The sequence below is a fragment of the Saccostrea echinata genome, unplaced genomic scaffold (assembly GCF_033153115.1).
Source record: "Saccostrea echinata isolate AGI-Se365-2 ecotype Australia unplaced genomic scaffold, CSIRO_AGI_Sech_v1 ptg000001l, whole genome shotgun sequence".
Lineage (NCBI taxonomy): Eukaryota > Metazoa > Mollusca > Bivalvia > Ostreida > Ostreidae > Saccostrea > Saccostrea echinata.
This window is the reverse complement of record NW_026889750.1, coordinates 43,106,209-43,250,387: the sequence shown is the minus strand read 5'-3', so window position 1 is coordinate 43,250,387 and position 144,179 is coordinate 43,106,209. Positions and strand designations below refer to the sequence as shown.

Here is a 144,179-nt window from a genome sequence, read left to right as displayed (position 1 = left end):
TCCTTTTCCTCTGGCTGATTAATAACATTTTTGATTTCTTCTCCACCCGGAGGACCAGCGCTAAAGAAAGGATCCAGAAAAACGTCGCTTAATATGGCAAATAAATGGGCAAACCCCTTAAATCTGTTTTCGCAGAAAGAAGTTTCTGCTTTTGACCATTCTTTCAAGGTACTATCCTGAGAAATATGGATATTTTGTAGATACAATTTCTGAAAAGTTACTTTTTTGTCAATTTTGGAAACTTTATGCACTAGTTGAGTTTGGTACAGGGACCTATCGTATCCAAGCTGTTCAGTTTGGTACTTGGACCTATCGTATCCAAGCTGAGCCAGAGGTCCATGAAATTGTGTATAGAGAGAAAATAGTACCAACAGGTAAATAATCACTAACGTGGTCAGAAAGAGTTTCCACCGAAATTTCATACTGCATTCTGAAATTTAAAAAGGAACAGGTACTGTAAACATGTTTTGTTTTCAACAGACACGTACAAATTGTAGTTTTGTTTGATATTTCTAGAAGCCTTCTCTGACTAAATAGCCATAATTAAAATACACATAATAACAAAATGCACAAAATACCTGCTTAATGACTAGCACATGTACTGTTACATTTATATTCGTGACAGCGAGGCAATATTACAACATGATCAAGTGTTCAATGCGTTTCGCACCCTGTTATAGGGTTTATTTTACCTATTTTTTTGCGCTCTACGTTATAGATGATTTTTTTTTTATTTATTTTTACAAAACAATGTTTATGTAGAGCTTAGTTCTAGATGAAGATTGATAATGGGGGAACCAAATGTAGGAAGAATGATCAGTTACTTTGTGTGATACAAGAGATGTATATATATTAACTAGTATACTAGTATTTACATGTACATCCCTGGTGACACAAAATTTAAAACTGAAGAATACATTTGATATTTCTGATTTTCGTTTTAAACTGATTTAATAGTTATTGATAAGACTGCTGGTAAGAAATGAAAAAAAATAGAATTTACATTGTGAAAGATTCTTTTAAACATTTATTTCTTCCTTCAAAAAGAGAAGAAAGAGTATGTCTAAGAATTGCTTTCAGTTTTTTTTAGTTGAGATGAAATCATGCAGGTATGTCAATGAATTAATATTTATCCAGTTACGTTATTTTTCTTTAGACAACAGTGCACGTTCTGACACTATCTTCTAGAATACTTGGGGATTGACCATAGACTATAAAGTAGATAAAGTGTTAGATTTGATATTAGTAGAAATGTTCTCCAGATATTTTGAGATTCTTTAAACAAGCTAAGGCAATGAATTGATAAACATTAATAAACAAAAAAAAAATGTCATGTCAAAACTTTATTAAAATTCCATCCCAATCACGTACAGTGGCTTTTGTGCATATCATAATTACAAATTCATGTGACTTATTTAAAAAGATTCCTGAATACGGACGACATACTTCATCTTAAAAACACGTAAAAGTGAATTACATAAAAAAAAATTAAAGACATCAATCACTGTATTCTTTTCTTGTTTAAAGTAAATCTTACGAATTTTGATGCATCGGATGCGCATTTTAAACTTATAATGACGTTTTCTGATTGTTTTGGATTTTTGGATTGTACATTAATTTATGCATTTATGGATAATCTTTAAAATAAAAAATCAGTATAGTGTTTGGAGGTTGTTGAGGATGAGAATTATATATATATATATATATATATATATATATATAGAGAGAGAGAGAGAGAGAGAGAGAGAGAGAGATAGATATAGATATAGATGTGTGTGTGTGTGTGTGTGTGTGTGTGTGTGTTAAACATGTTAAACAAAGTTAATTCAAGGCTGTTTTGGTAATACTTGGTATGTAGGAAATAGGATCTGCAGATGTACAGAAGGAATGCATCGAGGGTGTGTCACACTTTACTATAGGTAAGGAAATTGGAAAATTGAAGATGAAACATTAACAAATATTTGTTGATATAAAAAAAGGGAACCAATACCATCATAAGAAGTATTTGACTTGAAAACTGTTATCAAGATCGTATAAAAATCAGGAATACTATTAATTTACAGAATATGGCAATCAAACATTACACTTCCCTACTAAATTATGAAGTTCTAAGATCTGGAAAATACACTTACTTCATTCAGAGATTAATGCCCTCTAAACACTCTAGCTGATAATATTCACAGATCTGAATACCTTGCAAAAATTATTGAGGCTGCCATGTCAAACTTCTCAGTGACGTCAGAATGTAAACACACAATTGCATGCTACATTCTTGTGGAAACTAGGACAACATTCAATAGAAATAATCTAAAGCATATTGCAAGAGAGAAAAGCAAGAAAGCATTGATACTTTAGCATTTCATCTATAATTAAATAGGGAGCTGGAATTTTATGAAGGCATTTTATCCACAATTTTGCTGTCATTTCTACCGGGCACATTATTATGCTGCTTATATTAACATATTTAGAAACATTTTTGCAAAAAAACAAAAACAAAAAAAAAAAAAACCAAAACGTCAAACAGTGCAAAGTTCTTCAACTGCATGGGTGATCGTAATAGTATTTATGCTTTTTTTTTTTTCTTTTTTTTTTAATTTTAAATTTTAATCAGGTCATATGAATCATTTTACCCTGTAGGATATTCCTATATATATATATATATATATATATATATATATATATATATATATATATATATATATATATATATATATATATATATATATATATATATATATATACTGTATAAGGTATATTCACAACTGAACCAAGGGTTGCATTTGGGGAACAATGGATGGGCTTGGACCAGTGGAAAATAAATTAATATAAGCATTTTATCTGTCCTTTGGTATAGATGTTAAAATGCCATGCAAAAATGTCCATTTTTGAAACTTCATTAAATAACGTTGTATAAAAAGTTTTTATTTTATTTAAACTCTGCATCAATTATATTCTTATTTCCAGCTTTTTTAACCTTTCCAACCCTTTGTATACAATCACAACCTGAAATGGCGCTCTTGGTTCTGGACTCTAAAAAACAGAATAAAAAATTCAGCCCTCCGTGTATTCTCCCCTTTAAAGCTTTTCATTTCTATTAAAAATTTTAAAAATGCCAAACTGAAATCTTATGTTACATTGGTAAAAAAAAATATCATAACAGAAATTGAAAAAATTTTGGTTTATATCCGTGTAGGAGCAAACAACTTCTCAAGTGGTTAAATTTCAATAACGTGAAACGACAAAACTTTTAGCCCAGCATATTTCACCCCTTTAAGATGAAAAAGAAAACAAAAGAAAACATTCTGTATTAAGTGCAAACGTAGGAGAAATCAATATGCACGGTAACATTATGTTATGTGATCAATAAAGAGGGTTACAGATTTTACAATATTATCAATAAAAGAATTGCAAGTAGACAAAGAAGGAATAAAAAAGTTGAATACCCAGGTTGAAATGTAGAACCATAACTTATTTTTATTTTATAAGAAGTTTAGTAATAGACGCACCTTATTGAAAACTGTTAGAGAAAATTATATTGTATGCAATGAAAAGGTTTAAAAGTTCAGAGAATGTAATTTTGAAAGGTTTTTAATCTACTTGATCATTTTTTATACTTTATCATCGATTAGTCGGGAAAAAAATTAATATATATGTAAATTTGAATAAGAGTTTCTAAAAATTCAATTAAAAACGTACAAGTAAAAATATCTTAAATGTAAGCGTTTTCACCTATCTACTTAAGCTTTTTCGGAAATAATAAAGGCTCTCCGGATTGACACTGTTGGAGTAATTTTCAGTTTTCGAGATGCTTAATGTTGTTTATACACCATGTCGTTGTCCAGACTGTCCCGTGTCTCGTTCATGATTTTAATTAAATGATCATTGAACACTATGGACTTATTACAGGTATGATGGGTACAGACCTGTAGAAATTCCAGATACAAAGGCGGAGTAAGCGTCCTGTCGACCGGTCACACCTGCCGTGAACCTATGTATTGATAAGGTAGACGGAATATTCACTTCTCAAATTTTGAATAAGATCAAAAACCTTACAATTGGTATGAAATAGTTTTGTACTTTCAACCTCCCTGACAACATGGAAGTCATGGATTGCTTTTTATTATTGTATATTTAATGTAATTTGATTGTAATCTTTTGTTTCACAAAGCATTACAAGTGAATATAATTGATGGAGAATAAAAAACGTCATGATGTTTACCGATCGGTGCTTTAATTGTATTATTCTTATATGTTTCGGATATAATGAAGGCTCTCCGGATAACATGGAAGTCATGGATTGCTTTTTATTATTGTATATTTAATGTAATTTGATTGTAATCTTTTGTTTCACAAAGCATTACAAGTGAATATAATTCATGGAAAATAAAAGACGTCAGGATGTTTACCGATCGGTGCTCTAATTTTATTATTCTTATGAATTATGTTCCCAAAATCTTTATATTTAATAGAAGGTAGGCTATCAGAACTTTAGATACAAAAATTTGAAATGGAAATCCTGAACTCGATCCTTTAACCACGTCTTCTCATTATATACCTCAAAGGAGGTCAATTCTCTCTCATAATTATTTTTTAGTAGGATTAATATTCTAATGTATATTAATACCTTAAGTATCTAAAAGGGGGAAAAAATTTCTGTGTGTAACATGGATGTTCCCCCTAAGTTAATAAAGAATTCAAGACTTAATAAAGTTCATAGAATTTCACTACAAATGACAAAATATCTTTTACACAAGAAAAAAGGCTAGATTTATTTGAAAATTAATGTCTGTTTCTTGGGAAATGCACAAAATAAGCAGAGAAGAAAGTCTACGTCATCATTTTTGAAAATTTCAAGTGAAAACTTAATCATAAGAATGAAATATCGAGACACTGATACGTACAACTAAATACAAATCTGTGAACAGGTCATAAAAAATTCAAAATGACAAATCACAAGATATATGAAAAATTCAGAATTTTTTTTTCTGAGAAGCAGTTGTCTATGATGTCAGAAAGTAAGGAATGGTTAAATAAAGCAAGAAACATTATACGTTTTGATGCTAATGGTTTTGTAAAATTTTGTGATTTTGATTTTTTTTTTTTGAAATTTCCTTTAGGTTTTTAAGAATTCAGATTTGATTTAGACCACTTTTTGAATATTTTGTAGCGAAGTACAACTGAAGTTTCTCCTTCAGCGAATATTTTTGTGAGTAAGAAAGATAGTGAATTCTTGGAACATCTACTGGATCCTACAATGTATCTTTGTTCAGTATTTTTGGAATTTTGGAATGTAGTTTAGGCACGGTAAATCAATTTTACTTCCGCTCTCTGGAATATTGGAAGTATTTGAAACTGAAATGTGATTTTGAAGAATTTTATCCTTTGGAAGGGAACTGTGAGAATAAAGAAGATTAGAAGCTTCTAACTTGCCATTTTCATATCTGGGTTGCCTTGTATTTTGAAAGCGAATGAAATTAATTCCACCTCCTATTTTTAATTATATTTATCAATTGAAGGGAATAGGTTTTTTCATGAGACTAAAGTTAGTTTGCTGTATCCAATAAACCATTGAAAATAATGGTTTGGAGTTATACATAAATTGAAGTGTATGGTTGTTTCTGCATAAAGTCTGCATAATTTTTTGTAAATTACCGCTCCTTCCAATGATATATCACGACATTCAGTAGGATAATCAAACACTATGTTGTCGGTTCGATTTCTGTGTGTTGAAAGTAATTCTCAAACTTTTGGGTTATAATTATTTGAAATTTTGTGCTGACATCTTAAATTTGTTTGTTTGCATTTGCCCATGACATAAACATAAATTCCTAAATGTTTGAGTTGTATTTCTAAGAAAGTGATTTATTTATCCCGTATCCTCCTTCCTAGCATGTTGCTAGATCCTTTACTGTGCAAAAGAGCTGTAGTCGTACTGTATAATATAAAACCTTTTTAACTATTTCCTATGCAACAACAAGCTATCGTACGCTTTAGGTATTTTAAAAAAAATGAATAAAGAATTGGGGAAGGACGGTCTCACCACTTCAATAAATTGAATAGTTGATCTGGAAGAAAATGGGGTCTTTATTTTTTGTATCGCTAGTTTTAATGATCTGTTTCCACCAGATTTTTATGTCATTTCTACTGAATTTTTGAGTCATCGCTTCATTTTAAAGCTTGTTTGACATCAATGATAAAGTATATGTGGTCTGTACTGAAGTATGAGAACACTGTATTTTCTAATACTCAAACTATGTGGAGATCACATATTAAATATAAATACAAAACTACATTTTCATAATATGATTCAAGGTAAAGATGCCAACACAAAATTTTGAATAAATAAACCGCCCTTAACGTGCAATTCAACAACAGTGAAGTATTTGACTTTTCGCAGATAGGAATGTTAAATACATAGCAATCAAAGGTGTTAAAATCAACAACAAATGAACAAATAAAACTTACTTTTTAACTGAATGGACCTTTGTTTCTGTTTTTCAGTACATGATATGTCTTATCGATAGCTGGATTGGAAAGCCATCGACGGATAACAGTATAAGCACCTCGTCGACAACCTATTAAACAGAGACAGGATACTGCGAAGTACTAGGCTGTGCAAAGTGTAATAAGATCAAAAACATCTCGTTCCGTGACATAACTTCAAATACACATCAGATTTAAAACAAAACAGTTATATGCCTTCTTAAGAATTAAAGCGACAAGTTTGAGGACGCAATTGTGAAAATGTCAGGTTCAAAGTTAACTCATTTTATAAGTGAGTCAACACAAGCTATAAGAAGTGCCATACAGAATATATATTGGAAAGGGGGGGGGGGGGGAGGCACTTACGGATACACATGGTACAGTATATAGTCGGTAGCATTTGAGAAATACACACACAAGTCATAATTTGAGCAACAACAAAGATACGAACCATTCATACATGCGAAAGTATATATATTTATGTGCATAACATGGATAATCATTTATATTGCCCTATTTGGGATCGCTTAAAGATTCGATTCTTTTAATTGAAACAATAAGCACACTGCTTGTTGCTTCTAGTTAGTCTTTCCTTAGTTTATTTGATTATGTCAAAATGTTTTAAGCTAGATGACGGGGTTAGGTTTATGGTTACAACAAAAATTAAATCTTGTCTGCTTGAAAAAATGCTTGATCGATTCATTGTGTAGATTACGTCTTCTTTGTGTATTGATTTTTTTTATTGATTAAAAGGAAGTTATTTTTTGTGTTTTGTATAAATTTCTTATTTATCTTAATCTCTGTTCATCGAAGCGTAAGCAATAGCAATGAAGAATGTTAAAACAAGAACAGTTTTTGATTTATATATTCAAGTGAGTTTAGATTTAATACAATTCATAAAATCGGAGAAAGTAAAGACCTTTCTTTACAAATAAATCTATGTTTTATATGTTCTAGACATTGTACGCAAGAGACCCATTGTTGATGTAGAATTATCTAGTTTGTCAAGTTTCTAAATATAAGCTATTGTAAAAACTAATCATTTTATATAATTCATTCACTGCGTACTAGACCTCTCTGGCAATAATTATTAAGATGGGTCCACTTTTGATCTTGATCTTACTTTTCCATGATGTTTCTTTTGTAAAAGTGAGACTGAGAACAAACATAGTCTCATCTAAGTTTTAAGACTCTGGAGCCTGAAGCTTTAGGTCAGGCAATATTTTAGTTAACTCTAATAGACTTGAAAGCTATCAAAACGAAATTCCATGTAGCTCACCTATGTGTGTACCATAGAAAGATTCACAATTTCAAATAGTTTGAATGCATTTTCTTGAAGACTTTCATATGCAACGTTAAATCAATACAACTAGTTATATATTAGTTTTAATCCCACTTTTCTTTCTCCGTTTCCTATCACAACGTCAGGAGTCATGAATCCACTTGTGGTCATGGTACCCCTGACAATTTTTTTTCCGGTCAGCTTCTCTCATCAAAAAGCAAATTGGAACTTTCATAAGTTGTCATAAAAATTAATCAGAAAGTAAGCAGTTGACATCTCAGGTTGTTTATCTCAGAAAGGTTTATAAATGGGATTGATCGAAAGATAAGAAAAACAATCAGGATTTGTAATTTCCCCGAAAGACATCACTTCAATTAGCCAGTTTAAATCGGAAGAAATGTGTTAGGGGTCCCACAACCACGAGTGAACTTGGGACCCCAGACGTTGTAAGGATGCGTTCAGCTAGGTACTCAACAAATATATATAAACAACCAAGATGGCAAAATTTGATGAATGTATCATTCAATGATTGAATGTATAATAAAATAATTCTCGTTGATTTTTTTTTTTTTGAGTCAATATGATGATTAAACTAATCTTGGCTTCAAGTACAATATTCTCCCATTGGTGGCTCGGTAAATATTGTACTCCTTAGGTGGTAAATCATTGTTTTGACCTCAAAATAGCAATAAATGTATATAATTTTAATTAGTTATGGCCATTCATACTTGTCTAAAATATATGACACAAAAGTATTTATATCAATAACTTAGGTTTTCTAACGTAGATGAGACACTCTCTTAAAAATGAGAAGTCAACTATTTTTTTTTCTTAAAATTATATAAACTTCGACGAATTTGAAAAACATTTATGTCTATGCAATTGTATGAAAATCAGTCATTGAATATATCGATTAATACATTGTAGCCTTATCTGTATTTATTAATATAAATATTTCTAGCTCATTTTTAGGTATTTTTTTCCTTGAAGTATAACTTGTGGATATTTTCACCAGAAATTTCGAAACGGAAAGACCATACATTCCAAGCTCGCTTATGCATTAGGGGACACGAGGATACTTATATGTGGAACGCCTCCTTCTTTGCTCCAAGAGCACAATGTATGCAAAAATGTCCTATTTTTGTGTCACACAATGGGAAACACTTTCAACTTTTGGGCTACAAGTACTAATGTGTACAAGGGCTGAAGCATTTTTTAAATCTTTTGAAGAAAAAGCTAATTTCATTTCTTCCTTGACGTAGTGCTTTCACGCTTTACATCCTTTTCTTTCCTGAATATTTCGTGACCTCATTTCCTGTCTTCGGAAACTGCACTACATCCATCAGATAGCGGACATCCGGCGAACACAATGTTCTTCTTTGTAAAGAGCGCTATCGAAAAATAGTACAAATTGTTCAACCATATATTCTTACACTGTTTAGCTTTTACTTTGTGGAACCTACAGAAGTGACAATTCTGCTCTTTAAATACACCTGTGATTATTAATACTCGATGAAATTAAAGGCCTTTTTTATAAAACCAATTCAACATCATTTTGATCTATTCAGAATGGACTACACGAATTGAAGAACCTCATAAAGGATTTAATTGCAATGTTTTAAAATTGTACTTAAATGAAGCATGCACTTAAAAAAACATATGCTATAATGAGGTCACTCGATTCATTCGGTTGACCTATTGCTATCTGTTTTTGCTATCGGCGTTTGTCGTGCGTTCACATTTGAACATTTTCAGCTTTCTTCTTTTGTAATAAACAATGAGCATTTTACTCAGATTGCGAAATTCAAGGCCCCATGTTCAGGGGTTACTAAGTTAGAATGGGGCTCTATAAATCAGATAGTGAAAGTGCATAATTACTTTGAAAATCTCCTCTGCTCCTGGGCAATTATACGTAGTGCATAGTTATGAGGAGTAAGGTTACCTTTTCCAAAATTGTAAAATGTGAAGCACCAGGGTCAGAGGTTCGGTCTGGGGGATGTCTTTTGATTACATTGTGAAAATGCGTTATTTCTTTGAATTTTTCTTTCATGCTTCTGCATATTAAGCAAATAAATTAAGTGCACGTTTATTATGAGCAAGGATGTCTTTTCCAAAATTGTGAAAAAAGTGCCACCATGATCAGGGGTTCAGATATTTTGTACGGGAACTCTGTTGAATGTAAAGTGAAAATGCATTGTTTCATTGAAATCTTATTCTTTGCTCCTGGGCTTTAAGCAAGCAAACTAAGTATGTTTGTTATAATGAGCATTATTGCCTTTTCCAAAATTGTGAATTTTATGGCCCCTAGGTCAGGTTCTGGTGCTAAGGCGAGGTTTATATTGAAAATCTTCTCTGCCCCTTGGTACGTATGAGATAACACAGTGCATGGGTATGATGAACAATGGTGTTACTTCCAAAATTATGAACCCAGGAGCAGGAAGATGATAAAGTGTGCCTCTTACAAAATTTTGATTTTCATAGCTCTTTGGTCATGGGTCTGGTGCAAGGGTGGGGCTGTGTTGATTTTATCGTGAAAACACATTATTTCTTTGCTTGTTCTGATAAGTTCATTAAATTTTATAATAGATAAGTTTATAAAAAAAAAAAATAGAGAGATTCCTATGTGATCGACTTTGTGCACTGAACACATATGTCGTTCAAACTGTAAAAAAAAAATTCAATTTAAGAAATTTTGTTAAAAACATTTTCAAAAATACATTAGTTTGTATCAATTTATATCAAACTATTTACCCCATCTTTTGCCAATTTAAACAGTAGAAAGACCAAATAGAGTGTAAAAAGTCAAATATCATTGACTTTTATGTTTAAATTTTAGGTCAAAATTGCTGCAATATGTGGTTGTAAAGATATCATAAAGCTCTCAAATACAATGCAGTACTTTCCGGGTTCTCAACATGACAGATTTTACACGTCCTCAGACAGTTATCCTCTAAATAAATGTCATTACTAAGTTACTTGTCTTTTTTTTTACAGCAAGCCCCAACTGTCTGCATATCTATGGCGGCATTTTTCTGCACCCTACATACAAGATAAATTATGTCAACATGCAAGAAAAATATGTCCACATTCAAAATAATTATGTCGACATGCAAGTTACACATACAAACTGTATTTTAACGTAGAACCTACGTCGTATGACGTCATATTGTTTAGAGCGTCTTTTTGGTGCTAGATCCATTATGACGTCATAATTAATTTAATGTTACTTTTTCCCGTACTTTCTCCAAGACTGCCTCTTGTAATGAGGTTACACAGCTGTGGTAATGTAAATGGCATGCAACTATTTTGAAGGAAATCAAAAATCCTAAGAAATCTAAATATAGTATGAAATATATGGAGAAAACGACCAGTATTATACAAAATCTTGATGAAATGTATCTGAGTCAAAGATCTGTTAAAAATTGTATGTAAATTTTGTAATGTCTATCATGAAATGATGTGCATTCCCTTTCATAATTATTTCTTTATTATTCATAATGGTTGGTGTATAATGATAATGTTTCCCTAAAATATTATCTTTTAAAATAAAAAAAATAATTACATTTTAGGATAAATATTCACATTGTTAATCTGAACAAAACCCTAAAACAGTCATTTAATAATTAAATCCTGTGTCAGTGCAAAAAGGTCAACAAAAGAAGTATTAATAAATAGAGTGTCTCTCATTCGTTTGTGGCGAAAGATATATATATTTATCACTTTTTGTAATTATTTAGGTATGTTCTTCATCATATTAAAGATTGAAAACATTCTGACAAAGTATTTTGAAAAATATTTACAAATTTAGGTGGTAAATTGACTCAAAAAATATTGAGCAAATTTGCCTATATCAGTTGAAATGTGGACTTAATCTTTTATGTCAATTGAATAAAAAAGAATTTATTCTTGAATAATATTGCTTAATACGGTTCAATTAATAAAGTCTGTAAACGACGATGTTTGAAGAAGTATTTTTGTGATTTCCTATATTCTCTTTATGACCAGTACCCCTAAAAATGGCTGAAAATATGAAGTCGCAGTGTAAAATTATCATTCCAAGTTGCACAGGCTGTACTACATTTAATAATAAGGAAACATACCATATATTTTTAACTGATTGATAAGCAAGTGCTAATTTATCATTTTGAAAAGTTTGAAAATCTTGTGACAGAGACTTTTCCGACATAGGTTCTACCTTAAGAGAATCGGATTTTAATATGGGAAAATTTTCTTACTAATGCCAGTGTCTGACATCATAGAAGCAACATAAATACGTTGACATGCTATATAAATATGTAGACATGCATCTTATTTATGTTGAAATGCAACTTAGTAATGTCAACATGCGAGTTAATTATGTTAGCATGCAAGATATATATTTCAACGTTCGAGATTTTTATACCAACGTGCAAGATAATTATATTAACATGCAAGATATCTATGTCAACATAATGCATGATAATTATGTTAACATGCGATTTTTATGTCAACTTTGGGATAAATATGTTGACATGCAAGATATTTGTGTCAGCATGCAAGATAATTATGCTTACATGCAACTTATTAATGTCAATATGGGACCTTTATTTTTCAACATGAGAAATAATAATGTTGACATGCAACTTATTTGTGATAATATGCGACTTATTTGTCAACATGCGAGATAATTATGTTGACATGCAATATAATTATGTTGACATGAAAGATAATTATGTTGACATGCAAGATAATTATGTCGACATGCAACTTATTTATATTAAGATGCAAGTTTACTCCAAATTCCCTTTGAAAATGACCAATTTTCATATCAACTTTAAATGTTGCATGCTGACATAAATAAGTCGCATGTCAACATAGTTAACTTGCATTTTGACATAAATAAGTCGCATATCAACATGATCTTCTCGCATCTATACATAAATATCTTGTATATTAACATAATAAACACACATGCTGACTTAAAGAAGTTGCTTATTAAAAAAATAACTCGTATGTTGACATAAATAAATTGCATGTCAAAATAATTATGTTACATCTTGCATGTATGATGTCAAAAACTAGCGTTAGTAAGAAAATTTACATATATAAAAATCAGATTCTCTACACAGATTGGTTACTTGCATGATGAAAACATTTTTTTCCATGTAGACATAATTATCATGCATGTTGACATACTTTTCTTGCATGTTGACATACTTTTCTTGCAAGTTGACATGTAGGGGGCAGAAATGTGCTTCCATATATATGAATTATAATAATTTGAATTTTAAAGTAAAAGTACTTTGATTCACTATGGTAAAAACTGAGAAATCAGATCACTAGAGTAAACTATAATTTACTCAGCATTTTTGGTTAGGGATATCTACCTATTCAGCAAATCTTGGTCATTTTGTCTCTGCAAATCTTAAGATTTTTAAAAATTCTTTTCTGAATCTATAATCAAATGTCTTCCATGAAAAATTACGAAATCAAATGGCCTTCATTAAAAATTATATTTCTTCTCTTAATTCTCAAGTTTGTAAATAATTCATACTTTGAAGGTCTGTCTATCATTATAAGCTCAGTTTTCTTTTAAATCTTGATCAGTGTCTCTTTACAAATATGGACAGTTTTTTCCTATCACGCATGTCAAGGCAGAAATATTATCTGATCACTATTCACAAACTGAAAGTCGAATTGCATAATAGTTCGAAGAGGGAAGTTATGACATTACCTAAAACTTTTGATAATTATGATAATTAGAACTTGTTTCCAAAGATTTGGAAAATGCATACATACGTGTAGTTTTTATTTCACAGAGTGATTAACTTTATACATGTAATTTTTCAATATTTCTCCAAATACATATCTAATGTGTCTTTTTTACTAGATAAATTTTCTTATTTCATTTAAACACATGAATAACCATGTCAAAGGAAATGTATAAGGTAAACCAATACGTGCCTTTCATACGAACCAATAATGAAGTCTGCAACAATTACACAGTACTTTACTTGTTGAAGCCTGAAGTTTTACCAATTATAAATTTGATATGCGAAGAACAAAATTTGAGAAAGTGAATTAACACAGGCGACCATTAATGGTTGCCTAAGCTTAACACGAAAGGACTCGGGTTTTCCAAAGCATGATCTTAACTATGATTCTTTGCAGAGATGAAACAAAATTATGGTAAACCCTTCATAAAATCAAAGCAGAGAAACATCTGTCAATATGTACTTGCCTAAGAAAAAACAACAGATAAATATGTAAAAACACTTACTTTCCTATCATGAAAGTCAAGTTTTCCTTGTTGCTTTTTATATAAGTCTCGTTGCAGTGCATAACTGCGTATGCGGATGTATGAGGGTTGTAAAACTCAAGTATCTGAACGGCACTGGGCTTTTAAACAAATGTTTATTGTGAATAAGTGGTGGGTAAAATACATGTACAGCGAAAAACAAATACGGCTTTTATTACAACAATGTAATTGCCCAATCTCAGTGTCAGTATATATCCTTCTGGCTTCGGCCTCGTTATTATTTTTATTTTCTGAAATACTTTGAATCACAAAAGGACAATACGTAGTTGTCTCTACTGACTTCTTATTACACAAAAAACATTTGTTTTATAACACGGGATCAAAAATATGATTTTACGAATCTTAACCCTATATCAGAATTTTGAAAAATCCTTTTCTATCAAATATTAATTAAGCGAAGCATTCATTAGTCGTAATTAATTACACTACTAGATCAATTTATATAAAAAAAGAAATATTACTATGTAGAAAAGATTGGAATAGTTATAATGATTCACTGTTACAATGATCGATAAAGCCAGCGGGAATAAAAATGTTATCAACTTCATCACAGCGTTAGGACATCTCTCGCTAACATAATTAAAATGGGAATTGTATTTTTTTTCTTTACCTGACTTCGTCATTGGATTAGAAATTGATTCAAAGACGAAACTGATCAGGAACACCATGAATAAAACATAATTTCCTCAACCTGCCTACCTGGCATGATATTTTTTTTTCCAATATTTGTTTTCTATGTTTTCTAGTACTTTATATAGCCGCTATAAGACGAAAAACATGTCACCAGGGACTGTGAATACCGCATGTGACTACTCTTTTCTGATCGATGACTGAGGATCGATGTCGTATATGATGAAACACCACGACATCTTTATATCTCTAACACTACCTTTCGTATGCTTCAGAACATTATTATTCTTATCGTCGAGTTTGAATTAATTTTGCATGAGTACATCCAGTTAATCTTCTCCTCTTGAATTAACTTTCAGTGAGTTGACATGAGTTTGCAAAATAAGTGGTGTAGAAAATCCATATGGGAAACAAGAGTAAACCCATCATGGCATCAAAGTGGAAACAATCACGAAGAAGAAATGTTTGAGAAAAATATATATGTTCCTCATGTGGAAACATTAAAAAGGGCCAACAGAAAGTATGATCTCTATCAGACCTTAACATAATTGGGGGTAATTTACTTTTAAGAAAATACAAGTTTACAAAATTTGATGTCTGTAAATTGTTTCACAAGATACTGAGCTAATAATATCTTCCTGCTCCTGTGTTGTTTGACCCGTGACCTTAGGATCTTGTGACCTCAGAACCAATAGGGTTCATTTACTACCTAGTGAGAACCAGTATACTATATGAAGATAACAAATAGTAATCAAATAAATACATCAGAGGTAGGATCAGGAGCCATGGTGGAGTAAGCACCTCCTATCGACAAGTCACAACCTTCATATACTACTTGTTATGATCGGGCAAACGGGAAATTCCGCAGACAGTTCAGTGTGAAAATAACTGCCTAATAATTTGTAGGAAAAACGTCAGTTAACATTCGACATATCGAAAGATTGTGTTTGCTGACAAGTAATTGTATCAACCATATGATTTGCAAAATGTTGACTTTAAAGGACACTATTAATATCCTTTTATTATCAACCTATTTGTCAATAACTCGCCTCTTTTTTAAATAGTTCGTACGTAGAACATATTCTTCCGTATCGAATCAACTCGAAGACTTATAATCCATATGCAGGTGATAATGGTATATTGCTACATAACAAAGAAAAGTTGACGATAGTTGTTATCACGTTTATCATACAATTTTCTTGATAGTTTGCCATTATCCCCATTGTAAAAAAAAATCCAGATATGAAACAGATGTGGTGTTTTTTTTATTTCAAGTTCAAATAGCTAGATGTATATTCAATTAACCTTGGAATGAAAATAAATATTATTAATTGATAAAACGTCCTCAAATTGTCTAAATGTCAGGTAGAAGGCCACAGCAGGAAACTTCTTCTATTCTTGCATTTTATTCTATTTCCTGGGTTTTTATTTTAATGATTCTGCTTCATTTGAATACAAACATAAACCTGCTTATAACGGACACTTATTTATAGAACCAAGTATATTTTGGAATTACTTCCTCTATCCACCGACTGCTTGCACATACTAATACAAAATTCTTCTGTTTCAAACATGATCACTGAAAACAAATATAGTACTAATTTAAAAAAAAAATGGCGTATGTATATGTACAGGTTGTGATAGATGGACAAACGGGCACACGGATATACAGTCAAACCTACGCAAAATATTGTATTGTTTAAAAATACAACATATCGTTAGTTCGAATGTTGACTGGCGTTCTTTTATACAAATTGTTAGGCCAAAATTTCCATATCTATTATACTGGATTCCAAAACTCCATAAAAATTCTTCAAAAAAGATACATAGCAGATTCCAGTAACCTCCTTTAAATTCTTTACTCCTCACTAAAATATTTACAGCAGTGAAAGAGAAACTTCAGGAATACTGTACAACAGTATATTCAAGAAGTGATGTAAATCAGGTGTGGATACTTAAAAACTCCAAAGAATTTTTAGAAAATTCGAAATTGTAGTTTTTAGAGATCAGGTCTTCCAACAACCTGTTGGATTCCCATGGGTACCAATTGCGTCCCGTTATAAGCAGACCCATTTTTGTATTCATATGAGACATAATTTATTCAGAAACTTGTACATGAGAAGGGGAAAACGCTTGCTGTGGCCCTCAAATTGACATTTAGATATATCGACGACGTATTATCAACAAAGAAAAAATAGTTACTTCTATTAACATGCCGATTCGATATATCTCAGTGAACTCGAAATAATAGACACCACAGAGTCTAACACATCAATTTCATATTTGGATATTTTACTAGAAAGAGACGTTAATAGTAACCTAACAGCAAAACTTTATGATAAACGTGATGACATCAACTTTTCAATCTTCAACTTCCCTTACTTATGTAGCAATATACCCTTATCACCTGCATATGGGGTTTATGTCTCCCAGTTGATTCAATACGCAAGAGCATGCTCTACGTACGATCAATTTTTAAAATAAGGAAAGCTATTTACAAACAAGTTGATGAATCAAGGATATCAACAGTCTCGTATGAAGTTATTATTTCGCAAGTACTATGGTCGATACAATTACCTTACCAGCAAATAAGTCTATCATTAGGTCAAATGATGACTGACGTTTTTCATACAAATTGTTAGGCCATTATTTACACACTGAAATTTCTACGGATTATTCCGTTTACCCAATCATGACAAGGAGCACACGGCGGTTGTGGCCGGTCGACAGGAGATGCTTTTCCTCCATGGCACCTGTGATGCTTTTGGGGGTCCGTGTTTGCTCTGCTCCTGATTTGTATTATTTAAATGTACAATGAGCTTGAATACTGTTCGTCCTCTCTATATTTCATTCCATATTGGACTGACTACGGATTTATCCGTTTATCTAGTCAAGACAGAGGGTTGACCGGTCGACAGGGGATGCATTCACCACCAAAGCACCTGATCCCATCTCTGAAATTCTCAGGGATTCATGACTCCTTTTGCCTTAATTTGTATTGTATATTGGACTTTTGAGCATGATTACTGTCTGGTTTCTCCGTATTTCATTTGCAAAATCAGTTACATTTAGCATGTATCTCAGCTTCTCAGTTCCTGTTCAGTAAATATTTATTCATTCATTTGGTAACTGTTCATTCTGCTTATCAAATTTTAGGAAAACGTTTTGCAATAAAAACAGCATTTTCTGTTAATACTTTTGATTAATGAAAGCAATTTTAGCACTCAATATCAAGACCAAATTACTGTTGTTTATGAAGTCATGTGAATAATGAAAAAAAAATATGAAAAGTGTACTTACTTGAACATTTTCCAGCAGAACTACATAGTGACCAAATTTTGTGGTTAATCTTGTGACCAGAAATATGATTATGAATGCACTGATAAATATATGGAAATATTTTCAAATAGGTATTCGTATTTATAGGACTTGCGGAAACAGCTGGAACATTTGGGGTTAATATCTTATACACAGGTCAAAACTGTAACATTTGGTAGGAATGCTTGATATTTTTTTTTTACATTGTGGGTTTTGTCTGGGCCTAAGAAAATAAAACTGCTGTAAATCATAATCATGTACATGTAAATTAAAGCGATTTGAATAACAAAACATATATGTTTATATGAAGAAACTCGTATTTTTAATTGTTTTTTTTTCTTTGTTTAAAGGTAACACCCCCACCCCCCACGCCGGAAACCGAAGTTTCATAAAAAGCTTGAATCTATACTAGATAAGGACGATTTAAAGAAATGTGAAGGTAACAAACACTTATCATGCTCAAAAGACCAATTAATCAGTATGTTTTGAGAGCAGAGCAAACGTGGAAACCATCAGAGGTGGGATCAGGTGCCATGGAGAACTGAACATCCCCGGTCGACATATACTAATCAAAACTTCTAACCCGCCACTTAATGCACACGTACATGTACCAGCGCAGTTTTTATTTTGCAATATTAGTTAGCAATAACATCTTAAAATTGTTTGAAAACAAATTATATGTAATTTTTATTTTTTTTTTTAATTGTTTTATGAATTTTTTAATTATATTGGTTAAATTACCGATGAAAAAATTGAAATGCCTTACACTACAAATGAACAATTTACAAGGATAACTGCTTGACACGTAGAAATCCAGATTTTTAAAATGCAAAATCATGATGTAACAATATTGACGGGCAGTAGTTACCCGAAGTCTTGACTGTATAAAGGTCAGCAACACTTCTGGTAACTTAAAACTTCCAGTACAATGCATCGTACACATCATACTTAAATAGATACGATGCAACTTGGGTTTCTCTCTTTTTTGTGTAAATGATGCATAGATTGCTTCCATTAAAATTAAACTTTTCAAATTAAGATAGAAACAGAATATTTTGCAGAAATTGACCTCTTTTTAAGCTGCAAACAGTTTATGTCGTACCAAGCACTCCTCCGAGCTCAAACGTTACATTCTATTCTAAATATTTTAAACATTAGTCTTCTATTAAGTCTTTGCCTTGGGTTGATGTAAAGCCAAACATCATAACTTTCAATGTTTAGAATTATTTTAAAAGATATGAAAGAACAATAGACATGCAAAAGGTTAAAAATTTAAATGTGACAGCGAACAATTGTTATTTAATTTGTTATTCACATTGGACAAAAATGGACTATTGGGAATAAAAATGCCGCTTCTACTGATAATGACAAGTTACCGATAGCTCGTATGTGCATGCATTACGAGATTAAATAACTTGAACAAAGTATAAATATATCAGGTGCACAAAGCTCTGTTTGCAAATTACGTAATACGCTAGTAAATTACAAAGGCAAATTCCTTATCTTTTAAAGTAGACGGGATTTGCATTACATAAAGTATTAACATACATATTAGTAAAGTGCATTAAATTTTGAAGGGAGGATTCGGGGTTTCCGTTCCTTAAGACTTTCTAACTTCTTCTGATATAAGTACAGTATATCAATTCAAGAGATTATACTTCCATTTCAAGATTTTAACTTATTTTAGAAATGATCTACATATTGACTATTATGACCCTTTCTCATCTCCATCATTACACATATTTGTAAATATTTCGAGGTGAAATGTTTTTTGATAATTAGCGAAATCCCTATTCTACATTTCTTGATCACGTTTTAATTTTTTTCAAGGTGATGAAACAAGAATATCAACAATCTCGTTTAAAGTAATCATTTCTTAAGTTCTATGGTCCATACAATGGCCTTGTCAGCAAATACAATCTATCATTAAGTCATATGCTGACTGACGTTTTTCATACTAATTGTTGATTTTTCCGTTATATACCGATCATGACAAGGAGCACACGGCGGGTGTGACCGGTCGGCAGGGGATGTTAACTCTTCCATAGCACCTGATTCCACTCTGATGTTTCTGGAGGTCTGTATTTGCTCTGCTCCCGATTTGTATTGTTTTATTGGACTTTGAGCTTGAATACTGTTCGTAATCTCCATATTTCATACATTACTAGCTGAGAGACTGTTTAAAAGATTGTGAACTGACTATCGAACAGGCAAAAACTCGAAATTTATATAATTTATGTTCTGTTCTGTGGTGCCTTGTATATTTTTGCACAATCTAATTGAAACAGAAAAAAAGTCATTAAGAGTCCGAGAATATCTTAGGATGACGTCATTTTACAAACTCAAATTTTCCCCTTTTCCTTTTGTTTAGGTTTAGATTGGTAGGATTTGTACATCATTTACAATTTTTTGTTTTCAATACGGTTGTGTTGATTTAATTTTAAAAAAATGTGCGCATACAGACAACAGTATTCAAACTGGGATCTTAGAAGGTTATTTGTCTGTAACACTATATGCAATGGTACTCCCATTATATATAACAAGAGTGAAAAAAGAAAAACGATTAAAGACATACGATACTCAAACAAAAAAGTATTATTATAAAGAAATTTCTGAAATCATTTATACAGACATTATTGCTAGAGTACATATTTATCACGAATTTTCAGTGAAACTATTATTTTTTATTTACTTATTTTTATTTTTTTTAGGGGGGGGGCATTTTTCCAAAATCTATGCCATCGATTCTGAATTGAAATTCAATCATGCAAAATCAGGAAACAATCGAAATCCTCCAAAATATTCTTTAATTTTTCTGGATATTGATGTCTTCCTAGTTGATCTACCTGTTATGAGACCATTCAGTGTGTTCACAGAAAAACTCCAACTTCATCTGATGGTTCATATATATATATATATATATATATATATATATATATATATATATATATATTCTTATACATAGAATAGGAATGGCTTTAAAAAGAGACTTTGTTTTAGTTATGAGAAAGTCTGTACGAATTGTTTTACAAATTTCTGTAACATATTGAATTTGAGTATTCTATGTCCTTAAATTAATGTTCCACCAACCTTTTATTCCATTATGTCCACTTTTTAGAAATGATAAGTTCCTGTTTTAATTTGTTGCGCAATAATCGGATTCTGAATCACACTTGTGTACAAGAGCACTAGAAAATTGAAAACACACTATTATAAAATAACATTAAAAACTGCAAAATTTACACAAACCATGGATTTTGGTAATTTAGCACAGTGAAACGCCTCCTTCCTGTAAATGGGTGATAATCTTGTGAAAGGTGAAACAATATTGGCAGTTTATTCTATGAGTGTGCATTATTTTACGGTGACCATCACTTGTATGTTTTTGACTCGGTTACTTTTTATACCTGCTTTTGGGCGACATAGAACGATTTGCGAGTCAGATATTAATTGTGTTATCACGAAATGTGACTTCAAACCAAACTATTTTTATTCATTCATTGATAATTATTTTTTAAAACCAAAAAAATTTAATTACATACTGAAAATAAATCAATTCAAATGCAATTGCCTGTTGCCATGTTAAGGTGGCTGCAAAGCTAGTTTTCTAATACACTTCTGTGTATTACTTCTCCATAAATAGGAGCAGAGTATCAATATATATAAATGTATGTATATATGCTTGATTTATATAAGTAAATCGTGTACTTTTTTGGGCTGCTTCTCTGATGCTGAACTTTTTAAACCAAACGACGTTTCTAATTTATGTGATTTTTTACAGCTTTAACCTCACGCCCTCCGTTCCCTCCCTTTTATAAAGTGTATATCAATTATTTTGGTTTATTTTATCCAATAATTATGTATGTGCATTTATAAATGTAATGGAAGATCGTTAGAATTCTAAATAAATCATTTAAATAAAATTAAAGATAACTTTTGTTTTTGTTTCATTGGTAAAATCACTAAAGTTTGCAAAGCACTTACATGACATAATTATTATCATATGCATGGACAAAAGCTATTAAACCTTCAAGTGATAACACTATGGAATGTAGAATGCTTTACAATTTTACAATTATGGAAAAAGAGGATAACATGCTATTACTGCTGTTACATTCTATTAAAATTCAATAACTACTATATAACTTTTTTAGCTTCAACATCCAAAAGAGACATTGCGGAATTCTTTTTTCTTGATTTGGAAATAACTTTCCTCATTTTTAGTTACAACATAACATACACATGATTACCTTTCAAAAATAAGTTAATAATATAGCGCAAAAGCGTCTTCATCTAAAAAAAAAAAAAAGAAAAAGAAAAGAAAAGAAAATCGATACACGGTCTGTTTATGATGGCAGATGGTGGAAACAGCTTGCAGTTTATGTTTTTGAATCATTTGTAATAAGAGAAATATATTCTCATATCCGGACATAATATAATACTTGTTTAAATTACACGAATCTCTTATGAAACAGCAAACCTTCGAGTACATAAATTTCTGTATTGTTAAAAAAATTATAACTCGACATGAATTGACATGATATCCTTGTCTCTGGTAGCATGCTGAAATGTAAGGGTCTCATGAAATACTGAAAAAAAAGTTTTCAACATTTTGTTATATCTGTCACAGACCCGTTTTTTTGTTTGTTTGTTTTTTTTTTTTTTGTATTCATATAAAGCAGAATCTATTAAATAAAATTCTACGTGATAAGAACGTTTCTTGCTATGGCTTTTAATTCGACCTTTAGATAAAACGACTAAGTTTTATCAATTATTAATATCCTCTTTCTTATTATCCCTACGTTCCTATGTTGATTCGATATATCCATTTGAAATAAAAATAAAAGACACCACAGAGTTTGACACATCTATTTCGTATTTAGATGTTTTACTAAAGACATCGATAGCAAACTGACAAATTGATAAACTTGGTGACTTCAACTTTCCTATCGTCAGCTTCCCTTATTTATGTAGCAATATACAGTGTACCATAATCATCTGCATATGGAGTTTATGTCTCTCATTTGATTTGATTCACAGGAGTATGTTCTACGTGCGAACAATTAAAAAAGAAGTTGACCATTGACAAGTAAGTTGAAAGATACAAAGATATCAACAATCTTATAAAGAACAACATATCACCAATTCTATGGTCGATACAGTGATCTCGTTGTAATAGAATTTCAAATTGTAGTTGGGTCGAAGGTTTACTAACGTCTTTCATATAGAATTGTTAGACCATTTTTCTCACACTTAAGTGTCTACGGATTTTTTCCGTTTACCCGATCATGCGAATGAGCACAAGGCGGGTTTTACTGGTCGACAGGGGATGCTTACTCCTCCATGGCACCTGATCCCACCTCTGGTGTTTTTAGAGATGCGGTTTCCACTGCTCCCAATTGCAATTGTTCCAATTGTTGTATTGTTCCGATGAACTTTCGAGCTTGATTACTGTTCGTTATCTTCGTATTTTATATTTTCGGCTTTCATGTAAATAAGCATTATATAGCCACTATCATCTTAATGACCTGATAGTACCACACTGGGCACTATATAGACCAAATTTATAATGTTAAAGGAGTTAAAATTTAAGACTTACAGTGTAACAAGCCTAAATCCTTAGAATACATATTGATATTTTTGAAACCCAAAAAAAATATCTTGTTTCACAGTTTTAAAGTAAGTACATGTAATAAATAAACGTACTTTTTGTAGCTATTTTAGTAATATATTTAGAACATATGCTATTTGCATGATTTATTTTTAAAGAAAAAAAACTTCTAGAATTGTTTTTTTTTTAATATTGAAAAGGTCAACTCTAAAGAGCACTTTCTGTATGTTGATTTATTATCCCCATCCATCACATGTTTTGTAGAAGTTTTGAGGAGATACCTTTTTCATCATTGGCCTACATGTACATTCATAAATGTAATCTGAAAGTTTTGAGAAAAAGAAAACAAACGTGATATACCAGGTATGACAAAAGAATTAAAAGCTATGTAAATTGCTCATTTAGGATGGATATTATCTTGTTTTAAGTATGAAAATACATTGCTCGCAAATAAACTGGTGAAAAATTCGATATATACTATCCTTTCAAAAACATGACACCAAGGACTCGGAAAGATCAGTTTATTGTAAACCTTTTATGCAATTTAACAAAATCAATCTTAAGAACTTTGATGACCAGTCACATTAAATTGCTTTATTGATAATACCCTATTTAAATTAATACGCTGAAATGGGATGTCCTAATTTGTAGTGCCTTGCAAATTTGTACAGTCTAATCGACTTGTAAAAAAGTAAAATTGAGTACAATGAACGCCATTTTGAGGGGAAACATGACGTCAATTTGATTTAAAATTCGCCAATTTTCTTTTTCTTTCGATTATGCTATTTGGGATTTTGGTTATCATATCTAATTTTGTGATTTCGACCAGAAAAAGCTATAAGTACTCTTTATGACGTTATATCTGAAAACATAATTTACCTTTAGAATAGTAATTATAACTAGAAACTCATTGCGAGCAATGAGAGGTCTTCCGTCCGATTCTGAAAACAAAACGAAAATTCAAGCTGAAAAAGTGATAAAATAAATTCAGACACTCTGGAGATTTAACCCTGGTCGTCAACGTGAAAATCCAACGTGCTAATAATTAACAATTCACTTTTTTGCATCACTTCCTGTCACGACCGGAAGTAACGGCGATACAAGATTTTCTCACGATTCAAATAAAGTGATGACCTTCTATCAGTCCTGAAAGTTTTAGATTTCAGTCGTTTACTGTTGCCGAGTCGTATCTTGAGAACAGATTCTAATTTTGAGGACAGGTAGACAAGGACCGGAAGTGAATTTTAGAAAAATCTCTGACTTTTCTCTAGACATTTGCAGTATCTACAACATGCATATAATTATTTCAAGTACTTTATCGATAGGCAATATTTATGAGAAAGTTAAATATAAAAATAACTTAGTTTATCTCCTAAAACCGGAAGTTGACGTTTTTGATTTCGGTGGAATCTAACATATTTCAAAACAGTGAAAGAGATGCAATAAAGTGATGCAAGTTTTAATTTAGAAAAGAAAAATTAAAATTTTGATTTCTTTGATCACTTCCTGTGACGACCGGAAGTGACGGCTGACGCTCTGAACCCAAATGGTTTTGCCTACATCTTAAGGTCTGTTGCTTATATAAGTTTGGTGTCTTAATCTCTTACCGATTCCGAGATCTTGCTCAGACAACTTCTAATTTTGAGGACAGAAAAACACGCGACCGGAAGTGAATTTTACAAAGCTTAAGATACTTGACGTTACTCTAGACATTTGAAGTCTAGATAACACATTTAAAATTCATTTCAAATGCTACAAAAGACATTAATAACTACAAAAGATATTAATGGGAAAGAAAAATACTCAAATTATGTAGTTTTTCTCTTGTAACCGGAAGTTGACGTTTTTGTTTCCGGTGGGATTAATATATTTTGAAACTACAAAAGAGATGCAATAACGTGATGTAAGTATTGATTTAAAAAAGAAAAGTTGAAATTTTACTATTTCTTTGATCACTTCCGTGAGCGACCGGAAGTGCCGACGATGAACAAAGTGTAGCGACCCGGCTAGTATCTATCACGAGCTATAATTCCTGAAAGTTTGACATTGATATCTCTTGTCGTTCTTGAGATTTTCCGCGGACAAAATGTCATTTTGAAATCAGAAAATGGTCTGTAACTTGGCACCGGAAGTAAATTTCCAAATTTTCTCTCGGATAGGTAAAGTTCATTTTACAACACACTATTCCTGAAAATTTCATGTAAATCCATTCAATAATCTTTGAGAAATCGCGTGCACAAAATTAGAAAGTGACTTAAAACGAAAAAAGCGAATTCATAGAGTATGTTTGAATCAGCATTAAAACAAATAATATATTTAGTAATCCGATAAGACGCTTTATTATTCCTACTAATCTCGCAGAAAAATATTTAAAAACAAAAAAAATGAAAAAATCGATTTTTAAAAGCCACTTCCTGTAGCGACAGGAAGTGCCGACGGCGTACAAAAATAAGCTTCCCGGCAAGTCTTTATCACGATCTATTATTCCTGAAAGTTTGACATTGATATCTTTAGCCGTTCTTGAGATTATCCCTGGACAAAATTTCATTTTAAAATCAGGAAATGGTCCATAACTTGGCACCGGATGTGATTTTTGGAATTTGCTCCCGGATAAAATAACTTCAGCTTACGACACGTTTTCCCTGCAAATTTCATCCCAATCCACTCAATAGTCTCTGAGAAATCGCGTGCACAAAATTAGAAAGTTAAAAAAATAATAATAAGAATAATAATAATAAGAAGAAGAAGAAGAAACAGTAGAATCACTATAAGGTCTTCCGTGAAGACGGAAGACCTTAATAAATATTGCGCATACACAGTTGTTATTTCAAACATAAAATACATTAGGTCAATTATGTCCTTGTAATTCTACATGAAGAGATAAAACGTTCGGTGTTTACAAAGGGGCACTGTTGATACCTTTCTGTTGCCCAGTGACCATTTACTGGAGCAGGACATTTATATAGTCATTCAATTATTTTGAATTTATATATAAGTATTTGCTTGCTTTATACGAATCACATACTTTTAGCTGTAGTTGAGATGTACTATTTAATCAAAAGAGTGTCTACCTTATAAAGCAGCATTTGTATTATTATCCATAGGATGAAGATATATTTTGCGATGTTTGGCAACTTAAAAAATAGACAAAAAGATAATTCCAATATTCAATGGAGTAAAGAGGTTAATTTTGAGATCACACATGATTCTGCCGACGACAGAAAATCTCAGCAAAAAAGGTGCAAAACAAGGGCATAATATAAATTTTTAAAACAATGATTGTATATAGAATGTACGCAATAGTGTATACGGTATGCCCTTGCTGCGCAAATATCGATACTTTGTCATGTAATTTAGGTACACAGTTGTCATGCATTGACATATGCATTGTTCAGGGTCATTAATTAAAACTTTTACACAAACAAGATAAGCCACAGTATTTGCTTGACAAATACATTATAGTCTTTCTAATGAAATATGGAGATAAAGAACAGTATTCAAGCTCATAAGTCAATTCAAACAATACAAATCAGGAGCAGAGCACACACAGACCTCTAAAACATCAGAGGTGGGATCAGGTGCCATGGAGGAGTGAGTATTCCCTCCTGACCGGGCACACTCCTTGTCATGATCGGGAAAAATGGAAAAATCCGTAGACAATTCAGTGTGCAAATAATGCTCTAACAAGTAGTATTTAAAAAAAACCCAGTCAGCATTTGACTCAATGTTACTCCAGCTAACTTCAAATGAAAATTAATTGTATTTTCTAAATATTTAATGTTGAGTGTCGTCATGAAATGAAATAATTATATGTATTTATATGTATTGAACATGCGCTTGTGTACAGTTTTAAAAAGGCGTTGTATAATATTGTTCAGATTTGAGAGATTGTCTCATATTCTTAGATTTCTATCTGATTAGGGGGCGGCAGGTGCTTACTAAGTTCAACTTAACAGTATGTTGTTTTTAAGATCATTATAAATTAGAACTAAGGTTTGACCTCATCGACATATAATACTTTGTGACTAAAACGTTTAACGTCCATGTCTAATTTTCAAGCAGTGCAAGTAGATATTACAGTGGACATATATATCATTTCATCAAAAGCCGTATCGGTGTTGATAAAATTTTGCCAATGTATATGCTTTGAAATTTGCGAATTTCTCTTATGCCTGAAAAAATGTTGGTGAGCGATCTTTAAAAAAAAAAGAACAATTATTAATGTATGAACATGGTATAAAACACAGACCCCTTATAATCCAGAGGTAGGATGGGGTGCTTAATAGGGATAGGAATTTCCTGCCGACTGGTCACAACCGCCTTGAGCTCTATGTATAGATCAGGTAAGCGGAATAATCTGAAGTCAAATTTAGTATAAAACACAATGGTTTAACAATTGTTATGGAATATGTGTCAGTCAAAATACTATCCAATGAAAGGTTGTATTTGCAAACAAGATCATTATAACGACCATAGAATTTTCGACATGCTAATTTTAGCTGAGGTAGTTGACATCCCTGTAACATCAAATGATTTGCCAGTAGTATGCTCGTTTAAAAATTAATTATCTAAGAGTTTGCTCTTGCGTATCAAATAAGTTGGAAGACATAAACAATATGCAAATGATGGTGGAATATTACTAATTAAATAAGGGAAATTCAGGATGGAAAAACTGAATCCATCCCGTTTGTCATCCCGTTTGTTAATTGGCCCTTATCGTCTGTAGTCAGTATAACATTCATATATGATATATGATTCTGTTGTGTCTTTTATTGAGGGTTCACTGGGATACATGAGTTTACATTTGAATGTAAGTAACTATTGGTAATTGATAAAACGTCGTCGATATATATCTAAATGTCCACAGCAAGAGTTTCTTCTCTTCGTGTAGAAGTTTAGGAATAAATTCTACCTCATATGAATATAAAAACAGTTCGGCTAATAAAGGAGCACAATTAGAACCCATCGGATCCAATAAGCTGTTGGAAGACATGGTCTCCAAACACTACACAGCTATAGCATCCTTTAAATATCAAACTCAGTGACTTTTGTGTAAAACCAGGGTGATAATAAACAATGTAATTTTGAGGGTTACCAATCACAAGATATGAAATATTTCGAATTCTTTTTTTAAGAACAGTTGTCTATGATATCAAAATGCCTACTCTTTAAATTATCGTGAGGAATGATTGTATAAACTGTACAAAAGTCATACCTTTAGATTTTACTGATTTTTTTTTTTAAAAGATAGTGATTTTAAATTTTCTAAAAGTTCTTTTGCAGTTTTCGAGAATCCACATTTTTATTTACACCACTTCTCCATTGTGCTATAGCAAAGAGCGTCTGTAGGTTTTCCGTTACAGCAATTTATATTATGTAAGGGCTAGTACAACATTTAGCATTTGCTGAACCCCGCAGTGTGTCTTTTTTCTAAATTTTATGAAGGTTAGGAAGCTATTATAGGTAGGTTATATCGAACTCACTTTCGTTAACTGGATTGTTAAAAGTATTAAGATACTGAAAATTCAATTTGAAGAATTTCATCTAGAATAGAAAGTGAACATTTTGACAAATGAATTGGCACATAGATTTGAAAGAAAGAAACTATCCTTTGCTATATTTTTTTTTTTTCAATTTGATGAAATGGTCGCACATACTTTATTTTTTTCAAATAGTACTGTTGTTAAAAAATTTTTACATGCTGTACGTCTCAGGTCCGTAGGAAGCAATTTCAATTTGGGGGGCACATTCAAAAATTTTCAGTGGGGGGGGGGGGCACTACCAAAGATTCAAAAGTAAAAGTGTCATCAGATGTTATTATTTAGGGGGCACAAGCATATGTAGCTATGTTTTCTATAGTACTCTATATATCGGAAACATCATTTGGGGGACTCCCCCGGTTCCTACGGCCATGCATCTAGTGTAGCCCCCAAACTGACTAAAAAAACTTTTTTTAACATTCTTTTTCTTTAGGTCGTAAAACATTCTTTATTTCTTAATAAAGGACTATATATGCTAAAACTAAATTTTGCCCCCCCCCCCCTCTTTCAACATTTTTAGTATGTGATTCAGATTTGTATCAGGAGATATTCCAAATACATTTTTCACATTTATATACACTCACAGGCTGTAAATGACCTCAGAAATGATGGTATTTTTCCAATCCAAACAAAACAAGAAAAATGTGCCTTTTTCTAGACGTTTTTCTTATAGGAAAAATAGAGCGCAGCATTGAATGCAAAATTTTTCTTTCAGTAATTAGTCTTGGATCTATACATCTTTGGCAAAAATTTATTTAAAGTCTGTTCAAGTCTGCGCTCAATATTTTCTGGAAGGAAAACTGCATTAAAATAAGCAGTTTTATAAAAAAAAAAATGTATGCTAAAATGGCGGGAAAATGTAAACTTTATGATGTCAAATTTCTAAATTAATGGCATTTTGATTAAATTGAGAATTAAGAATAAAGGTCACATGTATAGGTGTGCAAAGTAAAGCTATATATAAGTATATAAAAATTTATATATAAAATTTTAAGGGTCCATTTGAGACACTTATATATCATATATTGCTCCTACAGTGTTATGTACAAATAATTCAATTTCTTAAAATAAAATAAAAATCAATGCATTTGTGATGTTATTTTATATTTAATCTACCTAAAAGGCCGATTGATGGTCACAGGCGGAAACGGCTTGCAATGAAGGGTATGGAAATAACGAACAGTGTTCATGCTCAAAAGTCCATTAAACAATACAAATATTGGAGCAGAGCAAAGACGGACCTCTAAAACATCAGAGGTGGGATCAAGTGCCATAGAGGAATGAGCATCCCCTGCCAACCGGTCACACCCGCCGTGTGCTCCTTGTCACTATCGGGAAATAACGGAAAAATCCATTGACAAGTCAATTTGTAAATATTGGCTTAAAAATTAGTATGAAAAACGTCAGTCAGCATTTGACTTAATAATAGATTGTATTTGCTGACAAGGTCATTGTATCGACCATAGAACTTACGAAATGATGGTGATGAAGGTATATTACTGCATAAGTAAGGGAAGTTGACGATTGTAAAGTTTAAGTCATCTTTTATCATAAAGCTTGGTCATTAGATTACCATTAACGTCTTTTTCTAGTAAAATATCCAACATGAAACAGATATGTCAGACTCTGAGGTATCTATTATTCCAAGCTCACTGGGATATATCGTATGACATGAGAAAGGAAATAACCATTGTTAACCATTGTTAATTGACAATGCGTCGTCGATATATCTAAATGTCGAGTTGAAGGCTAAATGAAGTGTTTTCTTCTTTTCACGTATAAGATTTTGAACAAATTCTGCTTCATATGAATGCAAAAATAGGTCTGCTAATAACAGTACGCAATTGGTACCCATGGGAATTTAAACAGATTGTTGGAAGATTTGGTCTCCCAAAACCACATAAATATTGTCAATCAGAAACTCAAGCAGCTTTTTAATATCAACTTCAGAGTACTTGTGTGTACAATCAGAATGTTTTAACACAATAATTTTGCAAATGACCAATGACAGGGTAAGTAAATTTACGAGTTCCTTTTTTATTGAAAAAGCAGCTGTCAATGAAATCAAAAAGCCTGGACTTTAATTTATCGTGGGGAATGGTTGTATATAAAGTTGAAGTCATCACGTTTAACATAAAGCTTGTTTGTTAGATTACCATTAACGTCTTTTTCTAGTAAAATATCCAAATATAAAACAGATGTGTCAGACTCTGTGGTATCTATTATTTCAAGCTCCTCGGGATATATCGTATCGACATAAGAATGGAAATAACCATTGTTAATTGACAATGCGTCGTCGATATATCTAAATGTCGAGTTGAAGGCCAAATAAAGTGTTTTCTTCATTTCATGTATAAGATTTTGAACAAATTCTGCTTCATATGAATACAAAAATAGGTCTGCTAATAACAGGACGCAATTGGTACCCATGGGAATTCCAATACATTGTTGGAAGACCTGGTCACCCAAAACCACATACACTATAGATATCGTCAATCAGAAACTCAAGCAGCTTTTTAATATCAACTTCAGAGTTTAATTTAATTGATTTGATTTTAATGAAAGAATTTTGCAAATGTCCAGAGACAGGGTAAGTAAATTTACGAGTTCCTTTTTTATTGAAAAAGCAGCTGTCAATGATATCAAAAAATCTGGACTTTAATTTATCTTGGGGAATGGTTGTTTATAAAGTTGAAAAGTCGTAAGTTCTTACGTTTTTGATTTTGGTAAATTTGTGATTTCAAATTTTAATATCTTAGTGAGGAGTAAAGAAAGAGGCTTGGTAGAACATTTACTGGAACCCCCTATGTAACTTTGTTTGTAAGGATTTTTATGAAGTTTCGGAATCCAAAATAGATATGGTAATTCAAATTCATGTTGGTTGTTGGGAATATTTAAAATATTCAAAACTGACATATGAGTTTGAAGAATTCCCTCCTTAGAAAGTGAGTTATGAGTATAAGTTGGATTACCACTTGTTGAATTAAATCCCAGTTCCTCTAAAATACAATTTAAATAATGATCCTTACAAAAAAAGACAATGTTGTTACCTGCTTTGTCATCAGGGACCAGTACATACTGATCTGTAATCTATTTAATTCTTTTTCACTTCTGAATTATTGAACATATTGAAGGATAGTTGGTTTTCATTCAACGTGAAAGGAGATGTAATTGAAGAATACTGTAACTAGTTTATCTAAACATAATATTATAAGTGCATTAAAAACACATTTTCTTTACAATAGAACACAGCATAATTATTGAGCATGTAATTTTGTGCATTGTAAAAAGTTAATGACTCAATATAAATGGAAAATAATGTCACTTCTCTCTTAACAACATAAAAACATCATGTGACCAGTCTTCTAAAAGATATTGAAAATGCCAAAGTTAAAATAACATTAACGGTATATCGACATCACATCGTGACCTCTAGCCTTACTTTTCATGAAAGGAAGATTTTCTTCGATTTCATGTATGTCTTCCTGTTTGAAAACTCGACAGCCATTGTACATGGGACCCATTACAGCCCCAAACAACAACTTTTGAACAAACTTGAGACTAAAACAAACATGAGTATCCTATCCTAATGTATATATTTAACTAATGGTGTCCAAAATGTTCTTATGAAGATTTTCCTATATTTTTTTCTGATATGTTAACATTTATTTATTGTTAAAAATAATTTTGATTTCCAACCCAACCCTGTGGACCATAGTTTGATGAAATTGAATATATACTAAATAAGGAAATTTACCAAAAGGACTGTCTTTGAAGTCTAAGATCATGTTTCTTGAAAAAAAAGCTTTACATTTAATTGCTCTGCGTGTAGTTAAAAACAACTACATGATATATATAATCAATTTTAAAAAAATGCAGTAGGAGATATTTCAAGATTTAAAATTTTCATGTTAATTAGTATTATCAGTCTTCGATTTACTATATCCCACTCTCCAGCGACAAGGCTTCCCACTGTTTTGTGATGTTTTAAAAAGAAACCATTTTTTCCTCTGTGGCCTACTTTCTCTTGTAATTTTTTTGATTAGCTATTTCCGTCTTATCCTTGAAAATACTTCATGCTTTATTTCTAATCCATGTTTCTTAATACTAAAATTGAACGTGTAACTCCCCAGGAGTACTTTTAGGTCTTTAATTGTCCATAGTAACTGAAGTATTTATAGAAACAGAAAACCAATACTTAACTAGAAATAAGTATCTAGACGTAATCTACATGTTACATAGATAAAATAATATAATCCCTTTGTATGATTTTCCGATGTCATAAACAATAAAACATGCTTTAATTCTCAAATCATCTTGTATAATAAACAAAAATTAAAATTGTATAACTACTATACATCTAATGTAGTCTCTACGCAGATAAAGATGTATTAGACCATGTTTCTTCTTACCTGGGAAAACACTTTCTTTATTTACAACCTTTCATAAACATAAAATTTATTTGTTTATTGCTGTAATATATTTTGAAATTTTTACTCCTTTGTTTAATATTAAATCTATCTAAAACGTCGATAACCAGTCGGATTATGACTGACATTGGTGGAAACATTTTGCAATTGATATCACTAATTTATATTTGTAATAGGAGAAAGATATTACCATGTCTGAGTTTAAAATTTTACGAGGATAAATTAACGACCTTACAACATAGGAACAACATTACATAAAAATGTATAATTTTGTGTATTGTAAAAATAAAACACTCAATTTCAATAAAGGAGAGCCGCAAATTTTGACCAATACTCGGCACTTAGGGCCATTGAGCAGTGAGGGATCTTTTTCGTGCCAGCACGTACTGCGACAAGGGACCTCAGTTTATACGGTCCGGTCCTACGGATGAGACCGTATAAACCGAGGTCCCGTGTCGCAGTAGGTGCTGGCACGAAAAAGATCCCTCACTGCTCAATGGTCCTGAGTGCCGAGTATTGGTCAAAAATTGCAGCTCTCCACCGGCAAGTGGTAGCGTCTCCATATGAGTGAAAAATTCTCAAAAGGGACGTTTAACTACAACAAACAAACATTAAAGTAGACTAGGTGTCACATCTATCCAAAACAGCATGGAGACATGATGTACCCCGTATCCTATGACCTTATTGTCTTATTGAAACATTTCAGTGTTGGTCCCTGTTGATTGTCATCTAAAATTCATATGAAACATTAAAATACCCCTGGTATTTCCACCTTATTATGTACGAAAAACCCCAGACCATCAGTTAAAAAACAGCTGTTTACCTTGTAAGGTCATCAGGATAATTCTTTACTCAGGAAGCATATTACTCTTTAAATAAATTAGTTCTTAAATTAGATTATATCTGGATTGCTTTATCAACGTCCTTTTTTATATTACGTAACATTTCTTTACATAGATGACAACTATTAAAAGAATGTTTATCTCAAGATTACCCATACCAGAAAATCAAAAGGTGGGCAGTTATAATGCCGCACGTGAAGCTTGGGACAATCAAGTAGAGAACAACACCTGAATAAGCTCCCAAGTCTTGCCTATAAATGTTCCTCAAAGAACAAACAAACACAACACACATAAGGTGCTTGTAAGTTGGTAATTTTTTGTTTGTTTGTTTGTTTGCTTTTTTTTTTGCCAGATTGTGTTCAAATTTCAGATCAAGAAATGATTGTACTTACCTGTGTTTCTAGGTATATTTTGGGTATGACATCGATATTTGACATTTTATTAACAAAAATAAGATCAATAAAATCTGTGAAGACTTGCACGTAATGCATATTGTAGCCTTAGGTCTCTCTTTCCCACATGTTCCCACATTTGTGAATGATTATCACTGGAGATAACATAAATTCAATATGGCAAGAATTTTCAGTCGGATATCAATCTCCAATCCATCAATAACTCGCTATTTTGGACAGATCATGCCTGGTTAGAATATAAAATATGATTTTTTGATGAAAAAAGTATTATCACATTCACTTTGAAACTTGACATGACATACATGTATAGCTGAACTAGTGATCATTTGGGTGAAAAGAATCATGGTAAGGGTTAGTCATTTCTAATAAACAATACAGCAAAGGTATCAAAAAAAAATTGATATATTTCACTGATTATTTAACATTTTTAAATAAGTGATTCGTGTTCTAGATGAAAAATCATAATTCCCCCAAAATGGAAATGGCATAACAAGCAGAAAAGCATATAAATCAGGGGTTTTTTCCAGAAGCATCCGAAAAATCATTTGCACGACATGACTCTACGGACAAACTTGTTGACTATACACTGACAGCTTCGCCTAAATTTGCACAAAGGATCTTTTTTTATATAAATTTTAATAAATAGCAAATTAATAAACTCGTTTATAATTAGAACCTATTGTTGGGTCGTATTTTGTCTGACATGTTTGTTACCATTTGTTAGGTTATTGCTTTTATTCTAAGTTTGACTACGGAGTACTCTGTCTACCTTATCAATACATATAGGGCTCACGGCGGGTGTGACCCATCAAGAAGGGATTCTTACTCCTCATAGGCATCTGATCCCAGCTCTGGTGTTTCTAGGGGTCTGTATTTTTGGCCCTGTTCATGATTCCTTTTGTTCACTGGTTTTATGAGATTGATCACTGTCAATTATCTTCAATTTTACAATGTTACAGAATTAATGTCATTTATGATGAAAAAAAACTTTTCCTGAACATTGAAGATCTCCGTCATTGTATTTATCCTAATAAATTTCAATCTGATAAACGCATAAAATCAACATGACATTTACAATGCACAGGTAAACAAGTGAGTTCTTATTTTTGGGCATGTGATACAGAGGCCTCGATCTGTTGTTATTTTCATTTACTTCCCACCGATGTATGATTACTTTGTAGTTCTCTTTCAATCTGTAGTAAAATCGATTCTCTCTGTTTATTTTTCCTCTGCCTTTACGTTAGTTCAAAAACTTGACATTCAAAGATCAAATTCATAGGACAATGGAATACCTTTGAAATCCGACACCTCTAATTTATTAAAAGCCTGGTTATTTTGTAAAAATGGCTTGTCGTGTAAATAAGTAATTATTACATCATCAGGTTATTTTTCCCTTATAATTATCAATTATTCAGTTGTGCAGGATAACGATGGTAGTTAATTACAAGCCCTCTATTCACTAAAGGAAGTTTTTTTTTACACTTGCCCCCAGGAAAAATAACCAAGGACAATGAAGAACTGATGAGTACTCGAGTGGACAAAATACCTGCGCATGAAGTGTTCAATCTATTCATATTGGCCTATTAAGATGTAATGAATGCTTGATTTTGTTACAAATGAAGTAATACACTGACCATTTCAATTTATTTTATTCTAGATCAAAGGGCAGATTGCAAAATACCACAGAATCAGAACTCTTGAGTGTGCAGTGTATAGAGAGCTTTCAACCACTTGAGTGTCAACTCCTATTTTAGTTTATCGCATAAAAATAAAAAATATATATTTACTGTAAACCAACTATTATTCGCGTCATCTTTTATTCGCAATTCGTCAGTTTGAAATCAATACGCAACGATTAATTTTCACAACCTGGGAATTATTCTATACAAAAACAAAGCAAAATAAATGATTCGCAGCGATTAATATTCGCGAGTTGAAGAAGGCCACGAAACTAGCGAATATTTCTCGCATGCGAAAAAAGTTGGTTTACAGTATTAAACTACGGTATCAATAATATGTTATAATTTAAAAATTAATAGCCATTCTCTGTAAGCATTTAAACTCTTATATAGGGAGTGTGGCACGCTAGGTCTTAGATTTTTATGAAACTTGGCACACATTCCTATAATGATGTATGAAACTAAAATTCATAATAAAATGGTTGCTATGGTCAATGGTTACCATGGCAACCAACATACATTTTTCATGGCCTAAAAAATGCTAAATTTTGATGAAAAATGACCATTTTTGACTAATTAAAAGTCTTTAATACAACAAGATATTTACATGACTTTATCTTTTTGTCAAAATACATGATTTTTATAGTTCTTTGGATAATTTCTAGTATTTGAGTAACTTAACCTCATAGAAAAAATATCCCCCCTTTTTAAGTATGATTTTTCTAAGGAAAAATTGTAGATTTTAGGCTCTTTTGAAAAGCCTGGTATAAATTTTTGCGGACATATTGGAAAAAATAAATACATTGGTTTGAAAGTCCATATATAGTTGTAATATAAACTGCAAAGAACCACTTGGTATTCATATCTTGTTTTCATGTTACCATGGTTACAAACTAATGCTTTTTTAAAGAATTCCAGACAAGGGCAAAAGGTATCTACTATCAGTTTCCAAATAAATACCTGAGTATTTTAAAATGGATTAAAATTAGATTTGTACATGTAGTACACAATAGCAAAAACAAAGAAAAAAAAATCGATTTTCATAACAAAAGGTCAAAGGTCAAGGCCAAAATGGCTCGATTTAGATTGAAAAGTAAGGAAACTAAGCACATTTTTTCAATGCCATAACTAATACTTGTGTTTTATACAACATAATTATGAATAAACAAAATTACAGTTCTGGTGGACAATACATGTAACTAGCATCACATGAATTGGTAAATACGGACAGAAGGTCAAAGTTCAAGGACACAATGGTATATAAAATTTGCCTTTTTGTCCCCTGCTTTCACTTAAAGTGGGGGATATTTATTTAGGTCTGTGTGACGTCTATCCGTCTGTCAATCTGTCATTCTGCAACACTTTCGTTTCTGCACGATGTCTCGTGAAGCCTTTGAGCCTTTGCAATGAAAGTTTATATAACAACTCCCTGTGGCCTAAGGAAAACCCCCATTGATTTTAAGGTCAAAGGTAAAGGTCATGAATTCATAAATTCTGTCTGTTTTAACACTTTATTTCCGCGCAATATCTCAAAAACTTCGAGCTTTTGCAATGAAATTTTACACTGAAACTTCCTATGGCCTAAAGAAGACCACTATTGATTTCGAGTTCAAAAGGTCAAAGGTCAAGGTCAAAATTTATACATTCTGTTTGTGTGTAAAATTTTCATTTCCGTGCGACATCTCAAGAAGCATTTAAGCTTTTGCAATGAAATTTTATATCATAACTCCCTTTGGTCCCGCCTGCAACTCTTAAAGTATCCCGTCCCCCCAACCGCACCATCCTCCGACCCCACCCCTTAAGATCCGTACATGCTCTTTTTTCCTTAAGCAGGGGACACAGCTTCTCTGAATTAGCTTGTTAGTATAGCATTTAACTTGAGTCCTTGAAAATATTGAAAATAATTTGTCCCTGCCTTCTTCCTACGGTTTTCATTTTTTAAAATGAACATGATAAAGTAACCAATGACCAGGACTTACTCTATCCCTTCCAGGAACCATATAAAAGCACTTTAAATATGATTCAGACAATTTGTATTTCTATGCAAACACACACCCCCCCCCCCAAAAAAAAAAATCAAAAGTATAATTTTCACTGGTCGAAAGGAATCAGTTACAAAACAAAACATTTTCATTACTGACCTTAACAATTTTTTTTTATTCTTATTTTTTTTTTTTTTTTTTTTTTTTTTTTTTTTTTTTTTTTTGGATAAAAACCGTTCCCTTAAAGAAAATACTTGGATCAGGAACATTATCAATTTCTTTGTAAATATTTTCAAAGTCATTAAATAAAAAGTTCAAATCTGAAATATACACAGATAACTTTTCTCTTTTTTTTCTGAATCAGATACAGATAAAGGCAAACAGTAGTATTAAAAAGATTGAGTTTTCTGTTACATCCCTCAGTAAAACAGGGTTTTTAGGTGTGGATTGTTTTCTACATGTAGCCTTTAAATAGAGATAAATTATACTTTTACATTCTTTAATTTTAGGATGAGGGTGTAAAGAGTATCAGTTTATACTTTAAATGTAGCAAATCCTATCAAGTGAAAACACTCACTATATAAAAATTGTAAATTATGAATGACATAAATTCTGTTTAAAACTGCATAATATGACTGCGTTGACTATTGGTTAAGGGACGACCATTTGATTCAGAAGGGGGGGGGGGGCGGCAAATTTTTTCCGAGTCAGATTATTTATTTTCATGGAATTGAAGGACAGATTATTTATTTCCAATATGATCCAGGACAGATTATGTATTTTTCTTCACTGAAAAAGTCTGAAAATAAAATAAACAATCCATCCCGCCCCAAGGGAAAACGCCCAAACTTTATTTCGGGGGGGGGGGGGGGGGGGCATTTGTTTCCGGAATAATTTTTTTAACCCATAGTATAATAATAATACTTATTATAATATGGGTTAAAAAATTATTACCCAAACAAGTGCCTTTGGGTTGGAGGTTGTAGCACTTATCAAAGATGGATTATTTATTTTCCTGCCAGTTGAAGACAGATTATTTGTTTTCAACATTTTCAAGAACGGACTTTAGTTTCTAAAATCTGTAAACTCCCCCCCCCCCCCCCCCCCCCCACACACACACACACATCAAATGGTCATCCCTTTAATGACAGACATCAACTTACATACATCATTCAATATAAACTTCAACTTCCAGTTCTGTACAAACATATAAATGTAGCTTGACTTTGTTATTTAGGTAAAATCAATAGCCTAGTTCTCTCACATTATAATTCAGTTTTTTTTCCCACATTTGTTTTAAAAAGGTACTGACTTTCCAAGGCTGTATTCATTATAATATATCACTCTGACTGAGACATTGTACCTCTTCTTACAACCAATTCAATATAATTCTGATATCTCAAGTTTATCTTTTATCTCCATTTTAAAACTCCTAAGACGTCGAGGCTTAGGCTTCAATATCATGAATGTGCACAGAGCTGATTTCCTGTGTCATATGGTCTTTTACATTTCGCCACTGTTCACTCAACAAAATTATTCTTTTGCATGCAGGAAATAAATAAAGAGGTTAAAATTTTTATGCACATTAAATAAACAGAAAAAACCACTTGATTTTACTTGAAATCCAGGATACATGTTGATAATGTAAACAACTTCCAGTCAGTTTTGTCCAATGATTTTTTTATCTCTCGCACTAAAGAGCTCACAATTATCAAAGGGGGATAATTCAATTTTTAAATGAATGTCTGCTATTTTAATCATAGATTTCTTATATTTATAGACCGAATACCAACAATGTTTTTAATGGCCTTTTAAAATCAGATGCCATACTTTTTATTTCTGTGAGTAACATGAATTGAAGTAGCCGCATTTCATTGATTGACATTCCCAAAAATTGCATTTTTTCAGAAAAAATCAACTTTAGACACCATTTCCATGGTAACTACTCAACATTCATATGATCTAACAATATTTTTTGGAGTAGTTTATGAGGTGGTAAATTCTAGCCAAATTTGAAAAAAATCTGTGACTATGCGTGCCACAAAAGTTTAAGTGGTTACAGAGAATGGCTATTAAATTGTTCTCTGTAACACCTAAAGGAGTAATTTATAAAGTCTTCATAATCTCGCAAAGCAGAGAAACAGGAATTTTTGTTTATTGCAAACAAATAAATTATCTTCAATAATTACTTCACGCAATTTAGGTGATATATAGCTTATTTACATAAAACACTTATGTCCTCTTTCATAACATAATTAACTTAATTTACAAATTCATTTGTGTATAAATCATAATTAATTTCAGTTATAAATAAAACTTCCATTGTTGCCATGATTTTAATTTGCTATTTTTTCATTTTTATTTCTCTAACAATATAAAAAGAGTCATAACTCTTTTTGGTTGATTGATGATTTTTAAAAGTAGTTTGTTAAGTATTATTCATGGAAATCATATAGGGTTCCAATTTTGATGCACCAGATGCGCATTTCAACAAATTATGTCTCTTTAGTGATGCTCTTGCCGAAAGGTTGGAAATCCAAAATATTTAGATAAAAAGACTTTGAAGAGCTGAAAAAAGGTGCCAAAGACTGGAGCCAAATATTATTTTTTATCAGACAAATGCGTGAATAATTCTTTTTAAGGGAACTTCGTAATAATTTAGGTTTAGGTGTTTCTATGCAAAAGAGCTAATTAAAACGCGTAAGAGGTATATCTTTTTTACAGAGAAAGTTTAAAGTGTGTGTGTGTGTGTGTGTGTGTGTGTGTTAATCATAATCTTAACTTTTCTCCCAGTGCATAGTATAATGGTTTGCACTATATATACCTTCTGCGTCCGTAGTTCAATGTTTAGAGCACCTGACTAGTGATGCAAGGGTACCGGGTTCCCGGCCCGTCCATTCAGAAATTTTCTTCTCTCCAGTGTTTCAACAGAAGTGAAGACTTTATCAAAATCACGTTGAGACACGTTTTGTCAACTCTTAGTGCCAAACGTCCTAGTCAAGAATGAACTTTTCTAATATACTTCATATTCAGGTTATTTCACGGCAGATACACATACTGTTTCCAATTGCAAGATAAAGCCCCACATGTACTGATGTACTGAGAAAAATTGCACAACACAAAAACTATCTTTATAAATTTGGTTTAAAGGCAGCCAACAGATTTCGGATTAAATGGAAGGCCACAGCAAGTATTTTCTTCTTCTCATGTGTCTTCTAATGAATAAATTCTGCTTCATAGGAATATAAAAACAGGTCAACTAAAAAAAGTGCATAATTAAGTCCATAATCATAAACTACACATAAGACTTAATACTGAACAAGAGAAACGGAGAATAAGGCAAAACCTCCTCTGTCACAAAAAGGCACAGAACCTAAACATAAATAACCGTTAAGAATGCGTGGTGAACTTTAGTAAAAAGAAAAAGAAAGGAAACGTTTGTCATTAGCAAATCATGAAAAAGAAAAAAATACACAGAAGGAACAAAAGAAAAGACAAGGATTTTAGAATAAAAGGAAAAGTGTGCTGAAAACGTAAAGATGCACTATGCATTAATAATTAATTGTTGTTTTACGCCAAGTAGGCACTATTTCAACCAAATTTCGGCTGTGAGGCACTATGGAGAATCTGATTACAAAAAGAAATTTCATAATGCAGCGAGAGGTCTATTATATACATCTACACATGCTGCTTCCAAATATGGTATAGAGATAGTTTCGTGGCTAACTGCAACTTTGCGTGTATGAAATATGGAGATAACGAACAATATTCAAGCTCAAAGTCCATTAAGTGCAAACACGGACCTCTTAAAACATCAGAGGTGGGATCAGGTGCCATGGAGGAGTAAGCATCCCCTGCCGACCGGTCGCACCCGCCGTGTGCTCCTTGTCCTGATCGGTAAAAAAAGTAAAAATCAGTAGACAATTCAGTATGAAAAAAATGGCCTAACAATTAGTATGAAAAACGTCAGTCAGAAATTGACTTAATGAAATATGAAGATAACGAACAGTAGTCAATCTCGAAAGTCCAGTAAAACGACAATACAAATTTGGAACACAGCAAACACGGACCTCAAAATGTAGAGGTGGGATCAGGTGCCATATAGGAGTGAGTATCCCCTGCCGACCGGTCACACCCGCCGTGTGCTCCTTATCATGATCGGAAAAAACCGGAAACATCTGTCGACAGTTCAGTGTATAAATAATGGCCTGACAATTGTATGATAAAAGTCAGTCAGCATGACTCAACGATAGGTTGTATGTGCTGACAAGATCATTGTATCGACCGTAAAACTTGCGAAATGATGTCTTCAAACGAGACTTTTGATATCCTTGTTTCATCAACTTGTTTGTCAATAGCTTGCCTTGTTTAGTAAAATGTATGGTAATTCAAATTCACTTTGGTTGTTGGGAATATTAAAAATATCTAAAACGGACATATGATTTTGAAAAATTTCTTCCTTAGAAAGGGAGCTATGGGTGTAAGTTGGATTTCCACACGTAGAATTAAATCCTAGTTCCTCTAAAGTACAATTGAAATAGTGAGCCTTACAAAGATTATGTTGTTACCAGCTTTATCAGCTTGGACCAGTACATACTGATCGTGTAATATATCTAATTCCTTTTTCACTTCTGAATTATTAAAGACAGAAGGATAAAAAGTTTTCATACAGCCCTTCAATCGCTTAATGCGAGATTTCAACATCCATCTGGTGTTCTTAATCCATTCTGACAAAGTGTCAAGGTCTTCTTTTTCGTGTTTGGCCCATCTCCTGGCGTAATATTTCACAGAATTCATAATACTTATAGAATTATGACGCCAGTTGAAGGAAAGGGGGTCCCTAAACTTTGGCCCTTTTAAAACAAGCATTCTGAGAATATTGCATTAGCAATACTAGTCTCTTACCGGCAAGTGTAATCTGGTTCCCGTGAAAAATTGAAAAATGCCATAATTTCGTCAAAAATCAATGAAGCGGAACGAAATGCAAACTTAATCTATAACTCATCAAGGTAATGTCACATACAAAAAATCAGCTCAATATCTGCAAGCGTTTAGAAGAAAATTGCGGAAAACCCTGAAAAATTGAAGAGGTCGTAATTCCGTCAAAAATCAATGAAGAGGAACGAAATGCAAACCTGATCTGTAACTCATCAAGATACAATCACGTACCAAAAATTAGCTCAATATCTGCAAGCATTTAGGAAAAAAGTGCGGAAAACCAAGTGGGACAGACTGACAGACGGACAGAGGGACAGACAGACAGACAGACGGACGGACGGACAGACTTAGAGGAAACCTAAAGTCCCCTCCGGTTTCACCGGTAGGGGACTAATAAGGGATTTAACGTTGATGACGTCAAAATGAGGTCATAATGTATACTGGCTATAACATGTCGTGGGTACTGCGTATGCATGAGAAAATGTATTTAAACTTTCTCTGTAAAAAGATATACCTCTTGCGCGTTTTAAGGACGACGGGCCCAATTCGAAATTTCGAGCCACTGCGCAGAAAACCGTGCATGTGACTTCAATCAAATTGACTTAATTGTGTATTGCAAAAGATAAAAAATATACATTTTTAATTCTTTTAAAGATATTCAAATGTTTTAATTTTGTAAATATTTCGATTAATATTCATTAGTTAATTTTATAAATAAATGATTTAATTGGCCAAGGTATTTTCATTGAAATTTTCACCCAAAATGTGCCCTACACCTGCCTTTGACATGCCCCTCTGAAAATCTAAGCTGAATACCCATTTATTTTTCTGCGTAATTTGCTGAGAAATTGTCTAGTTAACATTGTCCTTTAATATGAATAAAAATTCTATTGCAGAATTTTTTTCAATGATCACTCTTATACCCTACACTGGCAATTTCCCATTACTTCCTATAGTAATTATCTTTTGAGACGCTCCCCTTTAAAAATCTACATCGATGACCATATAATTTTTTTTTTATTGATTTTAACTCACCAAAAGTCACTTTACCTCATATTAAAATTTGAATAAAAAATTTATTGCAGAAATGAATTAGGTCCGTCGTCGTTAATTATTAGCTCTTTTGCATAGAAACACCTAAACTTCTATATCAAGCCTTAACTCACTTGCGAAAAAGAATTGGGAAAAACATTAAGAAACGCTTGGACAGTCTGAACAAAGGACAGAATTAAACATCTGAAGAATTCCTTTAATAAGCTGGACTTTCTAATTACCAATACATCAATGTTGTTAGATCATCTTTTAGAACTGCAACAATCTTCTTGAAAAGACAAATTGATGAAATATGAATAGATAATTATAACCCTATTCTTCTTAAAGCCTAGAGAGTAAATATGGACATTCAGTTCATTCTCGATGCATACGCATGTTTTATGCATATCGTCAGTATTATTTCAAAAGCAAGAAGAGAAATAAGTACCTTGCTGTGAAATGTTTGCAGAGAGACAAAAGAGAGAAATTTCGACATCAGACAGCAATTGGTAACAAATTCGTAAGCCAAGTGGAAGTTTTTGTTCAGGGGATTGTTTTCTATCCTCTTCAAATGCCATTCATAAATTCATACAAGAAGTAAACTTTATTAATACATCTCCAGAAAATAAAAGAAGTATTATGTTAAAGGGTAGAAAACAGGTCCAAAGCCTACCAGATGACTCAACCGACATTGAAGAAACCAACATCACCAAATAAAAAGACAGATGAAAATAGATATAAAATATTTGTTAGGCTGTTTATGTATCCCTTTATAGGACATCGATAGTTCGATCTAAAATGCACAACCAACTTTAACAGTTAAAAAATTATGAGAGAGAAGAAAATGATATGGATCAAATGAAAAGGAACAGTGATTGATCTAAAAAAAAAAACTACAATCAATGCAAATCTATGAACAGAATATAAAACACTGATTCCTGGCATTTCCAGATGTGGTGCCTAGGAGGAGCAAGCATCCCCTGTCGATCGGAGACACCCGCCCTGAACCCTATGTATTGATCAGGTAGACGAAATAATCCACTGGAGAATGTAGTCAAGGTAAAACTAAAAGAGACAAGACGACAGTGCTCAAGATTTGATACACTGTTTGCAATGTAAAAAGCCCAGAAATTTTTTCGTATCATCCATGAAATATAGAAAAGAAAATTATTGGACAAAGGAAAACATACTATCAGAGATTTGTTGACCTTGTTGATAGTTCAGATATCCAAGAAAAAAATGCAGGAATATAATCATACATGGAGAGAATTAGACCAGCCAATGGAAGATATTGAAAAAAACTGAAACAAACTGAACATCGTTGATCCATGCTCCGAAGTATATGACAATGAAGACATTAATGAAGGTCTGAGAGAAATTTTTTAATACCCTTCCTACATAATGATTCTTTAAATAATACATTTCCAGAAAAATACTGTGAATGACCTGCAGGAAATAGCATCGGAATACAAGAAAGATGATGAATACCTTCCTTTGGTTGAATCTTTTAGAAAAGTAGAGAAAAGTACACTTTTTTCATTGAAACTCTTCAATCACATAAAAAGCGAAAATAAAAAAAAATATGTTTTCCTACCTGGTGGGGTTGGAGTTTGGTAAAAAAGTACATGTAAGTTGTATAGTTCATATACCAGGCTCTTTATTGCCATTTTAACAACCAGTCCGGAAGTAATCCTGATGTCAAGGAGACACCATGGAATCAGTCGTGGTTGATTTTTCCACACTGCCGCTTGCAGATATTGAGCTATTTTTTGGTATGTGAGTGTACCTTGATGAGTTACAGATCAAGTTTGCATTTCGCTCCGCTTCAATGATTTTTGACGGAATTACGACCTTTTTAATTTTTCAGGGTTTTCCCCAATTTTTTTTCTAAACGCTTGCAGATATTGAGCTGATTTTTGGTATGTTACTTTACCTTGATGAGTTATAGATCAAGTTTGCATTTCATTCCACTTCATTGATTTTTGACGGAATTATGGCATTTTCAATTTTTAACGGGAACCAGATTACACTTGCCGGTAGGGGACTAGTATTGCTAATGCAATACTCTCAGAATGCTTGTTTTGACTGTTTTGCAATGAATGCAATAGTCTTACAAAAGAAATAATTTTTTTGTTCAATTTCTCCACATACTCGTATATCAAAAAAAAAATAAGTCAAAAATATGAACTCAGACAAGGAAAATAAACTATCAGACCAGCAATATTTTTGAGTCCTCTAATATAACTTGACTGTGAATATAACCAAGCATTTTACTATATTTTATTCTCCAAGTTTCAAGTTGTTTTTATGTGCAATCAGTGGAACGTTTGTATAAGTATATGATCAGTAATTGAAAATGAAAATTATCTCAAATGCAGCATCAAGATAACAATTGTATCCAATCCTGCAAGTCAGTGAAGGCTTCAGGTTACTTCAGAAATCGACCAGATACAGCATCAAAGCATGAACTCTTAATAAGATTTCCTACATGCACCATCCCTGCAACTTTGATCGAAGTAAAACTTAAAATTACTACCCCAAAATACTATCTGGTAACTTATTTGGAAAATGTAGGTCAACTGAAGCATCTAAAAAATACCTGGCACTGTGTATCTAAAGAAAAACCATTCATAGAAGTTAGGTCAGGATAGCTACATAATGTATAGGGATGATACTTACCTGGGGAGGAACTGCTCAGAAGAAAATGTAGGTCAAATGCAGCATTAAAATCATGTTTGTAGTGGAATAGAGCAGATTCTAAGACGTTAAACTGGTCACCAATCCAGAAAATGTAGGTCAGATCCAACATCAAATGCATGTCTAAGGTAGTGTGCATGCCTATGTGATATGGTGAAATTGTTATAATGTATTTTATATTTAAAAATTATATATTTGACAAAATAATTTTTGGTTTTAAACCATGGTCCTTTAGATTTCGAGGCGAGCTGCCTATCCACTGGACCATGGAGTAATACGACCAATGTACCGTAAATTATTTAAATAACCGTAATATCAAAATATTCTTATTTCAGTACTACTTTATGTTAAAATTATTTTTTGGGGGTTTCTGTAAGTTCTTTTTTTAAAATATACATCTAAAAATAACAATAATATAAAATAATAGTGTTTCTTTTAAAAAAAAATTTTATTCCTTTGTTGTCGGTTGTTCATAACAAGACACGCCATACTGAGATTCGGAAGCTTTGTGAAATTGAAGTCCGTAAAAGTTAAAATAAATTTTAGTTTATCGCCTCAGAAGTTATCAAAGTATGTAAGTATTTATCTATTAAGTATCCTGTATGTGTAATTTACAGCATATGAAGTGTTTATTTTGGAATTCTTAAATGAGTTGATTGTTTACGTTTACATATGAGATTCATTGTTTACGAAAGAATCTAATAATCAAATTTATTAATTCTGTTAAATAATTATTATATCATATATCATGAAATAGTAAATAATATACTGTAGTCTTGTTAAACTGGTGAACTAGTTTTTATAATTCAAGGTATGCTATTTTTACATTTAGTTTGAGAGTTTAAAATATATTGATCAATGATACAGAATATGCATTTAAGGTCTGTTATATTATCATATTAGGTTAACAACAATGGTGTGACAGATCACACATGGATCTTTGATTTCTCCCTTACTTAGGTATTTTATTACTTGTTATTATTATATTGTAGGCCTTCACCATTATTATATATCATACCAATAATAAAATATGGTAACCACATATACCCGGCGTGTTTCACAAGTTTGGTCAAGGTAGGGCTAACAGTTACTTGGAAATGGACTTGGTCCCAAAACTTTAGCCTGGAAGCCTATGCTAATGTCAGGGGTATAGCATAAGATTATCTAGTCTTCGTCGAGGTGAGATTAGAAGTCGCAAATAATACCAGTTTCTTTTCTTTATTTTAATATCAATAACTCGAATCTTCGGATTGGTATCTCGCAGTTTTAGAGTTCAAGATAACGAGGTTTCACTATATGATTATCATTTTCAGCTTAAATAATCAAAATCGTTAACTCGCTTAGAACACAATACAATATTACTACAATGTCAAACTGAATTGGTTCGCTTTCCTGAGCTTCAAACAACTAGGTAGGTTTAAAAATCGGATAAATAGTATTGAACTAACGAAAATGTTTTCATGTCTAACATTTAAATTTCGTGTGCATTCTACTCTTGTGGATGTGTATATATACTTCCACCCTGGTATTTAATAACCCCGTACTTGTTAAAAATAGGGCCGCCATTGTAACTATTAAGGTAAGAATGACTGCAATATTTAATTGGATAGTCTTTAATTAATGTCTTGTTACGATTATGCTCCTAATCCTTACGAAAACTGGCACATAAGATAAACAATATCGCAAATCTCTTGAATGTGTTAACTAAATCAGGAGAGAGTGTTACTAAACCACGAAAAAGAGAGAAGTAATTTGAAGTAAAGCAACTTAGGACATCTCAAAAGCTTAGTCATACTGTGTGACACTAACGTTGTTAATGTTTTAGAATGTTGTATTGTATATACTTGTAACACAGAGATGTGAACAAATTATAATTCCCGTATTGATTTTCTTGTCAGTGAAATGCCAAATAACTATAAGAGTGTTTGTTTTTCCCCCTCCTAGCAACCAACACCTATAAAAAAAATATCCTTTAACTGCTTTTAAGACATATCGGTTCCTCAACTGTAAAGGGTTTTTCTACTGTAAATGATTCAGCTAACAGAACAAGATCATTGTTTGCATATTGCATAAAGATATAGTTATTAGTCCCCTACCGGTGAAACCGGAGAGGACTATAGGTTTACTCTGAGTCTGTCCGTCCGTCTGTCCGTCCGTCTGTCTGTCCGTCTGTCTGTCTGTCTGTCCCTCTGTCTGTCTGTCAGTCTGTCCCACTTGGTTTTCCGCACTTTTTTCCTAAACGCTTGCAGATATTGAGCTGATTTTTGGTATGTGAGTGTATCTTGATGAGTTACAGATCAAGTTTGCATTTCGTTCCGCTTCATTGATTTTTGACGGAATTACGGCCTTTTCAATTTTTACGGGTTTTCCGCAATTTTCTTCTAAACGCTTGTAGATATTGAGCTGATTTTTGGTATGTGGCTTTACCTTGATTAGTTATAGATCAAGTTTGCATTTTGTCCCGCTTCATTAATTTTTGACGGAATTATGGCATTTTCAATTCTTAACGGGAACAGAACCAGATTACACCTGCCGGTAGGGGACTAGTATTGCTCATGCAATACTCTCAGAATGCTTGTTAACTAAGAAATTTCTGGTCCGCAAAAATGATTTTTAGAGGGAAAGTAATTTTTTTCAGCTTAAAAAAAGTCTTTGGCATGACCATGCACTGCTTGAAATCCACTCAGGTTTCAGTAATTAATCAATTTAAAATTCTTTTTCTTTCTTGCATTTTTCAGCATTATTTCAATCAATACAATGGCTGAGTGCAATAACGATCAAGATGACATGCAATGTGACGTGTGTTCAACAGCAGAAGTACAAGTGCACTGTGAGGCGTGTTTGATTAATATGTGCAGGGCATGTGTCAGCAAACACATCTACAGTGAAAGGAAGATCCATGACATTGTTAAATTCGGTAAATCTATTCCACGTTATCCAACTTGCTCGTCACACGACCCCAAGAGATGTGAAATGTACTGTAAGGAGTGCGAGAATCCCGTTTGTGTATTTTGTGTAATATCTGAGGATCACAAAGGGCATAGGTTTGAAGACATCTTAAAAACCTTCCAAAATAGAGAAAGAACAATTTAGGCTATAAGGACAACTAAAGCTTGATGAAAACTTACTCAAAAGGGGCCACTGTATTTTATTGAGTAATGAACTTTCTTCAGAAAACGTCGATGCCTATGACAGTAACCATGATTTCGATTAATTATCGAGGAAATCGGCCTTCTCTGGAAAAAAAAACAAAAACAAAAAAACATATATTTCAGGCTAATCTGAACCTACACTCTGATGAAACATAGTGCGTTAGCCAATTTCTAGTCTCCATGTGGAAAGAAAAACCAATTGAGATACCACAATTTAGAGTTTAATAGTCTTAAATCTGATCTGAAAGTCCTTATAAAAAAGCTAATTATTCAAGATCATTCCAAAACAAATAAAACAATTTTAATAAAATTGAAAAAACATTAAAAAAAAACAAAAAAAAACCTTGTATTACAATAATCATCATTAACAAGAAAAATTGACCGAAGAAAATGTTGTTCTAGACATATTAAGTTTTATCGACTAATAATGACCTAGATATATATATATATATATATATATATATATATATATATATATATATATATATATATATATATATATATATATATATATATACACTGTATGAGGGATTTAGGTTGGTTTGGGGATTCTTTAATCATGAAAATGAAGATTGTTCTCATACTTGGTCTCCTTTCAAATTCAGTTTGGACCCCATTGTATAGCAAACCTAGTTCTCTGTGGGTCTTGTTTGGAACAATTTTAATTTGAAAATGTGAAAATGCCAACACTGTTATCATTTGACTAATGTAATCTTGTTTCTCATAATTATTTATGAATGAACTAAATATCTACTGTGGACCATATCTACGTCTGTCAACTCCAAATGAGGCTATCACAAATGTTCATGGATAAAGTTCACGAGTGCCAACACAAGTTGAGCATTTAACCTTGGACAATTTTATATTTAAGCTATCAATGTCAATTATATAAAATGCTGAAGGGTAGTTAAACTGCATCTCAAAATATGTCATTAAAACCTCTAACAAAAAGTCCCAACATCAAAAACTGTCATTCTTTACTCTTATAAATAGACATTCTAATTCTGATCATCCAATGCAATGGAATATTCTGATTCCTTTTCTTCTAACATATCATTGTTACCACTTCAATTCAAAACAAAATTCTCTTACACAATAAAGACTAGATAAACATTTATAAAACATATCTAACACTCAAGATTAAACAAAATCATGTACACCTGTGTTCTGCATTGCCTAGATTATTAATACCACAATTCTCTGAAAAAACAACAAGAAAACAATAATAAAACCAGACAATAAGGAACTTTCAGCACTCCCCTTAGTCCCCTTGCTGTTCATTCATATGTCTACAGAGGGTTTGAAAAATAAAAACATCCTGGAAAGTCTAACAAACTACACATTTAAACTAAAAAAACACTAACTCTGGCTAAGATATACTAACTACAGTCTTAACAACTTTTTTTTACATTGTATTTAACATATTCATGACATACATCTACCTACATTTACCTACATCTACATATGCCACATGAAATAATTAGTCTAAATACAAACACACATCTTCCTTTACATGTCTATCAAATAAAATATATACATAGAAAAAATAAGACCCCTCCTCCAGGGCCTTATTGGTCTCTTCATGTATAATACAACCCTGAAAAGGATCCATAGAACAGCAATTAGATAATGAAGCAAAATACAAGGATTGGGTCTATAAATGATCAAAAACTCGATAGTCTGGTAATCTGATATTTTACTCCATTTACAATATAATTTGGTAAAAATGGGGGGTGTTTGAAACTCTGATCATTATCTATTGCAGGAAACTAGTTGGTATACGCTCGTTTCTCCTGGTATTGAATAACATTTAAAGTATATTTGATTTATTGTTATTTATTTATTTAATCATTTAAAATTCTGCATGACCATTAAAAACTATAAAAATACTCTTTTAAATTATACATTAGAAATTCTCAAAAAATACCAAGATAACAAACAGTAATCAACCTCAAAAGTCTATTGGCACAATACATATTGGGAGCAGAGCAAACACAGACCTCCAAAAACATCTGAGGTGGGATCAGGTATAATACTTTTTTCAAGTGACTTATCAATTCCATTATATACTGTGAAGAATTATCATAGGTAAATTATTAAAACGGAATAACTTTTTTTTTGGGGGGGGGGGGGCATTTTTCACTGTTTGATTAATAGAGTCAAACCCTTAAACCTGAATCCCATGACCCTGAGGTCATAAATTTCTCTCAATTCATTGACTTCAGCATTTTGGAAGAGGCACTTGATCTTGCTCATCTTAATCATGCACTTAGTTTTTCTGCTTAATGCACAGGGGAGAGAATAAGACTTCCAATTTATGATCAATAGAGCCCCACACTTACACCAGAACCACTGGCCGAGGGGTCATGAATTTCACAATTTTGGAAAAGGAAATTATCATAATCATACACTTAATTTATCTGCTTAGTGTACAGGGGGAGAGGAGATTTATAAAGAAATTATGCATTTTAACAATATATCTATAAGGCCTCATCCATCCTTACATCAGAACCCCTGACCCAGAGGCCATGAATTTCAAAACATTGATAAGGACTCATAGCTTATTATGATCATGCCAACAGTTTGACTGATTGATATCCAAAAGAAAAGAAGATTTTTGAAGTTTGCATGCATTTTTATGGTTTTGGCCCATCCCTGGGGCCCCAGGAGGGTAGAGACCATGAAATACACAATTTTTCACGATTCCCCTTCAATTATAGATGATACATGTATATACCAAAATTGGCGGTAATGAGTTGTGGTTTTAAAGAAGATAAAAATGTTCAAAAGTTTATGACTGACTGACAACAAAGTTTGAACAACAAATCATGCACGATGACTGACAAAAACAGATAATAGTCACCTGAGCGACTCCGATGTCCTAAAAAACAAAACACCTTAACAACTGAGAACAGCTCAAAAAATCAGATATAATCAGGGACACTCTGATAATACAGTTACCAAGATTATACAGCATTAGTAGTAACACTTAACACCAAGGACACCAAAATGAGTGAAGAAAAAATCAGCCAATCTCTTGTGTTTTTAAGAGTTCTTCTACACAACTCATTACATCACCAGAGTGTCTAGACATGACATCATAAACTGCCTCTCTAGATAGTGAGGGGAACATGTCCTGTATTTGGGTCACTTTGTCATCATCATAATCTGTCTCTTTAGACTGAGATGGCAAAATGTCCCATATCTTGGTCACTCTGTCTTTATCATAATCTGAGGATTTACAGAATCCCATAGTTCCTCTATCACTTTCTGTAACCCATTGTTTGTTTACTTCCAGTTTTGGACTAGACCTTCTTTTATAACCTATTTCTCTATCCATTTCAGATTGTCTGTCAATTTTATTGATACACATAGGTTTTTCTTCTTTGTTTTTAGATGGAGTACGTGGTTGGAAGCCATAGGAATTGTGATACATAACCAGAGGTTCCTTTTCACTGTTTTCCCACCAATCATCTCTTGTCTCTACACTTTCAGAATCATCACTTGCTTCAAGTTGTGTGGTCTTTTTGCTAGTTGATCTTACAACATGATTTCTGAGTGAAACATTTTTCGACTGTGTCCAATCATCATCAGGATCAATTTCTACACAGTCACAAGACTTGTAGCTTCCACTACAGAGGCCATCTTTTACTCCAAACCCTGCACTTCTTTCTTTCCTGGTTACCAGTATCTTTTTACCAAACATTCCCTCATCCTGATCATTTTTAATGTTTCTTTTTAGATTATTATGCTTGGTTCTTGATGCATTACTTTCAGTTATTTCTTCAGATGAACATCTAGTTGTCTTCATGTTCCTATGTGTCCATGTACTACAGGGAATGTCTGGAAGCCAGTCCGGGTCTTCCATATCGCCATCATTGTCAATAACACAAATCTGAGCATCTAAATCATCATGATCAACATCATGCTCATCATTTTCTGACAAAGTCAATGAAGTTTTATAAAAATTGTCTATATTACAATGAGGAATACGAATTATGCTGTCATTTGAATTTTTACAAAGTTTGTCACTGACAAGATTTTCAGACACACTGGGTTCTTTCCCATCTGTGGAAGGCTTGCCTTTAGAGGCTGATGGGTGGGCTTCCTCATCACTGTCATCAATATTTATTACACCTGAATCCTGCTTACACTTCTCCCATTCCATCTCAAACATCACATCAAATTTTCCTTTTTTCACTCTGGAAAAAGGGAGAAAATATTTATAAAATCTAATAAAAACCTTTCTCTGATACAAACTTTCCCCTCTCATTAAATCAACAGAAAAATTTAGTACATCTTCCAATTTTGTTTATTAACCTCAAATACTGGCCGGAACACTAATACACATGTACATTTGATCACAGTCTACAGCTTAAGTCATGAGTTAAGAAGAACTCTCCTTTGACTTACTTTTGATCTAAATCCACTGTTATTGATTCTAGAATAGCCACAGTTTCCAGTATACTGTCAGTGTGCAGAACTTGAAGGTCTGGATGACTTTTCAGGTCAACAATGGCATTCTGCAAGTATAAACTGTTATTATTATAAGAATAAAATATTAAGAGAAACACATATACAAAGTAAAAGAATGGTTATACAAAGACAAAAAGAGGGAGACAAAGAAAGTGAAATGTTAACATATTTCAGGATTTGTATTGGTCATAAGGATTGATTTTAATGCTTATGTGCTTGTCTATCTTACAATGACCTGATAGAAATGAGTTTGAGTTGTCATAATTTGACCTGAGTTAAACTTAGGTTTGTCTTACCTTGACCTAGTTTTGACCTAGTTTGTCTTACTTTAACCTTGGTTAGGCTAGTTTGTCTTAACTTGACCTAGTTTTGACCTAGTATGTCTTACTTTAGCCTTGGTTAGGCTAGTTTGTCTTACTTGACCTTGGTCAGGCTAGTTTGTCTTACCTTGACCTTGGTCAGGTAAGTTTGTCTTACTTTGACCTGGGTCAGGCTAGTTTGTCTTACTTTGAACCGGGTCAGACTAGTTTATATTCCCTTGACCTTGGTCAGGCTAGTTTGTCTTACCTTGACCTGAATCGGGCTAGTTTGTATTACCTTGACCTTTGTGCAGGCTAGTTTGTCTTACCTTTTTCCTTGCTCAGGCTTGCTTTTTCTTACCTGGACCTACATAGAACCTCAGGTATATAGTTTATTGTACCTTGATCTGGGTTAGGTTAGAGTTCTTGTTTGTCTTACCTTGACCTGGGTCAGGCTTGGGTTCTTGCACATGCCCACACCATGACATCTGTCCTTACAGTTCATAACATACTGCTCTGGTTCACCCTCTATGACATAGAACAGGTCACATGGAAAGTCACAGGTCATGAACTCTTTCTTCCAGTCCACCATTTTCTGCACTTGACTCCAGAATCTCCCCTCTTTTAGTGTCCTTGCCAGATCATCTGCCAGGGTAAAGTAAATACACTGTACATTTAATAAAATGTTTCCCCTGCACTCAAAAACTATTAAACTTTGATCAGAAATGTACCATATACTTTGTTTTAATTCTACGGAGCAAAATATTAACAATTTTTATTTCAAACTATACTGTATAGGGGATTAATTTCACGGGTTGTAATTTTCACGTTTTTCTCTCCTCGGACACGATCGCGGTTTGTTGAATTCGCAGAATCGGTATATGATAAAAGTTACCTCCTTTGTCTTTATCAGTGTAACCCATAGTATAGCTAGAACGACATTTATCAGCGTTATGTATTCAAAAGGGTAGGTTTATATAAAATGATTAGATTTAGTAGTTAATTGATGATTAATCAAAACATTTTTTTTTACTATAAACGTCAAATGACTTTCCTATAAGTGCATGTGTATGTACATCTTTCCGAAGGTATAACACATCGCAGCAAAAAAAAAAAAAAAAAAAAAAAACAAAAAACACTGGACGCTAATCAATGTATTAATGTAGGTAGACGTAATGATATCCTTCCATATCTTCAGCAAGTTCGAAAGTTATTCGAATAATATTTTTCAAACCAAAATTTCCATAAAAACTAATATGCATAATGCTAATGCAGGTAACAAATACACTTGGTAACGTTACGCACGGGTAATCAAAACCGATTACCCATGCGTTTTGACTGATGAAACGTATCTATTAAAACAGCTTTTGAACAATAAATACAGGTAATTAGCTGCTCATTTGAATTAAAGTAAAGCGTGATAATTAAGATAATTGAATGACAAGTACTATACTCGTAATTACTGAATGACCATGTACTGTACGTATATATACCTATCGTAGTCTATTCTCAAATTTCAAATAAAACATCGAGGTTTAATATTTAAAACTTATTCACTGTTTCTTGAATTCACGGATTTATTAACACCGTGAATATAGCGAATATTAACACCGCGAGTTATTTTCCCCCTATACAGTAGTTGTGTGGCTTGTGACATTTATATTCTTGTGTGATCTGATAACCCTATTCACTACATGTTTAATTTCACAGAAAAAGGACAAAATGGTGAACATAGTGAAATTCAAACTATCATGTTAATATCCAGACCTACAGTATTTTGCTTCTTTTTTTTTTTTTAAAAATTTTCATATCATTTTAGGCAGATTTTCTCTGCAATACAGTCTTTATATGGTCTACACAGTCTCAAAAACTTCAAGTTCACAAGCAGTATGTCTCTTGCTGAAGCAGTCATCAGCCCCAAATACAATAAATTCCATTCTACCTGCTCTCTTTCTCTCCACCATACAAGGTAGAACCCTCTCCTCTCCATGATAACGCCATCGCCAGCAGTAGTCACCTGTCACAAGTCTTTTGGTTCTATAGATCATTCCAGCATTGTCCAACATCTCTCCCAACTAAATTATTTTATTCAAGAGCATTACAATAAACAAATCATATTGAACAAAAATGATATAGTTAATTAACTGAAACAGAAACAAATAACATAAAATATTCTTGTATTAATCATACTGAAGTATTATATTTTTGTAACAAAGTACACAAAAATTTAATGGATGTCACAAACAAATGTTACATGTCTCTGATTAATCAAAGCTTGTGCAATGTAGAAGTACCTTTGGTTTTATTTCATCTGACATCATTACTACTAGCCTACATTAAATATTATTTCTAGTATCCGATACATTTTCTCAGAAATACAAGTGCATATTTACCCTCCTTGTCTGATTTTTTTTTCAAACAGTATTTGCTACATCATAATATGCTTTTTTTGTCAATATTTAATTCCAGTGAATCACAATATGTATTATAAAACTTTCTTGGTGTGTTTGCACTTTTATAACATTTTTCTGTTGGATAGCCTCTTTTGAGTACCTTTACACTGACCTGGATAAGGTTTCCCTGTTCACCACCCCACTCTGATGTGTCCAGTAACATCACAACCCTGTAAGTATAGTTCTGGAATGTTAATCAATTTGCTAATTTATGTAATTAAACAGGATGAAGGCAATTAATTCCAATTTTCTTCCACCAACTGAATGTATCATGCATCTTCAGCTGTAAAAATGAATATGCCAAATTTTAAGCAAAATCAAATTAGTTACCCATCCTGCCCTGTATCATTTCCAAGACGACAGTCTGTCCCCATCTGGTCACACTGCCATGGTAAGTGAGAGCTCCTAGTTCCCTCCCAGTTGTTACCAGATCTATGAGACTCAGTGGAAGTGGTACATAATTTAACATTTATTTCATTGTTACTGAGTGATTTCCTGGGTCTGACTTTCTCCTTACTGTAACCAGATTTTTCATAGCTACACTCAATGGTTGGGGTCTCAGATCTGGGGGGTGTTGATGTGGTTGCAATCTCAGTGTCACAAGCTGCAAGATTCTCCATGAAACACCCTGAGGTTCCTGGTGAGAAAACTACGGATTTCTCTGGTAAAGCCATACTCTGCCTGGTGCTCAATTCAGGATAAGCCTTTGGCAAGTAGAGACTGTGTTTAGATACATTTCCATTCGTTCCAGTTGAAGCTGCACAAGATTTACCTGTTGTGAAGTGAGATAATGAAATCCATTTCATCTACATTATTTCCACTATTTTTATGACTTTAAATCAAATTAACTCCATTATTTTACAAGTCTTTACAGTAATGATGAGGAATTAATTTTCATCTTTTGAGAATGATTATTACATGTATTTATATAGTAGGAAAACTACCATCAGAAGTAACAAACTGCCAACTAGTTAAACACAATGCAAACTCAGCCATACAATTTCTTATATCAAATATACATGTATGTTCAATTAGTTTTCTCCCTTAAGAAGATATCAACAAAGGTCAATAAGAGATGGTACCCATTAACTCAGTAATTCAAAAAGTGTGTCAACTTAGTTTTATATTCCTGAGAGAAAATTTCATTTCATGCAAGTGAAATAATCTCTCAATAATATAAAAATCCATACAATCACATCAAGATTTAAAAAAAATATTATATGCTCTTATCTGAAGGGAATTAAACATTTTATGGCATGACTTTATAATTTTAAGAATCATCACCTTAATCTATGACCAAAATATCAAAACATTCATACAAACCTAGCAGTGTGAGGGCTACTTCACGACCTTCAGGTAAGAGGTGATACACAGGTGATTTCTTGTAGAATCTTCGTTTAACATAACCTCGTTTGATCAGCACTTCCATCCTCCACCACGCTTGACAGAATCCTGACAGAAATATTTGTTTTCAATGAAGGTACTTTTTTTCAATACATTACAAAAATTTATAAGAGAAATTTAAAGTGACAAAAACTTTTGTGTAGATTTATCTTGATCTCATTTACTTGTTTAAAATTTGGATTATTTTTGTAACATTTTGATCCGAGAACATTCTCCTCTGTTAAACATAAGAGTTGTCTGATCCTCTGCTGCTAAACTTAAACATATTAAATGCTTGATTTCTTCCTTATTTACATTAGACAGGTTTTAAGGTTCAATGATACTCTGATAAGAGAGATAACTCTTAAAGACACAAATGACATCATTTATAAATTTGTCAAGTTGAAATGTCTTTTTTGTCCAATTTTACCCTGCAAACTATGCTATAATTGTTTGTATTATAAAATACATTTCTTTTAGAAAATCATAAGGGTTTAATTTAAAGCAATATTTTATATGAGAGAGCAGAGGGTTTATAAACTTCAAATTCCATTATCCCTGTACTAATAACCAGAAGACTCACCGTCCTGTGTAAAGTCCTCCTCACACAACATGGATGCCTGAGCTTTCAGCTTTTCTTCTGAGATATGATGGCTGTCTTTTTCATCGCTACACAAATTTGAAAAAAATCTTAAAATTTGTAAATAATATATGCAATGTAGTTATGATCAATATGGATTAAAATCATTGAAAGGCAGGAAAAATTCTAATCATTCAACAAGATTCAATAAATGAGAAAATAATGAACATTTTTTCCCCCACTTATCTTTCCATAAACCTTACAATAAAAGCTAATAAAGTAACAGTGACATTGTTTGCTATGCCCCAGACAAAATTTGAAAGACTAGCATGTTCTAAGGAATGCATGTGTCACTTGCTATAGCATCATTAATGACATAAAACTAAAGGGTGGTACTTTTTTTAAAATACACACATATATCACACCAGCATTATACATGCTTTAGTTCAAGCAAAACAACAACAACAACAAAATTCACAGATAACCCTTGGATTCACACTTGCTTAGTCTGATATTTAAAATCCTTGGATTCAGTCTGTCTAAGTCTGATATTCCAAACCCTTGGATTCAGTCTTACTGACTCTGATATTTCAAAGTTCAAACTAGTGATGGGAATCGGTAAGAATTTCATAATCGATGATCGGGTTACTCTATGTAACTAATCGATTATAATCTGACATTTACAAAGTCTCTCAATTTAGTTAATTTAATGGTAAGAATGGGTAAATGACTACTTATCTGCATCTGTATTTGTTGTTTATTTTGCTGAATAAGAATAAATGGATATCATCTGAGTGTTTTATTGAGTGTGTATCTGTTTTTCTTTAATTTTTCTTCATACACTGTACAGATATAAACGTACATCTATACCCGGGAACGTGCTTTGTTATCCAGGTATGGATACAATTCTGTTTATCTGGCCATTACAATACCCAAGTAAGTTAATAGATAAGTTGCAGCTGGAATATTTGGCTTAAAAACTATTACGCTTGTTAAAAAAGATAATATACCGATTAATCAGAATAAAAATTTTGTAATCGAGCACTTGAATTATGTCAGCAATCGACTGATTTTCAATTATAATCGATGATTGGAACATCACTAGTTCAAACCCTCATAACAAGACTTAATCCAAGGGTTTGAAATATCAGACTTAAACAGACTGAATCCAAGGGTTTGAACTATCAGACTTAAATATCAGTGTACCCTATGCAATATTTTGCATAAAAAATGACAAAGTTCAACAACTGGTATTTTTCTCATAAATTATCAAAAATTAAAATCCATGTACTATGCACATGACATCTCTGATATATGTACATATGATCTGCAAAATCAAAATGTTTCTCTCTTGAAAACTGTAGGAGGAGTTGTCAGGAAAAATGATATACCCTATCAGGGTTCGACACTAACGTTAGTCTCAGACTAATACATTTTCATTCGGACTAATAAAATCTGTGACTAATTAGTCCGAGCGGACCAATAAAAATTTCTGGAAAACAATATGAATTAATTACCGATGTCCGATTCTCAACAACTTTTACTAGAAAACCCCGCATTTGTATTTAGATTTCTAGCTTTTGGCGGGTAGTTACGCAATTCCGAGTCAATTTTATTTTTCGATTGATCGATATGAAGTAAAAGGTTTTAGCGATCATGATTTAGTATGACACGTTTTGAATGTAATGTAAAGACAAGAAAAAAAAACAAAAAAAACAAAAACAAAAAAAACAACAAAAAAAACCCCGAAATCGGTAATACGATCGTACTTGCTGATTGCGAGATTTGAATGAATCTGTGGAATAATATTTTTCACGTAAATGCTTTGTTTATTTCAAAAAAGTATAAAACGTATATTAATTGTCACGTTAAATTAATGTCTAAAAACAATTTTTTTTTGACGGACTCATAAAATCGCATGCGGACTAGTAAAAGTAAAGAAGCACTAGTCCGGCCAGACTAAAGCCTTAAAAAGTTAGTGTCGAACCCTGCCTATATGCAATATTTTTCATTGTCCAGACAAATAAATTAAAATCCAGGTACTGTGCACATCTCTAATATATGTACAATTCATCTGCAAAATAATCAAGTTCCTGTCTTTATATCTTTAGTTGGAGTTTATATCTGGACAAATGATGTACCCTTTTGGTAGCCCCCCATTCACCATTTCAATTAACAGATTTTTCCTAAGGAAAACTTGGTTAAAAATACTTAAACAACAACCTGCTCTCCTTGATCTGGTCCTCAGCTGTCATTAGAGCCACCAGTATGGCACCTGCAGAACTCACAAACTTTCCCGACAGAGGGGGACTTCTCGGCCAGCGATCTTCCTCTGCAAACTTTTTAAGCCTTTTGATTGTCTCTCCCCCAATCTACATGAGAAAAATTTCAAGTAAAAAATTTTTTTTTTCAGAGCCAATGTCCATTTCCAAATATATGATATGTTTATATAATTTGACATCTAGAAAATCATGCAAATTCTGAGAGGAAAATGAGTATTTTTTTCCTCTTTTCATTACTAACTGGAAATCTCAAAAACATGTCAGACAAGACTCTACCTTCAAATATAATGTATAAATGATAATATTAATCATTACTTAATTAGTGAATAAAAGCAATGAATTAATATTTAAAACAACCTTTTGCATTGCTACTCACACTCTCTAATTTCTGTGCCTGTCGTGGCGATTTGATTGGTTGGGGACTCAGTTCCAATGACACAATGGCACGTGATGTGCATTCTGCTGCAGATTTCAAGTAATGACGTGTCCTCTGCCAGCCTTCATACTGAATCAATCCACGCAAAAACTGATGTCGCTACAATTATAAAAAAAAACATTTGTTCATCTTCAACTTGATCAGAGACTGTAACACACTCATTCTTGATTTTGTATACTAAAAGATAATATGAATTTTTAATACCCAATCTACTAGTAAATACAATTGAAGGAGTGATTTTGCATTCCTTCAACAAAAAAAAATGCTGAGGTGTCATGAAGCATTTTTCTCTTTAGAGAAAAGGACAGTCATAGCTTTCATCTACTTCTGTAGTATCTTCCAACTTTTCCTAACAGGCTGTAATAGATACACGTTTTTAAACCCAGGATCAAGACCTCTGAGAATATTTTAACCTGTTAACAGCAAGTCGAAGGTCCAGCACAATCTCTTGATTTAACTATATAGATTGAATTGGCCACATACTTTTCTAAGCTATTCAAAATAGCTTGATTAACTATTTATATGAATTTTTTCACAAATAATGAGGAATTTTTTGCTTATTTTTTTTAAAAGCTGCAATGTTAGAACTATCTTTGATTTGAGTTGGATTTTTGAAAGCCCATAGAACATATATGAATAGTCAAATCTTTGCGACTTTTTGTCTATTTCTTACAAAAGACATTATTGTGAAAAACTGCATATAAATAGCTTTATCAAGCTATTCTGATAATCTGGATAGCTTAATAACCAGCTTTATGACTAGCTTCTCTTTTTAAACACAGGATGCAAAAGCACTCCCTCCGTCGTATTCAACAATAAATTATGGATCAAACAAAGTACAAAAAACTTTAGCTTTTGTCTTGTCCGATTTTATAAAAGGAAAGAATGCAAACCAAGTCTGGAAATTTTTCCACTTTTTCATGAGATCCCGCCATCGTGTCACACAATAACTCGTACGATAAATTAATCTTTTGTTTTGAGGGTCATATTGAAATACTATAATATTTCATTTAAGTTTAAAAAAAGCTTAAGAGATAAAATTTAATTTTTTACATTTTGTCAGTTTTAGAAATTAGATATGGCTACATATTTACAAACATCAATTACTTATCGACATTTATAAGAACTACCTACCTATAATTTTCAAGATGGAGACGATCTTCAGGAAGAGAAACCGAGAACTCATGTTAATGGAAATTGAACAAGATAAGAGATTGGTTGAAGCGTCAAGATCAGGAGATTTAGATCTTGTAAAAACTCTGCTGAAGACAGGAGCCTCTCCGGATGCCACTGAGTACAACAAGAGTTTGTTCTACGACTCTAAAAATTACCTGACACCTTTGATGACGGCTGCTTCTCAGGGTCACACAGATGTGGTCAGGTGGCTGATAGAGAATGGAGGTAGATCTTTGACATGAGATTCGATAAAAAAAAACGTTTTCAACGTATGTATTTAACGATTAAATTATGAATGATAAACGAGGAATTTCTTCAACATTACACAACACTATAATTTGTAGTTATCTCCCTTTGTCGGCGTAAGTCACATTAAGGACTATCTCACAATATTTTTTTTAAACTTACCTGTACATATTTAAACCTTTAGTGTAATTTCACGTCACATGTAAGGGTTTTTAAATAAAGGTCAAAATGAAATGGGTTTAGTGTTAACAAATTCATAAACTATGGAAGTATCATGTCTTTCTGATTTTTAGAACTTCTCCCAGATTTGCTTGAAAATTTCCCAATATAGCAAACTTTGATTGTCAAAAAAAAGACTTCCCAAATAATCGTTAACTAATGGGGAGATTTTTGAGCTTTTCAGCAAAAAAAGGTTGAAAAGTTAACCCGTTGTGTCATACAAAATAATCGGGTTACACTAGGTCAAAAAACCAGGTGAGTTGGCAACTATGAATCAAAAGGACACAGGGTGAAATTGGTGTGACAAACTCTGTATAAAACATTACCTTTGTATTCATAGACAGTTGAGGACTTGCCTTTTATTAATGAAAAGAACTCACTTTACCAAACCTGTTTCTTACAGCCAGTGTAAATGCTAGCGATCGGTTTGATGTGAGCGCTTTACACATGGCAGCAGATGAAGGCCATGTGGACTGTGTTGCCTTACTCCTAGAGAATGATGCCATGTGCAATAATGGAACTAAATACTCAAAACATGGATCATACACTGGTATCTACACTTCTTCACCATTGTTGTATAATGTGTATAAAATTCAAGCTTTTTTAAATTTTAATACCATTACCTTGATATGAGTTATATATTAAGTACATATAACCAAATAATCAGCCCAAGCTTGTTGTGGTAACAAATTTTTGTATTGTGTTTTATTCCTTAAAAGTATATTCTTTTTGTATATCATAAATTCAACATTTAAACTTGCTAATATGTAAATGTTTATATCCATTACAGCATTTCCACACCCAGGTGGCACAACCCCTCTACATCTAGCAGCTAGTGCAAACAACATTGAGTGTGTGACAATGCTGATATGGCATGGAGCTGACTACAATGCAGTAGATGAGTATGGAAGAACAAGTTTGTACATAGCTGCCCAGAAAACCTTTGAAGAGTGTGTACATGCTCACCTGGATAATGCGATTTGGAAGGACATCTTGTCACTGCCTGCTAAAGATACAGGTATATTTAATTTAAAAGCTGATTTATAGGATCCAAGTTTTTCCTTGCTAATAATTCACACTAGCAGAAATATCTTTTGTCCATCTGTAAAATCATATCCTTCATCTATATATGTAAAAATTATACTTGTACAGTATTGTTAATCAAAACAGATCATTGATCACCTTTTACACGAAAGATTGTTAGATAAACTTCTCTTGCATTATATCTAGTATGTAATTAATTTAATTCTTGAGGGTCAACTTAAAACTTACAAGTTCATGGGGACTTTATAATTTCATTGACAAACATCCCTGTAAGGAAACAAATAACATACCTCCTAATCAATATCCATTGACATTGTAAATTTATAGGTGGGAAGTGCCCACAAATAAAATACTGTAAACATACTTTTTTCCATGGGGTCATAATTACGGGGATCACAATTTCTTTTCAATAGCAGATAGAAAACGATGCAGATTTCTTGGATTGCCTTTATGTCTTAAATGCACTTTACAAACAATGTGACAAATTTCCACGGAAAGTTTTTGTCCACGTTCATAGTGAAATTAATCCCACATGGAAATAAGTATATATATACTGTATAATAATTCCACAGTTTATGTATTAATAAAAGCAACAACTCTGTGCAGTGCTGAGGTTCAGCCTTAGACAGATTCAGATCTGAACAGTCTTATCGTTTCAACTATACATTTCTACTTCAGTTCCAAAATGGAAATTATATACATGTATTGAACCAAGAGTTAATTCTTTGTTGAAGTTGCAAACAGTTACTTCATGTGTACTTTCAATGTACATCTACAAAGCATCTTTAAATTGTAGTTCAGTTGAAACTTGTGGACTTTTCAGTTCAGTAATTGCATGCAGTATGTACACATAATTATTTGACAAAAATAGAAAAAAAAAATGATGGGGCTCATGAATCAGCAATCAGTGACTGAACAAAATATAAATAGCACTTAGAAGCAAAATATACATACACATACAGTACCATTGTGAAAAAAAATCTCTAAATGTGTATTAGATGAGTAATATAAATAATTTGTGCCTTTGCCAATTACAGTGTCAAATATTTGTACAGAATCAAGCTTGGTTTGTTAATATGAAGTAATTACTCCGAGACTGTTTGTTAGAAATAAGTCTATCAGTACATTTTATTTATTTATTTATTTTTTGCAGGGGATACACCCCTTCATGAATGCGTGAAGAATGGAATGTTGTCATGTATCCAGGCTCTTCTTCATAAGGGTTCAGATGTCAATCACAAGAATCTACAGGGCTTCAGTCCGTTACATATTGCTGTTAGAGCCGGGGAGAAATTCTCCATAGAGATCTTAAGAGAACTAGTCACTAAGGGTTACAGCACAGATGTCAATATACCAGAATCACTTGGTAAGGAAAACAGCCAACCTAAGCATTGTTACAGCAGATGTCAAAATATACATAAAACCTTGTTATCTTAAGAAAAAACTTAGAGATATCTAAGGATTTGAGATATTGAGGGTAAAATACTTAAAGTGCTCGGGACTTCCAAATCACTTTGACATATCCTTGGTATTCATGATATCAGTGTTTAAGATACTGAAGATCAACTGTAATTAGAATAGGAAATAAGTACATGTTTAACTGCGAAAAATTATTTTTCAATTTGTGGCAATATTTTCTTTTTTTTTTATACATATATGTGTCTATATACATGTATATGAGTATTTTAGACGATTTATTCCTTATGTCAGGTTAAAACATATGTGTTATATATGTGATATATAATTCACAAATGTGAAATTGACAATTTGCCAGTTATGAAATGATATTCTTTTGTTGTAGGGTTCACTCCCCTTCACTATGTCTGTTTCCATGAAAACAATATGCAGGAGAGGAGGCCAGAGGCAGCCGCTTTACTGATTTCATATGGTGCTAACTTTAATGTGCGCAATAGAAATAATGACAGTCTACTACAGTACGAACTGCGAAGTAAAAATCGTGACATGACCATCCTCTTTGCTATTGCCAAAAGTGTGGCCTACCTACCGACCATTGAATCTCTGTGTATATTCCCCCCACATTCCCAATTAATCCCCACAGACTACAGTGCTATAAATAGAAATATGGTGAAGCTGATCAAGAATGACATTCAGTATTACAAGATCATGTGGTACAAGGAGCTGACCCGTGATCCTCGACCCCTCCAACACTACTGTCGATGTGTAGTCAGGAAAGCCATGGGGGTGCAGAGGCTTGGACAAATTGAAACGCTGCCCCTTCCTTCCACCTTGAAGGAATACCTTCACCTACAAATGGAGGAGTTTTCAGTGACAATTCCCGAGGTTTCAGATCACACTTGACAGAGTTTTATATAAACATTGTTTGTAAGACTATCTAGTGCTGGTTGATTTATTGTTCTAGTGTGTAAAGGTCTTCTGTGAGTGGTTTATTGTAAAGGTGGAAATTTTCACTTGTTGTTATTTACATAAATCCATGATACAGATCTGCTTCATGATTTAGATGAATGCATTGTACATGGAGTGCTAAATTCAAATGTAATGCCCTTAGTACAATGTATTTTAGATTGAAAGACTTCAGAGGTTGTTTTTCTTATATAATATATTTATAACAGATTTGTTGCCATGTATATTAGAGAGTTAGGCAACACGAGTGCAATAATTGTCTTTGTTTTGTCCTTAGGTATTTTTTAATACATCATATGTAATGTTGAGATTGACAAAGATAAGTAGATATTTTTTCTCCAAACATTGAATCTTGATAAAATAAATATGAAAATTCAAAAAGTACTGTGGAGTCATTTCAATAATGTTCATGGACAACCGAAATTTTACTGATTTGTGGGGATGTAATTTTGTGGATAACTTGTAAATACACAGGAATCAATGCTGCTTTACATTGGCAAAGTCATCATTCGCGGAGATGTAAATTCATGGGTAAGGGTGACCCATAAAATCCACAGACATTGGTAATGATGATGATTCCACAATAATAAAAAGAAAAGAGTCCCTTCTGCATATCCAGTCACATCTAGAAATTCTTCTTTCAGATGCTTCACTGGTCTTTGTCATTCATTTTGAGTCCATTACTTCAGCAGTCCTTTCAGATTACCACCCTCTTTTTTAATATTATCTCTTGAACATTTTTAAAACTGTTAGATAAAAATGTAGGCCAATATGAAATGAATGATTTATCCATGTGGATGTGCAAAATGGAGTAGATTTGGATGTTCCAAGGGTATAAAAATTTGAGATAATCCCCAGAAATTTCATACGGAAGTCTGAAATTTTCCATAAAAGTATATTTCTTAGATCATTGATCACCACTTAATTATAGCTTTTATTTATAGGAAAAGATCTCATAAAAGAGAGTTTTTGAACCGTGTTCTATGGTTACACGTGTACTAGCTCATTGTGATCGTTTTCTCAACCCAATACCTGATTTACAGGCATGTTTCTTCCAATATTTGAGAAGAAATGACTTTAGAAGATAGTAATCTGCAGCCCTGATCATTTTGATGGATGTAATAGGAACTTATAAAGATTTGAAGTTTATCTTGAACTGTGTATTGAAGTCATTTATGGAAATAAAGTTCATTGACTTGCCTCTTGTTTTAACTTTTAACATCATTGTTATGTAAATATACAGTATTTGTTGTTTACATGCAGTAAAAGTAACAGTAAACGTAAAAACAAATACTACCCAAGGTTTGTAGCAAAAGAAAATAAAGCCAACAGTTGGGCCATAAAATTTACCTACAGTTCTCCAAACAACTCTCCCAACAATTTTTTTCTTTGAATTGAAAACGAAATGCATCTTCAAAATTTTTCATGATTAATATTTTTTTTTTTTTTTTTTTTTTTTTTTTAATTTCCGCTTTTCAATATTCATATAACAGTATATTCATACAGATAAACATTGCGGATTTTTATTAAACATTCACTCTCCGATTCTTTCTTCTCACTCATTCACTTAGAGTATCACCTACATATATAATATATATATATATATATATATATATATATATATATATATATATATATATATATATATATATATATATATATATATATATATATAATTCCTTATATTTATGCATGTATACAAATTACAATGTTTACTATCTTTATAAGAAAAATAACAAAGTAAACAACTGCAATTTTTCTTTATAATTGTAATACATAGCTAATTATTTTTCAAATAAATGGTTCCAAAATAACCATCTCTTTTTGAACTGAATGTCCTCCATATTTATTGCAAACAAATATTTTTCAAAAGTATAGTATTTACATATTATATTTTTAACTTCATCAAATATCAAAGATTTACAATTTCTAGATTTTTGGTATATATAATGTTTAACAAGCAAGATAATGACATTTAAAGCTGTATTTTCTTTGCCAGAAATACCTAATAGAACAGAAATTGGGTCTATGTTTATATTTTTTCCAGTTTTTTCTAAAATCCATTCTTCGAAACAATCCCATATTCCCTTAACAGGATGACAGTAATAAAAAAGATGCTTCAAAGTTTCCTGCTCAAGATTACAGACAGAGCACAGTGGGTTATCTTTAATTTTAGATAAAAACAATAATTTACAAGTTCCAAGAATTCTATGTATGATCTTATAACTGAACCATTTGAGGTTTGAATCTTTAGTTATGTATTTTAAATTTGTAAAAAGGTCTTTCCAGTTAAAGTCATTCTGCAACCCTAAATCTCTTGTCCATTTTGCTACACATACTGGTTGGTTATAACGCTTGGATAGAAAGAAGTTGTATAACGATTTACAGCCAGAACCATCACAACAAAGGAACTGAATATGTGTAGGAATAGATATTCCAATAACAGATGTTCTATTTTGTTTAACTTCAGGCCATTTTTTCAAAATGGAAAGTCTAAACCCTTCATAATTAGTAAATGGGATCAAAACATCATAATTAATGGATATACAATTAAAAGATAACAATTTGCCTTCAGTATCCAATAGATCAGACACAATATGAAAACCTTTTGCATATAATTGTTTGTAAAAAACAGACTTATTTTGTACTCTGATACTACTGTTAAACCACAGAGGTTCATTCATAACCTGAAAAATATTTTCAGGTTCAAATAAATTAATAAATTCTTTATAATCAGAAAGAACTTCTTTCCAAAACATATTATTTGTTGTTTTACTAAAATATAAAGCATATTCTGATCCAAACTGTAAGAGTTTTGTAATATTACAGCCTGTAGATTCCATAAATATTCTAGACCAGGTAGAATCTGTATGTATTAACCTCCTGATCCAAGTGAGCTTAAGTGCCTTAATAAATGTTGGCAAATGTGGCATTCTAAAGCCACCATCATCAAAATCTAAAATCATTATATTTCGAGCTATTTTATCATTTTTATTGTTCCATACAAACTTAAAAAAAGATTTCTCTAGGTTTTTCATAGTTTCATCACATGGTTTTGGCAACGTTAACAATAAATGTGTAATTTTTGAAAGAAAAAGAGATTTTATAACTGTAATTTTACCAAGAGGTGTAATATGTCTCTTTTCCCAGTGGCCCATTTCTTTGTTTATATCATTAATTCTGTTAATAAAATTTATCTTTTCAATGTTGTCCAGACTGGCATTAAATGTTATTCCCAATATTGTAAAGGTCTCAGATGTCCACTCTAAATTATATTCCTTGCACAGATTGTCATTACAGTTAATTTTTGATCCAATCCAAATGGCTTTAGTCTTAGAAAGATTAGGCTTTAAACCTGAAAATTTAGCAAACTGGAAAAGAAGATCTAATGCACTCTTCAAACTTTTTTTCTGATCCATCCAAGAATATAACTGTATCGTCTGCATACTGTAATAAGCATACTTTTTCATGATTAATATAATAAACATATTTTTTAAAGCATTTGGAAAAAATACATTGAATGTGGATAGAAATTATCAGTATTGAATAGTTGATGAGAGAAAAAGAAATGTGTAACAAGAATTTGCCAATGTAAACAGATCAGAGACTGTTCACAGTATAGCCTAGTTAGTGGCTGGGTGTACACAAAGAACATTTTACCGGGAGTTCCTGGTGCTGCATCACACCATAGTGACTGTTCCTTCACCAAGTGACCAGCATTTGAAGTGATATAGTCACTTGGAGGTCCTGTGTCATGGTAGCATTGGAATGATAGTAAACCTGCACTGCTTTATCAGTAAGCACCATGTATAGGTAATAATTTGTGACACTTTATCTAAGTATATGTACAGTACAGGTCCTGGAGTGAAATACATGTATTGAATGGATGCAAGCAAATTATCAGGTGATTTGATGGCTTATTTTTCATACAGTCATGTAACAACATGTGGCATCCTTAGTGTAATATAATATACTTACTGCAGTGCTTTATAGTTTTTACGGCTCTGCTTTTACTGTGATGTCATGCAGTCATCATGGTTCAACAAAATTATATCAAAAAGTATGCTGCAGTGGTGATATGTACACAGTAATTGTAGAGTTAATACTTAATTGTCTGGAGCTTAACTCTTAAGAATGAACAGCAGCCAGCATTTTGACCAAATAAAAAGCACATCAAAGTCATTATGAAAGAACAAACAAGGAGATGGTAGTCATGGTAACAAGTACTTTATCTGACACATGAGAAAATGAGTCATAACAAAAAATCAAACGCAAAACCTGATACATTGTTTTACTAAAAATTCTAATGTGAAACCTGATACATTATGTTACTTGTACAAGTGAAAGCTGGTACATGCAAGTCCTTTACAATATTGTAAAAAAAATATGTTTGGCTAAACATTGCATAATATTTTTGAGGCTACAGTCTACTCTGGATTTGTTGAAATATTTATAACCATATTCAACCCATTTACACTCTAAACATTTCTAAATGAATCCATCTTTTAGAAATCAAAACCCCCAAAATTTCTTTTAAGAATTATGCCTATAATTTTAACTACTTTCATAATGTGATTACAACAAATCTAAAACTGTAAGCTACTAGCACTTGTCACAAATTCCATGAGTTTTTATAAAGCTAATGGTACAAAAAAAATTCTAAGATGAAAAAAGATGCATAAATAAATCATAACAGTTCCAAATAAATATATGTTTTGAATGAGAGTGCATTCATCAATGTATCAAGCTTTTTTTGGTACAGTTTATTATATGAAAATACAAGTGTATCTGGAGTTCTGAATTAAATTCTTTCAACACATATTTTCTGGTACATGTCTAACTGATCAACAAATGGAGAGAATTCCTGGACTAAATATATATATAAAAATTCAAATATCAACATTGTTCTCATGAGAAAAAATACATATTTTTAAGTAATGTATACTTAACCAAAGTTTCATCTACAAAAACATATTTCATTGGGAAAAAAAGTAAAGGATATACATGTAGTGTTGCATAAAACTTAATGATATAATAGTATTGCATATTATAAAACATTCTGATAAATGATTCAAAAACTGAAGTATACATACAAAGCAATATTTACAATATGACATTTAAACTAAGAAAAATAGCTGTTCATATAAAAATTCAGAATTACAAGAAATAGACACAAAAGGATGGTTTTCATATCTGGATTCTTATTTTAGCTGTTAAAATGTGAACTGAGGTTTAGAGTTCTATTGTAAATATACTTGTAATGCTCATGGATTAACCAGGAATGTGATCAGCTGTGTATGTATCCTGAGTCCTCAACCTGGCTATATGGATAATGACAGATTATAGGCAAACAGCACACAAGTAAGTGAAAAAAGTATTGATATGTCCTATCATCTGACAATTTCATCACTAAATGCATTCTGTCTGTCATGAAATATACTATTAAATAATGCAGCTTTGAATAGTGTAGAATATTTTTTTTGTTTTGAAGAAGCCAATGCTCACAGATTTCATGGGTCATCCTTAACCACGAATTTTCTTCTATCATCCGACATCTCTATTCATTGTTTGAACCTTCTGTACCAGTTATAATACTCACAAAATAGTCCAGTAAAATTTTGACAGCCCATGAACATTGAACCCTTTGAATTAAAATGATTCCATGGTAAATAAAAATGCCACTAGTTTGTTCATTTGCAGACATTTACATACTAAGCAAGTCAATTCCATATATTGACTTTTGTTGACATTCACAGAGATGTCTTGAAGATTCTCAACTTCAAAAATTTCCATCTTTTCTATGAAAGACATACAGTGGAACTTCCATCATCTTGAACGTCGAATATCTCAAAAACAAGCCTGAAGGGATATGTCAAAGTGGTTTGGCAGTCACAGTGAATTTTTCTTAATATTTATTATATCAAATCCTCAGATATCTCCGAAGTTTAATCTTGGTCCAATCGAATTCAAGATAACAAATTTGACTGTATTTCTATAAAAATAATATAAATAATGAGAATATTTACTTTCATACTAGTATGTGTTTGTCAATGAGACTTGTGTAGTAGTTCCTGATATAAAGTATCCTCAATGTCAGTGCATAACCAAGGGTCACCCTTATGTCCATCTTATACAATGGCCTACACATTGAGTATATACAGCTATAGTGCATCAATTTGTACAATGATTTACTAGAGTTTGGCAGTTTAAATAAACTTCCAACTATTTTATCACAATGTAAAAAGTCTGCACAAAATCCAAAAAACATGTATTTTCAATAATATTATCAATATAAAAACAAATTAAATAATCTTTGATTCTGTCATCAGCTGCGTAGCGCCTCCAGTCGACTTGTGAGATCTTCATCTTCTTCATCTGACATGGCAGTGGCACCCTCTGGCTCCGGAACAGGAAGTGTGTCGGCAACAGCTGCAGGGGCTTTCCCAAGCTCTCCTGTAAAGCAACAACATACTGTTACAGAAATCAATAGTATCCATTTTAATTTTCTTTTTTTATGGAAAGGAGGAGTATGTGATATCAGATCAATTAATTTAGTTTTTGTTAATTCATTTCACACTAAAAGTATAGCTGTAACTTAAAAACAAGACGTGTTTGTGAAACACTGATGCCCTCGTATGGCAGCTTATGGCGAAGGTTAAGGTAAAGTTTCTCAAATGAAAGTCAAAATCCAGGCCAAAAGATGAAAAATGTTGGTACCCAAATAAAAGGTCTTGTCTCGAGGAATATACCTGTGAAATTTGAAAGCCCTAGCTGCAACTGTTCAAAAGTTATGATGGAGGTTAAAGTTTTTTAAAAGTAAGTAAAACATCAAGGTCAAGGTCAAAGTTGTTGGTATCAAAGGAAGGTCTTGTCACAAGGATTACATATGTGAAGTATGAAAGCCCTAGCACCAACTATTGCAAAGTTAAGGCCAAGGTTAAAGCCTTTCAAAAGTAGGTCAAACTCCAATGTCAAGGTCAAAGGTCAAAGTGGTTGGTATCCAAAGGAAGGTGATGTCACAAAAATTACATATGAAAAGTATGAAAGCCCTAGCATCAACCATTCAAAAGTTATGGCCAAGGTTAAAGTTTTTCAAAAGTAGGTCAAACTCCTAGGTCAAGGTCAAAAGGTCAAAGTTGTTGGTATCCAAAGGAAGGTCTTGTCACAAGGATTACATATGTGAAGTATGAAAGCCCTAGCATCAACCGTTCAAAAGTCATGGCCAAGGTTAAAGTTTTTCAAGAGTAGGTCAAACTCCAAGGTCAAGGTCAAAAGGTCAAAGTTGTTGGTATCCAATGGAAGGCCTTGCCACAAAGAATACACATGTGAAGTTTGAAACCCCAAGTACCAACTGTTCAAAAGTTATGGCCAAAGTTATAGTTTTTCAAAAGTAGGTCAAACTCCAAGGTCAAGGTCAAAAGGTCAAAGTTGTTGGTATCCAATGGAAAGCCTTGCCACAAAGAATACACATGTGAAGTTTGAAACCCCAAGCACCAACTATTCAGAAGTTATGGCGAAGGTTAAAGTCTCATAAAATTTTGTTAAAGTAGGTCAAACTCCAAAGTCAAGGTCAAAAGGTCAAATGTGATGGTACCCAAAGAAAGGTCTTGTCACAAGGAATACACATGTGAAATATGAAAGTCATAGCTCCAACCAATCAAAAGTTATGGGCAAGGTTAAAGTTGACAACAGACAGGCAAACAGACAAACAGACAGACAGGACAAAACAATATACCCCCAGGATCTTTCGATCCGGGGACATAAAAATATACTGGAGTTAAAAATCTAGATAGAATAATTGTCCATGTGAAAGAGAATTACTCCGCATATTTTTTCATACATGAAAATCATACAAGTTTCATTCACATCAGTATGTCATAGCACACAGCTATAGACTTTTACACTAATCATTCTTTAAATTTGAATATTCTAATATACATCTGAATATATCTGAATGAAATGCAAGCACTTCAGACTTAATTCTCAATAGTGGTATACAAGGAATTTTTCTCTATTTTCTACAGGATTCAATTAATTACAGGCTACTTCTTTATCTGCCATGTTAAGAAAACCATATTTTTTATTTAATACCTATAATAATTTTCTTTACCTGCAGTGAGTTCATAAAGGACTTTTTCAACCTCTGAGTCAGCTTCTTCCTCCAGTTCATCATCATCCAGGGTCTCCATTGTATCCTCTAACATTTCCTCCAGAATGCCTGCCTAAAACATAAACATATAACAATCATCACCTTCAGAATGTCCACTTATAACATAATCATGTAACAATCATCACCTCCAGAATGCCTGCCTAAAACATAAACATATAACAATCATCACCTTCAGAATGCCCACTTATAATATAAACATGTAACAATCATCACCTCCAGAATGCCTGCCTAAAACATAAACATGTAACAATCATCACCTCCAGAATACCAGCCTAAAATATAAACATGTAACAATCATAGCCTCCAGAATACCAGCCTAAAATATAAACATGTAAAAATCATCGCCTCCAGAATACCAGCCTAAAACATAACAATGTAACAATCATCACCTCCAGAATACCAGCCTAAAACATAAACATGTAACAATCATCACCTCCAGAATATCAGCCTAAAACATAAACACGGAACCAACATCACCTCCAGAATGCCTGTCTAAAACATAAACATGTAACAATCATCACCTCCAGAATGCCTGCCTAAAACATAAACATGTAACAATCATCACCTCCAGAATGTCCATCCAAAACATAAACATGTAACAATCATCACCTCCAGAATGCCTGCCTAAAACATAAACATGTAACAATCATCACCTCCAGAATGCCAGCCTAAAACATAAACATGTAACAATCATCATCTCCAGAATGCCTGCCTAAAACACTAAAACATAAACATGAAACAATCATCCAGAATGCCTGCTTAAAACATAAACATGTAACAATCATCCAGAATGCCTGCTTAAAACATAAACATGTAACAATCATCACCTCCAGAATGCCTGCTTAAAACATAAACATGTAACAATCATCCAGAATGTCTGCTTAAAACATAAACATGTAACAATCATCACCTCCAGAATGCCTGCTTAAAACATAAACATGTAACAATCATCAACTCCAGAATGCCTGCCTAAAACAAAAACATGTAACAATCATCACCTCCAGAATGCCTGCCTTAAAGGTCAACTGAAAAGGTTCTCAAAGTCTGTTTAAACTACTTATTTAGGAAGTTGATACCTAAAAAAGAATTGTCCCATGATTATTTTTTTTTACCCGTTGAAACACAGGTAAAAATTTCTCAAATCCGAAGCTCAGGTAAAACGGTCCGATATGAGTTATCTGCCCTTTAGTGGAACATGGCGTCGCCCATGATGTACGAGTCTAACGAAAGTGACACGGACGAAAGTATACCTGAAATAGACTTAACCCTTAAACTGACTGTGCAGCCGTATCAATACGAGCCAGTTAAAAGACAAGAAACAACAAGACAGCCGTTTGACGATGAAAGTGACTCGGGGCAGTCGGCACAAGGCAGCGTCCATAGTGATGATGAAATCTCTGAACAACTGCCGTCAGACATGCACTGGTATACAGTCATACATGTATTTTAAGTATTAACTAAAAGTATATGAAATGATCAGCATAAAAAAAAGTTTAAGAACCTTGAATTTAGAGGTAGATTTTAAGTATGCTGATTCTAGGATTAGTACTTCATGCTCATATTGGTATACTGGTCCTAAACACGATAGGACAGCTGTTGATGGACGAGAATAAATAAATAAAAAAAATTAGGGTTTCAAAGCCTATGGAGATATAAAAGATAGTATGAATTTAAAGAAATTTAATTGTCGTATGGACAGTGTAAATTGGATTACATTTACTACTAAGTATTTTTCATGAATTATGATTTATATAGTTATATTCATGAAAAGTATACTTTATTTACATGAATGCTAAAAAATTGCAAATATGGGTGGTAACATTTTTTTATTTTGGGGTGCAGGTGTTCCTGTAAAAATTGCATTACTATGCCAACTGCAAGAGAATGCAAATGTTGCCATTTTTATGCTGCTATTGAGTCAAGGTTGAAAGAGAGAGGAGAGACCTGCATCACAGAACACGAGGGTTTTGCAGCAAACTGTCTCAACAGATGGGTTTTAGAGACATCCTTTAATTTATGAATATCTAGAAGAACATGGACCACTGGAAGAAAATGAATTAGTACACAAGTAGGTTTTTTTGTTGTTGTAAAATTGTAAAATGTAATCTTGATAATACAGATAAAGAAGTACTATACATGCATGTAAATACCTCTGGTCATTCTGATTGAAAGGAATATTTAATACTGTCTGAACTTATGGAGCACTCAAAAACAGATATACTTCACAATTCTAGAAAATATTTTAAATGTTATCTTTTTAATGATCATGATTTTATGTCAAAGGATTTGGAATAAAATTAAGCAATCGTTTACTTGTAAGCATGAATGTTTGTGTGTGGATGGGGGGGGGGGGGGGGGGGGGGAGTTGTACCTGGTACTGCAACTGTAAAGACATGTATTATAGATTATACATTTCAAATAATAGCTTATTTAAAACAAAAAAAAAAATCACTGAATCTAACTGCAAGTGTCGTTAGTTCTGATTATTTTTAAAAAGTTTGTCTGTTCTTAGTCTTTACAGGCATCTAGCATATCGACGATTTGTGCGATGGATATGGCAATGTTTGGGGAAAAACAACAGGAAGATCTTGCCATCATGTGTAGTAACAAAGATTAGAACTGCATTTCCATCTCAGCAATACTGTGGGTTTAGGTATCCAACGGGAATGTCCTAGGTACACATATTTGGGGAAAAAAAAAACAATGGAATCTTTTTAAAGGATTGTAATATAAACAAGCAACTTCATTATCCCTGTATTCATGACTCAAAAGACATAATTTTATTTTTACAAGCTTAGAAAATTATTGATGTTTACAAGCTTAGAAAGTTTTTGACATTTGAGCACAATTCATTTTGTTTGTTCATGATTGTATGGTAAACTAACATTTTTTATTAAACCGACAGATATGGCGCTCCACAAGTTCTGACTTTGGGACATGTTGGTACGAGGATGCAATTGAAGCAGGACAGTTCACCATGGCAGCCTCACGACTCTTTCTGGACTCACTGTACGAACCAAACTCCAGTCTCACTTTGATCACTTCTTGCATCAAAACCATTGCATAATCTTTAAACAAACAGAGAAAAAAAATTTTAAAGAGATGTATGTTAATATGAATAAAATTAAGACACACTATTACATACTAAATGTATTGAGTTATAGGAAAAGTTTTAGAATTTTTACTTACTGTATGTTTGCTTTACTTTGACTTCCTTTGGAATGCCAGCTCCATTTCTGCCTTTTGGATATGACACAGAATATATTAGCTCTCCACTTTTGTTTACAGCTTGATCCCGGCTGGAGTTTTCATTGAAGTGCAGGGCTGCAATGTATAGTCTGGAAAAAAGAAGAACAGTGGAATTCATGAATTATGATTAAAATCTTTTTTTAAAAAAATTCTTAGCATTTGAGTTTTGAATAAAAGAAAAAAAATACTTACCTGGCCTTCATTGAAGCATAAAAGAAATGCAAAGATTTGGGTGCAAAATGACACACTACATTGTGGTAGGCTTCAAGTGCTGAAGTTTGCTCTGCAGGGGAGAGTTTCTTAATGTCTTGCACCAGCAGTCTGCCCTTAACAACTTTTTCCATCTCCTGGAAAGCTAGACTACCTGAAATAAGGATACATTTTTTTTGTAGTTCAGATCAATATTGCTTCATAACAAAGTACAGACTTTCATATATTTATGTATTGTAGAATATATGTGTCACATAATTACACTGTATATCTGCAAAGTAGAGGCTCAAAAATGTTGTGTTGTTTTTTTTTCAAGCCCATGCTTACATAGTTACCTTTCTTAATCCAATCTCTGTCCTCCAGGTCACCATGTAAGCACTTGGGGAATCGCTTCCCATGACCCTCATGAACATCAGTGATGTGGTTGAGGATAGACAGCCATTTCTCAGACACCAATTCACCATCTCCTTCACTAGATGCTGCACACCAGTATAGGTGGTTTGAAACTGACCGTGCCCAATCACCCACTTGCTTGTACTTCTTTTTCTTCCCAATAGCCTCCAACTTTTTAAACACCCCTACAAAACACAAATAATTTTTAAATGATAAGTATATATAGCTATTCAGGTAAATAACTTAAATGAGGAATACCTAATGCATTAATGAATTGTATAAAACTGTAAAGTGAGTTTACCTTTGGCCATATGCCACACATCAAACCAATGGTTGATGTCACTTCTTTCTTTTTTCATGTAAGCTTTAATCTGGGGATGTCTGTCAGTAACAAGGTCACTAATAACTACTCCCTCCTCTTCAACTCTCTTAAGGCACCTCGTCAAACCCTCCATTTCCATCCAATATGAACTTTTGACTTCATTGCTCTTAAAAAGTTAAGCATATAATGTTTTGAGAACTTAAACTCATTTTAAACATGGCATGCTATTTGGTATTCAGTGCTGAATGTTGATGTTAATATTTCCACTTTTGGCCAAGTAATATATGCATGCAAGTGCAGTAAGGTAAAAAATAATAATAAAAGGTATTGCACTCTTCTTACCTGAACTAGTTGAACATCAAGTATCTGTCTCAGCTCCAGATCCATCAAACTATATGATCCATATTTAGCTGTGTGTCCAGGTGAACAACATCTAGCATCTCCCCCAACAACAACAGCTACATTTTGTTGTCTTATTACATCAAATATTGCATCTTGATGTACTTTCCAAACCCTTTCAACAGCTGGTACAAGATAATGCTGTTGGATGTTGTGATAGGTTCTCTCTGAGAAACAGGATATATTAGCATGTTGAAACATGGTCAAACTTTGATTTATGCTACTGCCACTAATCAAAATTGCTGCTGACAAGACCAAGTTTCCAGTAGGAATTGATCCAGTGAAGGGTTGTGATCCCCATGTGAAAGTCTCCCCACAGACACATACCCTGGACACAAACAACAGAGTTCCAACTATGGTTTTCTTAATGTCACACTTCTGTCCACATATTGTACAAATCTGGAGAAGCTGGTCTAAACATTCTTCAAATACAATAAATTTTCTTCTACAGTGACTTGGAGGAACATGATGATGATCTATGTTGTTGTTTTCATCAAGATCAGGTGGAATCCATTCTGAAGCTGCAGAATCAGTGCTGGCCAGTGACTCGAAGCTCTCGTCAAGGTCCTCAGGTGCATCCAATGAAAACATTGTTTCTGTTTGGGTACCAGTTGATATTGTACTGGGCCGAATCTCTGTCTGTATAGAGACATGCCTGCGTTTCTAAAAGTCATGAAGTAAAATTAAAATGAGACATATGAAAATTATTTAATTAAAATATTTTCTTTATAATAAATTGATAAATTCAAAATGTTCTGTTTCAATCAATAGCAAATCAATACAAATGAAACAAAACTTACCACCAACCCATAATTAGTCTGTGTAGACATTTCAAAAGTCATTGTGTGTGCTCCACTTTGACAGCTTGGTTCTGTGTTTAGAGTCTCTGGGCTGTCCTGAAACTGGCTCGGAGGAGGAAGAATAATCTCTGCATCTTCATTAAGGTTCTGAGCCTGATTAAGATTACAAATATTATTAAAGTTTACCACATTGTGATTAACTTTTCAGTACAGGTACCGTTATATAGGCCTATATATTTTTAAATTTAATTTGTTTATTTACCAAGGCCCCACAGGGCGAAAGGAAAGTTCATTGTAAACACCTGTATATTATCATTATATACGAATTTCATTACAATACCTGCATGAATTACATATATTATATGTAATTCATGCAGGTATTGTAATGAAATTCGTTATTTAAAGTACAATGTATGTGGACAAATCTACTCTCTACACCACAACTAATAATTTAAACAAATATAGATGCATTAAAATTTCGTAAATCCATTTCAAAAATAAAAAAAAAACTTACTGCGAGTGCACGTCTTTTCTCCAAAACTTTCGATGTCCGACCTTGTTTTGGTACATAGGAAACATCTACATCTGCTGTTTTCCTTTTATGGCCTTTAATGGCTTTAGTATCCAATGGAGTATAGTCAAACATGCTAGGTATGGCATCTTTTTTTAACTGGAGTCGACTATACCCCATGCATCGCGCTCTGGAAGGCTCAATTATAAAACAGTCTGGGGTAAAATGCCGCTCGCAAAGCTTTGAATGTTTGGATGGCCAATAATTAATGGTTTTCAGCTTTCTTACCCAAATTTGGCATAATTTGGGATCCTCGGGGAAGGAAAACATAGACACACCCTGTCCGTATCGGATATTACAGTTTGGTGCTGCACACAGCACCATATTTTATTTCTCAATCCCCTATCGTCTGAAGCATGACGTTTCAGCGTCTGTAGTTTCAATATGGCGGGTTCGTGTCAAGGGGCATAACTCGCACAAAATTTTAGGTCAGATTTCAGGTGTGACAACTTTTACCGTAAATATTTCGGAAATACATTAAGATATAACCGAATAACTAATATAATTTAAATTCTATGGTTTACTTGAAGATAATAAGGGGTTAATTAAATGAAAGTGAAAAATCATTTCAGTTGACCTTTAAACATAAACATGTAACAATCATCCAGAATGCCTGCCTAAAACTTAAAAATGTAACAATCATCCAGAATGCCAGCCTAAAACATAAACATGTAACAATCATCCAGAATGCCTGCCTAAAACTTAAACATGTAACAATCATCACCTCCAGAATACCTGCCTAAAATATAAACATGTAACAATCATTATGTCCAGAATGCCCACCTTAAACGTAAACATGTAACAATCATACACTGTAGTTGTATAGATGATTTGGACTTTTTAAAAAAAAAATTTCCACCAACATTTTACATTATTATTACATGATTGAATATTTCTGATTAGCTGAGGTCCAACATTGTAGAAATCATACTGAATCATGTTAATCTCATGAGACCTTCTAGACGAACAGATTTAATTTTTACTACATTGGTTCAAAAGTAAATTGACAACTTGCAGATTGATGCTTACATGTAGCTTAGCAAATAAACAAAAGGTAAGGGATTGTTTTGAATTTGAACATACTTTATTGACAATGTGTCAAAGTCACAAACATGTGCCGGTACATCTATAGGCATCTTTACCTTCATCATTTCTTTAGACATTTCTCTCATAGTGGCCTGGATTTCTGGGATTTTAATCAAAGCCTGCATGGACTTCATCACCTCTGTACTCTTCTCCAGGGCACCTGCTATCCTTAAGGTTGCTACAATATCCAAAAATAATCATTGATAGCAAAATTACATTTAACATCTTTTGTTGATTCATGACTCTGTATGTTGCACATTTATTCAAATCATTTTTTACTAAGATCTAACTAGAGCCCCATGGGCTATAATGCTCACAAGAGTATATCCATTATAATAACTGCAGCCATTTTTTCTTGTCATATACATTTGTATAAAATTTGTTCCCAAGTTATGACCCTGTCCTTGCCCTACAAGTAACAATTGCATCATGCATACACTTAAATGACATGGGGATGTTAACTACAATGTATTGTACTAGTTCTTGAGAAACTTTTACAGATTTTTTTCCTGAATATCCCCATGTCAAATGTTGACCCCCTATTTTGGTCCCACTCTTGTACATCATGATTTCCACACTAAATGAGGATGCTTTTCCATACCTCAACTAAAGACCTGGTGTTATTGAGAAGATGTTTTTAAAGAGTTTTCCTATGTATTACTATCAATAAAACAAATCCTACTCTTACTTTTGTTCACCTCAGGACTTCCCCCAGGGGACATGCAATATAAACTTGAATTTACACTAAAAGAGGAAATGAACTTGCATATCAATATCACTAATTGTTATCTAGTTTTTCTTGAGAACATTTTTCTTGTATATGTTCCTATTTAAAAATTTGAACCCCTATTGTGGCCCACCCTAGCCACATTGGTCAAGAATTGACAAAATTTAGATTTAAACTATGTAAGGAAGCCTTCACATAACTTTTTTTTTACTCTCTTCTGACACATTGGTTCTTGAGAAGAAGAGATTTAAATAATGCTACCAAACCACTATTTCTTTATTACCTCTCCTTTAAATGGAGCAGGGCTTTTCATTAAAAATATCTGAATCCCTTTCATCTAAGAATGCTTTGAGTAAAGTTACATTTTAATTAAATTAGCCTAATGGTTCTGGAGAAGAAGTTGATAATGATTAATGTGAAAATATACAAATATTAACACATGTCAGATGAACACAAAACACTCTTCGATCACCAAATCTCCCTTTGGATCAGGTGAACTTAATGTGGAACTTATTGAAGATCTATACTGTGGCTGTAAAAAAGTCCTCATTCCTGTTTATTGGTGAGAGGAAAGAGACTCCACTGACATCAGTCAACAGAACAGATCAAACAGCAAATAAAACCTTCACTACCTGCTCACTCACTACTCCAAAGATCAGCTCCATGTTGAATGATGTCATTATTCAAGTTTGAATAAAAAATTGTAAATTGTACAGTTAAAAAAAACTTCATTGTAAATTCTTGTAATTACAGAAATGATCTTGTTTCTCAATCTTCTCAAACTATTGCTAATTGGAGGTACAATTCCTTGCAAACATTAGTTTAACAAAGTATCTTGAACATTTTAATGCAACATTAATCAATAAGACAACTTTGATAATTCAAAATGCAAATATGAAATTTTATATTGCCCTACCTAGCTGATTTTTCATCTGCATTTGAACTGAATTCATGTGTGCCTTGGATGTGTAGAGTCTGTTGACAGCTTTACGTGATCTGACGATTTCTTTGGCGAGGATTTTACAAGATTCTTTCTCTCCTTTTTTAGCTGATTCCTTCAGAGATCTTTTAACTTTTTCTTCTTCTCTCTGAATTCCTACGAAGCACATAATAATAAGAATTCAAGGGTTTAATAAAATTATCATGTACTGTACAATCTGTTCAACTGTAATGTTGTAATAGCCTTTGTTTACTAAAGCAGGTAATACAGGGAAACCTGTCTAATCTGACATGCACTGGGAGACAAAATATCAGAATAGACAGGATGTTGGATTACAGTGTAATGAACATGGAAATAGTAAAATGGGAATGAAAATAAGAGTCAGAATTCACAGTGAAACAGATTGCCCAGGTGTTGGATTAGACAGATTTCACTGTATATCATCAGCATCAAAACTGCCATGTTCATTATCATATGTTGATTTATCCACATGTACTTTTGTGTTTGAATAATAATCTATAAAATATTTAACTTGAGATTGAGAAATAACAGAATGGATTGACATGTCCGACTCTCTATAGTTTAACCTCTAATGGATTGACATGTGTAATGTTTTGGCCCGGGTAGCTCGGTCGGTAGTCTAGAGCAACCGACTAGTCATGCAGGGGTCCCAGGTTTGATTCCCGGTCCAGCCATACATTTCCTCCTTTCCTTTTTTACACATGCCTGACTCTCTGTAGTTTAACCTCTAATGGATTGACATGTCTGACATTCTATAGACTAACCTCTTATCTGTCTATCTATGTTGTACCCTTCCTTCCTCAAATTGTGGGTCCACTGATTCACCTGTCAAAGAGAATGAAAATTTTTAAAATCCAGTGGTGATTCAGAAATGGGACATATCATCTGCTTATATGTACAGATATAAGTAATAAAAAAAATTAGCTAAAATAAGGGTAATTAACATGAAAAAACTTAGCAGAATTTACTCCTCCTCTATTATGCAACAACTGAAAATGTAATTTGCAACATTGCCTCTTTTTAAAATTAAAGCAATACATGTGCAACACATCCAAGTAAGACACAAGCATTCTTGTGCAACATCTTATGAGATAGTGAAGAATTGATAGACCAAATACTGAAATAGGCAGATTGAAAACCATCTCTTAAGAGTTCAGATGCTGGGTAATGTTGTGTTTATTGCCATGGTCCTTGTGCTACCTTCCAGTTATTGTTATGCTTTTAATAATCATAATGCCTATTGGTAATCATTTTTAGGAAAATTTCTCAAAATCCTGAGAATTTTAGCATGCAACATCATTTTATGAACTTCTTGTTACAAAGATTATGCATTGTTAACAAGATGTTCTGAATTTGATGATGAGTCTGATTACATGTCCTTGCAAGTAATAAACATAGGTAATCAGAGATTACATAGCTCACCTCAATGAATGTTGTCTTTAAGTAAGGCAAAGTCCCACACTTAACTACCAGTAATAATGTACATATAGTAGTGTACATCCCAAGATGCAACATTTATGCAATTTTGATCTGATGGGGCTTGCAGTTACTTAAGAATGAACTTATCCAAAAACTTCAAACTAGTCACTAATCCAGAAAATGTAATTCAAATCCAGCATCTGAAGCAAGTTTGAGAGTGTTCATCCCTTGATGGATAATCCATGCAAGTTGGTTCAGATAGGCCTTATAGTTTCTTGGTAATGGACCTGCTCCAAAAACTTTAACCTAATCATTCATTTGGAAAATGTAGGCCTAATCCAGCATCTGAAGCAAGTCCAGTAGTGTGCATCCTTAGATTATCGGTCAAGGTACGGCAAATAGTTACTTAAGAGCTTGCTCCAAAAACTTTAACCTGGTCCCTCATCTGAAAAATGTAGGTCAAATCTAGCATCTGAAGAGCAAGTACAGTAATGTGCAACCTTAGATGTATCAATCATGCAAGCTTGGTCAAGGTAAGGCAAATAGTTACTTTAGAATGAACCTGCTCCAAAACCTTCAACCTGGTCACTCATCCCAAAAATGTAGGTCAGATCCAGCATCCCAAGCAAGTGCAGTAGTGTGCATCCTTAGATGTATCATCCATATAAGTTTGGTCAACAGAGGGCTTATAGTTACTTTAGAATGAACCTCCTCCAAAAACATTAACCTGTTCCATCATCCAGAAAATGTAGGTCAGATCCAGGATCTGAAAGCAAGCCTGGTACTGTGCATCCTTAGATGTATCATCCATGCAAGTATGGTCAAAATAGGACTTAAAGTTACTTTAGAATGAACCTGCTCCAAAAACTTTAACCTGTACCAAAAACTTTTACCTGCCCCAACTTTCTTTAGCTGAAATTTCAGCATCTGAATCCTTGACTGGTACATTGAAACATGCTAGAAGCATCTTCCATGCATCTCTGATTAATGTAGCTAGAAGCATCTTCCATGCATCTCTGATTAATGTAGGGCACAGAAATACTTAAAAAGAAAACTGCACCAAAAACTTTAACATGGGATGCTGACTTTGACACTGATGCTGATAGAATCACATAAGCTCCCTCCAACTGAATTGAAACTATGACCCCTGTTTTACTAGTCAGGTTCTTTAACCCCTGAGCTACCCCAGTATAACTAGTCAGGTTCTTTAACCCCTGGGCTACCCCTGTATAACTAGTCAGGTTCTTTAACCCCTGAGCTTTCCGGGATGATATCCATGCAGTGTTTGAAATAACCATGCGCCCGACCGCCCGAGATGCACAAATTTTACAATGGACGAACAATTCCATTGAATTCTGGTTGTATTGACGCCTGGCTGGACATGTTAAAATTTTCGATAATTAAAATTCATATCTTTCATATCAACTAAAAGTATCGGTAGCAAAGTGTAAAAATTAAGCCAAGAGGAAGAATTCATCAGTCTATAGATTCTGGTTCAAAGTTATGGTGACCTGGTTTCAATCTCATAATCGTTAAAAACAAATTTATAAAAGACAATTATTTTCTCGGGCTAGTAGATCTTTGGCAGCTAGGGCTGACAACTTTTACTAGCAGTCAGCCCTGCATGTCTGGCTAATTTTGCAGTGAGTTGCAAACACTGTATCCATGGTCCATAATCCATATTATTAGTTACACAGTTAGGTTGTGACCTAGTATGAAGTCATCCTGTGTGTGAAAGGAAATCTGTATTGGGCTAGGCAAAGCCAAGTCCCGATACAGATTTCCATTTCACACCATGGATGACGCCATATTAGGGCATAAATTATTTGTGTAACAAATCTATCCCACTGAAGACCTTTAAAATATTTGTTTTGGGGTCGGTACTACATTAAAAAGAATTCAAAATATCATTGAACATCATTGAACATAATATATTCACAGTAATACATCATCACAGTTAAATGTCATAGGAAACAGTTATCCATTTAAAAAAGTTTTCTTCCTTTCCAAATAATTCCAAAACAGTAAACACGGTATTCATGTATTCAGCCCTATCATGTCTAAAAATAAGCGGGTGTCCGATCCATGTCAGAAACACCCTTACATTTTTACAAGGAAGTCCTGGACTTTACAAGGCATACACTAACATTTCGATCTTCCTCCCAGTTCATTCCGTTGTAAAACAAGAGACAATCTTTACAACAACAGAGGAAATTACAGTTAACATTATCATTGATAAATGTCAGTCTATAAACAGAATTCAAAATAAATACTTACCATTTCCTTTGGGTTTTCTTTTTTCTCTTTCCCAAATAGACCCATTCTTTTTACTTATACTTCTAAACTTCACATCTATCAAATAAAAAAGTAAACAAATAAATATTCTCTCAACTTCCTTCTGCGATTGCGCAATGGTGGTGATTGAGAAGACAAACAGCTCGCGCTACAACCGATTCTTGGTGAATGCAGAAAAGGTCTATCTTTCTACATTTACCTTATTATTTATTATGTATAATGTACGTTGCTAGTATTATAATTTGAAACTACAGCATAAAATATACTTCAATAAATATTTCAAAAACACCCTCCCCCCAAAACAGAATTTTTTATTAAGGTACATGAGGTACATGTACCTGAATGGTTATGTAGTTTTAAAAAAGGAAGAAAGAAACTAATTTCATTTTAAACTTCGTTCACAGGTTTTTTTAAAAAAAAAATCAACAATTCAAAACTTTCTTCTTTTATTTTTACATTATTTTTGTTAAACCAAATTTAACAGAGCACAATTTTTTTTGCTGAGCACTTTTTTAACGCCATGGATAGACGGATGATAGATTCGTGATGATTGCTAGATCTTACGAGTCACAACAATGTAGAATTTTTTATTAGTTACTATATTGAACGCAAAATTTTTCATTGTTGTGCGAAATTTTTGGTCAATTCGCGAACTATTCGCATGAAAAGATGATAACTGTTTTTCTGATAAGAAAAACAAGTTTGCAAGCTTGATTGTAGTTAGGAATTCATGCATGCATATACCTGTACCTGACTTTCATTGATGGTGTACCATCCAGTGCTGACCAAATTGGCAATCTCGCTGTGAAAACAAGAAGAACGATATGATTGAATTGAAGGAGATGCTGTATTTTGGTCACCCTACAGCTGTTGTATGGGTGGTCATCATAAAGGCGTCTAATCGGATGATGATAAAAGTTAACTGATTCTCAGCAATAATCAACGCCAGAAGCAGTGTCTTACTAAATACAGAACAGCTGTTTACTCCAGGAACAAAAAACTATCAGGAGGTCTAATTGATGATTTTACTGTATTTAAATTACAACAGGCTTTTGCATTTTAGAACCCGACATTTGTAAAAATATTCATTAAAAATTTGAAAACTTTTAAAACATTTATTGTTTGATTGATATAATCATATATATAATCAATAAATGCTATTTATTGAGAAGAAACCTGGGGTATAAAGATACCTATCTCATACAAAAACAGACACGACAGGACTTATGCTCATCACCAGATTAACTTAATTAATTAATAAAAAAAAAAACCTATTACCTATAACATTAAAGAAAGATACTAGACAAAGATAATATAGAGTCACATAAATTTGTTTATGGATAGGAAAATTATTATTATTTTTCAAGAACATTTTACTAATAAATGCAGTTGAACTTCACGATCTTCATCTGTTCCTTTAATTTAAGAGCAATTCAATTATGACAGTCTCATTGCTTGTAAAAACCCAACAAATGACAAAAATTTGCTTACTTTGAACCCTCCTCATGACAATTTTAAAGAGTTAGGATATAATCAGACGTTATTTTTGATGGGAACAACCGTTTTATTTAGCTTTGTTTTCTATAATATAGTATATACTGACGAAATTACATAAAATCAGCATTGTTTTCTATCGTAGATTGTATATATTCTGGCAAAATTATTGGTGGGGGATATTTCCTGTAACCTTTAATTGTAGAATATAGTCACTGCTATTTTATCATAAGAGAATACATATATAGGTGACGGGCAGTGCATGCATGGAACCCAAATATTTAATTCTCATATTTCTCTTCGTCCAGCGACGAAGAGGAGGTCCGAGGAAACTGCGGTGGGAAAAATGTCTATTAGTATAGAAAGTATTTCTAATTATTTCTAATTATCGGAGGCCATATCCCTACAATTATCAGAGCAGATAACGATGCACATTGGAAATTGGATAATGAAGGTTCCTATGTGCATACACTCTGTGTCCAACGAAGGTAATCAAATGTTGGGATCAGTCTTAGGTTAACAGTGGTGCTGGTACAGAATTTATATGTATTTGTCACAATGGAATGACCTGTAGGTATATTTTCTGACTTGATCTTATAGTACTTACTGAATATTAGCTTGAACTCTTTTGTGTATATATATTTTTATAAATATATAGTTTTTCCTTTTGGGATTCGAAATACTGGTAAGTGTTACATTGTATGTCACTGTGATGACTTTCATTTTGTGCTCAAAAGACGCTTTCAGTAAAATGACACGATTTTTTAAAATTATTTATTTATTTTTTCACGTCATCATTTTAAGGTAATCCGATCATCAGGTTCTGAAAATCAGCTTTTAAGTGATGGAAAATGCTCACAAAAATGTCTCTGATTTCACATAGTAACGTGAATTTACCACTGGTATTTCTTCAAAGTTTATAGTTAATCCTATTATATATATATATATATATATATACATACATACATACATACATATATATATATATATATATATATATATATATATATATATATATATATATATATATATATATATATATATATATATATATATATATATATATATATATATATAATTAAGAAATAAACAACAATGTTAAAAAGTTCTCTGGGAAATGAACTTGGTTGGTCACGTGATCAAATCCTGTGAAGCCCGAAGGGCTTCTCAGAAGATTTGATCACGTACCAACCAAGTTCATTTCCCAGTGAACTTTTTAACATTGTTGTTTATTACTTTTATTTACATTTGAGACGAATATTCTGAATAGGACTGCATTTATTACACGAACGGCCCGCCGTATTGCTATGTTGTGACGCGCAATGACCTAGAAGTTGTTTGGTCTTGAGAGTTCGCCTCGCTCCAACATTTGAATACTTACATTGATGTTTAGCAGTCCAGTTCAGGAAATATCTGTTCATAATGAAAAAACAATGATCGCTACTGGGAATTATCTTACTATTATTGTACGAGTTCTTTATATATAAAGTCAAAAGCGGTGCTATCGTCTTCAGTTTACATACCTTCAAAGGAATTTCGGGTTAAAGAGGTAAGCGTGATTTTAGGCTAATTAGAAACATTCTTCACACCGAAGAAAGATCTAACGATCATTTGTTGAACGAAAAAAAAATATATGTTTCAATAATTTTATCTTTTTCATCGCTTTGACGGTTCAGAAGTTCCGAAACCAGTGTCACTGTGACAGAAATATGTAGACAAGATATCGTCTCGCTGTGTGATTCGGTCACGCCATGACCTCTGACCCCCTAATAAGTTCATACAGAATTGAACATATTTTCTCTTCTATAGGTTCATCTAAGAAAAATATTTGCAAATGTAAATATATATATATATATATATATATATATATATATATATATATATATATATATATATATATATATATATATATATATATATATATATATATATATACGAGGGTTGTCCCAGAAATACGCGAACATTTTCAATATCTTTTGTTTCACAAACACTATAAAGTTAAAAATTGGCATACATCATGATCAGCATTTTTTGAATAATGCTTGAAAATTTCAATGAAATATCACTATAAATAACTTTTTCCTCTCAGGTAAACGAATCTTACAAATCAGATGTCGGTGCAACACTGACGACGTCAAAACGTAGCTCGTGGCGTTTGTGAATTTGTTCTGGAAATGTGCTTCTGATAAAATTCGTTTAAATTCATTAAGCATAAATTTGGCACTGTATTTAATTTTCTTTTATCCTCAATCCCGATATTAAACCTAACAGTTCGCATTGTTTAACAGCGGCCTTCACTTAGACATATGACGTCCAGCTCCTGACTTTCAGTTTTCTTCTTTTTTGTTGGTCTAAAAAAACACCTCTTCTATCGCATAACCAGTCAAACCATCCTCAAACCTCTTCAACTAGGGATTAGCCTGTGTCTCATATTTATGTTTCTGTCTTTCCATCGTTAAAATCTCTTTTATCGTATGGACAGGAGTCATATCCCGCTCAACACAGTACTGCTTAATAATTTGGTGCTCCGCATCATCGCCAAACGTCACCATTTTTGGCAATATCAAATTAAAAGTGTTTTGGCATACAACGTCATATATTTGTCATTAATGATGTCAAATTAAAGAATTTTAATACACGAGTACACCAGGTCATAGAGTATTTTTGGAGGTAAATTTTGTGACATTATATTTCCGTACAGCCTGGTAATAAAGAAAACTTCATTGACAATGCTACTTATAAAAGTCAAAAAAAATTGCCGTGCGCCGACCACCGATATTTAACACCCTTTAAATGCTGTTTTTATATACTGACATCACAAGCCTAAAATATGTTGTCAAAATACCGAAAATATCATTTTCCAACAATGTGCAAAAATTTATTAGTTTTTGTCGAATAGTTTCTGAAATATTCAAAAAGTTCGCGTTTTACTGGGATAACCCTCGTATATAGGGAAAATGATCAAATCTCAAATATATTTTCAGGAAATGCGAATAAAAACACCAGCTATGCATTTTCTAATTGAAAATTGATCAACAAATATAATTTAGGATAGAAAAATATAAGTATTCAGGCATTTGGAGAAAATTGCATCTTTTTGATACTTGAGTGTAGTTTAGTTCTTCTCTTTACTTCAATTTTTATATAATACATAATGTAAAAAGCTTGTGCTATCATTGCTAGAGATCACATATTATATCTTATTTCATATCATGCTAATAAGCATTGGTGTTTAATGCTAGACGAGTGACATACCTTAAAAAAATTCCATTTCTCTAAAAAATGAATTCTTTTATGGGGTACAAAATTAATGTCAACTTTTTACAAGACTGTTTCTAAGAATTCAAAGAACCTTGAATCATATTGAGATGCATAAAATGAAAATTGTTGCAAAAAATATCTCAATTTCAAGCTTCATTTTAAGACCTTTTTAATAAAATAATAATTTAAAGAGTTATCCTTCCTGACTGAGTATCGGATATCCTTAAATGTATACTAATTAAGCATGACCAATAAAATTCGATCTTAAATTTCAAATTCTGCTTTTAATTCTTTTATTGTGTTCTAATGTTTTCTTTTTTCAGTTAATATCTCTTACTATGGTGTTGGATAGTTGCTGTGTCCTCGGAATTTTATTGATGGCCGTGGAAACATCCCTTACCTTTCAATTTTCAGCATCTTCCTCACTTGGCAAGTTTGTTCTGCTGTTACCTTATTCTAGCCATATCAAATCATCTTTAATATACATATATCAACTAAAAGCTTCTGATTACCCAAGCAGTTTCTAACTTCATCCGGACGATTTCAGGATATGTCACATACACATGTAAAAAGACTTTATACAACTACTGGAATTTATATGTATAGTCTGGCAAACTTGGATGCTCAATTTTGTACGATTTTGTTTTGTGCCTCAAGTGCACATAAATGTTTCCCTTTCTCCCATTTTTCTATTACTTCTATTTTTTGTATCAATTGGGATTTCAAACACTAGCAGGCCAAAGATTTAAACGTTGTCTCATAAAAATTATTTATTTATTAAAAATCATGTGTAAAATTGTACACATGCAGTATACAGTTTTGTAGAGAAATGTTCTTTTTTCCCTATTTTTCACAAATATATAGTGTTTCTTGTACAACCAGGTTCCTCAAACTCGAACTTCATCAAACGATTATTGATTGGAACATAAAAATGAAAAAAAAAAAAAAAAAGAATGTCATTGTCCATTTTGGCGAAGATCATTTTAATCTGCCCATATAATTCTCATCTCTGGTGAAGTCAGACTTGTGAAATTTTGGTTTATTACAATTGAATTGTCTGTGTATGTGCTTGAAAAAGAGCAAACTCAATTTTTAAAGACAGTCTTGTAAGACGTAGTTCAAGTAGATGACCAGTGGCTGCAAATTCAGAAACAATAGGTGGAGTTCTTAAAAAAAATCAAAATTACACTGTATATGCATGACTGATTATTTTCTACTTTTGCTAAGTTATCAACAAATTCTCCATAAACTTGTATTGCAAAATTCCTCATCTCAGATTATTTAAAGAAAATTTAATGTCTGGAGGAACATTTTGATATAAAGTAAAGTAGGGGGTAATCGGGCAGTTAGGAAAGTTATCTCATGAAATTCTTGTAATATTCATCATTAACTGGTAGATGGCTTTTGCATCATAAAATGACCAAAGTAACAGAAATTAGAGCAAATAAACTCGTAAAAAGTGCATGACCATGATGCGTAAACATCTTAACTCTAGCTTAAAAATAGAGGTGGAATTCATTTACAGGGCTCATTGTTACAACTGCATTTTAGAAGAACCTGGCTTATGTTCCACATCCGATAATCTAGCTTCGACTTTCTTTCGGAGGATGCAAATTCTTCAAAATTACGTTTTTTATACGTGTAACATTCCAGTCAACTGAAGTGAATTTGATATACCGTACCTTCGCTAGATTCTAAAACTTCTTTTAGTGTTTTAGGATGAAGTATGAAGATAACGAACAGTATTCAAGCTCAAAAGTCCATTGAAACAATACAAATTTGGAGCAGAGCAAACACGGACCTCTTAAAATCTCAGGGATCAGGTGCCACGGAGGAGTAAACATCCTCTGTCGACCGGTCACACCCGCCATGTACTCCTTGTCATAATCGGACAAACGGAAACATTCGTAGACAATTCAGTGTGAAAATAATGGCCTTACAATTTGTATGAAAAACGTCATGCAGTCAACGTTCGACTTAATGCCAGATTGTATTTGCTGACTAGGCCATTGCATCGCCCATAGAATTTGCGAAGTGTTAACTATAAACGATACTGTTGATATTTTTGTTTCATCAAATTGTTTGCCAATATTTTGCCTCGTATAAGAAATTGTTCATACGTAAAGCATGCTTTTGCGTATCATATTAACTGGGAGACATAAACTCCATATGCAGGTGATAATGGTATATTGCTACATAAATAAGATAAGTTGACGATAGAAAAGTTGAAGTCATTACGTTTATCATAAAGTTTTGTTGTAAGGTTAACATTAACGTCTTTTTTCTAGTAAAATATCCAAATATGAAACGATAGTCTCAGACTTTTTAATATCTTTTATTTGAAGTTAAAGGGATATCGAATAAACGTAGGAATGAAAATTAATATTGTTTATTGATAAAACGTCGCCGATGTCTCTAAATGCTGAATTGAGGGCCACAGCAAGAGACTTCTTCTCACGTAGAAGGTTTTAAATAAATTCTGCTTCATATGAATACAAAAATAGGTCTGCTAATAAGGAGGCACAACTAGTATCCGAGGGAATTCCGACAGATTGTTGAAAGACGATCTCCAAAAACTACATAGATATTGTCAATCAGAAACTCAAGCATCTTTTTAAGTTTTGCATATGCCAAACGAAAAGGTAAAAAAAATTTACGAGTTCCTTTTTTTTAATTGAAAAAAGCAACTGTCAATGATGTCAAAAAGCTTGGACTTTAATATATCGTGGGGAATGGTTGTATAAAGGTTTGAAAAGTCGTACTTTTTTGGTGTTATTGATTTTGGTAAAATTGTGTAATTTCAAATTTTCTGAAAGTTCCTTGGATTTTTTTAAGTATCCAAATATGATTTACACCAATTCTCGAATATATTGTTGTACAGTACTCCTGAAGTTTCTCCTTCAGTGCTGTTCATATTTTAGTGAGAAGTAAAGAAAGATACTTGGTAGAACATTTGCTAATATATGTATCTTTGTTTGCCAGGATTTTTATGTAATTACGAATCCAGTATAAAATTCAATCTGATTGTTGAGAATATTAAAAATATTTAAAACTGACATAGGATTTTGAAGAATTTCCTCTTTGGAAAGGGAACTATAAGTTTTAAAGAAAAAGGTTTTAAAAAGCTTATTTAAGACATTGTGTATCTGCAGTTGATTGTGACTTTGAGCAAAGCATGTGTGGTTGGACAACAGGCAGAAATTTTTCCTCCCCGGTAGGCAGCAATCAGTACTGGAACCTTTGTCCGCATCTCCCCACCTCTACCGACCTCCAAGACACATGTGACGTAAACCTTGGATTTAAGCATGCTGATCCATTTTCAAGACATAGATTGCACGAAAAATGGCAACACGGCAATGTCAAAGGTAAAATGTTTTTTCAATTGGCAAATCGTAACTTACCCCTGTGTTTTATTTTTCATTCAAAATTTAAAGCTGCTTCTCTATTTCTCAGGAAATTCCGGCATTTTTTTGGTTTCTCCTAGGTCTTCTTGGACTAAGTGGGTTTGTTCTGACCTCCAGTAACCGGAACGTTGGGCGCCCTGAAAGTAATAAGTATAGGACTTTCTATACTTCCTACGTATTAAGTGGGGAACTGCCAGCTTTTTTCCTGTACAGATGCCTGCGTTATTCTTATGCCATAAAGGGTCATTCTGTCCTCATTGTGTCTTATATGGAAATACTAACTCAAAGCAGGAACGACAAATTCCTGATGGAACACGGCAGCCGTTGGTTGACAAACAGCTCAGAGGAGTGGATTAGTGGTACACAATCTGTGGATCTTCCACTCATTCCCAATTTTAGGGTGAGTATAATAAACTGTTTTCATTTATAAAGATATTCTGTTTAATCCATGTTCATGTAAACTGCAACGAGATGAGAGTATCTGAGATGACTGTTTTTTACATTGCCTTGAGTATAACTTTGGTTATCTATTTACACATCCACTTGTCGTAAAGTTCCTTCATCAGGAAAAAATATACATCTCTACTCTTTTTCAAAGGTTAGTGTTACATGTAGTAATAAAAATCATCAATGATATATATACGATATTTCTAGATAATGTTCAGAGTGTGGTTCAGATTTAAAGGGAACAATGTGATACATTTAGACAATATCAGTGTCACAGAAGGAATATGCAATGGTGAGTTCATTTTACTGTAGACTATGGTTTCGGGTCAACGTTTACTTCAAAAGCAAGCAGTTTATTTATGTTTACTTATTGAAATGCTGATAATGATGATCAATAATATTGATTAAAAAATTTATATTACGAAAGCACCATACTTTATCGCAGCACTGATACTTGCGTTTTGTTCAGGAAGTTGCCCTCTCGAAATGTTTCGCTGCTCCAGTGGAGAATGCATTTTACCAAGTCTTGTATGCAATTCCCTTAAGGACTGCAAAGATATGTCGGACGAAGAGACATGTAAGACGTTTTAGATTTTAAATTTACGTGTCAAGTAAATTAATTGGTTAATAACTATTGTTCTTCCTTTTCTACTTTGGGGTTTATGCAAACACGTTAAATGTTTTACATGTGGATATAGTTTGTTATAAGTGTCTCTAATTATAGGTATATGAAGTATTTCACATTAGTATTAGCTCAACTGAGCTGAAAGCTCAAGTGAGTTTTCTGATCACATTTGTCCTGCGCCCGTGTGTCTGTCTGTTCCTCTGTAAAACTTTTCTCATTTTCGACTTGTTCTCGAGAACCACTGGGTCAATTTCTACCAAACCTACCATAACGTATCATTGGATAAATGGCATTCAAATTTGTTCAATGAAGAATCACTCCCTTTTGACAGGGAAATAGTCAAGAGAAAGGAAAAATAGGGTTGGTATCTTACAAAAATCTTGACTCAAAAATCACTTGGCCAGAAAAGATAAGACTTTTGACATCGTAAAGATCGATTCAAGTTTGTTCAAATCATGGCCTTAGGTGGTAGAATGGGGCCACAATAGACGGCAAAAGTTTAGCATTGGAATACAAAGGAAAAATCTTTAAAACTCTTCCTAGAACAGTAGGGTCATGATTAGTGATATGCAAGCATTCACAGGTAGTGTAGGTTCAAGTTTGTTGAATCCATGGCCACAGGGGGGTGGGTTAGGGAAACAGTAGGAGATCAAAGATTTATATGAGATTATGGAGGAAATTTCGTTTTAAAATCTTCTCAAGGATGACAGAAGTCATGATTAGTCATATTATTGTGTATGTATCCTCAGATTTGTAGATTTTAGTTTGTTCAAAACATGGTGCAGAAGGATTGGGTCACAATAGGGTATCAAAATATTTCATTGTAATATGTAGGAAAATGTTGAAATTACTTCTTGTAAAGAAAAGGGCCTTTATTAGTTATATAATTACGCAGGTATTCTCAATTTGTTTAGATTTAAGTTTGTTAAAATCATGACCGCCGGTTGTAGGGTGGGGCTATTGTTCTGAAGAACAGCAGGGTCAAAGTGACTCAGTTGAGCGTTGTGGACCATGGGCATTGCTCTTTTTTATTTCATAAAAAGTTGATATTGATATCCTGTTCATCTTATTTATTGATTTTCTATATCCCAATTAAGTCCGACTGTGACGTCACTCATTTGTCTCTGTATTATCAAAGAGCTCCATTATTCTTCAGTTGAAAACATTCATCAACAGATTCCCTTCACAATACCATTCTTTACTCAACTACAAATAGAAATAGCATAGAAATAATTATCAATGTAACATAAATGTTTTGATTTTTTTAAATACTGAAGCATCAATTTGTCAACATATTTCTAAAACACCTGAAACAGTGATAAGTGTCTGCATTCATGTAACACCGACAGCAATACTTCACATTACCTCCTTACTAATAGTGTTTTGTCGTTCAAATGTCGATTTTTTTTGTCATTTTGATTGTTTTCAATCTCAAAAAATCCTTAAATGCAAAAAAAATGAAAAAAAGTCTAACAACATCATTGCCATGCCGGTTGGGTCGGGACCCGAGTCGAGAAGAAATCGTCATTGTTTCTCGATTTATTCAAGTTAAAATGAAAATTGATTGATTTTTTTTTTTAGTTTACATCTAAAAAGTGTAAATTTACCCGTAGGTAAAGAAGCCTCTCCATTGCTCTATTTACGAATAAAAATACATGTACCTTCTAACCAAAATATGGGGCTTTGGGTCTATCACTTTTAGAAATGAAGAGGTTCCCTAACATTATTTCATTACACAAAATCCCTCATATGTAGAATAATAGTTTATGAATAAATTTTTATTTTTTTAGGTGAATCGGGAACAGTGAGCAGTCGGACAAAAGACATTTCTTTAGAACCAGCATCGGTTGATGTCTTTTCAATTTGCCCTTATTGTCCTCCTGAAAACAATATTACCTGTGTTTCTTTCTGTCCAACATCTTGTTTATGTGCTGGAATAACCCGCCTCTGTAAAAGATCTACTCCTTCTACCTATATTTACTTTGTCCAATTATCAGAAATGACCTGTGGTGCACTGGATGTTTTAGAAATAGGAAGAGGGATTTATCATTTTGACATTTCTTTCTCCCGAATACGCTCTTTCAACATCACGGATAATATCAAAATAGAAAAACTTACTGTCTCCGATTCTACCATTGAAACTCTAAACATACCCGACAAAATGGTAAATTTCATACAGTTCAAGAATTTGAAAGCAAATTCAATTTCATTTTATACGAATTCTGTGTATTTACATTTGATTGGAAACCTCCGTATGTTTAATGCCTCAGTTTTTCTTTACCTGCCTTACGTGAACTTTGAAGGTAACATTCTTTCCGGTGCGACAGTTATATATCAACCACAGTCCTATGCAATAATAAACTCACATAGCATACTTGTCCTAAGGAACTGCAACATATTCCAAACCCTCTCCGTCATTGATGTTAAAAGTAATCATGTAGATTTAAGCCACAACAAACTTAAGTCGTTCTCGGTGAACGATCGAACACACACATTACTGATAAGCAATAACCAATTGGAGAGGATAGTCAAACCGGTTTTTGTGACACGTATTATGTCTCTAAAAACAATTAACATGTCATTCAACAAAATAACCTATCTACAGCAGAATGACTTCGCTTATTTTTTCAACCTCCTCTACATAGATTTAAAGTCCAACAACATATCCTGGATACATGACGAAACGTTTGCAGATCTTGTCAAATTGCGTTTCCTAGATCTATCAAATAATTTCCTACAGACTATTAAAGAAACGTTCTTTCAAAATCTGGAAAACCTGCAGTATCTTTATTTACAAAGAAACCTTATTAGAACAATAGAACTGGAGTCGTTTTACGCTCTACAGAGTCTTGTGTTGTTAGATTTATCAAGCAATAAGATAACATTTTTAAAAGGAAGATATTTCCGAAATCTTGAAGAACTGAGATACTTGTATCTCCAAAATAATGATTTTCAGGTATCGGAAGGAATGTTTGACGGTTTGTCTAGCCTCATATTGATGCAGGTAGATTTTTTCTCCCTTTGTTGTGCCAAGCCAAGAAATGTTTACGATATAAAGTGCGTAGCTCCTGAAAATATGATTTCTTCTTGCAATAACTTAATAGCTGTGCCCATTCTAAATGTTGGAATATGGTACATCGCATTGTTTGCAGCTTTTGGAAACTTTTTTGTGTTTTGGTATAAGATGGTTTACCTGAAAAGACAGTCTGCCCAGGCACATTTTATTTTAACGACTAACTTAAACTGGGCTGACTTTTTAATGGGTGTTTACCTTTTTATCATAGCAATAGCAAACCTCGTGTATAATGGACGTTACGGACTAGAAGACTATTCTTGGAGGAACAGTTATTTTTGTACCATTGCTGGAATACTTGCTACTCTGTCTAGTGAAACATCAACATTTCTTGTCTTTTTAATTACATTGGATAGATTCATCGCCATAAAATTTCCTTTCTCGGGAAAAGGCCTTACTAGAAGTAGAGCCATTATCCTGTCCATGTGTTCCTGGTTTATTTCCTTATTTCTAAGCATATTGCCAATTATCCCTATGCAGTCTAAATTCTTCGAAGGATACTATGCACGTTCTGGAATTTGCATATCCTTACCGCTATCTGTTGTCAAAAAATCGGGATGGCAGTACTCCATGGCGGTTTTCATCGGCTTGAACTTCCTTCTCTTCATGGGAATTTTTATCGGACAGATTGCAATTTTTTATGAGGTGATAACAGTCGGAAGAAATGTGACCTGTTCTAGATCGAGGAAAAGGGAGTTAAATCTGACTAAGAGTTTGGCTGCGATAGTTTTCACAGACATATGTTGTTGGATCCCCGTTGGAACGATAGGTTGGTAACCTTTAATGCATTCATGAAGTGTTTTATGTATGTTCATTACTTAAAAATAATTAAAGTGTAGTTTCAAATCCCATCAGCTCACATGTGCTGAAAGATAAAGTACAAGTATTTCTGAGCTAAGTTTGTTCGTGGTAGGTATGTCCATGTCATTTAGTGTTTTTGTCTTTTAATATTTCATGTATTCTATTGATGTTCGTTGACATTTTTTCTATCTAAACTTGTATTCTTTCGAGTACGGAATTCAAATGATTTGAAAAGAAAGATTGTGTCTTCTTTGCAATTGAAAACACCAACTCCTGTTAACTTTAATCCATTAGAACATGTCATTGACATCCTTGGTTGATTTGGCACAACCTGATTGCCATGATTTGGATTTATAAAGGTTTTTGTTGATGTTATTGACCTGAGGCTTATATAACTCTCACCTGACATCAGCAAAAGTAAGTCTTTCAATCAATGATATGATTGTCTACAATTGTTTTTGTCTGATCAATAGAAAGGGCTCACGGCTGTGTGACCAGTTGACGGGGGAATAAGGGTATGCTTACTTTTCCATGGAAAATTATCCCGCCCCTAGTGTTTGTGTTGCTTTAAATTTGTTTTGTTTTAATGGATTTTTTTCCATGATCACTGCTTGATTGTGCTTTCTTAAAGCATTTTCTGTCTAGTCTTTGCTAGATTTCAGCCAATGAAGTGTGAAAATGTACCAATAAAGATAGCATTGTCTAAAGATAAAATTGACGAAGACGAGAAATAATACTAGTATAAGAAAAGAATTTATTGAAAAAGATATATAACTTTGCTATCTATGATTTTACATACATGAAGTCAATCACAGATTTGAAAAATATCGATTTAGTTTTTATTTAAAATTTCTTCAAACAAAGCGTTCATGTTCATAAATCTGTGAAAAATATGTAATTGTTCAAAAATTCTATTCTCAAGAATAAATAATCTAAAACATATATTAAAATTGAAAGCTCTATCATTTGTTATAGTAAAATATTCGTTCAAGTATGGATATTAGGGCTTGGAATGGATCAAAAGAGAGATTCAAAGAAAAAAAAGAAATATACGCACAAATCATCATTGGAAGAGCAAGAGTACAATAAGCCAAATTAATAGGACGTCTTCTTCTATACGTTTTATAATTACCTATAATCTTTTCTTCTAGATTGGTTCATAAATGTTAAAATCCATACAAGGTTTACATAAAACATTTTTTTGTAAATTAAAAACGTGAAGATAACGAAATCAAATCATGGTCCATGGGCTAGGATAAGGACACAACAGGGGTTCAAAATCGACTTACATAGGTGAGTAAGACCCTAATTTTATAGACAAGCAGTAGCAGTTTATCATGCGATGCCCACACTTTTCATCTTGCCCTCTTGTGTTAGAATGCAGGCACAACAGAGGCTCAGATAAATGCTTATGAAATGGTAAGAACAATACTATTAAAATTATCTGGAAAATGACAAGACAAAATCCCTCGTTAATTATTTTGACGAATCAATATGATTCCAAAAATAACGATTTTAGCATGCTTTCTTTTGTTGAATAGATGCAAATTAGTTTATTGTTCAAGATGATTTTGTTACAATTTGATTAACATAATTTTATAAAGTATCTTACAGGACTGCTGACCTTTGGAGATATCAGTGTGTCCGGTGACGTTTATGACTTAGAGATCATTTTAGGATTTTTCTTAATTACAGGACTGCTGACCTTTGGAGAGATCAGTGTGTCCGGTGACGTCTTAGAGATATGTCTTAGAGATCATTTTAGGGTTTTTCTTACAGGACTGCTAACCTTTGGAGATATCAGTGTGTCCGGTGAGGTCTATGACTAGATCATTTTAGGATTTTTCTTACAGGACTGCTAACCTTTGGAGGTATCAGTGTGTCTGGTGAAGTTTATGACTGGATCATTGTCATAGTTCTCCCTATAAATTCCGCCCTTAATCCAGTCATCTACAACTTGACTGCATTTATGAAGCACAAGGTACCATTTCTTACATGATTTAGTATAAATTGGCGATAGGCCTTTATTTTCCTAGGAATTTCCAAGATTTAATTTTAAAAATATTTGGAATTTTAATGTATTAACTAATGATGCTTATGGTTTCTGAAAAGATTTTGCATTAAAAATATTAATTTGATAGCGAGAAAAACATGCTTCGAAATCAGATACCTTGAGAAAAGAGTGTGCAGGACTGAGAAGAAAACTGGAATCAGTACAGGTTCTCTCTCTCTCTCTCTCTCTCTCTCTCTCTCTCTCTCTCTCTCTCTCTCTCTCTCTCTGTGTGTGTGTGTGTATGTGTGTGTGTGTATGTGTGTGTGTGTTTTGAGAAAATTTGAGAAATTTTATTATTTGTAAGGGTTTGTTAGTTTTTGAACAGTTTAAATACTGTACATTGCAATACAACTTATTCGTATTATGTAGATTCAATAATATTTAAACACTATAAATTCAGCGAAAATTAGAGTCGTATCAATCAAGGAGCTTGATGGAGGACTGTGCTGTATTGCAAAGAAAACTGGATTCAATGCAGGTCTCTCTCTCTCTCTCTCTCTCTCTCTCTCTCTCTCTCTCATTTTGGTTCTACCTTGGTCATTACTTCCCATAAAAGCGTTTTTCATACAACAGGAATTTATTTTTCAGTCAATGCATTCAAATTGTTCCTGTAAAAGAAAGACCATAGAGAAATTAGACAACAGCACAAATACAGAGACATATAGGGTTGGAGTGACAATGGAAACAGATCCACACTCAAATGGAATAGGTGTAACTTACATAAAGTTGGAAACCACTTTCTGATCTTCTCATTTATGGACTAGTGTCAAAACTGCCTCATTTACTTCCTGGTAACAGAAATATCACTGCATGATCACTTACAGCCTGTTTCCTGGCAAAAAATTATAAATCGCTTAATTTTCGATGTTATCTTGAAGAAACTTGTTCTTCCTAGTTATATTCTATTAACTTAAATTAATTTTTGAAATCCTCCTTTAGCTCACTATAAGTACTATGCCGTGTATCTTGAGTCGGTATATCAGCGAAAAATGCACTGGGATTTATCTATACATGTTTATACGTAGTTTGTAGCAATTCTATTCTCTGATGTCTTTTAAGTCACAACTGAATTGTAATTTTAAAATGAAAGAGTACATTTATTAAGTTTATAATAAAGCATTGATTATTTAATATTCAAAGGACTTTGAAAGTTTAAAGTACATAGGGAAAAGAAATAACACAACCTTGGGATAAAAGTATTTATTTATTTATTTATTTATTTTGCAACTGAAGACCGTTTCAATTGTTTTCAGTTTGTTATGCCCACGCCTATGGCGTGTTATACGTTGCATTATTAAACTTTTTTGTTATTCCTATTAAAACAATTATTATTCTTGTTCTAAAACACATCATTCCTATTCGATAAAATGTGATTCCTATTCAATATTGTTATTCTTTTGCGAAAAAAGTGATTTCTTTTCGATAATTTATCATTCCTATTCGATAAGTTATCCATATTTGAAAACAATGCGACTCTTATTTGATAATTTTGTCATTCCTATTCGATAATGTTGTCATTCTTATTCGATAATTAAATGATTTATATTCGATGAACATTTTATTCCTAAAAATATTTAAAATATCATTCTTATTTAAAAACACACAATTCCTATTAGAAAATCTTATTCTTATTCGATAAATTGATCATTCTTATGCGATTTTTTCTCTTATTCTTATTCATGAATTGCATTCTGGGTAATATGATGTGTTCCATTGTAACGACTCTGCTCTTTGAATTGATTGATTGATTGTTGTTTAACGTCCCTCTCCAAAATTTTTCACTCATATGGAGACGCCACCACTTGCAGGTGGAGAACTACAAATTTTGACCTATACTCGGTACTTAGTGCCATTTGTGCAGTGAGGGATCTTTTTCGTGCCAGCATCTACTGCGACAGGACCTCGGTTTATACGGTCTCATCCGAAGGACGTGTCTCCACGTCCCGCATCGGGATTCGAACCCGCGACGTAAAGATCAACTCCTTATTCCGCGACTCTAGAGCAGACGCTCTAATCACTGCGCCACGCGAGCGACCTGCTCATTGGAGGCTCGCTTATGCACAGGAATTGACTGACCGTCACTATTGAGCCATAGGTAAATAATTTTTATTAGATGTTGTTGACATTTTAATTATATTTAATTCCTATCTAACCCTCCTGCAACTGTCCAGGGATTCCCGCCAAGACCTACTTTAGCTTTTTAAACCAATAAGACATCAGTTTACAACCAGTTTTATTTTCTGTCACGTTACCCAGAATGTAATTATTGAATAAGAATAAGAAACAATCGCATAGGAATAATAAATTAATAACAAGACCATCAAATAGGAATCGTATGTTTTCGAATAGGAACAACAAGTTAATTGCATATAGATCACATATGATTGGAATAAGAATGACAAAATTATCGAATAGGAATAGCATGTTTTCGAATATGAATGACTGTTATCGAATAGGAAACACACTTTTTTATCGAATATGATTGATACATTTTGAGAATGGGAATAATATTTCTTCCAATAGGAATAACAATTTATCGAATAGAAATGACAAATTATCGGATAGGAATCACATTTTATGGAATAGGAATAATATGTTTTAGAATAAGAATAATGAATTTGTTGAATAAAAATACTGTATGTGTACTAAAATAAGCGGGCTTCATATTTTAGGGGCTTTGGTGCGAACAGCAATGCGCTAATTCATGAATACCGTTAATAAATCATAAATAAATATAATCCATGTAACACTAATTCATGATTACGCCAACCGCTCAATGCCTAGTAATTGCGCTAAATTTTGAATACGTCAATGTATGTACAAGTACAGTAACAAAAGGTATAATACTGCAACGTTTTACGCGCCATACACGCCTCTCAAGTTTACGGAATACTTAACAGTTCCAGTGATAAAACGTCTTAGATAAAAGAAAAGTGCAAATATTTTATTTAGAGACAATATATTTGTATACAGTTTCACACTTTATTTTTGCCATATTGCTTTGAATTTACGGAATGGCTTTAAATTGCTGCATGACAATGAAGTTCAATAGATCAACTAACCAAAACTATTAGGGACAAAAATTATTATTCTGACTAGATATAGACTATATGTCCAAGATGTATTTCTATGTAGACGTGTGACATTAAAATGAAATTCACTGTAAAAAATGAATTGAAATTTTTTGGATTTTAAAGCAAGTTTTGTTTTGCTTTTTAAAGAAGATTGAATGTTCATTTCTGCTCCGATATATTTACAAACATTCTCTAGTTTTTGCAAAAGCTGTTTTTTTTTAACAACAATAATCTATTCCATAAACCATGATAAACACATTGTCTGAGAAGCTTCTAATAAAATCGTCTGTCCTCTAAGCCAGCACTAAGTTTGTTGAATACACTTAATTGAACTTTCGGTAATGAATTTTAAAAAAAGATATTTCAAGTACTAGTATTTGTTTTGATTTTCGTATTGAAATTCCCCTGACTAGTAAGATTTTATAAGTAATTTAATTTTTTTTAATCAATCAATGTTCCTTACATCTTTTCACATATCCTTCATTTATATTTCAAAGGGTCATAGGGAGAAGGGCTACAATTTACCAATTATAATTTAAGTACAATTATTGACTCGAGGATCAGTAAAATTTAAATCAATTTGATGGTACCTTTTACCTTAATTTAAATATACGGAAACAAACTAGTTGGTGTTGTTAGTGATCTGATTAATATGTGATTTAGTCTGTTAATATTGATGGCATTAATATATACGTTGCTGTTATAAAGAGAGAACAATGTATTATAACATTCTAATAAAATCGTCTGTCCTCTAAGCCAGCACTAAGTTTGTTGAATACACTTAATTGAACTTTCGGTAATGAATTTTAAAAAAAGATATTTCAAGTACTAGTATTTGTTTTGATTTTCGTATTGAAATTCCCCTGACTAGTAAGATTTTATAAGTAATTTAATTTTTTTTAATCAATCAATGTTCCTTACATCTTTTCACATTTCCACTGGCAAATTGCTTTTCAAAAATAGAAATTGGCAAACATTTTATTTATTTATTTATTTGATTTTTTTCATTTTTTTTTAAACTTACTACTTTTTCAGATTAAGAGAAAAGTGACAAGCAAGGAAGAATTCTTTTCAAAACTTTACCATCAAAATAAGAATTGATCTAAGTGAACTATTTCTTAGAGATATTTTAGAGGAAAATCAATAACTATGATAATTGATATTTATTCATGGTTGTTATTTAACGACTTATAAAACAGTCATACAGGTGTTTAATTTGTATTTAATAAGCTGGTAATTACATGTAGAATATAAAAAAAATTAATATTTATAAGCATTTTATATAAGAAGCATTACCAAATACAATGTACTAAACAGTTAACAGCTACAATGATTTGAAAGATAAAATATTTTGCACAAAGGTAATGTTAGAATTTTTCTTCAACAGTTTTTGTTCTTTATAATGTTTACACAAACCGCTATTTGAATAAAACATATTGAATCACATATATAAGAAAAGGGTACTATCAAATCCATTTAATTACAGATATTCAAAGAAATTTTTCAGGACATTTAAATGATGAAAACATATTTCATGGAATTTTTGCTTGAAGTAGAAACTATCAATAACACTGAGTTTACAAAATGAAAATCCTAACCACAGGCATAAATACTTTTTTATCAGAGAAATCGACAATTCAGCATATAATATATTCATTCAAATGATACAGGAATGTTGTAAGCTTCAGATGATAATAACCTATGGGATCACTCAACGAAATTAACGCTCATTTATGTGATGGAACTAAAACTATTTGTAAATTATGCCTATGTGGGCTTGTTACAATATCCATTTGTTAGTTTAGAAGTTCACACGTTTTAATTTATTGATTAGAGATTGTAATCTTGTTGGGATTTGCTTACTTGTCATCCTTGTAATACCTTTCAACAAGTCGGGTTAAGATTTTTTTGAGGAGAGGAAACTGGAATTTTTAAACAGAATCAGACTCTCTTTGACGATATGGATCTAGAAATACTTATATTAATGTTAGTTTTTACCTTTGGTGTAATGAGTAAAGATATGTCTAATGTGAAAGCCATCACAAAAAGGTTTTTTGAGGATGAAAAATATGATAAAAAGATCCGACCCGTCCGAGATTATAGCACAGCTGTACAGATGGACGTGAGTCTCTTCTTGTTCAGCATCAATAAACTGGACGAGGTGCAAGAAAAACTAGTGACCACTGCATATCTGGAACTGGTGTGGATAGACGAATATCTTACATGGGACCCCGAGGATCATGAAGGCATAGAACATTTCTATATACCACAGGTACGTTAAATGTTAATTAAAACCAAAACTGAAAGTTATACTTCCTGAATTCGTTGATACACATTACTTTTATATTGGAAACTAATGAAAGATGCATTTAATGTTAAATCATCCAATGATATACCTCCATTACAAATTACTACCGATAATGGTGAAGATAGTTTAGTTTTTTTCTGATACCGATTAAATTGAAGCACTTAACAGATACTTTTCATCCATCTCCAGTATCAATGACACAAACCAAAACTTAATAGAAATGTATTCTGTATGAAGTGACACAATAAGTAATATCATAATTGAAGAACAAGAGGTAGTTGATATTATTTTTATACTCCCAGTCAATAAAGCTATAGGTCCCGATTGTATCAGTCACAAAATGTTAAAATGTACTGTTGCCACTGTTTCATAACCATAACTATGTTATTTAATAAATCGCTGTCTGAGAACATTTTTCCAGCCAGGTAGAAAGTAGCTCATGTATAACCTCTCTTTAAAAAAGATGATCCTGCGTTAGTGTCTAACTATAGACCTGTTTCTTTATTAAGCAAAATTATGGAGAAAATTGTTTTCAAGCATATTTACAATCATTTTCATTGTAACAATTTATCTATCGATATCATGCCGGATTTTTACCCGGACACTCTACAGTGTACCAACTTTAAGAAACTTATCATAGTATTGTACAAAGTATAGATGAAGGCAAATCTTGTTGTATGGTTTTTTGCGATCTCTCTAGAGCATTCGACAGAGTATGGCACAAGGGTCTTCTTTTCAAATTACAAATATATGGAATATCTGGCGATCTTTTACTACGGTTTACAAGTTACTTGAGAAACAGATCACAAAAAGTTATGTATAAGGATTTGTTTTCATCCAGCCTCAATGTATTTGCAGGTGTGCCTCAAGACTCAGTTCTAGGTTCTCTTTTATTTTTGATATATGTTAATGATGTTGCTGAAAATATGCTATCAATGTGTAGACTATTTGCTGATGATAACTCACTTCAACATGCGTCATTTAATTTATTAGATATAGAATACAGGTTAAACCATGATCTTGATGTTTTAGATAAATGGTCGAGCAAATGGCTCCTAAGTTTTAATCCATCAAAAACAAAGGTTGTATTTTTTTTCCTTAAAACTAGATCCATTTTACCTAATTTATATTTTCAGGGCAATACACTGGAATTTGTACCGGTGCATCACCACATCGGTAATTTGTTGTCACAAAATCTTAGCTGGTCTGAGTATACTGAAAGCATTGTAAATAATGCATATAGGAAATTGGGGCTATTAAAGAAACTACTATTTTCAATAGGTAGAAAAAACCTTTCTATATTGTATACAACATTTGTGAGACCTACACTTGAATATGCTTCAGTTGTGTGGGATGGCTGTTCTTTATCTGATGTAGAAAAACTCGAAAATGTACAATTAATGGCCGCTAGGATAGTTACTGGTCTTCCAATACTAGCTTCAAGAGAATCGCTTTATTTTGAAACAGTATGGGTACCTTTGAAGAACCGTCGTTACCTAGCAAAAATGACTACAATGTTCAAAATTAATAATTGGGATGTACCTGAATATATACGAGATATAATCCCAAAGAAAAGAAAACATTTCAAAATACAATACACGTAATAAAGATCAATTAACGATTCCAAGAGGCAGATTAGAAATTTTTAAAAAGTCATTTGTACCTGATGCTGTTAAAAAATGGAATTTATTGAATACAGATACAAGAGGGGTCATCTCAGTTAATTCATTTTGTAAAATTGTAAGCGATAATCCCTCAAAAGCACCTTCTTATTTTTTTTTTTAATTTGGTAAGCGCATTACAAATATAATCCATACTAAATTAAGGACAACTGTGTACTGAATCAAGATTTTTATAAACGCAATATCATTGACAATCCTTATTGCTCATGAGGTAAACAAGAAGATGCTAACCATTTTTTCTTTGTTTGTAGAAAATATCTTAATGCTAGAAATAATCTTTTCGACTATCTTTTTCGACTTGATTTAGATATCATAGATGTACACCTTCTTCTTTGGGGCAATGAAAACATCATTAGAGTAAAAAACTGGTATTTTTGCTGCTGTTTACAAGTTCATAAATGAATCCTGTATGTTTAAATAGCTTGTTAATATATGTATGTTACTATTTATTTGTTTAAGTTTTTGATATTCTTTTGCATGACAATTATTGTTATTATGTGTTATATTAAGGAGAGGAACTAGTAAGTTGATAGAACTTGTTTCTGATTCTTTTGGTTGACAATAAAATATGTTCAAAGCAAAACAAAGGTAATTACCGCTCCGTATGTAGCAAATACTTCCACACATAAAAATCAGGCTACTAGAATTTATAAATTGTGAATGTGTGTGTGTGTGTTGTAATTTCACATTTAGAAATAATTTAATGATGTTGTTTATTGCTGTTTTGTCAAAAAATTTTAACATTTATGCTTCGTACTTCATTTATTTCTCACAATATTTCAGAAAGAAATTTGGACGCCTGATATTGTATTGAAGGGTGGATTTACTAGATTTCAGGAGCTAGGGGGTGACTTCTACTATCTTGATCTGGATTCTGATGGACAGATCACGTGGTTACCTTATGAAGTATTTGAAAGTCGCTGTCCAATTGACATCACTTACTTCCCATTCGATGAGCAAATATGTAGCATATCATTTGTTATTTGGTCGTATGCTAGGGACGAAGTTGAGATCTGTTGTTCTAATCACGGAATGAAATTCTATCAATATGAAGAAAATAGCATCTGGTCAATTGTCAACACGAACTTTACAATTATCGACGATCCTGGAATAAGAGAATCTGAAATAATGTTCACCCTTCATCTTCGGAGGAAACCATTTTACTTTATCAGAAACATAATAATCCCTGTAGTTTTATTAGCAATTCTCAACATCTTAACATTTGTCATACCGGTAGATTCAGGAGAAAAATTAACATTTGGAATGACAGTGTTTCTTTCTTTTCTTGTTTTTCTGAATGTCATATCAGCACAACTTCCAACAAACTCGGAAAGTACACCTCTTTTGGGAGTATACCTGGAAGTGCAGTTGGGTTACAGTGTCACCGTTCTTATTGTGGCGTCACTTCAACTACAAATTCACCACAGGGACGAAGCAGAGATACCTTCACGACCGTACGTAACAATAATTAAAATAAGCAATCTTATGCGATGTAAAAGTGGGGTCAAAATTAAACCTTTGACCAGAAATATAAATCAAAACATGGAAAATATTTTAAATGAAAGGGTGGAAATAGACTTCCCTTATTCTAGAGACACAAATAAGCTGAAACAATTCCATGGAAAAAGTGGAGAAGGAGATCACGTTAAGACCTCTAGTAAGAAGGGTAAGGGTACTTACATACAGGTTAAGGAAGGAATCTCGTCACTCAAACAAGCAGATAGTTTCCAGACATCCTGTACTTGGAAGGACGTCTCATCAGCCTTGGATATTATCGCGTTCTGGTTCTTCCTTGTTTCAAATTTTGTAGTAACAATGGTTTTCTTCATTCAGATTTACACTGGAGGTGAAAGAAAGTAAAAATAGAATCATTTGTTGGAAGGCTTCACCCCTTTTCTACTTTGTCATTCACAAGATTTTCACTAAGCGTTATTATCAACCGAGAACATTTTTTTTATTAACTATACTTGTATCTAGGAATTTTCTCTGCATCATTATGATTCAAAGAAAATTTTCAACAAAAATATGCTGTTAAGATTGTTTTGTTTACAAGTATGCTTAGAGTAAAATATAAGCATTGACATTGTGTAAAACGTTGCCTGTGATCATTTAATAAAGAAAGACGGAGAAATAACAAAGAGCAATGTTTACTTCAGGTCTTTTTTGGCGCTGTAAAGGAGATGGGCGAACATAGCGTACAGAAAGCCTATAGCTTCAGATATATAAAAATCATGTTCAGTTTGTGAATTTAGTATTTAGAGTAAAGTTCTCATTATTGAAATTTATGAAATTATGATAAACAAAACTTTTCTGAGGAAAATTTTCTCGGCAAAATTTATTCTTTTATTAAAAAAATTAATGTGGTATTCGTGGGGTTCGAACCCTAGCAATAAAAATCCTGAGTATTATTTTCTTTCGAGACTAGCACGCTAACCACTAGACTACACAAGTCCTGATGAATAGTGGCATTTAAATCATGTTTGTGATATGACCCTTGACTTGATGGACTTCAAGTATTTCTCGAAAAGATGCAAATGTTATGTCAAAAAAGTATATTTTTAAGGTATAGTGGGTCACTGCTCTATATTTTTGGTAACCAAAAATGTATATTTTTATGCAAACTTTGAGAATTAACTTTCAAAAAGGTGGAGCAAAGACCCACTCATATCGAAAATTAGTATTATAGTATGAGAAAATGACTCTTTTTGCCCGTTTTAGTGTGTGTCTAATATTTCACAGGCAAATAATTTCAATCTTTGACGGATTTTTGCAAATTATAGAGATTTTACATAAAGTATAATTTAATGTTAGACGAAATATCAAGGAAAATTTTGATATAATTGAAATTTAATTTTTCATCTTCATGTTTGTCACACTATAGGCTTATCGCTCGTCATGTTCACCCATCTCCTTACTGAAAAATCAAAACTGCTTCGTTTTTATTGACAATATATAAAATATCACTTGCACCCTTGGTGACTGCATAACTATTGAGAATTTTCGTGCTAGTCAACACAATATGACCTCATTAATTGCGTCATTAAAAATGGCCAGAAGTTGAAACTGCTTTTCAATATTTTATATAAAGCACAACCTCTGACCCACTTGCAATTATATTATGGTAGATCTGTATCAGAAGATTATAAAATATGTTTTATTTTTTGGATCGAGGGGTATGCTCATATTTGAATTGTTTGCTGAAAGTTCTCACATTGACATGTTTTCTGCATTGCAATTTCACAAAGCTTGATTTCAATTACATAAACTCTCAGAGAAAACTTTGTTATAGGTAATGAAAACACTAAATCTCTTCTTTATATTTATATTTGAAATAAGATATAGTATGTTAGTCACTAGATTGCTATACCTACGGGGTCATTGGGGGGGGGGGCTTAAATTTAAGTGAGCCTAGCTCTTTATATATTGTTTTTGACTGGGTTGAAAACTTCTTTGAAAAAGTATTTAAATGTTTCAAACTTTTGTCCATGGCTATGAAGGAGGGCATTATAAATATATTTGAGGTTCATCATACCTAAACTAAGCTGCAGACTTTTTCCTCTTTTGATTTAAAAGTTTTGTGGAATTGTACTTTGTTTACTTTTAAGTTAGCTTCCATTTTGAACTCACCAAATAAAATAACAATGGCTTAGTAGGGGAATTTGGTACTAAAGAAATAAAAATGAAAGTATATATTTTGTGCTTTTAGAGACATTGTATTTAAAGATTCTTCCTTCAAACTAGTGTTAATAATTTATTTGACGGTTCTTAGCCGATAACCTGTTTTATATGGTGATATTAACTTCGAATAACTGTGTATTAGTGGAGTCCAAACATATCCTATATTGCACGTAGTCACAGGGATCCTCTATGTAGTGATGCTGTTGAAATACTTTTACTGAGTTTTCTTTTTTGAAAAAAATATATAACAATTAACATATTTTTTTGTTCTGATTTCTCAAAAGTCAAATTTTTGGAAAAAAAAACTGATATTTTTCGGATGTCTTGTTTCTATGAAGCCAATCATCCACAGTACTATAGTTTCTAGAATTGTTAATGTACGAAAATACAGTTATTGCATTGAAATCATAAGTCATTCTGGTTAACAAATGGAGTACTTTGTTAGGAAAAAATCTGTTAAATGTGACTCATCATGCTATATTTATAATGATGCGAATGACTTCCAAAATATTCCAATTATTTAATTGTCAAACTGTGTAAACAATAAAACATGGTTTAATCTCTTATTGAAAGAAGTATTCATATATCCCGCAGATAAAAATCGACGAGCATATGTGCATTTGTTATACGAATGGGTAACCTTTTTGCAAGTATTTTATAATTGGATGGAGAAAAATTGTTGTGAGATGTGTTTTATGGTTATTTTAAGACAGTTTTCACTTTTAGTATTTCCTTTTTTTCATTAAGACAAAGAAGACTGTAAATATAATTTTATTGTATTTGAAATCGATAGACCAAAACGGTTAAAAACATAAAATAAAAATGAAATGTACATTACAACTAAATTAAAGCTTCAAACTATATATATATATATATATATATATATATATATATATATATATATATATATATATATATATATATATATATATATATATATATATATATATATATATATATATATATATATATATCAAATGTATATTTGATATCAAAAATTGAATATGTTGTTGTTAAAACAAATAATAATTCATGAAATATGGAGATATCAAACAGTATGCAAGCTCAAAGTCCATTAAAACAATACAAATCGGGAACAAAGCAAACGCAGACCTCCAAAAACATCAGAGGTGGGATCAGGTGCCATGGAGGAATGAGCATCCCCTGCCGACCGGTCATTCTCATGATCGGAAAATAACGGAAAAATCCGTAGACAGTTCAGTATGTAAACAATGGCCTCACAATTAGTATGAAAAACGTCAGTCAGTATTTGAAAATGATAGACTGTATTTGCTGACAGGGTCATTGTATTGTTTTTCAATAACTTACCTCGTTTTAGAAATTGTTCATACGTAGAACATGCTCCTGCGTATCGAATCAACTGAGAGATATACACCCTATATGCAGGTGATAAGGGTATATTGCTGCATAAGTAAGAGAAGTTGACGATTGAAAAGTTTAAGTCATCACGTTTATCATAAAGCTTGGTTGATAGATTACCATTAACTTCTCTTTCTAGTGAAATATCCAAATATGAAACAGATGTTTCAGACTCTGTGGTATCTTTTATTTCAAGCTCACTGGGATATATCGTGTCGACATATGAATGGAAATAACTATTGTTAATTGACAATTCGTCGTCGATACATCTAAATGACGAGTTGAAGGCCACAGCAAGAGATTTTTTTTTCTCATGTATAAGATTTTGAATAAATTCTGCTTCATATGAATACAAAAATAAGTCTGCTAATAACGGGGCGCAATTGATACCCATGGGAATTCCAACAGATTGTTGAAAGACCTGGTCTCCAAAAACCACAAAGATATTGTCAATAAGAAACTCAAACATTTTTTTTATATCAACTTCACAGTATTTGTGTGTACAATAAGAATGCTTTTTAACACAATAATTTTGCAAATGACCAATTACAATGTAAGATTATTTACGAGTACCATTTTTATTCAAAGAGTAGCTGTCAAAAGGCCTGGACTTTAATTTATCGCAGGGAATGGTTGCATATAGAGTTGAAAAGTCTTAAGTTTTTATGTTATTGATTTCGATAAAATTTTCCAAAAGTTCCTTGGAATTTTTTTTTAAATTAAGAATATTACTGATATTAATAGCGTCAATTCCTTTGTTGGCATATTGAAGTTAAAGGAAAAAACGGATAGTGTTAGTTGTATTTTCTTCAGTAAATTGTGGCGGTTTAAAAAGCCTATGTTTTGCAATATCCATAACCAAGGATCCGAGCCTGTATTCTGCTGTCGAGGAATCCAAATATGGACTTTCCTTGACTTTTACAAATAGACTATTCAAAACTTTCAAAGGGACAGAGTAAAGTTTGGTGCGAATGTGATGAAGGCCTAATTGTATATTTACATAAGATAGTAGTGAATCAAAAGAGGCATCGTGTATAATAGGTTTATTGTAAGACCGATGTCCATGACAACGCTTTAGTCTCTTTGTGCTGTTAAAAATTCCCATCACATTCACATTGCTACACTGTAAGCTTGAAAGATTCCCAACACTGTCGACATTGTCATTGCTACCATATTGAAAGGCTGTGTTTATTTTCTAATCCAATATTTTTCTCGTTGTCTACGGAAAGGTGTACCCAGTGATGGGCTATTAGTATGATTGTTAATTTTTTTTTTAGAATTCTAACTTTCATTGACAAAATAAAATGATCAGGCAGGTAAATTAAAATGCTTGTATAGAAGCTGCTGGTCCCCGTTGTTAATCTGAAATCTATGCCCCGATATTCTTTTATTAAGTGACCACTTGGTTTCAGCAACATAAAAAAGTCCAGATAGGGTACATTTGATTCCGGAGACAACATTAGAAGATTTGCAATTCAATTATTCCCAAGTTTTGGTAAAGAAACTCTGTCTACTAAGGTTGCTAAAAAACGAAGAGCTAGTAATCAAAATATCACAGATTTTACAGTTTTTGACGGAACGTTTTGAAAAAGAACACATGGGATCGGAAAAGGAATCGGCAAATATATCTCTAATAGAAACTTTACATTCCTTCAATTTTTTTGTAAAAACTGTTGGTTCTATACCAAAACTGTGCATCTGAAAATTGCACATATGACATATGTTTAATATCCCTGAGGATAATCCGAGGGACACCGATTGAACTCTTAGAGTCTGTGTCCCTTATAGACTCAAAAGAGTCTGTTTATACTGGGCGACGCGTCTGCCAGTATCCTTTCATTAACTTTGCACTTTTCATGAGTGAATGAATGAATAATTACCGAACGACAAGTATCCTCGGGGACAGACTTTCCACATGTTCGGTGGTTAAAATGAAATATGGAGATAACGAAAATAAAACAATTATTTTCTTCAGCCCAGTAGCTAAGTACTTCGATACTACCTTGAAAATACGGATATATATTTAATTGTTGTAAAATTTAGAAATTTATTTTAAAAATTAAGGATTATCTCCCTCATGCATAGGTCTGATCCTTTGACGTATTTGGCTCCAGTCTTTGGCAAACCCCTTTTTCAGCTCTTCAGAGGTTTTTTTATCTACATATTTCGGATTTCCAACGTTTCGACATGAGTATCACTGAAGAGACATACTTTTTCGAAATGCACATCTGGTGCATCGAAATTGGTACCGTATAAGATTTACATCATCGTATTACAAATTTAGCAACAAATGTCATTCGTTCTGTTAGATTATTGATGTATATTAGCTATTGTAAGCGACAATTAAAAGGCAGCACTCCTTCTTCAATTTAATGCGTAGCACGGGCAGGAGTTATAAGCTATAATATATAAGCTATAAGGTACGGTCTCAGTTTCATTATTTAATTGGATTCGTAAAAGGACTGTGAAATTAAGATTAACTTTACCGACCTAAAGGTAGGTATAAAGGTGCATAATCTTAAATTGTACAAAGACAGGTGCTCACAAAAAAAAAGATATCGGTCGCAAAGATGTTGATCTAAAAGATTATTGAACCATTTCCATATAACAATTTCTAAAAAATGATATATGAATGATATTTTATATGACTTGTTTTCTTTGCCTTTTTGCTACCATAAGTGTGTTCTTTTTTTAGCCTTTCTTATTTTGTATTCTGATAAAGCAAAATTTCTTTTAAATCGGTTACATAAAGAGTAGAACTGGAAATTAACTGTTCCCCTAATATCGAATTCATGCAAGACAAAAATCACACTTCAGCGTTCTATACTGAATGTCAAAATACGAAAAATTGATCAAATTCAGCTTTATTTAAAAAATAATAAGGCATGTTCAAGCATTAACTTCCGTAACATTACCTTAAAATCAATGGTATATTGAAATTGTTGTAAACTGATAACGATAAGAGATTTGTGGATGATAAATTTTTTTCAAGTGCACTGACATGTCCATTAGCGAAATTTGTTGTACAACTGGCTATTTGAAACAGTTATTTTTTTTCATGTTATATATTCTAAATTGGTCCATTTATCGTAGAATGGCATTTTCACCCGCAGATGGTGTCTTTATTTCCCATGTGATTGGGACCACAAGAGCTTGTTTTGTGCACGATCATTTTTTCTTTGCTCGTAGACTTTTCGCCGGTATTTTGTCAGCCTCTTAATTCAACCGGATGTTGACTGAAAAAAAGCCAAACGAAGTTAATGTGTAAAAGGATATTATGTACTCTCAACCGCTGTTAAGATTATACAAATGCTTTTGCAAACAAAAGAAAATGTTATTCAGTGAGGTATTTTCTAACAATAAAAGATTGATGGCATTGTATTTGGAAAAATGCCAATCTTTTAAAAAGCATCACCTGTATACAAACTTGCGAAGGGGTTCATTCCTTAACACTTAATTGTTCCTGCTTTAACCTCAAAGGGCGTCAAATAATTCGGACCATGTTTAATTCTAACCATGGTCTCAGTGAATTTTGTTTATGCTAATTATTTATGTAACTCGAATATAATGCATTTTCAGAATTGTTTTTTAATGTAAGATACCATAGGTATCTTACATAAGCAGTACATCATTAAGAACTATGAGTACTTTGTTGAACGTACAGGTTACTGACAAACAAGATAATGTTATAGGAGTTTAAACGTTTAAAGTCAGCATTTTGCAAATTTTGTGGTCGTAATAATGACCTTGCATGCAAATTAAACTTATCATGTATAAATAAAATTTCCTCTATCACATATTCTTGGAAATTCCTCAATCCAAAGACATAGTTTTATGCGAGTATTTTTAACAAACCTAGTCAATTAAGTATTTCTTAACATGTCCATTAACCTTCCTTGAAATCCATTGAGGTATATTTAGGTCCCTAGCAACATTGTCCAATCATGAACAAATTTACTGCATTCATTAGACAAAAGGTACACAAAACATCACAATGCATGCTTAGAAAAACAAAGATTTTGAGAAAATGTATTAAAAAAACATGCATGTTTGTACAAATCAAACATTGAAAAATAGAATTCCGTAAATGACATTGTGTAATTCTTTATGTTTGCATTTAAACAGTTTTTGGCAATAAAATCTATCTTTCAAGGGGAAGCTTTGAGGTGTCTTAAATTTCTTGAAACAAGAATGACATGTGCATTACTTGAAAGAAGATAAGAAGTTATACAGATATTCCCAATTATTCCCTATACTTCCTTTTTTTTTACCGCCGAAATATGACTGAAATATTGCCGACTCGGCGTTATACAATAGGAATCAATCAACCAATCCTTTACAATTGCTGAAAATCCACCATTTTTTAAAAATAAAACAACTTCTTAGCTTAAAATGCATGTATTGTTAAAACCAACTTTCAGGGTAGGAGAAACTTGTTATCTTTACTGTTCATGCCAGAAAAAAGAATGTAAAGACTTTTTAATACAATTATGTCGATGTGTCGATCTTGTATATCAAATACACATGATTTCTTTATTGATCCGACAACAAGCGCCAAAGTAATTACACCGACACCAGACTACCGGGGGAAAATAACATTCGTTATTTTTCGATATTCGACCAAAAACATAAAAAAAAATTATTCATAAAAATAACTGGTTATGTTTATTTTAGTCCCTCGTCTCTCACTGCTTTTGGCGAAGCCTTCAACAAATGTAAACAAGTTTTATACGAGTTTGTAACATTTGCTGACTGATGTTTTTCATACTAATTGTTAGACCAATATTGACACACTAAATTATCTACGGATTTTCCTCATTTTTGCCCGATCATGACAAGGAGCACATGGTGGGTGTGATCGGTCGACAGGGGATGTTCACTCCTCTGTGGCACCTGATCCCATCTCTGATGTTTTAGAGGTTGTTTGCTCTGCTCCTAATTTGTATTGTTTGAATGGACTTTTGGGCTTGAATTTCATCATAATAAAGCAATTATTGCTAATATAATTCGACCCAATGCAAACGAAATAATTATAACGAACATAGAATTTTCGAAATGCTGAATTTAAAGGAGGTTGTTGAAATCTCTCAAACATCAACTTATAGCTTAAAGTTATCCGTATTCCATACACCATGCATAGACAAACTTTGATCGTAAAGTCGACAAAATGATAAATTGAGTTAAGTGAATGATGAAATTATTTGTACTAAAGTTTGATGAATAATAGATAATTTTGACCACTTATTTGTATTGCAAAAATAAATATCATTGGTTAATTATAGTTGTGCAGAGGTACTTAAGTAAATTTCGTTTGCAAGAGCGTTGAAAAAATATATCAAAGAACATTGGGATCGTATTTACTGATATTATTCCTCCAGAAGACATCTCACTTCGGTTGTTCTTCCGATGCACAAATTGATTTAAAATAACATTCTCAATGCTTGTCAGGCGTTTATTTATCAATCCTCGTTATTTTTTACCTATGTTCAATTTACAGTGATGGAGAGTAATGATCTACCTACCATAAAGAACATACAGGCACTGGAAGGAATTTTCCATTTTCTTTTAGTTAATTAACTTAGTGCATTGTTAGGAATCCACATTTTCTAAAACTTAGAAAATCTTGTTCAGGTGTAGAGGTTGTATGCAATGATATTAAATACTAGGATTTAAAATATCTTTAAAAATAACACATGGTAATAAATATATCGATTACATGTAATCTAAGTCTTATAGATAAATAAATGAATCGTCCACTCAATATTCTTATGTCGAAATAATGTCCCAATGTTTTTGGATGTGTAAATGTTTTATTATTTTTGTGACATAAATATTGTGAGCAAACAAACAAATGATGGAAAGTCGACACGTCGAAAAGGAAAGACAAATGGAAATAGTGTTGGAAGATACATAGGTCTTTACTACATATGAGTCAACTTTTATGATCAAATATGGAAACGTGGTTAGAGGGGCCTGAACACAGTTGCATATTTACAATTTTACGTCTATTTGTTTTCAAAAAATGACTTTAGTTTAATGATTTGAACTTACATGAATATGCTAAGAATTCAATGACAACGATATTTCTCAGAACATCACGTCAAACATCTGTGTTTGTAAACAGGGCACGACCTCTGTTATTGTTAGTGTTTACGTTTTACCGGGTCTGGTTAAAATTTAAGTCTGCACACATAACTGATCACGGACTGACAATACTGTTTAGTTGGTTTTGCTATCTCTCTTTTCTCCTCTGAATTTTCTGGATTCTAGTTTTAATATTTTTTCATCAATATACAACAAAAACTCTACTTTTGTTAAGCATTAAGGATAAAGTTTACTTTGTGAAAGTGCAAGGATATGTTTCAATCAAACGCCTCCCGAAATTCGTAGTTTTAATTTCCAGATAAAAGAAGTTTCCAAACACGATTTTAATATATTTCAGTGTAAAATCCTCTAGCAACATATAAGTCATGATATTATTTAGAAAATTTCAGAAAATATGAGCTTCAAATCTGTGTCCCAACCCATTAAAGAGTATAAGCAAAAAGACACAGTGAATTATGCCTTTAAACGTAATAATTTATGTATTAAAATGCAATGTTGAATCGTTTAAAGGCAAATAAATAATTACATTTCATGATTTTTGCATTCAAATGCAAATCTTATTGCAATAATCATTTAAACACAAACTTTTACATTTAAACACAATAAACTAGAAAAACTTTATTACCAAGAAAACAAGACCTGGTAACAGATAACAAACAGTAATCAAACTCAAAAGTCCATTGAAACAATACAATTCGGGAACAGAGCAAACACGGACCTCTAACAGCATCAGAGATGGGATTAGGTGCCATGGAGGAGTAAGCAATATAATTCAACTCATGATGGAGTCCCCTGTCGTCTAGACGCATCCTCCGTGTGCTCTTTGTCATGTTCGGACAATCGGTAAAATCCATAGACAATTCTGTGTTTAAATAATGTATAACAATTAGTATGAAAGACAACAGTCAAAATTTGACTCAATGATAAATTGTGCTGAGTATTTGCTAAGGAAGTCATTGTATCGACCATAGAACTTCCGAAATGTTGACTTCAGATGAGACTTTTGATGTCATTGTTTCATCTAATCATTTGTCAATAGCTTATCTCGTTTCAGAAATTCTTCGTACTAAGAGCATGGACGAGCTACAACAGGCTTCTGTAGAACATTTTATTGATATATCAATTAAATTGGAATTCTTTCCTGACAAAAATGAACTAAACTAGAAAAACTTTATTACCAAGAAAACAAGACCTGGTAATAAATGCGACACTTAAAAACTCGAAATGTAATAACTAACCACTTAAACAGGAAGGATAATGTTTGAAGCTGCACACTAGCTATCGACTTTTGGTGATTTATGATGAACTTGCAGTTTCACTATAAGGGTACGGGTTGATCTCCATATGAATTAAGGATGAATCATTATTTATATACCATACATGTACTGGCTTTATGAATGCAATAATCAAGGGTGTATTTTGAGTCATGCCTATTGTACATCTGTGTCTAATAATACTTCAAGTAAATCGTAAGAAAACGTCCGAGAAGCTTAAGCCTTATAGAAAATATAATGACTTAGATATCAAAAATATTTTGCATTACATGGAACATCAGCGAACACCTCTAACCCGACTATTTGCTCCGCCGTTTTTTTTTTCGTCTTGCGTTAACCTTAAAACTAGAAATAGAATTGAAAAATTATTTTGCCTTCTAAGTAAAAGAATTTATATAATCAACAACCATCATTGAGATGCAAATTTAATGAAATATATGGAGATAACGAACAGTATTCAAGCTCAAACGTCCATTCAAACAATACAAATCAGGAGCAAAGCAAACACGACCTCTTAAACATCAGAGGTGGGATCAGGTGCCATTGAGGAGTAAGCATCCCCTGCCGACCGGTCACACCCGCCGTGTGATCCTTGTCATGATTGGAAAATAACGGAAAAATCCGTGAACAATTCAGTGTGTAAATAATGGCCTAACTTAGTGTGAAAAGTCAGTCAGCATTTGACTTAATGATAGATTGTATTTGCTGACAAGATCATTGTCATAGACCTTAGAACTTAAGAATTGACGACTTAAAAAGAGACTGATGATTTTTTTTTTTCACCAACTTGTTTGTCAATAATCTACCTCGTTTTAGAAATTGTTCATACGTAGAGTATGTGCTTGCGTATTGAATCAATTGAGAGATATAAACCCCGTATGCAGGTGATAAGGGTATATTGCTGCATAAGTAAGAGAAGTTGACGATTGAAAAATTAAAGTCATCATGTTTATCATAAAGCTTTGTTGTTTGGTTACCATTAACGTCTTTTTCTAGTAAAATATCCAAATATGAAACAGATGTGTCAGACTTTGTGGTATCTTTAATCTCAAGCTCACTGCAGGGATATATCATGCCGACATACGAATGGAAATAATTATTGTTAATTGATATTATGTCGTCGATTTATCTAAATGTCGAGTTGAAGGCCGAAGCGAGTGTTTTCTCCTTCACATGTATAAGATTTTGAATAAATTCTGCTTCATATTAATTCAAAAATAAGTCTACTAATAAATAACGGGCGCAATTGGTACCCATGGAAATTCCAACAGATTGTTGTCTCCAAAAAGCACTTAGATATTGTCAATCAAAAACTCAAGCATCTTTTTAATATCAACTTTAGAGTACTTGTGTGTACAATCAGAAAGCTTTTTAACAAAATAATTTTGCAAATGACCAATTATAAGGAAAGTAAATTTGCGAGTTCCATTTTTATTCAAAAAGCAGCTATCAATGATGTCAAAAAGCCTGGACTTCAATTTATCGTGGGGAATGGTTGTATATAGAGTAGAGAAGTCATAAGTTTTTATGTTATTGATTTTGGAAAAAATTTTGCGATTTCAAATTTTCCAATTAAAGTTCCTTGGAATTTTTTAGTATCGAGATCTGATTAACACCAATTCTCGAATATATTGTTTCACAGTAAAAGAGAATTTGTATTGTTGATATAAACTAGCCACATATACTAATTTCCACTGAACCTGTCCCTTCGAAGTCCCCATTAATATAAACTTTTAAACCATCGTGAAAATTTAAAAGTATACAACCACAGAGTCTGATTCATCTTTTTGATATTTGGATATTTTGCTAAAAAAGACATTAATGGCAAACTAACGACTAAACTTCATGAATAACGTTATGACTTCAACTTTTCTTCCGTCAACTTATTATGAAGCAAAATCTAATTTTACTTTAAGAATTCGTTTTCACGAATACAATTCGTTATAATGAATTAAAGAATTCGTCATGATAATAATTCAACAAAATTGTTATAAAAGATAAAGTTCGTTATATCAAATTCAAAAAATTGTCATAACAAATTAAATTCCATTTCTAACAATTTGACAATTCGTTTTATTGAATTGAAAAATATTTTTTGATGATAACAGATTGCAGATTATTTTTATTACACAAAAAGCCATTTAGGACCTATCAAAAATAATTTTGAATTCGAGATGATGAATTTTTGAATTGTTTGAACAAATTTAAATCATTAAAACATTTCTTAATTCGTTGAAATGATTTATATTTGTTTTTACATATTTGTTGAATTTCTAATAAAAAATTCAAAAAATTGTTATAACAGATTTATTTCGTTTAAAAAATTTCCCTAATTTGTCATAACGAATTAAATTTAAACGAATTTGTTATAATGAATTAAATTCAATAAATCGAATTTGACATTTAGGGCCTAGAGAAAAATGTCTATGAATTTGTTTAAACGAATTTCATTCGTTACAACAATTAAAGAATTCCTTTACATTTATTTAGTTTGTTATTATATAATTTGGAATTCCTTTAAAGGAATCTCATCTGATTATAGCAATTTTTTGAATTTGTTATAACGAATTCAAAAAAAAAAATCATACGAATTAAATTTGCTTAACAATCTCGACAATTCGTTAAATTGATTTCAAAAATATTTTTTATTGGTTCTAAATGGACTTCCATAGCTTTTTTGTATATTTGTCATCACATATTCAAAAATTCCTATACCAAATCATAATTTTATTAACAAAGTTGACATTCATTATATCGAATTCAAAAATATTTTTGATAGGTCCTTTCGCACTAAGCATATAGCTTTTGTGTTAAATATATAGGTCACATACTGACAGTAAGTAAGCATGGACCATTGATTTACATCTGACCATTAAAAGTTCGTATAAATCAAGATCAATGGACGACCAGTTGCAGACGACATTCCAGTACCAGACGTCAATTTACGAGAGTTTACCAATAATATGGACATTAATGGAATTAAGACTGAATCTATGGGATGTAAGGAATTATCTATGAGTACGTGAAAATTGCAAATGTAGACCTTGTATTTATTCTTTAATCTAGATATAATTTCTTTTAATCTTAGGTGAATATGTTTGCATTAATGTACGTCTGATTAAATACCTGTATTGCAATGACATACATAACTTATTTGTTTCGAAATTTAAAATTACTCTCCATATCTTTAATGCTTCAATAAATAATATGGACTGTTAGAAATACATGATGCATTTTCATATATATACACATTGCTCTATATATTACACGAAGTTTATATATCTGCTGATAGTATTTCTTTTTTATAAAGCATTTTTTTAATGTTTAATTTTCATTTCAATTTGATTTAATGTTGCTCTAAAAAAGGAAATATATTCTGGAATCGACTCATTTTCCAAACAAAATAGGGGACTCTTAATAATGGATGAAGAAAGGAATCAAATGAAGAGTTGTAAGTCATACAAAATATTTTAATAAGAATAACAATTGAATATCAAGAAATCATGCTAATAATGTAATTATAAAAATATTTATATAACAACCAATATGGTTAATATAATAAGTCTTTGTCTGATATATTAACAAATCTAAGCCTCTTATACAAATAAAAATATAACAAAGACATACATTCTCAACAAATCGTGAACAATTAAAATATAACGTAAATATGAAACTAAATTTCACTATATTTTCTAACAAACAACATCATAAAGTCGATAATGGCAAATTAAAATGAAATGACAAAGATAAAGCTAAAAATCTGAGCTTACTTAAAGATATTTTGTTTTGTATTACATTTCGCATCAATTCATGTCAAAAATTCATGTAAGAAAATACGTGAACAATTTTGATGTATGACCATAAACACAGATTTATTTGCTAGGAATGGCGTAGAACCATATGTTTTAAATCAATTCAATCGACCGTTTCCAAAATTCAACTGAATAACATTATTCGGAATAAATGGTTAACGTTTACGTCAATAAGGACTGATATGAACCAAATCGTATTAATTTATTTTTAATTAATCAATCAATTAATTGATCAATCAATCAATAAATTAATCAATCAATTTATGTATTTATTTATTTATTATAAGTTATGTGTCAAACATGCATAGAATGAATTCAAAAAGAAATATCATCTGATATGACGTCTAAGATATGGTCTAATTCAAGAAGTTTTTATTCACTGTTTTGTGTAATTGTGCACTCTCTGGTTGTCCTTTTTAATGATGTTATATAGATTTAAGTACTTTTTCCACTTGAAAAAAACATGAAAAGATGTTAAAAAACTCTGTTCTTATTTTGTGCTTAGAACTATATGGCATCGTAAACAAATAAAATTAAATTTAAAAAAAAAAAACATATAAAATGCACATATTCACAGCGACAACAGACAACATGCTAAAAGCATCATTATCAATTTTTATGTGCATGTGATACATAGTATCAATATAATATACGGATAACTCTTGTCAGTGGCATTATTTTAACAAGAATAATTAAATATTGCTTCATTACAGAACATTAACAATTCACATAATAAATAATATGATTACAATTGATTCACTTTTGTCATCTTGGTTCGCATAAAATAGTTAATGAAGGATTTCATTTGTTTGTATATATGACTAGTTCAGCCTTGACGTCAAAATTTTGTGTCCATTCTTACGACGGTTACCCCTAAGCCATATTGCTGAGTCTCTCTTTCAAACGTCGAATCGGTTGGAAAAACATCAATGTTTATAGATGGTTGTCTCGCCGTACTCCTTTTCTGACAAGTACAGTTCGAGTTTAACGACTGAAAAGTAATAATCAAAAACATTTCATAATTTTGTTAAATTGATAATTATTATTCAATATAAAGCATGAACTGATTAATTCTCTCTCTCTCTCTCTGCTCCGTGATCGGGAGGTCGTGAGTTCGAATCTCGGCCGCGACAGACCTAAGTCGATAAAAAATAGGTAGCAACTGTTCCTTCGCCATGCGCTCGGCACTTTGAAGTGAAAGTTGCGGGTCCTTCGGATGAGACCTTAAAAACCGAGGCCCCGTGTCACGGCAGGCGTTGGCACGATAAAGATCCCTCACTGCTCACTGGCCTTGAGTGCCGAGTAAAGGTCAAAATTTGAAGCCCTTCACCGGTATATGGTGACGTCACTATATGAGTGAAAAATTCTCGAATGGGACGTAAAACAATATACAATCAATCAATCAATCTCTCTCTCTCTCACCAAATGGTGTTTTATAACATGGATATGGATTAATTATTTTAACCATTCAAAAAGTTTATACATCGGAAGTCATACAAAGGTGTTTTAACTCAATGGAAATACCTGCATAGCCTCTAACTTCTTTTTAAGTAATGCGCATTCTTGTTTCAAGACATTTGATTCAGATGCCTCAAATCTTCTCTGTGTAAAAAAGGTTTTTTATTGTTATCATTTCAAGAGCAGAACATGAGATATATACAATATCATATACGGAGATCTTCTTTCCGTCTTGTTTTTACTTTCTTCTCGAAATCATTTTTGCTTACCTTGTGCCTCATAAAGGCAGTAAAGTTGTAGATGATTGGATTAAGGGCGGAATTAATAGGGAGCACTATGACAATGATCCAGTCATAAACTTCACTAGACACATCGATTTCGAAGAAGGTCAGTAGGCCTGTTCGACAAATATGTTTTTATTACTTCTAAAGTTTGATTAATACATTACTTGTATATATATCAATACAAACTTAGTATTATGATAAAGGTATTTTAAAAAGCATATAATATATGAAGAAAGAAATTTCCAGAATTGAATCAGGAACATTTATATTTATATTCAATTTATTCAGATATTATATATACAAACTAAAAAGTGCATCATGCTGCATTCACCAAGTTTACACACCTATTGTTCCGATCGGGATCCAGCAGAACATATCTGTAAGGACTATAGCAGCCAGGCTTTTCGTCAGACTTATTTCCCTTTGCTTCGACCTTGAAGAAGTAACACTACTTCCAACTTTTATAACCTCTACGAAAATCGCAATTTGTCCGATTAAAATTCCCGTGAAAAGAAGGAAGTTCAAACCAATGAATACCGCCATGGAGTACTGCCATCCCGATTTTTTGACAACGGATAGAGGTAAGGATATGCAAATTCCAGACCTTGCATAGTAACTGTCAAAGAATGTAGTCTGCATAGGAATTATAGGCAAAAGACCAAGAAAAAGAGATACAAGCCAGGAAAGAACAGACAGGAAAATCGCTCCACTTCTTGTAAACCCCCTTCCAGAAAATGGAAATTTTATAGCTATAAGTCGATCCATTGTAATTAAAAACACAAGAAATGCTGATGTTTCACTAGAAAGCGTAGCAAGTATTCCAGCGATGGTACAAAAATAGCTGTTTCTCCAAGTGTAGTCCTCTAATCCATATCGCCCATTGTATACTAAATTAGCGATAGCAATAATGAAAAGATATATGCCCATAACAAAGTCTGCCCAGTTTAAATTAATTGTGAAAATGAAGTGGGCCCTGGCTGATTGTCTCTTGAGATAGATTATCTTGTACCAAAACACCGCAAAATTTCCAAAAGCAGCAAAGAGTGCAATGTACCAAATACCGACATTTAGAATGGGTACAGCTATTAAATTAGTGCAAGAAGAAATCTCATTTTCAGGAGCTATGCACTTTATATCGTATATATTTCTTGGCTTTGCACAGCAAAGAGAGAAAAAATCTACCTGCATTAATCTCAGGCTCGACAAGCCATCAAACATTCCCTCCGACACCTGAAACTTGTTATTCTGAAGATAGAGATATCTCAATTCTTCCAAATTTCGAAAATATTTTCCTTTTAAAGAGGTTATCTTATTGTTAGACAAATCTAATATTACAAGACTTTTTAAGGAATAAAATGATTCGACCTCTATTGTACTGATTAGGTTTCTCTGTAAATAAAGGTATTGTAGCTTTTCTAGGTTTTGAAAGAAAGACCTTTTGATACTTTGCAATAAATTACTAGATAAATCTAGAAAACACAAGTTGCTCAGTTCCTCAAACGTTTCGTCATCGATCCATGATATGTTGTTAGACTGTAGATCTAAATACATGAGATTAAAAAAATAAGTGAAGTCCTCCAGGTGCAGATGCGTGATTCTGTTGAATGACATATCAAGAGTCTTCAGAGTCTTAATATAAGTCTTATCAAGAGATTTGACCACGCTCTCCAACAGGTTGTTTCTAATAAGTAATATTTCTGTTCCCCTAAACACATAAGATGTCTTAAGTTTATTATTACTCAGATCTAAATAATTACTTTCCACGCCCTTCACAGTATTGGTTTGGTATATGTTACAATTATTAAGGACTGCTTTGTTGTGCGAGGTATTCATGGATGATGCATACTTGGACCAAATTTTGTATATCACAGTAGCATTGGACAAGATGTTTCGTTCAAGGTTCACATAGGGCAGATGAAGCAAAGCTGAAGCACTGAACTGTTGAAGGCTCCCAACCACATGAAGGTACATAAAATAAGTGAAAAAAGATATTGAATTTGTTTTCAAATTCGTAAATTGTACGTAATTTACTACTTGGTCAGGTATATGGATCGTCTCTATGGTGGATTCGGTAACCGTGAGTTTTTCCACTTTGACATAATCAGTGATGTTCAGAGAACGAATGTGGGATGAAGAAATATCAAGATGATATATCCCCTGTCCTAACTCCGTAATGTTGAGAAAATCACAATCCACTTCAGAGAGCTGAGCGAAAAAGGTGTAGGCGGAAGACGCAGATCTTTGACAAAGGTAAGTATCTCCATCACAGTCACAAGTTGAAGGACAGAAAGCCACACAAGATGTCTTGTTTTCACGAGGACAAAAAGGGCAACGAGATGAGATATCTAAGTCTGCTTGTTGCGAGGAATTTACGCTTGAATGGTTGCTGACTGCTATGTAATCACCTACAAATATTTGCAAACATTCAGGTTGCTATAGATTCCTTTGATTTACTGAAATAGGCCATTTTCAATTTTTATCGTATACACTACATACTGCTGTGTAAAATACAGAATCGAGACAAGTGTACTAGTTTTTGTGAGCTTCACCATGACTCTTGAAAAAAAAAATCCGAACAAAAGTCATACATGACATTTATTGTACAAAAAGCATTTATGCAAAAGCAAGGGTAGAATATTATGAATATGCCTCAAACATTATGTAATTTTAAAAAATCTAAATATATGATTTTTTATCTCTATTTTTAGACCGAATATGATTCAAATAGATCAGAAATCATGAAAATATTTTGGTGTATTCCAAACAAGCTTTGTCCTTAAAGTTAATCATGCATATTTTCAAGTATTCAGTTCCAGCAAAGGAAGAAATTAGAAAATGGCCTATTGACAATTTCCAGCGCATAATTATTGGCCTTGAGGAATTTAACTACCTGAGAAAGACAAAGCACAATATTTTTTTCTATAAAAAAGACTCAGTACTATGATGCTTACAGTCAGTTAACTTGTATTAATTTTATAACTAGCTGCAGATCTGTAGCTCGCTGGTGTGAAAAAAATTGGAATGGACGCCCAGAGAGCTACAGTGTCTCCAATTAAAAAAGTGTATATTAATTGCGCAGAAACGAGTGAGGGGTTTTTGTTTATTTCACCATATATTTCAAAATATTACTTACCGTGTGTTCCTAACATATTTTATTACTACTTCCACAACGAAACTGCATCTACAAGTCATGCACGAAGCGCTTTGGACCGACTTGTCTTGCTACCCAAAAAACAGTATAAATAGGGAAATTTTTCGATGGTCTCAATTTCAGGTCCAGGAGAGCTATAATCAACGGTTTCGGGAAATATTTTGTTGTGGAAATAGTAGAAACACATGGTTAGTAAACGATTGGGATGGCAGCATAAATAAACGGAGAAATAAATTGAGAAACAGAGCACTCTTTTGTGCGCAATAAATATACACTTTTTATTTCAATGGGTGGCACTATAGCTCTCTGGTCGTTCATCCCAATTTTTTCATACCAGCGAGCTACAGATCTGCAGCTATTATATAATGAAATCATGCCATACACTTTGTGAATTTAATTTTTTTTAAAGGTTTTACATGTTTTTTCATCCGACATATCTTCACAGTCTTGCTGAGCATCACAAACAAGGGTAGGTGAAATGCACTCTCCACTGGTACAACGAAATGAGTCCAGAGGACAACTAACTAAAAATGAAGCATATAAAACGATGTTAAAATACATGATCTTAATGTCTTAAGTCTTTCGAAATCAAACCAAGTTAATCTTTGAAGCTAAAACACATCAAAATCAGTTTGACTTGATGATAATTAATATCAGATATATAGTACGCCTCAAAGAAACCTTACATTATATTAATTGAAATATATATAATAAATCTACTAAAAGATCATGTCTTTACCTCATTTGAATAAAAGGCACTTTATAAAAGTCAAAATGGATTGTTCTGACATAATTAAAACAAAAACAAAAACAAAAAACAAAAAAAAACATACCATTACATAATCCCTCTGTGACTTTGATGTTGTCTAAATTCACGATGTTATCGCCCTCGTATTTAAACCAAACTCTAAATATTATCTGTAAAAGAAATCAGCAAAACATATACAAACACTCCGCGCGATGACATTCCTATCCGACACTTCTTTTTTCAATTTTAATTCCCCTAACTTTAATTACTACCATTAGAAAATAGTACCATATCTTATATGAATTTAAGCATATAACGGGTAAGATTGACGAAGTACAATTTTTCACGGGGTGGGGGTAAAAAACATTTTCTGTTTTCCATTGATTTCTATAGTGAAAAAATACGTCTTTTACAAAAAATTATAGAGTTATCTCTTTGTTTTTTATTCTAAGAAAATAAAAAAATATATATATATGAAAAAATCATTCAAATATGTTTTTAAAGTTGGCCTAAAGGCAGGCGGCAAAACTATACTTTGTAGTTCTTTGAATTCTACCGTTCACGGTAGCTCAGTCGGTAGAGTGCTCGCTCCATGGTCTGGAGGTCGTGAGTTCGAATCTCGACCGCAACTGACCTAAGTCGATAAAAAATGTGTAGCAACTGTTCGTTCTCCATGCTCTCGGCACTTTGAAATGAAAGTTGCGGGTCCTTCGGATGAGAAATGAAAAAACCGAGGCCCCGTGTCACGGCGGCGTTGGCACGATAGAGATCCCTCACTGCTCAATGGCCCTGAGTGCTGAGTAAAGGTCAAAATTTGAAGCTCTTCACCGGTATATGGTGACGTATCTATATGAGTGAAAAATTATCGAATGGGACGTAAAACAACATACAATCAATCAATCTTTGAATTCTCTCAGAATGATTGTTCGTAGTTCGTGTTCAGCAGGACTATGCTAAAAGAAGAAGAGCATTAAGACTTGGATGGTCAATGTCTAAACACTGCAGAGTTTGTTTATGACTCAAAAGCATGGGTGCAACAGTTGGGGAATATTTCTAGGAAATTCAAATGAAAAAGATCATTTTTTCAATTTCATCAATCTTGTAAACAGTACAAATCGTAAACAGGACAAAAAAACGAACCCCTTGGAACATTTGAAGTAGGATCAGTGGCCTAGGAGGAGTAAAGATCTCATTACGACCAGTCACACGCATCGTGAGCCCTCTGCTGTATTGATCAGGTAGATGGATAAGCCTTTAGTCAAAAATAGTATAACAGCAATGAATTGGAATAAAACATGTCAGTCAGAAAACGATCTAAAAATATGTTGTATTTCACCATTTTGGATCTTTGGGCCCGTGTGACTGGTTTCTGTGACTAAAATTATTGCTTTGAATGTACAAATCATTTCATTTTATTGCATTGTGTTGTGATTGGTAGAAAAAAAACTTTACAGTGTTGACTTTAAACTATTATTGCTCTTCTACTTCTTTCAACTACAGTCTACAATCCCGCTGGAAATTCATTTCAAGTGTTATTAAAATAGTTGAAAATGATTTTCAGATATATCGACGGCGTTTTATCAATGAACAATATTTACTTCCATTCATATGTCTATTCGATAGATCCCAGTAAACTTGAAATTAAAAAAAGAAACACACAGAATATAATCTGCCACATTTTCATATTTGGATGTTTCACTACCAATAGACTAACAATACTAACAATAAGAGCCAAATAACAACTCAATTGTTACGAGATGACTGCAGCTTTTCCATCGTCAACTTTTCTTATGTATGTTTCCGCAATCACCTGCATATGGTTTTTACGTCTCTCAACTTTTACAATACTCAAGATCATGTTCTCAGTATGATCAATTTTTAAATCGAGGCAGGCTTCTGACAGATAGGGTGATGTTAAAAAAATGTCAACAAGTCAGCATTTCGTAGATTCTGTGGTAGTGATAATGACCTTGTTAACAAATATTATCATTGGGTCTCTGCTTTTCCTATACAGAAGATATATGATCTGTTTTGGTTTCTATCTTCCTCTTTTTTTATTCCAAAAGCACAATCAAAACCTTAACAGTAGTATGATGGACTTCGTATACATAAAATATCACAACTTTGAAATAATTGTTTTTAATTTAAGGGTGCGGAATGTAACGCCCTTTTTTATATACTGTTAAAGTTTGCAAGTTTCAATTGCGTTTTTCTTTGTACGTTTGCGAATATATCGTTCACGGTAGCTCAGTCGGTAGAGTACTCGCTCCGTGATCGGGAGGTCGTGAGTTCGAATCTCGGCCGCGACTGACCTAAGTCGATAAAAAAAAAATGGGTAGCAACTGTTCCTTCACCATGCTCTCGGCACTTTGAAGTGAAAGTTGCGGGTCCTTCGGATGAGACCTTAAAAACCGAGGCCCCGTGTCACGGCAGACGTTGGCACGATAAAGATCCCTAAATGCTCAATGGCCCTGAGTGCCGAGTAAAGGTCAAAATTTGAAGCCCTTCACCGGTATATGGTTACGTCTCTATATGAGTGAAAAATTCTCGAATGGGACGTAAAACAGCATACATACATACATATATATATACGTTTGCGAATATGAAGGAAATCGGGATTTTTAGTTATATCAACAGAATAATAAAAGAATAACCAGTTTGAAAAGTTTATCGACATATCATGAATCTTACCCTAAAATTTGGAATGAGAGGAAGATCCACAAAACTGTTACCACTGATCCACTCTTCTGAACGACCAGTCAACCAATGGCCTCTGTGCTCCTTCAAAATGGCGTCAGTCTTAGCTTCTGTTATTGTGGGCAGATAGGACACAATAAGAACACTCTGACCTTTCATGGAATACGAATAATGGAGGCATCTGTAGAGAAAAAATCCTGGCAGTTCCTCGCTCAGAATGTTGGATGTATAGAAGGTGCTGTACTGAGTATTAAAAGGAGGCTCAACACCTTTGTTACTGGAGCTGAGAACGAAACCATCGTGGCATGGAAAACCTTAAAGACACGGGATCACAAGACAAATTTATATATTGAAATATTTCTGATTATTATAAAAAAGATTTAAGTCTTGAACTCATGTTTAATAGGAAAGTCTTTCAAAGTTTAAATGAATTTGAAAATTTAAAAAAAATGAGTTTGCTTCTATTCATCGAGAACATTATCCTGTATTCTATATATACCTTTAGAATTATCTGTCTGTTTACTATCACATAAATTATGACGAGAAAATGGATCTGCGAACTTGAACCCTACGTTTCCAGCGCATGTGTCTTCAAGGTCGTTGGAGGTGGGAAGACGTGGACACAGAGCCCAAAACTGATTACTGCCCGTAGGGGACGAAAAGTTTCTTCCAGTGGTCCACCCACACATGTCCTTTTCAAAATCACAATCAACTACAAACACAGACTTCATAAGAATTGAAGGTATGCTATGTTAAACTCTGATATTAGATGTTACAAGAGTTTTTAAGTAGTTCCAGTATCATGCTATTTTCATTTCATTTCAGTGATCTGTGTTCAGTGTAGATTGGATATTTTAACAAATTAAGAAGGTAGTTTGATTATTTCTTAAATATAACTAAACTTCTATTATGAAGTTCAACCAAGACCCTGATGTTAATAAATTTGATACTATTGCAGTTTGATGTAAAGGAAGGTGAATGATTTTTTTTTCTTTTTTAACAAAGATGACATATCATTTAAATAAAGACAGAAATCTAGAGCCATGTTTTTCAAAAGTATATGCGGTTTAATACAAATGAAAAATAAACAAATATTTTCAATGCTGGCGCTATAGTAATTGAAACAAAAGCAGTTAATCAAGTTCAACTACGAAAAACCTTTATTTATTACAAAGAAATGTGAAGATAACGAAAAATTAACCAGCTCGAAATAAATTGGAACAATACAAATTGGGAGCAGAGCAAAAACGGACCTCTAGAAACATCAGAGGTGAGATCAGGTGCTATAGAGGAGTAAGCAATATATAATAATAGAAGTAAAGTAAAAGAAAGAAGTAAAGTACCATTTTTTTTATTTTTCAAGTACATGTTTCATGAAAATTTCCAGATTTTTAAAATGTTCTATACATAGTAAATTGTTAGATAATTGTCAGATTTCATGGCAAATAAGTCATTCATAAAGACTCTTTCTTAAAGATATGAAATGCAATAAATTATCAATCAATTTCCCTATGTGATTTTGAATCATTGTGAATAGGTTCTCATCGTAAATGGGTGTTAATCGTCTCAACGAAATAGTAAATCGATTTTCTGGTCATCATGATTCACTCAACACCTTTTATTTTGATATGAATCTAAATGAATACTTGATAATGTTAGAACTAGAAAATGACAGGACAAACGAACCACGTGCCGAGGACGCCAGCAGTTGTAAGGTTGCCGATGATGGACCACTCATTAATACGACACTGAGGATACAGCACTCAGCCAAAACCATAGTAAGGTAAACCATCTGAAAAAGAAAAGACATTTGTCATTGTGAGAGAGATGAGCATCAAAATCATTTTAAATTTTTCCTATTGCAAACATAAGAATTACTATAATCAGCATAAGCATGATTTCCATGTTTAAATTTATTTTTATAAAACATATATACATATATGTATTTAAGTTTTTTTTTTACTTTTCAGGTAATTCATCAAATTATTAAATTGGACAATGAACAATTACTGTATTACTCCGTCCATCTTTAAAAGATTGCAACTGTTGAGAGAGATGAATTATATTCTCAAATCAAACTGCTAATGCAGGGTTTACAAATTGCAATGTGAAGTTTTTGAGACTCTGGTTTATTTATTTTGTTGTGAGATACTTCTCTTATGTAAGAGTAACATTGTTATAACTGCCATTGTATTTCCTAATTACATTTTACAATTAACATCCTCTTAATGCGGTTATGATGTCTTTGAAGGCTCTATAGATATTTTCAGAATAATGTTCACATTTGCATTACTATTCTTTGATTGGAAGTTAACTAGTTTAATCTTATAAAATGATAAAATGCATATGTCTTAGGAGATAATGCAATATTTAAATGTTGAAAGAAAAAAGTTTACCATTATTTTTTAATAAAACAGATTTAAATCATTTTTGATTTTTTTATTATTTTTTTTATATCATATTTAAATTTTTAAATCATTTTATGGTTAGTAAAATGAAAAAAAAGGTTTCGATAACGAACAGTGATCGTGAGCTCTAATTTTTTTAGGGATACGGAGCATTCCGTAGTCAAATTTAGTATAAAAAAGGCCAAACAATTGGTGAGAAACACGTCAGCCATTATACGATCAAATGAAAGATATATTTATGAACAAGATCATTTTAACAACCATAGAATTTAGGAAATTCTGACTTCAAAAGAGGTTGTTGAAAACCCTGTTACATCAACTTATATGTCGGTAGCCTGCCTCGGTTTAAAAATCGATCGTACTTAGAGCATTTTCTTGAGTGTCGAATAAGTTGAGAGACGTCAACAGCATATGCAGTTGATTGCAGAAAATTAGAATATTAATAGAGAAAGTTGACGATGGATACGCCTAAGTCATCTCGTTTGTCATACAATTTAGTACTTACTGGGTCCTTATCGTCTATAGTCAGTAAAACATTTAAATATGAAACAAAACTTACACCCTTATCGTATATTTTCACAATATAATTACTCAAAGTTTGTCGATTAAGTTATTTAAATAAACAATCCACAGCTAAAATTAAACAATTTTGCCATTATTAATTCTTTTCGCAGTAGGTAATTTCATTGAGGTATATATTTGTATTGTATTTTCTTTGCATAATTGTTTGAAAGTTCCTTTCTTAAAACGTTTTCTCCAATGCCAATAATTGTTGATGCTTATGCACTTGGAATGAATGACGTGATTTAATCTTTCACCCGTCCATCAAATTACCCCCTTATTCATCATTAACTTCACATTACCTTTGTGGATATTGGAATGTCTCATGTAAATATTTGAATTTGCGACCTTAATGTTGAAGAATGATTCATCATATTTGAGTGTTTTATACCATTCTGTAAGGAAAGTAATTGTCTGTTTTAAATTTAATGTACGTCATCTAGAATTTAAACTTAATTTGTGGATAAAATTCAAATGACCTTTCTATGAATTAAGAACTGTTGAAAATGTTTTTCAAAATCGGAAGAAAATACTGCTGTTGTAAAGAGTGCTAAATTGAAAGCGTAGTATTTAGACTGAAGTACACTAAAAGAAATGAATCATCCGGAAAAAGTGTCTACGAAAATAAAATGCAACCTAATAAGAAATTAACAGAAACTACTTTGTATCAAAAAGCTATCCTAACTTGAAATGAAAAATAAATAGGAATTCATCTAACAAGGAACGAAAAAAGTCAACCATCATCCTAGAAATTTTGCAATTTTAATCTTAATTTAAGAAATAAAAAAACAAAATGAAATTTTATATTTAAATTACGTGTCCGTTAAAATGTGAGGTACCACTAGTAAAGGCTAAACAAGTAAAGCCTGAAAAATCTGATAGTTACCCAAAGCTTTCTCCAAGCGTGAAATAAAATTTTACAGAAGAAAAGAGACTTCAAAAATGATCCATTATTGTTCATCTGCTCCCCAAATATCGACACGAAATATAGTTCCTATGACCACATTTTTCTTTAAAAATGTAAGTTGATACATCAGCTCGGCCTACATTTTTTTCTCGAAATGAGACCAGGGTAACAGCTCTGAAAATCAAAACTCACCAAGACTGTCAAGTAAGAGAAGAATTTTGCAATGTAGAGGAATAATCGTAGAACAGCAACAGCACCACAAAATTATGTTTGTTAAATCACAATCCAACGTATCGGCGCTAAGGACAAGTGGAAAATAATGATTGCACATTACTTATTGTATCTTCGATAGGCAACCAGTAAAAGCACGTGGTAAACCCCATTATCCAATTTTCAACGTTCACCCTTATCTACCATGATAATAGCAAGGTTAAAAACATACAGCTTCGGATTATGATAGAAACATATATTCATAGTATTCCCTTGTTAATAAATCGTTTGTTTAAGAAATAACATCCGAGAATAAGAACAGTTGCATTCATTATCCCTCCTAGGCCCTGATATTGCAAGATATATATGTATCTATAAAATAAAGACAGGTATAGCCATACTGAGTGCACTGCTGTTTGTGTGGGTCCCTGACCTCATCAGAATAATTTCCGTTCTTTGAATATATTGAATTTTTACAGCAGTAGACTGGTCGAATAGAATATAATCACAAAACATGGTAGAGTTAATGTCCATGTTATTCATTGACGTGTGATGTAGAGGTAGTCATATGTGTATTCTTGAAAAAATTAATACTTACAAAGCTACTATTTGTGTTTTAATTGGAGAAAAAATAATTAATCACAAATACTCTTTCATCAAGTGAAATGTCTCATCATTAGCTACATATAATCGGGTTTATCAAAATACAACTCCATACTTGACCAAAACTATTGAAAACTCATTCAACTTTTAGCTTTCGTACATGTTGTCTCTGTTGTATCATAGCGATGTTTGTTTTCTGATATTGTATACAATTAATGTAATTAGCAATCGCTGTTATTGTGATTTCATCTTTTTCGAACTAAAAAATCATTTGGCTTTAAAAAAAGGAAACACTGGCAGTTTACAAAAACATCTGACGGAAAGTTGTCAAGGATCTCACCCCTTCCAGTTGTAACGGAACTTGAAGTAGCTAGGTATTATTTATGGCCCAACATGGCGGGTTTACAATCTTTGGGAGTATTTGATTTTTTACCTGAGGGCTATAGGTTCAACCATATTGTGGAAACCCTCTAGATTATTGGTCATATTAACTGCCAGTGTCGGATTTGAACCAACTCTGATATTAATTGTCTTGACAGAGGGTTAACACACTAGCTAGTGCTAGGAGTGTGGTCTCATTATTTACAATGCCTTGACATTTTTAGACGGGACCCTGTCTATCAGCCGAGGCTTCAAACGGAAGCTAACACTGTGGCGCCTAAATTGAATCTACGCTGAGGAAACGAGTGCAGAAATTAATTGCTTTGGTAAAAAGACTCAAACACTAAAGCAATGCAGAAAGAAGAAAGAGAAGATTTTTCTTCACAAATGAAAATTAATGCTTATACATTTAAAAAATAACCTGTTGAAACTGTTGAAAACATAATATGTAAAACAAACTTTTGGATGAGTAATGTTTTATCACCAATTTATACCGATTCCTGTCTGTCAATCTTTGCGTACTTTAGGAAATGTTAAATTAATTCGGATTTTGTACAATTTGGACCATGGAATAAAAGTGTCACAGCTTTAAATTTGATAATCTGTTTACAAAGATAGATTTTAATTTTCATTTTTTAATTTTTAATCTCTTTCAAAATTGTTTTATATTACACTGTAGTGTCAAAACAAACTGAAATCTGCAACAGTAGTTTATTAAATTATGAAATTGATTTATATTTGTATGAGTACTTCGATTAATCGTTTAACTCTATCTACCTGATGATGAGAATATGCTCCTGGACTATTTTTTGTCTTTCTCTGCAACATACTGAGGACACCAATCATTCTAAAGATATCAATTTAACAGTGCAATAATCAAAGAAGAAGGTATGTTTGACTTGGATGTGGACTTATAACTGATGTTTCCTAAAAAGAGAAACCATCATTAACTTAATAGCTTGTTTGATCTGTGTGCATTTTATTCATTTACAAAAAGCGTATTGCGAATGTTCATGTATATCAGTTTTATACGTATTTACACTTGTAATGTAGGAAGGGATATTTAATTATTTATATGCAATGTAAGATGACCGATTTCACGCAGATAATGTGACTTTTGTTTTCTACTGTATCGACACAAATCACCGGCACCTGACACATTATTTCTTTAAAAACGTTAATTATTTAAGATTTTAAAGATCTTAAAATTCAATTTTGTTTTGGTGGCAGTTTGTGTGTGTGTGTGTGTCATAGGTGATGTCTGACGACCAAGCCTTTTTAATTCTACATATTTCATGATTAGATACACAAAATTTACATGAAAATGGAAGAAGATAATGAGCATGCTGGTAACATTTCTTTGTAACATTGTTGATACCCTTGTATCATCAACTTATTCATCAGTGTTCTCCAAAACACTTGATGTGGCCTTCGACTTTAAGATATATCGACGATGTATTATCAATTAACGATAGTTACTTACATTCATATGTTGATTTGCTATATCCCAAGGAACTTGAAAGACACAAAAGAGTCTGCCACATCTGTTTCATATTTGCATATTTAAGTGACTATAGACGTTAAAACTAAGTTGTAAGAAAATCGACATGACTTCAGCTTTTTTATCGTCAACTTTCCTTATTTATGTAGTAACATGCCGTATCATCTGCATGAAATATGGAATTGACAGACAGCATTCAGACTCAAAGTCCATTAAAACAATACACATTGGGAGCAGAGTAAACATGGACCTACAAAAACATCAGAGGTTGGATCAGGTGCCATGGAGAAGTTAGCATCCCCTGCCGACCGGTCACATCCGCAGTGTGCTCTTTGACTTGATGAACAATTTCTAAAACGAGGTAAATTATTGACAAATAAGTTGATGAAACAAGAATATCAGCTGTCTCGTTTAAAGTCATCATTTCGTAAGTTCTATGGTCGATACAATGACCTTCTCAGAAAATACAATTTATCATTGAGTCAAATGCTGACTGACGTTTTTCACACTAATTGTTAGGCCATTATTTACACACTGAATTGTCGACGGATTTTCCCGTTATTTCCCGATCATTACAAGGAGCACACGGCGGGTGTGACCGGTCGGCAGGGGATGCTCACTCCTCCATGGCACCTGATCCAACCTCTGATGTTTGGAGGTCCGTGTTTGCTCTGCTCCTATTTTGTATTGATTAATGGACTTTTGAGCTTGAATACTGTTCGTTATCTCCATATATTTCATTGGAAAATAACAGAAAAATCCGTCGACAAATCAGTGTGTTAATAATGGCCTAACAATTAGTATGAAAAACGTCAGTCAGCATATGACTTCATGATAGATTGTATTTGCTGACAAGGTCAATGTATCAACCATGGAATTTACAAAATGATGACTCTTAACAAGACTGTTCATATTCTTGTTTTATCAACTTGTTTGTCAATAACTTACCTCGTTTTAGATATTTTTCATACGTAGAACATGCCCTTGTGTATCGAATTAAATGAGAGATATATACCCCATATGAAGGTGATAAGGGAATGTTGATGTATATGCAAGAGAAGTTGAATTGAAAAGTTAAAGTCATCACGTTTACCAAAACCTTTGTTGTTAGATTACCATTAACGTCTTTTCAAGTAAAATATCCAAATATGAGACAGATGTGTCAGACTCTGTGGTTTCTTTTATTTCAAGCTCACTGAAATACATCGTGTCGACATATGAATGGAAATAACTATTGGTAATTGATAATACGTTGTCGTCTAAATGTCGCGTTGAAGGCCACGGCAAGAGATTTCTTAAAATTTTGAATAAATTCTGCTTCATATGAATACAAAAATACGGGGCGCACTTGGCATTCGTGGGAATTCCAACAGATTGTTGGAAGACCTGGTCTTCAAAAATCACAAAGATATTTTCAATCAGAAACTCAAGCATCTTTTTCATATCAACTTCAGAGTACTTGTGTGTACAATCAGAATGTTTTTACAAAATAATTTTGCAAATGACCAATGACAAGGTAAGTAAATTTAAATTTAAAGTTCCATTTTTATTGAAAAAGCAGCTGCCAATGATGTCAAAATGCCCGGCCTTTGATTTATCGTGGGAAATGTTTGTATATAGAGTTGAAAAGTCGTAAGATTTTTATTGTTATTGATTTTGGTGAAATTTTGTGATTTCAAATTTTCCAGAAGTTCCTTGGGATTTTTAAGTATCCACGTCTGATTTATACCACATCTCGAATATATATTGTTGCACAGTACTCCTGAAGTATCTCCACTGCTGTTAATATTTTAGTGTTTACATCTTCAAACTTCTACTCAAGAGCATGCTCCGAGTACGATCTATTTTTAAACCGAGGCAGGCGTCTGACAGATAAGTTGTTACAAGAATTTCAACAACCTCGTTTAAAGTCAGCATTTCGTAAATTCTATGGTCGTTATAATGATTTTGTTACCAAATATAACTTATCATTGATTGCATTTTGGCTGACTTGTTTCATACCAATTGTTAATTATAAGCCTTTGTTTTTATACTGAATTCGATACGGGATTTTCCGTCTACCTGATCAATACAAAGGGCTCACGGCGGGTGTGACAGGTCAATAGGGAATGTTTACTTCTCCTAGGCACCTGATCCTACCTCTGAAATTTCCAGTGGTCTTTTTGTTTTTTTGTTTTTTTGTCCATTAGACAGATTTGTATTTTTTTAAGGACGTTCGATCCTGAGCTTTTGAGCAGATTTTGGTCTGGAGGTTTATTTCTAAAATTCTGCATTATTCTTAAGTTCTAACATTAAATCTGGATTCTACAATGCAAATTATACTATATCCAATGAAAAAACCGCGATTAAATTCCATTCAAATAGGATTAAAACAGCAAAAGTTTAAGACTTTAAAATATTTTTCTTGCTTGTTAAATTTTTAATGCCCGAAAAATGACATTTTGTGAGTGCAGAAAGGTCAAATAATTGATTATGCGAAGCAATTTGAAATTTTTTTGTCACAATTTTAATGTGTCTTTTTTAAGAGAGAATAATATCATACTTCGTCCCATGATTTATTTGGATAAAAAATATTGGAGGGAAAACGTCGAAGATGTTATTTTTTATTAAGACACAAATTCAGTGCAAAAAGGTCATTTTAAATGTACTGTAGCGCCAAAAGAATCATATTGACCCCATTTTTTGTTTTGATTTTTAATTAAGCTATGTGTGTAGAAGCTAAAAATATACTTGACAAAAAAAGTTTAAGACTTTAAATATCAGGATCCAACGTCGTTAAGATTTTTTTTTAGATCGATCACTGTTCATTATCTTCACCTTTTTCATTAAGAAATTACATGCTCACCATACAACACCATATGTATCTGGAATGTTGCTACTTAAATAAGGGAAGT

At 32.6% G+C, this 144,179-nt stretch overlaps 8 protein-coding genes and 2 long non-coding RNA genes across 13 annotated transcripts in view; 5 read left to right on the top strand and 5 right to left on the bottom strand.

Annotated features, from left to right (window-relative positions):
• LOC133192154 (uncharacterized) overlaps positions 1-14,066 on the bottom strand; it is a 15,121-nt gene extending 1,055 nt beyond the window's left edge. The window contains exons 1-3 of one of the 2 annotated variants that reach the window (XM_061328065.1): positions 14,025-14,066; positions 6,466-6,575; positions 1-430 (exon numbers count right to left, since the gene is read on the bottom strand). The exon at positions 1-430 is cut by the window's left edge and continues 1,055 nt beyond it. In XM_061328065.1, the coding sequence (XP_061184049.1) occupies positions 1-422 (422 nt within the window). In that variant the 5' untranslated portion in view covers positions 423-430; positions 6,466-6,575; positions 14,025-14,066. Of the gene's footprint in view, positions 431-2,132; positions 2,247-6,465; positions 6,576-14,024 lie in introns of those variants that run through there. The other variant, XM_061328054.1, reaches the window with a different exon arrangement.
• On the top strand, positions 1,805-7,248 carry LOC133192156 (uncharacterized). The gene is made up of 3 exons (XR_009721790.1): positions 1,805-1,919; positions 3,907-4,003; positions 6,502-7,248. It is a non-coding gene; the product is annotated as an uncharacterized LOC133192156 (long non-coding RNA).
• A 38,993-nt stretch (positions 14,067-53,059) lies between the features above and the next one.
• Positions 53,060-63,171, bottom strand: LOC133197644 (uncharacterized). Its single transcript, XM_061333765.1, has 11 exons — positions 63,130-63,171; positions 62,177-62,335; positions 61,742-61,890; positions 59,522-59,607; positions 58,879-59,007; positions 57,886-58,327; positions 57,668-57,725; positions 57,045-57,177; positions 55,542-55,747; positions 54,741-54,850; positions 53,060-54,529 (listed from the first exon to the last, which is right to left on the bottom strand). Exons 1-11 carry the CDS (start codon positions 63,169-63,171, stop codon positions 53,353-53,355), a joined length of 2,691 nt encoding a protein of 896 aa, XP_061189749.1. The 3' UTR covers positions 53,060-53,352.
• Positions 63,172-63,376: 205 nt separating this feature from the next.
• LOC133192148 (poly [ADP-ribose] polymerase tankyrase-1-like) lies at positions 63,377-68,504 on the top strand. The gene is made up of 5 exons (XM_061328040.1): positions 63,377-63,637; positions 64,281-64,427; positions 64,668-64,895; positions 66,075-66,287; positions 66,723-68,504. The coding sequence occupies exons 1-5, from the start codon at positions 63,385-63,387 to the stop codon at positions 67,238-67,240; spliced, it is 1,359 nt and encodes a 452-aa protein (XP_061184024.1). The 5' UTR covers positions 63,377-63,384; the 3' UTR covers positions 67,241-68,504.
• A 3,010-nt stretch (positions 68,505-71,514) lies between these two features.
• On the bottom strand, positions 71,515-87,984 carry LOC133192132 (charged multivesicular body protein 3-like). Of its 2 annotated transcripts, XR_009721788.1 has the most exons (7): positions 87,888-87,984; positions 84,956-85,016; positions 84,147-84,326; positions 82,560-82,681; positions 75,414-75,525; positions 71,619-73,756; positions 71,515-71,581 (listed from the first exon to the last, which is right to left on the bottom strand). XR_009721788.1 is itself a non-coding variant. In XM_061328014.1 (6 exons), exons 1-6 carry the CDS (start codon positions 87,930-87,932, stop codon positions 73,629-73,631), a joined length of 648 nt encoding a protein of 215 aa, XP_061183998.1. In that variant the 5' UTR covers positions 87,933-87,984; the 3' UTR covers positions 71,515-73,628. The 2 variants fall into 2 exon arrangements, 1 of the variants encoding a protein (XP_061183998.1); XM_061328014.1 differs by having other exon boundaries at positions 71,515-73,756.
• On the top strand, positions 78,001-78,848 carry LOC133192144 (uncharacterized). Its single transcript, XR_009721789.1, has 3 exons — positions 78,001-78,148; positions 78,379-78,482; positions 78,762-78,848. It is a non-coding gene; the product is annotated as an uncharacterized LOC133192144 (long non-coding RNA).
• On the bottom strand, positions 78,231-81,971 carry LOC133192121 (uncharacterized). Of its 2 annotated transcripts, none has more exons than XM_061327993.1 (8): positions 81,361-81,971; positions 80,847-80,999; positions 79,990-80,709; positions 79,627-79,813; positions 79,268-79,510; positions 78,915-79,086; positions 78,663-78,811; positions 78,231-78,541 (listed from the first exon to the last, which is right to left on the bottom strand). In XM_061327993.1, exons 1-8 carry the CDS (start codon positions 81,739-81,741, stop codon positions 78,354-78,356), a joined length of 2,193 nt encoding a protein of 730 aa, XP_061183977.1. In that variant the 5' UTR covers positions 81,742-81,971; the 3' UTR covers positions 78,231-78,353. The 2 variants fall into 2 exon arrangements, with proteins under 2 accessions (XP_061183977.1, XP_061183986.1); XM_061328002.1 differs by having other exon boundaries at positions 78,395-78,541; positions 78,679-78,811.
• A 1,842-nt stretch (positions 87,985-89,826) lies between the features above and the next one.
• LOC133197633 (relaxin receptor 1-like) lies at positions 89,827-103,807 on the top strand. The gene is made up of 9 exons (XM_061333753.1): positions 89,827-89,887; positions 95,786-96,067; positions 96,145-96,464; positions 96,719-96,803; positions 96,981-97,088; positions 98,927-100,978; positions 102,864-102,991; positions 103,152-103,229; positions 103,652-103,807. The coding sequence occupies exons 1-9, from the start codon at positions 89,827-89,829 to the stop codon at positions 103,805-103,807; spliced, it is 3,270 nt and encodes a 1,089-aa protein (XP_061189737.1).
• Positions 103,808-108,157: 4,350 nt separating this feature from the next.
• Positions 108,158-111,987, top strand: LOC133197626 (neuronal acetylcholine receptor subunit alpha-3-like). The gene is made up of 2 exons (XM_061333741.1): positions 108,158-108,409; positions 110,911-111,987. Exons 1-2 carry the CDS (start codon positions 108,158-108,160, stop codon positions 111,985-111,987), a joined length of 1,329 nt encoding a protein of 442 aa, XP_061189725.1.
• A 15,227-nt stretch (positions 111,988-127,214) lies between these two features.
• Positions 127,215-136,491, bottom strand: LOC133197617 (G-protein coupled receptor GRL101-like). The gene is made up of 9 exons (XM_061333728.1): positions 136,401-136,491; positions 135,214-135,426; positions 134,709-135,028; positions 132,103-132,187; positions 131,686-131,793; positions 128,463-130,523; positions 128,104-128,231; positions 127,901-127,978; positions 127,215-127,367 (listed from the first exon to the last, which is right to left on the bottom strand). Exons 1-9 carry the CDS (start codon positions 136,489-136,491, stop codon positions 127,215-127,217), a joined length of 3,237 nt encoding a protein of 1,078 aa, XP_061189712.1.
• Positions 136,492-144,179: the final 7,688 nt, after the last annotated feature.

Coding starts and splice junctions, on each gene's coding strand:
- LOC133197644 (XM_061333765.1), bottom strand. CDS start 63,171: ATGGCGGGATCTCATGAAAAAGTGGAAAAATTTCCAGACTTG. Junction 61,891..62,176: donor AGGCACAGAAATTAGAGAGT/GTGAGTAGCAAT, acceptor TTTCTCATGTAG/ATTGGGGGAGAGACAATCAA. Junction 54,530..54,740: donor ACAGTGGATTTAGATCAAAA/GTAAGTCAAAGG, acceptor CCCTTTTTCCAG/AGTGAAAAAAGGAAAATTTG.
- LOC133192148 (XM_061328040.1), top strand. CDS start 63,385: ATGGAGACGATCTTCAGGAAGAGAAACCGAGAACTCATGTTAATGGAA. Junction 64,428..64,667: donor AAAACATGGATCATACACTG/GTATCTACACTT, acceptor TATCCATTACAG/CATTTCCACACCCAGGTGGC. Junction 64,896..66,074: donor ACTGCCTGCTAAAGATACAG/GTATATTTAATT, acceptor TATTTTTTGCAG/GGGATACACCCCTTCATGAA.
- LOC133192121 (XM_061327993.1), bottom strand. CDS start 81,741: ATGGTGCTGTGTGCAGCACCAAACTGTAATATCCGATACGGACAGGGT. Junction 78,812..78,914: donor TATGCTTCAATGAAGGCCAG/GTAAGTATTTTT, acceptor TCTTTTTTCCAG/ACTATACATTGCAGCCCTGC. Junction 78,542..78,662: donor CAAAGTAAAGCAAACATACA/GTAAGTAAAAAT, acceptor GTTTGTTTAAAG/ATTATGCAATGGTTTTGATG.
- LOC133192132 (XM_061328014.1), bottom strand. CDS start 87,932: ATGGGTCTATTTGGGAAAGAGAAAAAAGAAAACCCAAAGGAAATG. Junction 84,327..84,955: donor CATAGATAGACAGATAAGAG/GTTAGTCTATAG, acceptor TGTGCTTCGTAG/GAATTCAGAGAGAAGAAGAA. Junction 73,757..75,413: donor CCTTTATGAACTCACTGCAG/GTAAAGAAAATT, acceptor GTTGCTTTACAG/GAGAGCTTGGGAAAGCCCCT.
- LOC133197633 (XM_061333753.1), top strand. CDS start 89,827: ATGCACATTGGAAATTGGATAATGAAGGTTCCTATGTGCATACACTCT. Junction 96,068..96,144: donor AAATCGTAACTTACCCCTGT/GTTTTATTTTTC, acceptor GGTTTCTCCTAG/GTCTTCTTGGACTAAGTGGG. Junction 100,979..102,863: donor GATCCCCGTTGGAACGATAG/GTTGGTAACCTT, acceptor TTTTTCTTACAG/GACTGCTAACCTTTGGAGGT.
- LOC133197626 (XM_061333741.1), top strand. CDS start 108,158: ATGTCTAATGTGAAAGCCATCACAAAAAGGTTTTTTGAGGATGAAAAA. Junction 108,410..110,910: donor AACATTTCTATATACCACAG/GTACGTTAAATG, acceptor ACAATATTTCAG/AAAGAAATTTGGACGCCTGA.
- LOC133197617 (XM_061333728.1), bottom strand. CDS start 136,491: ATGGTTTTGGCTGAGTGCTGTATCCTCAGTGTCGTATTAATGAGTGGT. Junction 130,524..131,685: donor TATGTCGGATGAAAAAACAT/GTAAAACCTTTA, acceptor AAATATTTGTAG/GTGATTACATAGCAGTCAGC. Junction 127,979..128,103: donor CTGCCTTTATGAGGCACAAG/GTAAGCAAAAAT, acceptor TTTTTTACACAG/AGAAGATTTGAGGCATCTGA.